Below are 114,172 nucleotides of genomic sequence, written 5' to 3'. Positions count from 1 at the left end.
ATTAATTACATGTTAATATGATACTTATTTTTTTGCAAATATAAATTAGAATGAACACAAAAAAAGTCATTTTAATATGAATACTTTAATAAAAATCTGCCAATGACCACTACAGACTTGTAAAAAATATGTAGAACATTTGCTAGGACAATTAGAAAGTGTTTATTAACATTACTGCTGATTGTCAAAAACTTTGATATGACTGAGAAAACATTATTTAAAAAAAAACTTCCAATTGTATGCTCTTTTCAATGATGTTTTATGATTCCAGTTTTAGACATACATGCATAATAGATATAGGAAGATGTGGTGTGAGTGCCAATGAGACAACTCTCCATCCAAATAACAATTTATAACAGTAAACCATTATAGGTCAATGTACAGCCTTTAACACAGAGCCTTGGCTCACACCGAACAATAAGCTATAAAGGGCCCCAAAATTTCTGGTGTAAAACCATTCAAACGGGAAAAACAACGGTATGATCTATGGTATATAAAAACGAGAAACACGTATAAATTACATAAACAAACGACTAAACAGACGACTAAACAAACGCCAACTACTGTACATCAGATTCCTGACTTAGGACAGGTGCAAACATTTGCAGCGGGATAATGTTTGTTCTTATCATTTGTAAATTTATCATTTTAATTTTTCATACAGAATATCAAAAAATTGTACAGTTATACAAATCCCTGAGTATACAACAGTATATATATGTTTGATACAAAGACCACAAAGTGTTTTAATGAACAGTTTATCTGGTTTGAAATTATTTAATTTAACACTTTCTTTAGTGTACATGTAAGTACTCAATATGTAAGTACTCAATATAACACGTATTATTTCCATGTAAATGTATTATATTTTATTGTTAAATTTTAGTTATATTCTTTATATATACTGTTATTTTATTGATATATTTTAAGTATTAGTTAGCACAGGAAATCCTGATATTTATCAATGTATTTTACAGCAAGCTGGTCTTCACAAACATTAACTTTGTTTCTGTGAATTATTTGCATTTATATAAATATTTGTTTTATGTGCTCATGAACCAGTATGTCTTATATGTTAGGGTCTCATATACACGGTGGGTTTACCATGGAGGGAATACATGGTTATTGAAATCAGACTGAGGGTAAGAGTCCCCTCCTGCAAGGGACATTTACTATTGTGTGGATTTATGACATACTCAACCCATGCTTGGAGAGTGCCATACTCATAGTAAAAAAGATAGCATTATCATTACTGGTCAAGAGGGGCTCATTTGATTTTGGTTGATGCTTTGGTTAAATTTCACACCATACCCTATGCATATATATTCTATGGAAGTTAAAAATTTATCTGCATATGGATCCCATTCTCCCCCTTCAATCCTTGTTTTGTATCACCCATTACATGTCTAATATCTTGACCCTTTTTTACATTGTATCCTTTAGTCATCTTTTTATTATGCCCCACCTACGATAGTAGAGGGGCATTATGTTTTCTGGTCTGTGCTTCCGTTCGTCCGTCCGTCCGCCCGTTCGTTCGTTCGTCCGTTCGTCCGTCTGTCCCGCTTCAGGTTAAAGTTTTTGGTCAAGGTAGTTTTTGATGAAGTTGAAGTCCAATCGACTTCAAACTTGGTACACATGTTTCCTATGATATAATCTTTCTAATTTTAATGCCAAATTAGAGATTTTACCCCAATTTCACGGTCCACTGAACATAGAAAATGATAGTGCGAGTGGGGCATTCGTGTACTGAGGACACATTCTTGTTATCATAATGTTGTATAAACACAAAGTATCAATCTAGAAGAGAGAATAAATTCAGTAATTGATTTTATTAGAGAACCTCAGTTTCACCAGAAGTGACATTTATCAAGTCATATTCTTTTTCATATAATAAATTTTAAGATAATATGATTAATTCCATGTAAATATAATATATTTTCGTTATAATCTCCATATACTATTATTCAGTTTATATATTTTAACTTTCTTTTTTATAAAGCACAGGAAATCCTGACATTTAATGTTGCAAAAGAACTAATTTGTAAAGGAAATATACTTTTGAAACTCTGTAGAACTGAATAAATGGTTTATGAGTGGAGTAGTTTTAAGATTACATACTGGCTTTAGCAAAAACTAAAACAATGTTTTTATTGTTTATAATATCCATCCTGACTGCAGCAATTTTGGTATACCAATAAAACGACTACATAATAGATTCCAGTGTACTGCAAGTGATTTCAATCGTTATCAGAACATCAATTTTGTTTAAATATAAGAATAAATAAAAAATTGAAATAAAATAATAAACATATTGAATGATTAACATTAGAATACAGAGATGTTTGTATAATTTCAAGAATGCTCATTAACCTTGTGAATTGGAAGATGCAGGCAGGCAGCCATTTCCCCTTAAAAGCTGTAAATTAGTCTAATAAAAAGAACTGTTTCGTAAAAGAGAGGTTTTTATCTGGGCATGAAAATTATATGTGTTACTCATAAGAATATACATAATGAGAGTAGAATGCTCTAGAATAATGAATGTTGTAAATGATTTAAATGTGAGAATAAATGATATGTATTAAAAAAACGAATGCTTTATTTGTTTATATTAGCTAATTTAAAGGAATACTTACAATTTGTAAACAAAATACCACCATCACAATGAACTGGTCTTGCAGCAATGACTATGCTTTTCAACAACTAAAACACTTATCAATAAAAAAACCTAGAACTTACAGATATTTTAATGGAGGATAGTGAATAGCAGACATAGCATTATAGTTGAAGATAAAGGAATCACACACAATATTGTAATTAAACACACAATTAAATTCATCAGTTCTTTTACAGCCTATATACTACAAATACTTCTAACACCAAACACGGAACACTGAACATAACAGCAGTCTTTGAAACAGCAATATACATGTTTTGTCAATCAGATACTTGAGAAAACCAGCCATTAACTTTCATACATAGCTGTTTTCCGATAGTTTAATAATTATATTTATGTAAACCCCTACCTTGCACTAAAGTTGAGTGACATATTTTGAATAAGAGAAGACAAAACCTCAAGAGCCAGATATTTATGAAACCAGTTACAAAAAGTTGATTAATTGCTGTAGAGTGGGCCCGTCGTAAAATGAATCAAAGGCAATCAAGATATTGCTCCATCACATCCCAAGAAAGGGAGCGTACAACTAAATTATGGTTCTGCAACAAAACCTGCACAACAAAAAACAGTTAATATATACAGCACATAAGAAATAAAAATCAATAACACACAGAAACTGAATAAAATTCAGTATTACATACAAACTAGGCAAAGGAATAAAAGTAACACTAACTTATATCTGCATAACTGGTTACAGACATTTATCAACGGTATTAGTAAGAAGGCAACATACTACGGGTATCTATGATCAGTTTATTTACAAATACTGGGTCGATGCCAGTGTTGGTGGAATTTTTCTGTCAGAGGGTATCACCAGCTCAGGAGTCGGGCCTCATTTGTTGACATGAATTATCATTGATGTGGTCATAATTTAAGCAAGCTATTTAACAAAAAATTCCAATTGATAAAATGAAGTCATCCCTTCGAATTATATTCACCGAAGGTATCACCAGCCCAGGAGAAAACACTTATGAATTGACAGGAATTACCAATGATAAAGGCATAATAATAAATTAACTGTTTAGAATTTTTCGAACTATTAGTATTTTCTATCCTAGGAATGTATAACTTTAGCTGTATTTAGGGATTTTGGATCCTCAATGCTCTTCAAATTCGTATTTTATTTGGCCTTTTGAACTTTTTTATTCTAGCATCACTGATGAGTCTTGTAGACCAAACATGCGTCCTGGTATTTACGGTTAATTTACTTTAACAAGATATGAATGGACGACAAATATGTGATAATTTGCAAATTTCTGCATATAATTCATAAAGCAAGACAACAAACAATAAACAGAAAAACACAAAACACGAATAAAAAGCATAGTACTGTTAAAAAAAAACCCAAACAAGAACGGTATGCCTAACAACATATTTTACTAAAAGTACCAGCAACTTGACACTTGAGTTATTTAAAAGTAACAGAAACTTGACACTTGAGTTATTTAAAAGATATTTCAGTAGACTATTGAGCTTATTTTCGAGTTCAATAAGATGATTTTCAGGAGTAAAAACTTCTATACATTTTTATTATGTGTAATGATAGATTATTTGTAACTTTTTCGATGTTGTATCGAATATGAATACATCTAACAATAAACTCATCATAGATACAAGGACTAAAATTTTACACTAACGCGTTTCGTCTACAAAAAACTCATCAGTGACGCTCGAATAAAAAAAAAAAATTAAAAGCTAACAATTTGTTTTAAAAGGTTAAAAATTACTTTAAGCAACGTAGCATTATCGCAATGTTCAGCATTTTCTCTTTCTTATCGACCGACATCGTGTTATTCCTTCGCATGTTCTCGATATCCCCGGGATAGTATTTTCTATCATGATTTCCTTGATAGAGGGTTGCTATTACAAGGAAGCTATTAAACCAAGAGTTCCAAATGGAGAAGTTGAAATCCCTTCGTAGATTTTACGGACGCCTGAACGAATTTATTGACCGTTTGATACAGAATATCCGTTTCACAGATGATTTCGGATACGTTCATTATGTCATAACTACATTCTCCTTCCCTTTTCACGAACATGACCTACCGAATTAGACTTTTTACCGGGTTTGTGTGGCAAGCCGTTTTACTATTTATTCGAATTTCAAGACATCTCCTATAACATGTATACTATATAAGATATCTTATATAGTATATAAGATATCTCCTTTAATATATAAGATATCTTATATAATTTCAATTTATAAGATATCTCATATATTATATCAGATATCTTTAATGTTATATAAAATATCTCATAAAGTTTATATGATATCTTACATACTTTATAAGATATCTTCTAAAAGTTTATAAAATATCTTATAAAGTATATGAGATATCTTATAAACAAATTTTATATAAGATATCTTATATAATTTATAAGATATCTTATAAAGTTATGAGATATCTTGAAGTAAGAATAAATAGCAAAACGGCTTGCCATAGGTTTGTAATAATATGAGCAACACGACGGGTGCCAAATGCGGAGCAGGATCTTGTTTCCCTTCCGGAGCACATGATATACCCCAGTTTTTGGTGGGATTCGTGTGACTTAGTCTTTAGTTTTCTATGTTGTGTCGTGTGTACTATTAGTTGTCTTTTTCTTTTTCAGCAATGGCGTTGTCAGTTTGTTTTCGATCTATGAGTTTGAATGTCCCTCTGTTATTTTTTGCCCCTACTTGGTATATATACTTTTGGCGTTTTGCTTTTGGTATCACTTACGTTATCGATAGAGAACCATATCTGTCCTATTACTATTACACTTTTGTCTAACTATCCTGTTACCGATAGCAGTATTGCATTTTGCATATGCATAATTGCGAATGTTAAAACATATATATATAGTAACCTTCAAATGAGTTCAAACAACCAAACATGTCATTATATGTATAATTCAATTTGATGTATACACGTATTTAAAGACGTTTCAATGAGGTATTGTCTATCATGTTACTGTAACATCAACTTTTTTTCATTGATGAATGTTTTATGATAATTACACAATGTTGACTGCTGAACCCTTATTACTAACATACATTTGCACTTACCTATTATGGCTGCTTGTTTTGTTCACACATCGTCGTCATTATTATTGAATTTTATAAGTCTGTCATACTAGTGAGAGGTTTAGCTAGATATTAAATCAGGTTTTATCCACCATTTTGTACATAGGATAATGCCTGTCCTAAGCCAGGAATATGACGGTTTTTATTCATTCGTTTGATATGTTTGAACTTTTGATTTTGCCATTTGATTAGGAACATTCCTTTTTGAATTTTCCTAGAAGTTTAATATTGTTTGTGATTTAACTTTTTATGAAGGCGAGTCATTCTAAGTTTGTGTAAAAAAGATTTCCTCGCAAGATTAACAAAGTTCAAATAAAGTAAAGTAGAAAAAAATAAAGTCTACTTTACATAATTCTTTTTAGAAATATCATTTGACTTTGGCTGTCGATTACAGCTGTCATTGAATCACCATACACTGTCAGATAACCTGTCAAAAGTGTAGAAGATTGTTATTACGTTTATCTACTGTTGTATGTATACTATTCAAATTGTTAAATACATAATTGTTTTTTTAATTATTAATTTTAAACTAGGAGAACATTATATACGTTTGTTCAATGTTAATTGACTACATAACATTGTATTTCATGTATCTGATGTAAAATCTGATATATAAGATATTTTATATGTGAACTATAAGACAAATATAGTTCATACATTTTTATTCAAGGACACTTCATGGAACGTTATTTATGCTTAGTACGGGTAAGATATTGAGATATAATGAATACATCTGGAAAACATTTAATTTTTGGTATACCGATAGAGATCATATTTGTACTAAGTACATTGTAGCCTTATATTGGGTGTCCTTGGTTATACCTCTAAGATTCGACCGAACGAATTGTATATTCATCAAATGTATGGTTAGGTATTTGAACTTATTGTACTATTTCGTAAAAAGGACGGAATATAAATATAATCAAATTATGAAGCTACCTTACAGTCGGAAAACAAGTTGCAGAACTGTAAATTGAGCATTGAGGATCCAATGTTAAACAGGATCTGGTTCCCTTTCGGAGCACCTGATAACCCCCAGTTTTTGTTGTGGTTCGTGTTGCTTATTCTTTAGTTCGCTATGCAATGCTATGTTGTGTCTTGTGTACTATTATTTGTCTTTTTCTTTTTCAGCAATGTCGTTGTCAGTTTGTTTTCGATCTATGAGTTTGAATGTCCCTCTGTTATTTTTTGCCCCTACTTGGTATATATAGTTTTGGCGTTTTGTTTTTGGTATCATTTACATTATCGATAGAGAACCATATCTGTCCTACTACTATTATTCTTTTGTCTATCCTGTTATAGGCGAGTGACATTCAGACCTAAAAAATATTTTTAATGCACCTATCTAACACACGGCTAAATTATATATCGTTGGAAAGGGAAAAATGTGTAGAATGCATTTCACCCGGTCGTAAAAGTGAAATATGGTGCATATTTTTTTTTAATCCGGGTCAAAGGTCAGACGCGAAAATTATCGAAGTTCACATCATTTTAGATTTATGAATTAATTTGAATCAGCAGGGTTACGAAAAATATTTTATTTTACTTTATACAACATAATAATGTTGTGTGTCCGATTAAAAATTACATACGCTGTATGCAAGATCGGTAATTGACGTCATTTTGACGTTTCTACTCTGATATGAGAATACGATTCTTTAGGCAAGATATGAATAAATACGAATGAATTTGACATTAAAATACTCTTTTATGTTGCAATGTTGGTTCTAGCGTGCACAATAATGATGTTTGTTCAAAGATACAAGTATAAAAGTGAGATAAATATCTAAATACAATGGTGTCAAAAGTAGACGTCTTTGTCGCTTCAACTATAAAGAGGGCCTCCTGTTTGTGTAAAGCCTACCAACCACGTCAAGGTCGGAGACCGTCTGGCAGGTTATTTTTTTAATTTCTTTTTATATTTTTCTATTTGTAAAATAATTTTAGGGTACACCAAAGTTTTGTTTTAATCTTAAGTGTTCATGTCCATCTCTTGGAACACAATGTAAAAAAAATAATCACAAAATGCGACATTTCATCTCGCGAATTATAAACATTAAAACTCATTTTTTAGAATTTAAATCAAGTCTGAAGAACTTCCTCTTCTTCGTCATCGTCAGTGTTCTGTTGGCTTGTCAATATATTACAACAGAGATCGCTTCCCTGGCAAGGACATAGTTCTGTACAACAAAGGTTTTGTTCAACACAAACACATTCTCTACTGCAAATTTTTTTTCCTTTGCAAGAACAAATTAAATCCTGAAGAAAGTCTGATGACATAAGTCCAGTGAACAGAACTGGGGTTGGACCATTGCAACTTTTTTTCCAACCGTATTCATAGGGTGAACCTATTGGCGGCTTTGCCTGATGTGATGTCATCCATATCTTTGTTTGAATGCTGGCTCTTAGAACATGTTGTTTAAATGAAGCTTCGCTTGGTGGAAGGCGAACAAGAGAGCAGTCTTTGCTAGTTGCAAGTCTAACACGTAACTTGTTCAAATCATGGTGACTTGACTTATATTTGCCTTTTGGATCATACAACTTAGATACAAGTTTTCTTGCAACACAGATGGAGGTATCAATATCTGAGTTACCTAGCTGTGATAGATCCGCCAGTTCTGCAGATGACGACTTTAAAATCTTAAACACAGACTTTTTCCCAATGCCAAAGAGACTTGATGTGGTGTCACAACCAGTAAGAGCATGAGCTGCTGGTAGTATTTCACGGATAATGTTTGTAAGGGAACTACACAGCTCATGCACTGGGATGTATCGCCTACCATCCTTACCACTAGTGACAGCACCCATGTATAGCCATAGCTGATCCGTGTTAAGCATCCGAGGGAAGTAATGCACAGCGAGAACTAAAACATCAGTGTCAGAACATTTAACAATCGTTCTCCCTCTTACATTACACATCTTAAAGTGTTCGTCAGCATGAAGGGCATGTAAAACTAGTCTTGTGTCGGCTTCCTCTTGTGTTCTAAATAAGCTGGTACAGTCAGTTATTTGATCGTTAGTTATTTTTTTTACGATTTCTGGATTTGGGAAAGTGCCTGCCAGAAATAATGTTTGTCCGACAGGCAGTGTGTTACTTGCACAATAAGATTTTGAAATAAATTCCCCGATGAAGCAGACCAAAGCTTGTTTATTTCTTTTGTTTGCCAGAAATTTTTTCCAGTCGGGGATACTGCTTCCTTCATTTACATGATAGACCCTGTGTCCACCAGCTGCTTGAGACCGACGTTCTCTTTCAGCCGATTTGATAGAGTCTGTTATGTCATACCTATCAAACACATCTACAATTGTTGATGCCGACTGAAAGAGAGTTGACAGCTGCTTCAAATAGAAATTAAGCAAATCACCAAAACTAGAAAACCTTTTCACATCTAACGATTGAATAATAGCCATGCCATCCCTAATCACAACCGTGAGTGATGGGTCAAATGCTGGAAGATTAAAAGATGGACATATTTCGCGTTCAAGCTCATGTGCAAGATCAGATTTAACACATTTTCGCATCGTTCCATCGTCATGAAAAAGAGAAGTGGGTATGGGTCCAATAGGGAAAGAGAGCAATTTTGCAACAGTAACATCATCTCTGCATTTCGTCAGTGCTAGGGCACGACGAAATATGAGCTCTGGGTTGATGTTACCTTGAACTGTCTCACCTGATCTGCATTTTAACTTTGTTTTTTTGTTCATATCTGAAAACGTCTTTATATTAGAGCGTTGAATGGACCCATAGAAGCTTCTAGACATACCTTCAGACAAGGCAGAATCAATGAACTTTTTGGACATTTCAGTACCCGTGTCAACTGCATTCAAAAGTGATTCTTGGACTTCCTTTGAAGCTTTAAGACCAGTTGAAATATTGACTAATTCAGGAGGATGCTGTTGAATGTCAAATGGATTCACCATTGTCTCGTGTAAGTGACTTATTAAGTCGATGACTTGCTGTTCATCCCGCTTCATAGATGCAGGTCTGCTTTCGCCATGCATGTTATCATCAGCAGTAACCAAACCTGATCTTATTTTCATTGAAGCACTGAAGTGGCCTACTATGTGTCTTGTTACATTCCATCTTATCAGTGCAGATTTTTTTCTGGTCAGACCAACAATACCACCGTTCCCTTTACTGTCTTTAATAATGCTTTTTTCGGTGGCCATATCACTCCAGACTCCATTGAAAGAACCAGCTTTTTGACGAATAGCAAAAAATCCGTCATTAAAGCGTGCTTCAACTTCAGCGGGGAGATTGATCATATCAAGAAGGTATACAGGAGTCCATCTTGAATAATTATTCCTGTTGGTCACAAAAAATAATGGGAGCATAGCACGGATGAAACTCAAATGAAGTGGCCATATACCATTTCTTTCTGCTCGAATGTTTTGTAGCATAATACTCACAGAATTCAGGAACATGTCCCACAACCTGACTGTAGGGGACACAGCACAGCTCCATTCCTGAAATTCTTTCATTAGAGGCACTAGATGTATGTCAACTAAAGAGGTAAGGGTGGCTATATCTTGATTCCATGAGGACATATCACCAGCAAATATATCATAGCACCGGAAAAGGGCGTCCCAAATAGTTTCTGGTAAGTTGATTAAACGATTTGTGGTCCTACACCAATCAAAAAAAGAGGATACCCATAGCGACATCATTGCCTCATATGTAAGAGTTAAAGTTCTGACTGCTCTGTTAAATTGTTTTCCAGAAAGCATTCAACGGTACACCCAGCGTATACTCCCGAATCAACTAGTAGATCTGACAGACCCCCATCACCCCAGAGTTTTCCAATAGAAGCAATAAAGCATGCTACGGTGTGAAACCCTCCTAAACGAATGATATGACTCTGGAATTCAAGAGGCCTGGACCATTTAATCTGCTGTGCAATAGCATACAACTGCTGGTCAAAGGTCTGAACAGAATACTGCTGGCCGGCTTTCATACACATATCAACACACCTTTTCATTGTAGTATATACAGTAGCCATATCGCTTGGTTTTGAGTCGACGATCGGTGCATATGATACTATACTGAATGATCTACAGTACACAGATGTTTTACGATGATATCCTGTCCAAAAAGGAATAATTTGTTTGCCTCCAGTAGGCAAATGGTTCCTAATTGGAAAATCAACAGTCTGTCTTGACAGAAGCCTTAAAAATACCCAAGCTATGTCGGATGTTTCCGCACCTCGGTCATCACATTTTTTAATTTTTCCATAAGCATCTTCGTGACGTACAGGTTCCATGCGTTCTTTTGGTTTGTCGTACTGTAGACAACTGATTAGAGCAGCTGTAGTCTCTGTCACTGGAAGGGAACACAATTGATTACCTGATCTTCATTTCATTCGCAGCTTCATTGGTATGAGGCAGAGACTGAACCTGAAAGACCGCCCTAGCCATAGAGTGGAACGTATCTTTACCATCGATCGTTCCAGTATTGATGTCAACATTGTCTGCTCCTTCTTGAATGAGGGTTACATCCCCAGGAGATGCAAAAATACCTTGAGGAACATATGTGCCATTCTCAATCTTTTCGATCTCATGATCGGCTAAGCTAGTAAGAAATCGTCTTAGCTCGTTATAAGAAGCACAAAATCCATGACTATGCAAAGTTTCGATCAGACTTTTAGAACCATATACATGATGCATTTGTAATGCTAAGCCAAGATTGAAAGGCGTGAATGAATTTCTACTGATTGAAACTATTGTTTCTGCTAAGGCCAAACATTTTCTCAATTTTTCCGTTGGTAGGGCATTGTCTTTATTTACAGTTTCATAGGAATCTCCATCTATTAGCCAGCATATGAATGTTTTTAAAATAGTCGGCATAATTTTCTGAGACTGACTTAGGGAAGTATCTGCAGGTGACGGATATGCATCACTTTGGATTACAACATCGCCAATATGCTTACGCAATATACCAGCAGCTTTGTGTAATATCAAATCTTCGTCACAATCAGATGTTGAAACAGTACATAAATCATGAGTTCTGAGAGGTTTCATGTCGGCTTTAAGACGGTTAGCTGTACTGATGGCTTCAGACAGAGAAATTGAGCTACTTTAAACAATATTGGACATGCCTTGTTCTTGTTGACACTGTATGACAATAGTATTTCCAAAGTGTTTTTCCAATTTTTGTTGAAGCCTATACGTTGTGTAACTTCCCCGCAAATTTTGGGGAAGAAAGGGAGTAAATAGTTCTAGTAAACCGTTCATGTAGAATACCTTCTTATAAACAAGCAAATCTTCCTGGATTGTTGAAACAAATTCAGCAAAGGCACTTTCATGCTCTGACTTTAAAGGTTCTTCAATTTCAAATTTAACCGGATTTCTCAACAAATATTTTTCTGATCTTATTTTCAAAACCATTTCACTGTCGGATATATTTTTTGCAGTACGCATAATGCATTGGATTCTTTCGGCCGATGATATCTTGCGTAATTTTTTATCTTGCCTAAACGATTTGTATTTACAAAATATGCAAACCATCCAATCTATCTCAGGCAATCTAGATCGTGTCAATATGGTAGACTGAGTATCATCTTTGCACAAGGGTATTTTTGTACAGGAAGATGTAGATTGTCCTGTTAAATTATTGTCTGCAAATGTGGTCAAGTTTTGTTTACTTGTAAAAGCTTTATAACAGCTTTTATGATATTTTATTCTATCGAGTGGTGCTTCCTCGACCGTTTTGTATTCATCAACAAGTCTCCTATAAACGGTGTCCTTCCGTTTATTTACGGCAGAAAGAAAAGTTGTTTTTCCCTTCGCAGCTGGAAAACATAGCCGCTCTGTCGTAAATACTTGACAAACGATACATCGTTGCCAGTCAATGGACAGTCTGCCTTTTTTAGCAGCAGGAGGGGTTAGTTTAACAGGACTACACGTCAAGTTTGACATTGTTCGGAAAAATACTAGAGTTGTTCCCGTTAATTATTTTTCTATTACTGTGTCACAATAACTTTCAAACTAATACTTATCAAATACCTCTATAAAACACTATCTTTTTTAATATAATAAATTCATTAAGTATACATCCTTTATTCAATCAATTTAAGAAATTTATATTTCAATTGGTCTTGTGAGTTTTGTCAAATTGACATGCTCCCTCTTCACGAATAAATGATTATAATATACAGGTAAAGAAATGAAAACGGACAAAATGATTATTCCGTAATTGCGGTGGAATATTGATGAGTGCGTAAAAATGCAAAAAATACAGAAAAATACAGTTAAAACAATATGTAACAAATTAGTTATGAACTTGGAATAATTATTAGATATGAATCAACTTTAAAATAAGATCAAATAAGAAAAAAACGACTGAAAGAAATAGAAAAGAAGTGGTCGGTTTTTGAAATAATGACAAAATTGTTACAAAAATGATTTTTTTTATGCGAAAAAACACAATATTATTTTTTAAAAACTATTTGATAATACTTAAATATGCAATGCGCTAAAAATCAATGCATTTTCTTTATAAAAAAGAGAAGCTTAAAGCAATTAATTTACGTTGAAATTTTAATTTTGAAAAGATTTCTCGACTTTAATTCAATTTTTACAAAAATTGCACCGTACGATTTTTTTACGACCGGGCAAAAAATGAAGTTCAGATATTCATCTATCACTTGTAAAAAATTCAGCCGTGTGTTAGGTGGGTGCATTAAAGTCGTTAACTAGACGTCTTTTCTGAAAATGTCACTCGCCTATTACCGATTGCATGCATAGTCCATCAGCTGGTAAGGTAAAATTTCAGTTCTGTGTTACACCCCAGGGTACCGCATTTTTAAGAGTGGTGTCTGAAGAATATTTTAAGAGGTGTTAGATTTTTGAAAAAGTGTCCAAAAGGGGTTAAAAGGGGTCTTATTTAAGAGTATATCAAAAATTTTGTTTAACACATTTATACAGAAAAAAGATAAAATAACCAAGTGTTTGGTACTTTTTCGTTTAATAAATTGAACAAATCATATCTTATTAATACGGAGGTTAATTTTTACCTAATTTTTAAATCGTATAGGACCAAGAAAAAAGGGGGAGGGTCATATCTAAAATCTATAATTTTGAAGAAACAAAGCATACATACTAGTTTTCTTGATAAAAAAGGTATATTTTTTACATTGAAACATAGAGCATCAAGAAACTAAAGGCAGTTGAACAAAATTCAAAGGCAAGATAGGGAAAAAAACATGGAATCAATGACAAACACAAACATAAGCAATGTACATCACAGTCATTAAAAAGCACACATAGTACTAGAATAATAAAAGAACTGTCAGGGTTTCAAGATCTATATTAAGTTCTTTTAACAACAGAATCACCACATTTTAAGGTCATGAAGAAGGTCAATCCAATCTTTTCTCAATTGTTTATCGGAAGAACAAATGTTAGAAGCTGAGGGAAAATTATCAACTCAAGAATGTCTGAATGCCTTAAAAAACATGAAAAATAATAAATCACCAGGGGTAGATGGGTATACAGCAGAGTTTTATAAATTTTTCTGGAATGACCTTAAGTTATATTTACTTAATTCCTTTAATTATAGCTTTGAAGAAGGCTCTTTATCAATTTCGCAAAGACAAGGCATTGTTACATGCATCCCAAAAGAAGGGAAATCTAAGTTTTATTTAAAAAACTGGCGACCTATCACCCTTTTAAATGTTGATATGAAAATATGTTCTGCATCCATCGCAAATAGAATTAAACCTTTGCTCAAACATATTATTAGTGAAACACAGTTAGGATTTATTAAAGGTAGATACATCGGGGAATGTACAAGACTTATTTTTGACTTAATAGAAAGAACTGAAGAAGAAAATATACCTGGACTTCTACTTCTTTTAGACTTTGAAAAAGCATTTGATACTCTTGAATGGTCATTCATAAATAAAGCACTTGAATTCTTAGGTTTTGGTCCTGATTTCTGTAATTGGGTAAAATCTTTATATTTTAATATCGAAAGTTGTATCATAAATAATGGTCATTGCTCTAGTTTCTTTAATATAGAAAGAGGGGTTCGTCAAGGGGATCCTTTATCCCCTTATCTTTTTATACTGGCTTTGGAACTTATGAGTGCAGCAATGAAAAATAACCCAGATATTAATGGTATTAAGATAGATAACTCTGAATATTTGCTTAGTCAGTATGCAGATGACTCAACCTTAACTTTGGATGATGATGAAAAATCGTTAGAACAATCTCTATATATTTTAGAAAAATTCTCTGAGTGTTCTGGTTTACGAGCAAACTTAGAAAAAACTGAAGCCATTTGGATTGGGTCAAAAGCGCATTCAAAAGAAATATTTCACCAAGGAGAAAGATTAAACTGGAATCAGACAGGGAAATTTAAACTCTTAGGTATAAACTATGATCTATTTGCTGTCGACAAGACTGCCTATAATTTCAAAGAGAAAATTGAAAAGATAAACTCATTATTAAATACTTGGATTTACCAAGATCTTACATACCTAGGAAAAATAACAGTCATAAAGTCTTTAGCATTGCCAATTCTCATTCAGTCATTAACAATATTGCCAAATCCCTCTTTTGAAAATTTTAAGAAAATTGAAAATATTTTTTTTAAGTTTCTATGGAATGGCAAACCAGATAAAATCAAAAGAAATGTACTAATTGGATCATATGATACTGGAGGACTAAAGATGCCTCATATTGAATCCTTCTGTTATTCATTAAAAATGACATGGATCTATAAATTATTAGACCCTTTCAATCTTTCTCCTTGGAAAATTCTTTTTAATGATAAGTATAGAAAATATGGGGCAGATAAAATATGGATGATGAATAAGGATAGTATTGAACAAATCTCAATATATTTTAATAGATTTTGGAAGGACATCCTTCGAAATTGGGCTAAACTGAGGAATGCTTCCCATGACCATAATGATTTAATGGGCCAACCTATTTGGTTTAATAAACTTTTAAAAATTGATAATAAAACTATTTTTTATGAAAAATGGTGTGAGGCAGGAATATTTTTTGTCAATGATTTACTGAATGAGAACAATGAATTTCTCTCTTTTAATCAATTTAAAGAAACATATGATATCGATACAAATTTTCTTCAATTCTATGGTATATATCATATGATCCCAAGTAGTTGGAAGGACCAGATCAAAAACTGTGAAAAGAAAATCAACATTACTTGCGATAATTTAGACTTTTTGAAAACAAATCAGAAATCATGCCCATATTTTTATAAATTATTTTTGGCTAATTATCATAAAAACCCCACAAAATCACAAAATAAATGGAAAGAAATTTTGCATATGGAAATAGCTCACTGGGATCTTTTCTATATGCATCCTTTCAAGTGTTCTTTGAGTAATAAAATGATCATTTTTCAATACAAAATTCTGCAAAGAACTTTAAGCACAAATAATCTGCTATATAAGTGTAAACTTAAAGAAACACAACTATGCAGTTTTTGCAATGAGACAAAAGAAACAATAGAACATATTTTTTGGGAATGTTACATTGTCAAAAACTTTTGGTTTCAACTAGTTGATACACTACATTCAAATTGCAATTATGAGCTTCTGATATCAAAACAAAACATTCTCTTGGGATCAGATATTATAGATATCTCAGGAAATTTTTTCACTGTTCTCATGAAGTACTATATTTATTCTTGTAGATTGAACTCACTGTTACCTTGTGTTAAGATTGCACTAAAGAAATTGAAAAATTATTACATTGTTGAAAAACTATCTTCCACTTTTCACAGTTCTCCTGCAATAGGTGAAAAAATAGAAAAAAAATGGGAACCATTTCAACAACTAATTTTATGATACAAGAAAGATAACTCATACTTAACTGAAAATAAATGTGTAACACAACTTGATGCACATCACAATTGGACAGTGGTTAGTGTGCATCAAATAGATATTATATATATGTATGTATGGAAGAATTAAATATGTGTTACTATGTTATGATAATAGGAGTTGAAATACTGGTTGGTTTTTGTTTTTTGTTATGTGATTTCCAGATATTGTTAGAGTATGCCACTATATATATTATGATATGAGAACATGTATGAATAGAATAATTAGATTGCATAAATAATAATTATAATCGTTTAATACCAATTTAATCATTTATGAATATAAGTCAATGATTTTTTATATTTATTTTATTTTATTTATTTTTTGTTTGTTTGTTTTTTGTACTTTTTGTTTTTGTATTGTTCTTTTTTTTTTTGTTTTGTTTTTAGTTTAGTTTTTTGTTTTTTGTTTTTTGGGGTTTTTTTTTGGGGTTTATTTGGTATAGGGAAGGGGATGTTTATAAGCACTGACACTGACAGGTCAAAATGAATAAACTTGTATTGTATTCTTCTTTATAAAAAAAAAATGCATATAGATATTGTATGAGATGAAGAAATACCAAATAAAGAATTATAAAAAAAAAAAAAAAAAAAAAAAAAAAAAAAAAAGAAGGTCAATCCATAGAATGATCAATCATCTTCAATTTCGACAACGCCATCTACCGAATTATCATCACCATCATCTTCATTATCTTCGTCGTCATCGTCAGCCATATCAATGATTTGATTATTCTTGTTGCTTCAAGCATTCGTACATTTGCAGCCATCTGTACAGGATAAACCTTGTCGAACACATGAACATCTTTTGGTGGCACAACCAGTTTTTCATGAACAGCTTATCAGTATCAATATAGCATCTAACGCTGGCGGTTGGTCTAGCCAATGGATGCTGATCAAATCGTTCTTAACAATCCAGCCATGGTTGTTTGGCGATGGAACCGTGTTGTTTTGAAGAGCAGATTTCCAAATCTTTGCCTGAAAGTTGGCTCGTTTGATGTGCTTTAACATTGCATCTTTTGTTGGGAGCAATAAATGACAATGAATGTTTTTTGCATTGCAAAACATTCTGAATCTTAATTCATTGATGTTATTATTCTCGTAGCCATATATAGCACACAAAAACCTCTCGAGTGTTTTTGACAGTTCTTCGCTTATCTCTTCAAAAGTTTCACCAAGACGGGATAGACCTTCTGAAGTGCTCTACAAACATTCTCCCCAAATTTTGTGTCGGCTTTTTCCTGTTTGCTTAAAAGCTCGGTGCATTTTACACTTGTCACTATATCATTTTCAACAGAAATTTTGTGGCACATACTTCCATGTGATACAAATAAATCAAATCCTTCAAGTGTAAATCTATAGGATTGTTTACTCAATTCTGACACAAAGAATTCAAAAAGAGCAACTTTGTTTCTACCAACTGACACAAAGTTCTTCCATTGCCGAGGACACGATTGTGATGGTCTCGAAATTATTGTTATGATTTGCCCTCCCAAGGACTTGCGATCCCGTTTTAAACTTTTTATGGATAATGTGGGATACTGACCAGTGACAAATTCAATGCGGGGAGCTCTTTTTGAAACTGAAAGGATGGTTTCAAAAACAACATTTGCCAAATCAGAAAAAGTACGTGGTATCCTTGTGATGAATTGAATGACTGCCATGCCATCAACTATCCACATGCTTTCCTCAGGAATAGCTTGCATTTGTTCAACGCCCTTTTCTAAAAGACCAGCCAGGACAGATTTATTTGTCTTTACAGGTGTACCATCAACGTTTGCAGAGACCATGGAAGAGGACCTAATTCAAACTGGAGGACCTCTCGCGTATCCAACTGTCTTAACTGGGCTATTACAAGCAGGCGACCAAAAATATTTCTATCTGCTTTCAATGTGTTATTCTCCTTATCAGCCATTAACTGCTTACCTTTTATTTCCTTTGTTGAAAATGTAAGCAATGATTGTCTTTTGATTGGTTTGAAAATGTCGATTGACTTTTGAACAAGCCGTCCACTGATGAAATTGTCTGATGCCAACTTTCCCCTTTCATACGCGTTCAGAAGGTCGCACAAGAATTCAGAAGAAGCAACAGTACCCGAGGACAAGCCTGATAACTGCTCAGATGTCTCAAATGGATTTGTCCAGCTTTGCATTGTTTCAAATTTCAAAACGTCAGTTTTATCTCGCTTCATTTGAGTTTTGCGAAGTTCTTTTTGTGTGGATGTTTCAGGGTTAACTATTCCTGCCTAATCTCGACATTTTGATGATATTGAAGCTCTTTCATGTGCATTTAACAATCAACAATTAACAAAACTTTTATTTAAACTGAAACCAACAATGCCCCTCTTGTTTTTGTATCTCTGTTCAATTGTTACTCGATTATTTGGTCAACTGGAGATCTAGAAAATTCATGAGAGCTTCTCTGAACACAAAAAACAACTAGATGAAAGATATTGATGCGCATCAGGATGGGTATTTGGCAGATTTTGCATATGAAGCAAATAGACTGACATGTATCGCAAATAGTTTTAACGGTCATATGCAAAAAACTGAATGCAAACAAAGTAACAAAATCAGTTGACAATATGTGCAAAATTTATAAAACAAGACTAAATTCATTGAATAGTGAAGCAATAAATCCAAGTTAGAAGGAAAGAGAATGAGAAAAAAAACCACTATCAAATGAGGAACAATGTATACATTACGAAAAGCAAATAAATAGTAACCAGATGGTATGTCAAATCGACATATTTTTGTGCCAAAGAAAGTAAAAAGTCTGAACAAATTCCCCAACTGACTATTAGACCTTCGTTCAAAGCAATGTTTGTTGATTGAATGACTTTACAATCTTAACTTAATCACCACATAGCTAAAACACAAAATGTAAACAAGCACACCTTTATTGAGTTCGATAGAGTGCACCCTTTCAGAACGCAAAAATTTAACCTTAATTTGTCATTTTTTCATAAAAAATTTTGTTATACATTTACTTTATAAAATAATTTGTCTCACAAAAACAACATAATCGGCAATTTAATGTGTGTTTTCAGTTGCAAATTGATAAGCTTGAAGTGCTGATGTATGCACTGAGGTATGAATATATTGTCGACTGAATCGAAGACGGTAATGTGATGATTTCCGGTATTTTACGAGTATTTGCACGTACATATGTTTTATTTAATAATTCATATCTTAGACGATATATAAATACTGCAAATAGTTTAAACATTGAATACTGGTCAATTCTAAAGTTTATTCACGAATACGGGTAATTGTATTACGAATTTCTTTATGAAATGAGAAAATATGTATTAATTTTAACTCAAAAAACCTGGGGTGTAACACAAACTCCTTAACTAGAACGCTTTTGAAAACTAGCTGATGGACTAGCAGCATTTTGCATATGCTTAATTGCGAATGTTAAGACATAGTAACCTTTAAACGAGTTTAAACAACCAAAACAATTAGGTGTATAATTCTATTTGATATATACACGTATTTAAAAAACGTTTCAATGATATATTAATTGTCTATCATGTTACTCTAACATCAACTTTTTTTTCATTGATAAATGTTTTATGATAATTACACAATGTTGCCTGCTGAACCCTTATTATTGATATATTTACCTATTATGGCTACTTGTTTTGTTCACACATCGTCGTCAATATTATTGATTGTTATACGACTGTCATACAAGTGAGAGGTTTAGGTAGCTATAAAACCAGGTTTAATCCATCATTTTGTAGATAGGAAAATGCCTGTACTAAGCCATGAATGTGACAGTTTTTATTCATTCGTTTGATGTGTTTGAACTTTTGATTTTGCCATTTGATTAGGGACTTTCCTTTTTGTATTTCCCTGGGAGTTCAGTATTGTTTGTGATTTTTTTTTATGAAGGCGAGTCATTCTTAAGTGTGTGTAAAAAAGATTTTCTCGCATGGTAAACAAAGTTCAAATAAAGTAAAAAATAAAAAATAAAAGTCTACTTTACATATTTTTTTTTTATTTTTAGAAATTTCATTTGACTTTGGCTGTCGATAACATCTGTCATTGAATCACCATTCACTGTCAGATAGCCTGTCAGAGACACATCAAACGTGTAGAAGATTGTTATTACGTTTATCCACTGTTGTATGTATAGAATTCAAATAGTTAAATACACAATTGTTTTTTGAATTACTAATTTTATACAGGAGAACATATTTTTCGTTTGTGAAATGTTAATTGACTACATAACATTGTATTTCATTGATCTAATGTAAATAAAGGCAACAGTAGTATACCGCTGTTCAAACTCATAAATCCATGGACAAAAAACAAAATCGGGGTAACAAACTAAAACTGAGGGAAACGCATTAAATATAAGAGAACAACGACACAACACTACAGTGTAACACACACAGAAACGGACCAAGCATCAGACAAAATCCCACGAGAATAACAAATATAACATCAAAACCAAATACATGACTTTGGGATAGACAAGTACCGTGACACGTCTTATCGCAATGTCAATTTACACTAAAAAATAAGAGAAAACAAACAACGCAACGTTAAATTGTAACACACACAGAAACGAACTATAATATAACAATGGCCGTATTCCTGACTTGGTACAGGACATTTTAAAGGAAAAAATGGTGGGTTGAACCTGGTTTTGTGGCATGCCAAAACCTCCCCTTTTATAGTCATGTTAAATATAACATTAAAATGACAACTCACCACCAGAGGACTACACTATAAATAAATTGGAGAACACTATTGACAAAGAAACACACGAACAACAGCCAAGAAAAGGCAACAAGTTCAAAATTTTAATACGCCAGAAGTGCATTTTGTCCACACAAGATCTAATAGTGACGCCCAGATACAACATCTGATATATAAAATATTTTATATGTGAACTATAAAACAAATATAGTTCATACAATTTTATTCAAAGACACTTCATGGAACGTTATTTATGCTTAGTACGGGTAAGATATTGACATATAATGAATACATCTGGAAAAGATTTAATTTTTGGTATACCGATAGAGATCATATTTGTACTAAGTACATTATCGCCTTATATTGGGTGTCCTTGGGTATACCTCTATGATTCGACCGACCGAATTATATATTCATCAAATGTATAGTTAGGTATTTGAACTTATTGTACTATTTCGTAAAAAGAACGGAATATAAATATAATCAAATTATGAAGCTACCTTACAGTCGGAAAACAAGTTGCAGTACTGTAAATTGAGCATTGAGGATCCAATGTTAAACATGATCTGGTTCCCTTTCGGAGCACCATATAACCCCCATTTTTTGGTGTGGTTCGTGTTGCGTATTTTTTAGTTCTCTATGTTGTGTCTTGTGTACTATTATTTGTCTTTTTCTTTTTCAGCAATGGCGTTGTCAGTTTGTTTTCGATCTATAAGTTTGAATGTTCCTCTGTTATTTTTTGCCCCTACTTGGTATATATACTTTTGGCGTTTTGTTTTTGGTATCATTTACGTTATCGGTAGAGAACCATATCTGTCCTATTACAAATACTCTTTTGTCTATCCTATTACCGATTGCATGGAGCATTGCATTTTGCATACGCTTAACTGCGAATGTTAAGACATAGTAACCTTTAAACGAGTTTCAAACAACCAAACATGCCACTATGTGTATAATTCTATTTGATATATACACGTATTTAAAAGACGTTTCAATGATATATTAATTGTCTATCATGTTACTGTAACATCAAATTTTTTTCATTGATGAATGTTTTATGATAATTACACAATGTTGCCTGCTGAACCCTTATTATTGATATATTTACCTATTATGGCTACTTGTTTTGTTCACACATCGTCGTCAATATTATTGAATGTTATACGACTTCCATACAAGTGAGAGGTTTAAGTAGCTATAAAACCAGGTTTAATCCACCATTTTGTAGATAGGAAAATGCCTGTACTAAGTCAGGACAGAAAACTGTTTTTATTCATTCGTTTGATGTGTTTGAACTTTTGATTTAGCCATTTGATTAGGGACTTTCCTTTTGTATTTTCCTGGTAGTTCAATATTGTTTGTGATTTTACTTTTTATGAAGGCGAGTCATTCTTAGGGATGTACTTAGGTGATGTTTTGGAATTTGTGTCAAATATTCCTTGGTGTTTTTCCATACAATATAGGGTAAAATATTTTGCCCCATAACACACATTTATTTTTTCATATCAGACTTTAGAATTCATGAAATGTCATTTACCAAAATTTCAGAAGATACTTGATTTACTATCTTTTGTTTTGAGACGCAAATAATACCAATGTAAATATAAGGGAAAAGTCCGAGTCAGCCTTTTCCCGCCGTATTTTAAATCTCAAATATCTCGGAAAGGAGGTTCATGACTTATCAATAATTATAGCTTATTTTATCCTTAACGGATGCTCTACCGGCTTAAAGTATCTATTTGAGTTTCTTAATTTCTTACTTTTCACCTAAGTACATCCTTAAATTTGTTTAAATAAGATTTCCTCGCAAGGTTAACAAAGTTCAAATAAAGTAAAGTAGAAAAATAAAAGTCTACTTTACATATTTTTGTTTTAGAAATATCATTTGACTTCATTGAATCACCATACACTGTCAGATAGCCTGTCAGAGACACATCAAAAGTGTAAAAGATTGTTATTACGTTTATCTACTGTTGTATGTATAGAAATCAAATAGTTAAATACACAATTGTTTTTTAAATAACTAATTTTATACAGGAGAAAATATTTTTCGTTTGTGCAATGTTAATTGACTACATAACATTGTATTTCATATATCTGATGTAAAATCTGCAGATATAAGATATTTTATATGTGAACTATAAGACAAATATAGTTCATACATTTTTATTCAAGGACACTTAATGGAACGTTATTTATGCTTAGTCCGGGTAAGATATTGACATATAATGAATATATATATACATCTGGAAAACATTTAATTTTTGGTATACCAATAGAGATCATATTTGTACTAAGTACATTGTAGCCTTATATTAGATGTCCCTTGGGTATACCTCTATGATTCGACCGACCGAATTGTATATTCATCAAATGTATAGTTAGGTATTTGAACTTATTGTACTATTTCGTAAAAAGGACGGAATATAAATATAATCAAATTATGAAGCTACCTTACAGCCGGAAAACAAGTTGCAGTACTGTAAATCTTTAATAGTCACAGAGGTACCAGGATTATTTAATACGCCAGACGCGCGTTTCGTCTTCATAAGACTCACCAGTGACGCTCAGATCAAAATAGTTATTAGCCAAATTTAAACACGACAAGTTATCGTTCTGTAGACTCGGCTGTTTTTTTATTCGAACTATACATGCTGACATGAATTATCATTGATATTGTTATATTTATAAATTAACTGTTTATAAAATTTTGAATTTTTTGAAATAATAAGGATTTTCTACATCAGGCATAGATTACCTTAGCTGTATTTGGCAACACTTTTAGGAATTTGGATCTCAATGCTCTTCAACTTTGTGCTTTATTTGGCTTTTTTTTTTTTTTTTTTTTTTCACTTTTGTGGATTCGAGCGTCACTGATGAGTCTTTTGTAGACGAAACGCGTATCTTGCGTATATACAAAATTTAGTCCTGGTATCTATGATGAGTTTATGTATAAAACAAAGTGATTATTTCATTTTCTCAGCATTATTTACAAACAATGCTCTGTGTTAATTCTATGAAGGCTGATTGGCCAGAATTGGAAGCGGTTTTTGGATCTATCAATTGCACATCCCAAAGAATTATTCGCCTAACAAATGTAGGACTCTAAAGTGCGATGGTACTCTAAAGTGCGATGGCCACGCTAAAGTGTGATGGTCTACGCTAAAGTACGATGGTGTCTCACCCTAAAGTGCGATGGTTGTTTGTTCGCTAAAGTACGATGGTGTATCACGCTAAAGTGCGATGGTCCAAAGGGTAAGATTCGAAGTATTAAAACATTGAGGTTTGAAAAGTTTTTTTGCAAAAGCTATTATGTTGAGGTATAACATATTTGATAGGCTTTACAATTTACCGGTAGTCTGAAGTGATTGTTTCTAAATTAACAAGTCCAACCAAGTAATAATTGCTATAAAGGTAATTTATGTTTTGGAAATATTATATTTCATGTTAAATGATTTTTTAACAATTCGAAGCGTATTGAATATTGGATAATTGGTAGATTGCCGTTCACAATAATGTTACAACCTCCCTTGCATTTGTCATTGAAAATTAAAAATACGGTAACGAAATTCGTTCATTGTCGGAATATGCAACATTTATTTGTATAAACTTCAATTAATTTAAATGCGAGAGAAATGCAATGTTCGCCGAGCTTTCTCCTTTTTCGTAACGAGTACAAAGTGACATGTTTTATTTTCCTACAATGTACAGTACGAACTAATGTTTTAGCAGAAAATTTATAGTTCACGCACGAACACACGTATCTCTATTTTACCGACGATACCTTTCATTAAAATCGACGACATTTTAACAGAGTAAACTGCCACATAAACAATGATTCGAATGTATCCGTTCGCTTTAAATAGAAGCAGGATAAGTATGCGTACACTGTTTTGTTTTTATATACAATTGTAGTAAAATGGTCGACTGTAGTCCTTCTTCCAGCACTCGAAAAAAAACAACCATTGTGATTCAGCCGACAAAAAATCAATTACTAGTAAGTCATGGACATTTGGTGTTAAAATTGTTATTCAAATATTCCTCATCTATATCTTCCGGCATGTTCTTTTTTAGTTTTTATAAACGACTGTTAACGTCATTATCGAACTACGTTTCTAACGTAGAAGTCTATATTTTCGCGGACCATCGGACTTTAGCGTATGGAAGCATCGCACTTTAGCGTAGACCATCGCACTTTAGCGTGACCATCGTACTTTAGCGTCCCCATCGCACTTTAGATTCCTACATATATACACTGTATTAATACGCAAGTCATAAAAGACATAAGAAAGGAAACAAGATACATCAAATCTGGGTTTCTATGTCATGGGAATGACGCAATGACTTACATATTGATGCATGCGATCGGTCCACACGATATATTTACGTTTCCTCGTGATTGTTACTCACTTGGCGATACCATATAACCATCTGAACATCATATACTGTAAGGCAGGTATGTAATCAAATTGCAAAAATCAGCGAACAACGCAAATGTTTCAATGAAAAGATTCGTGCAAGAGTTTCTATTGAACATTCCATAAGACGAATGAAAAATTAAGAAATAATAGGTTATTTAACGGAACGATATTGCACCTGTTGAAGAACTATGTGCAGCTCTTTACCTAAGACGATACCTGCTTCGTGAATAGTTTACATCATAAAAGACTTGCATCAACATCTTAAATTGTATATTACTGTATAGAGTTATGGTTGAATTCAAATTACCTTTTTTTGATAGATTTTGGTGAATTGATGAATTGAAGTACATAATTATCAAAGATACCAGGCTAAGATGTTGATACGCCAGACGCGCGTTTCGTCTACATAAGACTCACCAGTGACGCTCAGATAAAAATAGTTAGAAAGACAATCAAGTATAAAGTAGAGGAGCACTGAGGGCCCAAAATACCAAAACATTGTTCCAAATACGGCTTAAGTGGTCTATGCCTTGAATAAGAAAATCCTTAATATTTCGAATAATTCATATTTTTGAAGTAATACTCCATCTAGTGAATTCAATTTTCAAGCAAAACAATGGTGTTAAAGGGTTGAATTGATTGACCATGTTGACAATATAAACATTTATCATTTACATCACTACTATTTTTGGTTTCGGTATTGGTTTCGGTTTCGGTTTCGGTATCGGCTTATGGTGATTATTGTCTACTAGGAGTATACGCATTTACTGGAGAATTTAACCTACTTAAAATCCAAATCCATAATTTACTAACTAAAATATTAAAACTATGAATTAACAGATTTAAGGTCAAAAAGGCGAAATTGATATTTATTTGATACGAATAGATACGACGCTTTCGTATATTTTTGTTTTTTGTACAAATATAAATTATGTTTCAAATTGCTCTATCGTAAAAAAGGGATTTTTTTAAAATAGTTTAATGACATTGCTGCAATGGTTAATCAATAAACATTATATTTCTGTTTATCCCTATTCTAAATGAATTTAATATAAAAAGGTGATTTACGGTTGCTTATGTATTATATGATAATCAAAATGACGTGAATGTTAGCAACTATAGGTCAACGTATAGGGGTAAACATGTTTGTCAGTGATCAACCCTTCCATAACAGACGGTCTGGATTTGGTTTACAGAATAGGACATAATTGGACAAGAGTACAGAAAAATAAGAGTAAAATGAAGAATAGAGACACATACTCAGGAAAGAAAGCATTAAGCACAAATAGAATAGATAAAATTGAATGCTAAAATATATACAAGACAGAATTATGGAACATGGCATAAAAAGTTTAAAGAATACAGAAACTCCTAACCAAGAACAGTGGTGCAACGTTAACATAACACAAACTTTAAAGAGATCGACTCTTTAAGTTGGTAAATCCACCATTTTCTAGATAAGAACATGCATGTGACCAAGTCAGGAATATGACAGTTGTTAAAAGAGGGACGAAAGATACCAAAGGGACAGTCAAACTCATAAATCTAAAACAAACTGACAACGCCATGGCTAAAAATGAAAAAGACAAACAGAAAAACAATAGTACACATGACACAACATAGAAAACTAAAGAATAAACAACACGAACCCCACCAAAAACTAGGGGTGATCTCAGGTGCTCCGGAAGGGTAAGCAGATCCTGCTCCACATGCGGCACCCGTCGTGTTGCTTATGTGATTACAAATCCGGTAAATAGTCTAATTCGGTAGGTCAAATTCATGAAAGGGAAGGGGATTGTAGTTACGACGTGAGGAACATATCCGATATCATTTGTGAAATGGTTATTCCATAACGGTCAACCAACTCGTGATGGCGTCCGTAAAATTTACGAAGGGATGATTTCAACTTCACCATTTGGAACTCTTGATTTAATAGCTTCCTTGTGAGCAGTAACCCTCTATCAAGAAAATCATGATAGGAAATGCAAGCACGGGAATATCGTATCAATTGAGAGATATATACCCCGTATGCAGGTGCTGCTGGAATGTTGCTACTTAGAAATGGAAAGTTCACAATTGGAAAGCTGAAATCATCTCTTTTGTCGTAAAGTTTTGTCTTCAACCGACCCTCATTGTCAATTTCTAGATGTAAGTCAAGATATGAAGCTGACTTAACTGTATCTGTAGTATCCTTTATCTCCAATTCGATGGGATAGATGCGTTCCACATAGTCACCAAATTTTGAATTGTTTAGTGAAAGAACGTCATCTATATAGCGGAAAGTAGAGTTAAAGGATATTGCTAACTTCTTATCTTTCTTCCTAAGAAGTTCCTGCATGAAGTCAGCCTCATAATAATAAAGAAACAAGTCAGCAAGTAGAGGGGCACAGTTTGTTCCCATTGGTATGCCGACAGTCTGTTGAAAAACACGTCCTCCGAACGTAACAAATATGTTGTCAATCAAGAAATCAAGCATCTTGATAATATCGGTTTCAGAGAATTTTTTGTTTGAATCAGAGTGATTCTTTACAAAGTAGGATTTATCCCTCCCTAAGACAAGATACTTGTATCTACGTTGGCCATTCTTTTTTATGAAGCAAAGTAATACCAACTCTTTTAATTTGTCTTTAAGTTTGGAATGTGGAATACTTGTGTAAAGAGTAGAGAAGTCAAATGTTTTAATACTGTTACAAGATGAAAGAGAGTTAGATTGTATGTACTCTAAAAGATCTTTGGAATTTTTAAGTATCCACATCTGATTCACGCCACCTCTAGAATAGGCAGTTTCACAATAACTTTGAAGCCCGTCTTTGATTGCTGATAAAATGGATGTTAATAATTTAGAAAGAGGTTTTGTGGAGCACTTGGAAGACCCAGCAATATACCGCTGTTTGTAAGGACACTTATGTAGTTTAGGTATCCAATACAGTGATGGAAGATCCAGTTCTTCATCTTTGGTTGAAATACCAAAGGAACAAAGAACAGACCTATGATTATCCAGGATTTCCTCTTTGGTAAGTGTCGTGAGGGTATATGTTGAGTTTCCAAGTGAATTGTCTATACCTAATTCGTTTATCAAGCAATTAATGTAATGACTTTTACAGACAAAAACGATGTTATTTGGGGCTTTGTCTGCGGGGACAACAACATATTTATCATGGAGGTCGGATAGGTGTTTAGCAACATTTGGGTCTTTAAAAATTGACGTAGCATGGGCATTGATGGACCCATTCAGTTTCTTAATTCTGATTTGTATTAAGGACCTCACTGCCTTTATCCATTCGGATAGAGTGTCTACGTCTTCCTTCTCGCGCTTAGCCCATTGCCTGGCATAATCCTCGACTGAATCCATCAAAATTTTAAAGTTGTATTTCCAATTGATGGATTTAGGCTCACGATATTTCGGACCTTTCGATAACACGTTTCGTAGAGAAGTGTTATTAACAATGTTAAGGTCACCGGTAATAACGTGGCCAGCGGGATTATATGTGAATTGGGAACTAGCACAAGTGCAATCAGGAGGTTTAGACTTGAAGTCGTCAATATCGAGATAACATTGTTAACATTCGTTTGGTGTGTTTGAGCTTTTGATTTTGTCATTTGTCTAGAGACTTTTCGTTCAGAAATTTTCTCGGAGTTCGGTATTATCATTATTTTACTCTTTTTTATGTTTGTTATCTATGAAATCCTTAGCACTCGTTTAAATATTTGAAAGGAAGATGACTACTCCGGGTCTTGATTTTAATACTAGTACTTTAACTATGCTCAAAAGTTGAATAGCAAAAATACCGAACACCAAGGAAAATTCAAAAAAGGAAATCCTTTATGAAATGGCAAAATAAAAAAATACAATATAAAATTGAGAATGGTATTGGGGAATGTGCCAAAGAGACAACAACCCGACCATAGAAAAAAAAAATACATCAAACGAAAGAAACACAATAAAACCCACATCAAACGAATGGAAAAACCTGTCCTATTCCTGATTTGGTACAGACATTTTCTTAAGAAGAAGATATTTGGTTTAAGATTAACACACAATATATTACATTCCGAGAACCACGAAGTTTATTTTTAAATAGTTTATGTTCGAGATATTTTTTTAGAAGAGAAATTAGTAGCCGAGTATAAATGGATATGAGCCTATATATTAGCAGAGGTGAATAACTTTCGACATGGATGGATTTTTACCTGAAAGTTAGATTTTATTCATAGGTCTATGCTTTACTAGAACCGTATGCATTTTGTGTTACTAGTAATATTTATGCGTATGTATGTGTTTCACCGTCTATCATTTATATAGATATCAAGGTAAATAGATTTTTTTTCTTAGTTTTTTTTTTACCCCATAGGTTGTGGACTTGGAGTATAGGAATATGGTTAATCAAACCCTCTCTTAGGAGATAACTGTATTGTATTTCAAGCTCCGACGGCATCAATTGGGGATTTGATGGTCGCAAATTAAGTTTACTGGCGAGGCGTTAGCGGAGACAGTCAACGGGTATTTGCGACCATCAAATCCCCAATTGATGCCGTCAGAGCTTAAAATACAATATTGTTATCTCCATTCTAATGAAACTGTCAGAAAACCACGTTAAAACATGTAATAAAAATCTGTCAAATGCCGTCTGCGCTTGCCCGTACGTCTCATAGCATCAATTGTTAAAAAAGTAACGTTATCCAATCAAAATGAACGTTACAGTTGTTGCATTAGAATGTCAGTTTGATTGTCTGAAATGTATAAATATTCAACCTCTTAATGTTAAATTCGATGTGTTTGGAGCATATCGCTTACATGCTGTGATTTCATATATATAACTGAAATTAAGTTTACTTCATCATGTCATCGTTTTAAACTATAACTATATTAATTATTATAGGCTAATGTACAACTTGTGACATGTATGATCTTATGATATGGATTTAATATGCATTGATATGTTTCGACATACTTGTAACTGAAACATTGAATTTATTCAATGATTTGTTTTTTTTTTTAAATTTATCATATTTTATTGAAGTCTGTACATTTGTTAGTTTAAAACATCAAGTACCGGTACCTTATCCCGGCCTCGTTAACATTAGTAAACATCATATTTATACAGTTGTTAGTATTTGTTAGTATTAAACATTCAATTTTCAATATTTGGAAAAAAATAAAAAAATATACCATGTCAGTAATTTCAAAAAGAAAGAAGTTTACTATTAAGATTTTCAAACATAATTATCTGTATAACAAATGCACAGGTTTAGAAAAAATATATATATATATTGTTTTTTGTATTAAATTTCTTGTTTTCTTATTTGCACATAAACAAAATAAGTTACACACTTTTGTATGCATAATAGTTATATACACTAAAAAGAAGATATATAATATATTATTTAATATACACAGCAGTTTTAGTTTGATACATTGCAGATAATGATTTTAAGACAGAGGTTGTTTGGATATGAAATATATACATTATATGTGGAGTCTATTTGGTTTTTGTTTTTTGTTTTTATAATAATAAAGGAGTCCAGGGGTTCCAGCAGTTTTCTGCCCTACTGAGTAATTTATTTTTATAGAATATATTTTTTTCTATTAATAAGTTTTCCTTTAAATAATTTTTAAGTGCTATTATATTGGTTTGTTCCATAGCTAATTTGCTTCTATAAATGTAGAATTTTGTTAACAGAAGTATTATGTTTCTTATATCATTTTTATCGGTTTTTGTTAAAATACCAAATAAAACCAAATCAATATTTAAAGTTAGTTCTATTTCTGTCTTCTCAAATATCCAGGAGTCAAGGTCTTCCCATAATTTTGATATATATGGACAAGTCCAGAATATATGTTCTATTGTTTCGACCCCTCCGCACCCAAAACTACAAATATTTGTATCTTTAATTTTTATTTTAAGGAGAAGTTCATTGGTGCCTAAAATTCGATGTATTATTCTGTATTGAAACCACTGCAATTTTGAATTTTTTGTAATATAAAAGGGTAATACATGGATATTTTTCCAATTGAAGTTCGCATTGAGAATTAATGACCATTTTTGTTCACATTTTTGTTTAGGATTTGACTTTTTACCATTCAAAATATTATACATATCTTTTGAACCTTTCTGGGATTTAAAAAAAACCTTTAATACTGAGGGCAAAACTGGACCGTTTTCTCTCTTTAAGTCATTTGGACATATTTGATATTCTTTTAAATACTTTTTTATTGACAAAATTAGGCCTTGATATGTGAGAAAATTAGTTTTAATATTGTATACATTATTAAAGTGATCAAAAGTCATAAAGTTTCCATCTTCCTGTAACAAGTCATTGATCAGCCAAACCCCTTTTTTTGTCCAATCTTTATATAATACTGAATGGTTACCAATCTTTATTCCATCATTCTTCCATAAAGGGCATGTTTTAATTTGAGAGTTATTTTGTACATTTTGAAGATCTTGCCAAGCATCAAATACTTCTTTCCAAAATGGATTATTCAACTTTTTATAAGGACCAAGAAATTGCATTTCCGAAAAATTCAGATTTTCTGAAAAGAGGAATAGTTTTACTAGTTTTGAATTATTTCTATTTATTCTTCTTATCCAGGTTAGTTTAAGACCTTTTATGTAGTTTTCAATATTAATCATTTTTAGTCCTCCTAAACAGTGCGGTTTGGATAAGGTGTCTCTATTGACTTTATCTGGTTTATTATCCCAAATAAAGGAAAATATTTTTTCAGTAAAATGTTTAAGCTTTGTGCTATTTGGACTAGGTATGGACAGGAATAGATGGTTTAATTTTGATATTATAAGTGTTTTTATCACTGTTATTTTTCCAATTGGTGAGAGTATTTGATTAGTCCAAGTTTTTATAATGTTTTCAATTTCTTTCAACCTGGGGTTATAGTTTAAATTTTCAATTTCACTAATATCCACTGAGAAATTTATCCCAAGAAGTGTAAATCTGCTGGAACCCCATTCCAATCCCCACTTAACACACATAGTTTCTTGGCTAAACTTTTTCTTCCCAATCCAAACAACCTTGGTCTTGTCTAAGTTTATATTAAGACCTGATAATTCTGCATATTTATCTAGAGTACGGAGAGATGCATCCAAAGATTCAGGTGATCCATCAAGTATAAGAGAGGTATCATCTGCATATTGTGAGATGAGATACTCTGAGTCATCTATAGTGATTCCTTTAACTTTGTCATTATTTCGTATAAGTATACCAAGTATTTCTGCGCATAGTAAAAATATATAAGGTGATAGGGGATCCCCTTGTCGGCAGCCCCTCTGAATCTCAAAAAAATCTGAGAGATGGCAATTTTGAGTTACTGCAGATTGAGTTTTGGTATAAAAAGTAGTGATCCAATGTTTAATAGAAGGTCCAAAATTAAAAAAGTCTAAAACACTTTCAATAAAACTCCAAGAAATTGAATCAAATGCCTTTTCAAAATCAATAAGGAGGAGAATACCAGGTATATCATGTTCTTCTGTATACAATAAAATATCATAAATTAGTCTAGTATTTTCACCAATGTATCTTCCAGGAATGAACCCTGTTTGATCATTATTTATTAGAAGTGATAAAATAGACTTCAAACGCTCTGCTATACAGCTAGACCCGAGTTTATATATTGTGTTTAAAAGACTTATTGGTCGCCAGTTTTTCATATATTGTCTTGGTTTATCTCCCTTTGGTATACAAGTAATTATCCCTCTTTTTTGGGATACTGACATTTCACCCATATTATACCCATAGTTGATTGATCTAAGAACAAATTTACCTAAATCTATCCAAAAGAATTTAAAAAACTCACTGGTGTATCCATCAGATCCTGGGCTTTTGTTACTTTTCATTCTTTTAATAGCAGCTGTTAATTCTGAATATGAGATTTTTCCCTCAAGGGTATCCCTTATTTCATTTGTTAACTTGGGAACGTCTAAAAATGGAATTTCCTTATTGAGATCAACACTATTTATTGTATCTTTCTTTGAATATAAATTTTTATAAAAGTTTTTAGCTTCCAATAAAATATGTTCTTGTTTGTTTATTAAACAGCCTTCATTATTGACTAGTCTTGGAATTGTTTTATTAACAAAGTTCTTAGTTTCTAAGTTGAGAAAATATTTTGAGGATCTTTCTCCTTCTTCTATCCATTGCATTTTTGAGCGAACATAATGACCACGCATTTTTTCTTGTCTTAAAATTTGTAATTTAGATTTCTTTTGGTTGAGATCTTCAAGAGCTTCTGTTGTTTGTATATTTTCTTCTAATTTTTGAATTTCATTTACTAAAGCATTTTCCAATTTATTTTTTTCTTTCTTTTTATATGATGCAAAGGAAATTGTTTTACCCCTAATTTCTGTCATTAATGTTTCTAAGAACAGCTGATCATTTATTGTAAATTGAATGATTTGTGGCTGTTAGCGTTCATATCAGCAACCAAAATTGAATCAATAAATTCATCATAGATACCAGGACAAAATTTTGTATATACGATAGACGCGTGTGTCGTCTACAAAAGACTCATCAGTGACGCTCGAATCCAAAAAAGCTAAAAAGGCCAAATAAAGTACAAAGTTGAAGAGCATTGAGGACCAAAATTCCTAAAATCCAGCTAAGATATTCTATGCCTGAGGTAGAAAAGCCTTAGTATTTCAAAAATAATGAACTGGGCATGTATCACATATTAAATTCAAAATTTCATTTATATCAATGTACAACCAAATTTTAATAACAGATGAAGTGGGTATTTTTTTTTATTGAAAACATTCAAAATTCCATTTTTTTCACTTGTGCAATCAACCATTATTCAAAGTTTAACTTGACCTCAAACATATAATTTCATCATCGAAATCACACGTGGAAACATTTTAACTGTTTACATTTTTGTGTTTCGAAATACTAAGGATTTCTATCCCAGGTGTAGATTACTTTAGCTTTATTCAGCAGAACCTATTTCCTCAATGATCTCTAACTTCATATTCTATTTGGCCTCTTTATTTTTTTGATTCGAGCGTCACTGATGAGTCTTTTGTAGACGAAGCACGCGTCTGGCGAACACAATTTTAATCCTGATATCTATGATGAGTTTATTGACAACGTTACTGCAACGTTTTGTGCTAATTTGAGTTCCATTGAAAGACATATATTTGCATAGTTACATTTTCATAAAGCATTTGAATAATTATATATGATCATTATTTCACAATTTTTTGATACACCAATAATTTGCCATTTCATGTCGTAAAGATAACGTTTTGTGCAACACGTTTAATTCTAGTTTGATTTCAGCTGATCACGTGATGTTTCTAGGACAATCACTTGTACAGGTAGCCTCCCTAGTTATCTTTTTGACAACAACGCTTCCACCTAATGAAAAAGACCCACCTGGTGTGTTTGATAGACCTTTAGAAAATTGGTATGACTACATTGTAGGTATGTAAATTATTTTCTTCATAATAATGAAAATACAATGTACTTTGTAATGTGGTATGCAACTTTACAAACCACTATTTAAGTTTATAAATGTAGTGAAACACTTCTCATATGCTGTTTGTATGTACATAGGTCCAGACGTAATCTTTTCAGTGATAATCAAGCAAAAAAAGCCTGCTCATTATGGCTAAAAATTATTGTAAAGCGCCTAAGTGTTGCGATATAACTACAATAATTGGTGACCGACGCGAAAGTAACAAAAGATGAGAAACATATCATATATAAAGCTTTTGATCATATAAAATGAAATGGAAATTTGTAAAATTATGACTAATTGATGTTTTACAGTGGGAGCCGGGTCGGCAGGGGGCATCGTTGCCACACGTTTGTCTGAAGGATATGATAAAGTCCTATTATTAGAGGCTGGTGGGTCTGACATAGAGAACGACCTGACAAAGATACCATTATTATGGAGTGCTCTGTCGAATAGCAATCTTGACTGGAAATACAAGACAGTAGAGCAAAAGCATGCTCTCTTCGCACATAAAGATGAGGTATTCTTAATATAACAGTACTGGAAACACTTCTTTTGTGTCTTGAATTAAAAAAAGGGAGATGTTGGGTTACCGTTAATGAGGCAATTTTCTTTTACCGTTAATGATGCAGCAACCTAGCTATCTTTGACATTAACAAAATACTTGTAAAGTTTTTCGACATAATCGATGAGTAAAATGTCATCAAGTTTGAACATAAAACATACCAACAATGTCAACCTGTATTACTCCTTAGTGTTAATGACCTATTTAGAAAATTGAAAATCTTACTTATCATCAACGGGGGAAAACATTGCGAACAACGTAAAAACTTGACAAGAGAGATGGAAGAAGAAAAGGAGAAGTTGAAGTTAGGGTTAGAAGAGATGGCAAGGATTTTGCAGCGATGAACACCTCATGAAAAGTAATTGTTCTTTTAATAGTATTTCAGAAGGTAAATAATATGAATCCTTGACTATGGTCCCCACATTTCAAAATAGCCTTTGTCGAATCTTTCATCACCACAACGTTATACACGTGAGTGTCTTACTTTATTAGGTAACCAACTGGCCTCGAGGAAAATGTTTAGGTGGAACAGGAAGAATAAATGCAATGGGTCTTATCCGCGGAAATCCCATAGATTTTGACACATGGGCGAAAGAGGGCGCTGTCGGATGGAGCTATAAGGATGTATTCCCTTACTTCAAAAAGATGGAAAGTATTGCTTTCAATTTATCAGCGTATAGTGAAGGTAATTTTACTCTGTATATTTTAAGTATAAACTCATCATGGATACCCTGATTAGTATTGTGTAAGACTGACGTGCGGCTCGTCTATGAAAGACTAATCTGTGACACTCGATAAAAATGGTTGGTTTAAACAATATTTTATGAACAATACAAGTATAATTATAAACAAATTCACAATTAGAATTCAGAAAAAAGGTTAAAAAACAAAATAAAGTTCGAATTTTAAGCGTATTTAGGAACTTAAATTCCATAGATTTTGCCAAATACAGCTAGGTAATCTATTCCTGTGGTAAAACAATAAATAGTATTTCGTAAAATTCAAAGTTTTGAAGAAAGTTGATTTATACATGTTCCGCTATATAAATGATGTTCTCTCACTAAATAATACAAAATTTGTTGACTTTGTTGAACGAATCTATCTTAGCCTGTGTGGACGAGACGCACTTCTGACGTATTAAATTTTAAACCTGGTGCCTTTTATTAGATATTATTCGTGTGTTTCTCTGTCCTATATTGTCTCCTATTTATCTGCATTGTGGTCCTGTCATGTTGTGTTGTCGTTTTAATGTTATATTTAACATTGTCATTAAAGCGGGAGGTTTGGCATGCCACAAAACCAGGTTCAACCCACCATTTTTTTCTGTAAAAAAGTCCTGTACCAAGTCAGGAAAATAACCATTGTTATATTATAGTTTGTTTCTGTGTGTTTTACATTTTAATGTTGTGTTTCTATTGTGTCGTTTGTTTCCTCTTATATTTTAGTGTGAATTCGCATTGCTATAAGACGTGTCACGGTACTTTTCTATCCTAAATTCATGTATTTACTTTTTATGTTATATTTGTTATTCTCATCAGATTTTGTCTAATGCTTAGTTCGTTTCTGTGAGTGTTACATTTTAATGTTCTGTTTCTGTTGTGTCGTTGTTCTCCACTTATATTTGATGCGTTTCCCTCAGTTTTGGTTTGTAACCCGTATTTGTTTTTTTTCTATCGATTTATGAGTTTCGAACAGCGGTATACTACTGTTGCCTTTATCTATCCCATCGAACTAGAGATAAAGGATACCACAGATACAGTTAAGTCTGCCTCGTATCTTAACTTACATCTAGAAATTAAGGATGAGGGTAGTTTGAAAATAAAACTGTACGAGAAAAGAGATGATTGCAGCTTCCCAATTGTGAAATTTCCATTTTTATGTAGCATCAGTCCAACATCGCCTGAATACGGATAATATATCTCCAAATTGATACGAAATTCTCAGGCTTATATTTCCTATCATAATTTCCCGGATAGAGGATTGATGCTCAAATGGAAGCTATTAAAACACGAGTTACAATGGTGAAGTTGAAATCATTCCTTCGTAAATTTTTTGAACGCCATCACATATAGGTTGACCGTTATGGAAAAACAGTTTCACAGATGATATAGGATATGTATCTTATGTCGTAACTACAATACCCATCCAAATACACGAATGTGACCTACCGAATTAGACTATTTACCGGTTGTAATAACATAAAAGCAACACGACAGGTGCCACATGTGGAGCAGAATCTGCTTACCCTTCCGGAGCAACTGAGATCACTGCAAATTTTTGGTGGGTTCGTGTTGCTTAGTTTTGAGTTTTCTATGTTGTCTTCTGTACTATTATTTTTATGTTTGTCTCTTCGTTTTTAGCCTTTGCGTTGTCAGTTTATTTTCAATCTATGAGTTTGACTGTCCCTCTTGTATCTTTGGTCCCTCTTTTATAGTTCGTACTTTATCAATCATGTATGAAATTTCATGTTGAATATATGCATTACTGAACAGCTTTAGTTGATGGGATACAATTCTTACGAGCCTGATGGTCACATAAAATAATATTTTAAAAAACGTTTTGATGCAAATCGTGACGCTTATAATGATTAAAGTTCTAAATTATTCTATGTATCACTGTGATTATATAAAATCATTGAACCTGATTGTACTCATAGAGAAGTAGAATAAATTTATGAGCTTGACTGTCCCTCTACTAATGCTCTAGTATTTTTCGCCCATTATTTCAACAATTGTGGGGACAATAACTGCAAAAACTGCGACGATCTTGAATAAATACCATGCTAGTTATAAAATGATAAAGATGGTATCAGTTTGAAGATGAAAATGAAAGTTACGGTAAAATTCATTTAGGAATTGATATGAACTATACACAAGTGTAGTTTAAAAATATGTGTAATATATTATTATAAAAGATAAAAGGTAATGCCAAAATGCACTCTTTTAAGATAACCAGCGAACACGTTTTCGCTAATTTTAAAACGAATTGCCTTAAAGTATATCTCGCTTAAATTCTGATGCATCAGCATGTTAGTATTCATCAATATCAGAAAATAATATGCAATAAATATATATATAACTCTAAAGGAATGCAATAAATTGTAGGAAAAAAACAAAGGCAATATCATACAGGAGGAAAAGTTAGCACCTCATATCGTTGCAAGAAAAAAGCAGGTGAGCAACTTAACATTTTCTTCGAATTGTCAATCAAAATGCCACATCTTTATAATAAGATATCAAATCTGTTATTTCTTACTTTCCTTTTATAAATCTACGTGGACGGAACGTATAATAAGATATCAAATCTACGACTATTTCTAACTTTCATTTTATAGATCTACGTGGACTGAATTGACCGTTGACAATTGTAAAGTTCTTAAATAAGATAACAAAATTTACAACTATTTTATTTATAATCCTGGTACCTTTGATAACTATTTACTTTCTTTTTGCGGGGACAATAACTGCAAAAACTGCGACGATCTTGAATAAATACCATGCTAGTTATAAAATGATAAAGATGGTATCAGTTTGAAGATGAAAATGAAAGTTAAGGTAAAATTCATTTAGGAATTGATATGAACTATACACAAGTGCAGTTTAAAAATATGTGTAATATATTATTATAAAAGATAAAAGGTAATGCTAAAATGCACTCTTTCAAGATAACCAGCGAACACGTTTTAACTAATTTCAAAACGAATTGCCTTAAAGTATATCTCGCTTAAATTCTGATGCATCATCATATTAGTATTCATCAATATCAGAAAATAATATGCAATAAATATATATATAACTCTAAAGGAATGCAATAAATTGTAGGAAAGAAACAAAGGCAATATCATACAGGAGGAAAAGTTAGAACCTCATATGGTCGCAAGAAAAAAGCAGGTGAGCAACTTAACATTTTCTTCGAATTGTCAATCAAAATGCCACATCTTTATAATAAGATATCAAATCTGTTATTTCTTACTTTCCTTTTATAAATCTACGTGGACGGAACGTATAATAAGATATCAAATCTACGACTATTTCTAACTTTCATTTTATACATTGTAGATCTACGTGGACGGAATTGATCGTTGACAATTGTAAAGTTCTTAAATAAGATAACAAAATTTACAACTATTTTATTTATAATCCTGGTACCTTTGATAACTATTTACTTTCTTTTTGTGGGGACAATAACTGCAAAAACTGCGACGATCTTGAATAAATACCATGCTAGTTATAAAATGATAAAGATGGTATCAGTTTGAAGATGAAAATGAAAGTTAAGGTAAAATTCATTTAGGAATTGATATGAACTATACACAAGTGCAGTTTAAAAATATGTGTAATATATTATTATAAAAGATAAAAGGTAATGCTAAAATGCACTCTTTCAAGATAACCAGCGAACACGTTTTAACTAATTTCAAAACGAATTGCCTTAAAGTATATCTCGCTTAAATTCTGATGCATCATCATATTAGTATTCATCAATATCAGAAAATAATATGCAATAAATATATATATAACTCTAAAGGAATGCAATAAATTGTAGGAAAGAAACAAAGGCAATATCATACAGGAGGAAAAGTTAGAACCTCATATGGTCGCAAGAAAAAAGCAGGTGAGCAACTTAACATTTTCTTCGAATTGTCAATCAAAATGCCACATCTTTATAATAAGATATCAAATCTGTTGTTTCTTACTTTCCTTTTATAAATCTACGTGGACGGAACGTATAATAAGATATCAAATCTACGACTATTTCTAACTTTCATTTTATACATTGTAGATCTACGTGGACGGAATTGATCGTTGACAATTGTAAAGTTCTTAAATAAGATAACAAAATTTACAACTATTTTATTTATAATCCTGGTACCTTTGATAACTATTTACTTTCTTTTTGTGGGGACAATAACTGCAAAAACTGCGACGATCTTGAATAAAAACCATGCTAGTTATAAAATGATAAAGATGGTATCAGTTTGAAGATGAAAATGAAAGTTAAGGTAAAATTCATTTAGGAATTGATATGAACTATACACAAGTGCAGTTTAAAAATATGTGTAATATATTATTATAAAAGATAAAAGGTAATGCTAAAATGCACTCTTTCAAGATAACCAGCGAACACGTTTTCGCTAATTTCAAAACGAATGGCCTTAAAGTATATCTTGCTTAAATTCTGATGCATCAGCATGTTAGTATTCATCAATATCAGAAAATAAATATGCAATAAATATAAATAACACTAAAGGAATGCAATAAATTGTAGGAAAGAAACAAAGGCAATATCATACAAAAGGAGGCAAAGTTAGCACCTCATATGGTTGCAAGAAAAAAGGTGAGCAACTTAACATTTTCTTCGAATTGTCAATCAAAATGCCACATCTTTATAATAAGATATCAAATCTGTTATTTCTTACTTTCCTTTTATAAATCTACTTGGACGGAACGTATAGTAAGATATCAAATCTGTTAATTCTTACTTTCCTTTTATAGATCTACGTGGACGGAATTGACCGTTGACAATGGTAAAGTCCTTAAATAAGATAACAATTTTTTTTATGTTATTTATAATCCTGGTACCTAAGATAACTATTTACTTTCTTTTTATAGATCTACGTTCACGGAATTGACAATTAACAATTGTCAAGACCGAAGTTGTCGTTTGTTGATGGGGTTCATAAGTGTTTCTCGTTTCTCTTTTTTATATAGATTAGACCGTTGGTTTTCCCGTTTATATGGTTTGACGCATGTCATGTTTTGTGCCCTTTATAACTTGTTGCTCGGTTTGAGCCAAGGCTCCGTGTTGGAGACAGTACTTTGACTTATGCTGGTTTACTTTTACAAATTGTGACTTGGATGAGAGAGTTGTCTCATTGGTACTCATATCACATCTTCTTCTATCGATATAATACGATATCAAATCTGATATTTCTAACTTCCTTTTTATAGATCTACGAGGACGGAATGGACCATTGACAATAGTCGAGTCCAGAATGACAATGTTGGAATATTTTCATGAACAGGCTGCTCAAGAGTTAGGATACAATAGAATAGACTGCAACGGTGAAACACAACGTGGTAATATTTCATCTCTACTTTGTGCTTACGTAATCATATTGAAATTATTTATTCCTTTTTCTTAATATGCTATACCCCCATTATTTTTTTAATCCGAACAACAATAAGTACATATCACAATTCATTAAAAGCTAGCTGTCAAATCTTTGAATTCCATATAATATTGATCGACGTTTCGTAATACTGTGAATTCATTTATTTTCGTTGGTAGCAATTTTCGTGGTTTGGGAAAAATTTGCATATTCGTGGATATTTAATTTCGTGGTTTTGGCAAAGTCTACACCCATTCCTTTAGAAAATTTGTAATTCGTTGAACATTTGAATTCGTGGTTCCCCTGTACCCACGAAATGCACGAAAATTGGTATCCAACGAATATTAATGAATCCACAGTAGTATACTGAATATTTCAGTCAGTTAGAGAAAGTAGTATTGTTGAACATTCAAAACAGATTACGAAGTGGCGTACAGGATTTTAAGAAATGATAATAAATTTTAATAAATACATTGACATATTCCTAAAAATGACAAGCTTAAACTAAAAAAAGATAAAGTATGGCATTCGTTTTGGTGATTTTTTTTAATTGTAAATTGTTAACTTTATAGGTTTCTGTAGAATTCAAGTTAATGTTAAGAAAGGAGAAAGGTGTGACACAGCATCCTGCTACCTAAGACCCGCTCTAGAGAGAAAAAATTTGCAAGTTCATTTAAACAGCTATGTGTCAAAGGTATTTATGGAATGACCACAAGTAATACCGGGTATATTAGAAGAAAAACAGATGATGAATAGCTAGGAATATTATGTCATTCAATTGTTTGTAGGGGAAACACGTATACATTTTACAGTTATCAGTGATTATAGAACTTAAACTGCCACATTCAAATCTTCTATTAGCAGTATAAATGTATTTATCTGAGGAAGCTGACACATCAAAAATGTGTCTGTATGTTTTATTCACACATCAGTGTCAATATAATGGAATTTTATGCAACTGTCATACAAGTGAGAGGTTTAGATAGTTATAAAATCAGGTTAAATCCATCATTTTCTACATAAGACAATACCTGTTGTACCAAGATAGGAATATAACAGTTGTTATCCATTCGTTAGACGTGTTGGAGCTTTTGATTTTACCATTTGCTTCGGGACATTTCGTTTAGAATTTTCCTGTGGGTCAATATGTTTGTTATTTTACAGAATATCCAAAAGGATAGGTTTCCTGTTCTTTTGATTTTGTATTATTGTATTCTGACATTTCTCTTTCTCTTATGTGAAATTACTTTTACAAGACTTGTTCTTTTGGACTGCCAAAAAAAAAACAAAAAAAAAACAATTAAATGATCCGCCTTGCTCATTGTGTCAATAGTAATGTATGCATGACTTCATAAACGTGACGAAATTGACAAATTGTGCCTTAAACTTACAGCTTTAGTCGAAATAAGATATGAACCTAAGTGTGAGAAACCATAAAGTATATGGAAGTGTTTAACGACCTTGACTGGCTTTTCTGCCCTCGCACGGTCGGTATCCATAAAGTATTAAACATGTATATGTTTATAAAAAGACAACAGTAGTATACCGTTGTTCAATAGTAATAAATAGATTAAACAAAATAATTCCAAGAAACAAACAAAAACTGATGTAAACACATCAACTTTAAGTGGAAAACAAAGGAACCCCAGAAACACTGAACCGCAACAAAATCAAACGGCAACATATCAAAATAATTTGTCATCTTTATGATAATAACCTGATGATATATATTTAAGAATTGAATGCTTCTTTTTATAATTGTAATGTGGTGAAAAATCGTTGACCGAAGAACACCCAGAAGCGCTTTGTTCTATAGACATGGACACGATCAACGCTTTTAATGATATCGGATATGTTTCTTACGTCGTTACTAAAATCCTCTTCCCTTTCATGAATTTGACCTACCGAATTAGACTATTTACCGGATTTGTTATAACATAAGCAACACGACGGGTGCCACATATGGACCAGGATCTGGTTACCCTTCTGGAGCACCTGAGATCACCCCTAGTTTTTGTCCGTTCGTGTTTTTTTTTCATTTTTAGACTGTCCCTCTTTTACAATCGTTCAAAAAAAAAGAAGCATGTTATAATTGGAATTAAGAGTTGAATCAAGTTTTTCATTTGATTTTCTGCAGTTTAAAAAAAATTACGGATAACACATGCAGTCATAGCTTTCGTATTCAATACTGAAATACAATTTGATATTTGAGTGCCTCAAGATTGTTGTCAGCCAATGAAAATTACAGATTCTCATGATATACATGTAATATTGTATACTTATTGACCGGGTATGAGTGGAATAGTAAGTTTATTATCCCCGAGGTGCAACTATTGTTCTGAGGCGTAGCCGAGGGCAATAGTTGTATCCGAGCGAAAAATAAACTTAATATTCCACAAATATCCAGTCAGTAAGTTTTTTTGTTTTTTTTTATCGAAAAAGACAATAGACAATACATGGCGGTGATAAATCGACTATCGTAATATAAAAAAGAATAACGTTTACTTCATAAATTGTTGAATGTGACCTACCGAATTAGACCATTTACCGGATTTGTTATAACATAAGCAACACGACGGGTGCCGCATCTGGAGCAGGATCTGGTTACCCTTCCGGGGCACCTGAGATCACCCCCAGTTTTTTGGTGGGGTTCGTGTTGTTTATTCTTTAGTTTTCTATGTTGTGTCATGTGTGCTGTTGTTTGTTTGTCTTTTTCATTTTTAGCCATGGCGTTGTCAGTTTGTTTTAGATTTATGAGTTTGACTGTCCCTTTGGTATCTTTCGTCCCTCCTTTGTCTGAAATGCTAAGGCTACCTCTTGCAATGACGTCAACCCTAGATATATTAAGTAAAAACGCTACGTTGGTACACCCGCAAGTATTTTCAAAAATCCTCAAATCACGTAGCTGCATTGGAAATTCCGCAAAATATAATGACGCTTGAGGTCAAATAGTTTCATCGAAGTCCAAATGTTGGGAACTACTGACCGGTTCAATAGTTCAACGCTTTTAATTTGAAAAAAAAATAGCCAAAATACTATGTACTTGTCTTATATAGAAAATAATAACTGAGGTATAATAAAACTATATATACATGTAGATACTATTTGAGGGAAAAGTTGCTCGAGCAGTAGAATTTTCTAAAGATGGCGTTTTGTACAAAGTATATGCAAGAAAGGAAATCATTCTGTCAGCAGGTGTTGTTGGTTCACCAAAAATACTCTTATCATCTGGAATAGGACCAAAACACCACCTCAATGATATCAGGGTAAGTAGGAATACAGTTCTGAAGTCAGTTTAATATTGTAGAAATACAAAATTTGTTTCACTTGGCTGTATCTATTTTACTCCAATAAAGAAATTAGAGATTACATTTGAATTAAATACTCACAGTTCTACTTTTTGCAGTGTGTCAAAATATTTGACAGTTAATCCATGCAGGTATCACCTAATTGAATTATGCACAATACCAGAAATTCCAAAAATGGATGACTTCGTTGAAATATGCAAAAATACAAGACATTCCGTGATTCGTTCTTACTATTTTCTTTTGATTTTGAAAAAGACTTTACAAAGTTAATTCGATCGCTAGTGATGGGCCTGTGTAGACAAATCGCACGTCTGTTCTAAACATGGTATAAGACTGTTTTATTTGATGACATTTTACCGTTTTGTACTATTAGTATTTACTTATTTTGCTATTACTTATCTTTATAAGTTATTATTCGTTTGGTTCCTTTTTTAGATTCCAGTTGTTGCAGATTTGCCTGTTGGTGAAAATCTCCAAGATCAGATGGCTATGCACTTTCAGGTTGCAATAAACATGAGCTTATCTACAACTTCTCAGAAGATAACAGACACAGAAAACATTCTGCAATATTTGTTCTACAGAGAAGGTCAATTTATATTTTTGATAAACACAAAAAGACGTTATATTAATTATTTTCTAACTGTTCATTATTCCGATTCGAAATTTTTTAAAACATTAACTTGTTCTCTGTTTTTGCTTGCAACGGTATTATATATCTCAGTTGTATTTTGTTTGTCTGTTAATTTAATTTAGGACCGTTTTTGAATGATTACCCTTTACCTTCTATGATTGCAACAGTTAATATACTATCAGTACCTAACGCTGGATACACAGTGTTCCATATAAATAAGGAGATGTGGTATGATTGCATGATTAATATGAGACAATTATCCACCTATTATCGAAATGACCAAGATGTAAATATCTACAAGTCAATGTTAAGTCTTCCACAAGAAACAAAATCAATGCCATATAGACTGCTACAAAAGGCCATGGTAAAACTAATACTAAACATTCCTAAAAAGATACCCAACAGCCGATTTTGCAATATGAAAGAACAATATAAAGAACCGTCGTGAACATATGCTTTTAACAGTAATATACAGTGTATATTTATGCATACGAAGTAATTCTCGTGGAAAACTGTTTCATTTTTCTCATTTAATTCTAATATTTTTCAGGTATATATGCTCAGATTGGGGTAGATGGGATGATATTTATAAATCTAGATCAGAATAAAGACGCTCCTCCTGATATACAGTTGATATTTCTCGGCTTGGCTTACGAGCAAGGTTTTCTTGACGGTTTTTCCTACAAAGAAGAAGTGAGTTCACACCAGGGTTATGTGGTAGTATAAATAACAATTATTTTAAAAGGCTAACAAATTTTGAAATTTTTAGATATTTCTTTTTCGCTCATTATACTTTGATAAATGTAAAGTTGAACTTTTGTTATTCAATCATTGCTTCTGAAAATGTGCTGTTTTGTAATACCTATAAAAAAGAAGATGTGGTATGATTGCCAAGGAGACAACTGTCCACAAAAGAGCAAAATGACACAGACATTAAGAACTATAGGTCACCGTACGGCCTTCAACAATGAGCACAGCCCATACCGCATAGTCAGCTATAAAAGGTCCCGATATGACAATGCAAAACAATTCAAACGAGAAAACTAATGGCCTTATTCATATAGAAAAATGAACGAAAAACAAATATGTAACACATAAACAAACGACAACCACTGAATTACAGGCTCCTTAATTGGGACAGGCACATACATAAATAATGTGGCGGGGTTAAACATGTTAGCGGAATCCCAACCCTCCCCCTAACCTGGGACAATGGTATAACAGTACAACATAAGAACGAACTATCAAAATCAGTTGAAAAGGGCTTAACTCATCAGATGGACAAAAATACAATTGGACGTGACCGGGTACTTGTACATCCCGACAAAAAAAACCCACTAGGAACAGATCTGTGAGTACTCGCAGTTATCTGACAGCTAGTTCAAAGCCACTATCAACTGATAAAAAAAATCATGCATCTAAGACTATACCGTTTGTTCTTAGCATTGCATTTTTTTTATGATGCTGCTGTAAGAAATTTATTGTGCATAACAGCTATCTATATTATGGTATTATTCGTACCTGAATTTGCGCCTCACTTTATGCTAATCACTGCAGTGATTGAACAAATTACAGAATAGATAATATCTATATAAAAATAGGATCTTGTGGTAGGATTACCAATGGGACAACTCTCTGAAAGAGACACAGACATTAACAACTATAGGTCACCGTACAACCTTCAGCAAAGAGCATGTATTATTACAAAGTCATGAAAAACATAATTTATCATTAAGGAAACTTAATCAATAACAAAAGATTCAAATACTAAATAACAAAACAATATGGTATTTTCTCCGCTAAAAAGCTATATTTATACATAATTTTTGAATTTAAGATCATATTTCACGAATAAGAACGTTCACATAATAGTTTGAATATGCAATATATTTAATTAAATACCAATTACGACATGTAAAAAGTAAAATGACTAAAATATAGAACTTCAAGGAAAATTCAAAACGGCAAATCACTTATCAAATGGCTGAAGCAAATACTCTAACAAATCAAACGAATTCAAAGCAACTGCCGTATAACTCTGTACAGACATTTCCTTATTAAGACAATGGCAAATTAGACCTAGTTTGATTACTAACTTAAACTCTCACTTGCATGACAGTCACATAGAATTCTGGCAATGTGTGATCAACCCATAAACACATAATAGGTAAAAGTTTTAACAAATTGACAATACCTAGTTTTAACAAATTGACAATACTTAGTTTTAACAAATTGACAATACCTAGTTTTACCAACAGACAGATGTCTAAAAAAAAACCATACTCAATGTGTGAGATACAGCTCAGGCAGGGGAGACAAATATTGACTAAATTAAAAAATACCTTATAAACTATCGTCTAAGAACATGCTACTTATGTACTAATAGAACTAAATTCTAAAAACTACATAATTGATATTAAATATAGTAATGAGTAAAATAACATAATACCGAACACCAAGGAAAATTCAAAAATGAAAGTTCATTATCAATGGCAAAATCGAAAGCTTAAACTCTTTAAAAGAATGGAAAACAACTATCCGAACTTAGCAAGAATTTCCTAATGTTAAAAATGGTGGATTAAACCCTGTTTTTTTTTATCTAGCTTAACCTCTAACTTATATGTCAGCTACTTAGAATGTAAAATACTTTAATTGTCTAGCATTTGGTAAAATTTGAAATTTATCATTCTGTTGATTCGAGAGTCAATGATGAGTCTTTTGTAGACGTGACAAACATCTGACGTACAAAAAGTAGGCCTGGTATCTATGATGAGTTTATTTATAACCACTTGATCAAAACAACTGCTGGTGTAGGTATTCGCCCCCATGGTATCATCAGCCTGGTGGTTAGCATGTGTTGACATTAAGTATCATTATTATGATCATGATTATAAATTTAACTGTTTACAAATTTGGAAATTTACAAACCCAGGGATAAATAAACTTAGCTGTATTGTAATGCGCTTCAACAACGTACTTAATTTGGTCTATTACCTTCATGATTCTATCGCCACTAACGGGTCTTTTGTAAATGTTTAGCAGTTTTTTGGAGAACACTATTGTAAATCTGATATCAATGGTGAGTTTATTTACAATTTAGGTAAAAGAAGAGCTTGTTAATAGAACAGATCCTAATAGTTTTGTGATTATTGTGAACTTGCTGAATGCAAAAAGTAGAGGAACAATTAGACTGTCAACAACGTGTCCGTCGTGCAACCCTATTATTGATCCAATGTATCTTTCTGATTCAGATGATGTTGAGAGATTTGTCAAAGGTACATTATATTGAGATCAAGCAAAATTAAACACATTTTTTTTTATTTTGTCTTTAAGGATAATCCAAGGTAGATAACTCATTTTTTTATTTGTCTTTAAGGATAATCCAAGGTAGATAAACAAGATTTGTCTACATAATATATATGATAGTTAGGCGAACTAACTGATAAATTGATATCTTAATTATTATCGTCATTTCTATAACCAATAAAGGCAACAGAAGTATACTGATGTTCAAACTCATAAATCCATGGACAAAAAACAAAATCGGGGTAACAAACTAAAACTGAGGGAAACGCATTAAATATAAGAGGAGAACAACGACACAACACAACAATGTAACACACACAGAAACGGACCAAGCAACAGACAAAATCCCACGAGAATAACAAATATAACATCAAAACCAAATACATGAATTTGGGATAGACAAGTACCGTGACACAATAATTTGTCAAGGATGTCAATTTCAATAATATCCTAAAACAGTAATGGACTAAAAAATATGAAACAGACAAATAAAACCACTTCATTTGCTTTTTAAACAATCACATTTGAAAAAGGCAAATCAAAACACATCAAAGTAATAGATAACATCTGTCCTATTTCTGACTCGGTACCAAATGAATAAATGGCAAATGACATATATAAAACATACCACTGGTATTTGAAGAGTACAAGTCAAAATTAAAATACTACATGGTGAGGTTCTCTAAAAGAGTATTTCATTTAGATTAGTAAATTTTCTATTATCGACTTCAGTTTAGATGGATACAAATATATCTAAATATTTTGCAGGAATTCGATTTTTGCAAAAACTTCAAGAAACTAAGTCATGGAAGAGCATTGGAGCCACGTTGATAAGACACGACACACAAGGCCATTGCAGTGAAGAAGAATATGATAAGGATGAGTATTGGCGATGTATGGTTCGCCATTTTGCCAATCAAGCCAACCACCAAACAAGCTCCTGTAGAATGGGATCATACAGTGATACAACTGCTGTTGTAGACCCTCAACTCAGGTAAAGAAAAACAAGTATAGTTTTGATTATTTCATTTGTTTTGGTCAGCGGAAATAATTTGCGTGTATCTGAATGTGTACCTTGTGTCTTATATGCTGAATATTAAAACTCCACATGGATTATTGTTTTACGCATCTGAGGGCCTTTATTCTGCTGGATCAAAAAAGAAATCAATTAAAGATTTTGTTTAATAGTGACCTTGATATTTTAACTTTAATTATACAATTGAAATTTCTGTCGTCATTAAATATTAAGGTAAATGAAAAATTTTCATACTTTAATATAATTTTTATTTTTTTTGTCTAGATTCATCTTTTTAACATATTATTTTCAGGATATGAGGTGCAGAAAAATGTGTACTGTTAATGTTAAAGCTTTTTTTTATTTTGTTATAGGGTTAGGGGCATAAAGAGTCTTAGAGTAGTAGATGCATCAGTGATGAGAAATAACCCGTCGGGCAACACTAATGCTCCGACTATGATGATAGCCGAAAAAGCTGCTGATTTAATAAAACATTGCTATTATTGACTTTTGTCGTGAACAATAGACATATCATTAAATTTTATTTTGTTGTTTATTTAATTTTAACATTTCATCAAGTAAACTATTTTTGCAGCACTACAATTGTGTAAGTTAACTTGTTAGTGTGTTTACAGTTAAAATAATAAAGCATGCAAATCAAGAGTTTATTAAATGCCTTGCTTGCAAAATTTGTTTGGGTTTTTGCTTCAATGGGTTAGTGGAGTATGACAGTCTGTTAACTATATACAAAGGTTTGATTGGTCAATGAATATTAAAATTGTTTCCAATATGATATCCATTGCCAGTACTACACATCTTTTGAAGTAAAATCGTAAATGTGTTTAGCATATAGTTAGGGAATTGTGTTTTCAGAACTACATCTGTTTCAAGTCTTCCATCGTGAGACATAATTATTTAATAAACCAAAGAATTGAACGTTCTTGACAATACAAATAAACGGCAATGGGTTCACCATTTACTCCTTGTAGGAACAATTGTATACAACTATAATCATATCTGATCTGTTGTAAAATTTTAACAGCTTATACTTTAGATTATGTCTGACCAGAATCACTACTTTATGCCAAAAAAAGGCGAGCACCAATTATATAGTGTTTAATTGATATCTGAATATGTGTTTATCATTTTCTTGATTTAAACAGACTATATCCTATATCTTCCTTTGTATTGTTTATACATTTACAATTATTTACACAATTATTCCAAGTATCCCACAAGCTGGAGCCAGTTATTCTGTCCTTGTATTCCCAATGGATCATATTTCAGACGTGTTCCGAATGAATTACGTTCTCAAACTATGACTTTCGTTTTAATCTGGCTTCACCTATTCCCCATATATCAAATTGGAATTCATATACTCCCACTGAAATATACTATACCAAGGTATTTAAAATGAATTACAGTCTTGCACAAAGTTTGTTTGGTCGTTTCAATTTGACTTAGATTGGGATTCAATATTTGTCATCTTGGTCATATTCAAGTTGCAGATATTTCGATTTGGAAATAGTTAAGTACAGTTTTCTCTATTTCTCAGCTACTATAAATAAAAGATCAACAAACTGTTTGCTGAATGGAATAATTGCATGGTGTTCATTTGAACCCCAAAGTGGTATAACTGCTGGAGAATCTACAAGATCAAAAGAGACCTATAAAAAAAGAAAAGCTAAAAACACAACAGCTTTATATCTTTAGCTTTTTAGCATAACATGGACATCAAGCACTATAATTCTGCTGCTCATTTTAAAAATCGCCTCAAAGACAAAAAAACGATCACTAATTGCTGGCGGGATAGCCCCCTTATAAAGCGTCTTACTGATGAAAATGATCCATCCCATTGTCTGTCAAAAGTATCCTTACAAAGCTGCAGACTAAAATTTGTTGAAGAACTTCCAATAAAGATATTGTAAAAAGTTGAATTTCTTGAACTTCCCTCAATAGACTTTACAATAGACCTTATAGTATCAGATTGTGTATATCCCCTTGAAAATAAATAATAAAAACAAAAACATTTAAACAAAATTTTATTACAGAAATTAAATTGCACATGTTTTGATTTTAGCACAGCACAGTATTTATAAGAAATATAATCAGCACCATGATGAAGTGCCAAAGTCACTTTTGCAGAATGCACTATAACGAATATTCGGTAAGAAATTCTTACATAATATGCATGTGATGCATCTATCTTCTAAAGATACTAAGTCTTGTTCCAATGATAAATATTGTCATCTCGTCATCTCCAATCTTTCAAACATTTTTATTTCATCAGTCAGAAAAGTCACATTATTCATTGAACTTTTCGAATTGTCCAAGAAATTAAATTCAAAAAGTAACAACAAAGGAAAACTACAAATTTACAACTGCCATTATGGCATTTATAAGGTCTTGAGACCCTTAGCTTTCAGAGTTATATCTGATTGTCATGTATTATTCAAATCTAAAATATAGGAAAGACAAAGGTAGGTAAACATTAAGCACCGGGGCAAAAAAATGTTGGAATATTTACAGAAAATATAAATGTTAAAATTCTATTGACATGACATCTGTTAAATTAAAGACTACAAATAATACATTAAAAGTTTAATAAATTTAAAGATTATTTTTGTACAAAACTTAAGATAAGGTTCTTACTTTTAAAGAAGAAAATCCTTGAATTATCAAAAACTTAAAACAATTACATACAGGAAAGAAAGATGAAATAGGAGCAATTTAGATGTAAATTAAGATATATTCGTAATATCAAATTAAAACCCTGTGGTAGATATATAACTTAAATAACTTAGAATTTTAGTTTCATGCAAAATCTAAAATTACCATTCCATTTCAGATTTCATTGAAAATACTATTATGACCTGTTGTCTATATTCACTGATATATCTGAAAATGTTATTGTGCGTAGGACATATTTTTACATATAAATAATACACAATTTTTTTTATAAACAACAAAGAAAACATTAACATTTACAAAAGTAAAGCCAACAAAAATAAACATGTAACTTTGTGCAAATCAACAAGTGAAATAATTGTAAATAAATATTGATCCTGATTTCAACATGTGTAAATTCTCATTTACTCTTCCCTATTTCTAATGTTCAGGAATTTGTATCAACTTTCTCGATTATAGAAAGACTTTTTTCCTTTAAGTATGATATTTTACAAAAAAAAGTATGGTTTGTATTTGTTATTTTTTAATAAATAGCAAAAAATATTAATGTGGAATATCATAAACAAATTTACATTACAAAATATTGAGAATGAAAGTTTCATTGATATCTGAATAACAAAACTCTAAATTTATATGTTTTATTCTTTTAGTAACTTAGTATTTAATTACCAAAAAATGAGGTTATGTCTTAGTTTCAACAAAATCTGCTCAAATAATTATAATTAGAAAAATCTGCCATCTTGAAATTGGTTCTATTGAAGCTTATAAATAAATATTGTCACTTAACTATATACAATTAAGGAGAGATATATACAATAAAATATTGAAAAGAATATTATACACTATACACTGAGCAGATTTTAACCTTAAGCATTCAAAACCTGGCACTGATATTGCATGTCAATAGTAACTAACTGGTCCTTCCAGAAAAACAAACCCCTATGGAATGATGGATTGAACATGATACCAGCTTATGAATTGTCATATAACTGTACACAAGTAAAAAAACAATAAAAACAACAAAAACTTGAAATTCATCAAATTAGAATCTACAGGACAATGGGTAATTTCATTGTATGTAAATCAAAATTAATATACAATTTACTTGGTGGTTGAATGTCTAAAGTTTACAACATTTAAAATTATTACCCAGAATGCTTTAGATTCTTAATTGACAAATTAACAGTATGTCTGTCTACCTAACAATAACACATTTATATATAAAACAATTGGTCTTCAAAATACGCAAAAAATATTTTGTATACAAGCAAAGACTGAGGTATTTATTAAATCAACAAGCCATTGAAGAATATGTATAATAATAGTTTTGTTTTTTCATGTTTTAACTGTTATAAACAAATAAAGCAACACTTTCAACATAAATGATTCCTTTGACATACCAAAACAAGACTTTTTTCATCAGCATTTATTTTTGTAAATGCTTCTATTCATCTTGTTTTAGTCAACAAAACAAAAGACATTTTAATGGTTCCTATGATATGAATGTTACATATAACTATTGCACAATTTAAGCTAAATCTGCCATTTTTATGTATGTGTTTCTTGAATCTGTTATTTACAGAGAGAGGATTGAAAAATTTAAACATTTATAAGCAACAAATTTGAATTTACATAATCAATGTAACAAGATTACTTACTTTTACACTCATTTCTTTTTAATTGACAAAATTCTTGGAATTCAGTGGAAGATTTAATAATACTAGAATGGAATCATATCTGACTCATATCTATGAAGTCTCTTCTTAAAATAATAAGTCAGTTCTTTGTCATTGCTTTTCCATTAGTTGTAGTAGGAAACATTGAGGAATAACGACATATAAATATTATATATGCTTGAAAATCTGCTGGTAATTTAACAAAAAAAAAAACAGATTTAAAAATCAAATCATAAATAGTAGGCAACAACAATAATACATAACTTCAAATAAATATTAATATGTTAACATTATGAACACTTCATGAATATGTGAATTACATTACAACAAATCTGAATACAAACAAATTGAAACAAAATAATAACATCATACATATTCCTAATGGAATGTATAACAAATCAAGTCAGTAGTCTTAGATAAGCTGAGAGGATTTTCTAATACTTTTCCCAGAATGCACAAGATTGAGGAAGTAGTATAAGACAGCTGCTTGGGTAAAGACATCCTGTGCTCCTTGCATCATCATCATGGCTGGAGAAACTTTAGAATCGTCCTTCACAGCAGGATGCAGCAACGTTGGTCCAAATATTGTTGCGAGGTTATTAAGGGACATTTTATTTTCTGACTCATGTTTACTCACCCTGCAAAAAGATGTAGAATTATATATATTAATAACCATAATATCAATTAGACAAACTTTGTACTGAGAAATTGTTTTGTAACTAAGTAGATGTTTTACTGCAGCCATTAATGAATAAAGAGCTGCACCATGAGTGGATATGCCTGTCACTTTTTCAAAGAATAAAGTTCCATAACTCGTCAATGTCATATCAGAAACATATTTAAACTAGGGGCTCTAAAGAGCCTGTGTCGCTCACCTTGGTCTATGTGAATATTAAAGGAAGCAGATGGATTCATGACAAAATTGTGTTTTGGTGATGGTGATGTGTTTGTACATCTAGATCTTACTTTACTGAACATTCTTGCTGCTTAAAATTATCTCTATCTATAATGAACTTGGCCCATTAGTTTCAGTGGAAAATGTTAGTAAAAATTTACAAATTTTATGAAAATTGTTAAAAATTGACTATAAAGAACAATAACTCCTAAGGGGGTCAATTGACTTATTTGTAAATCTTACTTTGCTGAACATTATTGTTGTTTACAGTTTATCTCTATCAATAATAATATTCAAGATAATTACCAAAAACAGCAAAATTTCCTTAAAACTAACAATTCAGGGTCAGCAACCCAACAACTGGTTATCCGATTCATCTAATAATTTCAGAGCAGATAAATGTTGACCTGATAAACAATTTTACCCCATGTCAGATTTGCTCTAAATGCTTTGGGTTTTGAGTTATAAGCCAAAAACTGCATTTTACCCCATGTTCTATTTTTAGCCATGGCGGCCATCTTGGTTGGATGGCCGGGTCACCGGACACATTTTTCAAACTACTAACCCAAAAGATGATTATGGCCAAGTTTGGATTAATTTGGCCCAGCAGTTTCAGAGGAGAAGATTTTTGTAAAAGATCACTAAGATTTACGAAAAATGGTTCAAAATTGACTATAAAGGGCAATAACTCCTAAAGGGGTCAACTGACCATTTCAGTCATATTGACTTATTTGTAAATCCTACTTTGCTGAACATTATTGCTGTTTATAGTTTATCTCTATCTATAATAATATTCAAGATAATAACCAAAAAGAGCAAAATTTCCTTAAAATTACTAATTCAGGGCAAGCAACCCAACAACAGGTTGTCCGATTCATCTGAAAATTTCAGGGCAGATAGATCTTGAACTGATAAACAATTTTACCCCATGACAGATTTGTTCTAAATGCTTTGGGTTTTGAGTTATAAGCCAAAAACTGCATTTTACCCCTATGTTCTATTTTTAGCCATGGCGGCCATCTTGGTTTGATGGCCGGGTCACCGGACACATTTTTCAAACTACTAACCCAAAAGATGATTGTGGCCAAGTTTGGATTAATTTGGCCAAGTAGTTTCAGAGGAGAAGATTTTTGTAAAATATTACTAAGATTTACGAAAAATGGTTAAAAATTGACTATAAAGGGCAATAACTCCTAAAGGGGTCAACTGACCATTTCAGTCATGTTGACTTATTTGTAAATCTTACTTTGCTGAACATTATTGCTGTTTGCAGTTTATCTCTATCTATAATAATATTCAAGATAATAACCAAAGAGAGCAAAATTTCCTTAAAATTACTAATTCAGGGGCAGCAACCCAACAATCCGATTCATCTGAAAATTTCAGGGCAGATAGATCTTCACCTGTCAGATTTGCTCTAAATGCTTTGGTTTTTGAGTTATAAGCCAAAAACTGCATTTTACCCCTATGTTCTATTTTTAGCCATGGTGGCCATCTTGGATGGTTGGCCGGGTCACCGGACACATTTTTTAAACTAGATACCCCAATGATGATTATGGCCAAGTTTGGTTTAATTTGGCCCAGTAGTTTCAGAGGAGAAGATTTTTGTAAAAGTTAACGACGACGACGGACGACGACGGACGACGACGGACGACGGACGACGACGGACGCCGGACGCCAAGTGATGAGAAAAGCTCACTTGGCCTTTTAGGCCAGGTGAGCTAAAAAAAGGAGAAGTTATTTTAATAGATATTAAATAGTCACTAAAGTATCATGCAAACTGCTTAAGCGCTTTTGAGTTATTGTCTGAAAACTGAAAAATTCCCTCTTTTTTTATAAAAAAATCCCCCAAATTTTAAAAATTGAAAAGGAGCTAACGTCAATAGTTATAAACAATTCATCCAAGTTTCATGATAATTGGTTGAAGCATTTTGGAATTTTGTCCAACATGTTGATGACAGACGGATAGAAGGATGACAATGCTGTACAAAAATATGTCATGTATACAGGCATATAATAAAATAGGAAAGCAAGAGAACAAATAAAGAAAAAATAGAAACAAATAAACAAACAAAAGCCCAATGTCTTCTAGACATGTTATTATTCAAATTAGCATTAGAGAAAGGAAATACAAAATGAATAACTTTTTTATCATGACAGGACCACAAAGATAAGTCTACTATTAAATTTACTTAACATTTGTCCATATACTTACTTGACAAGATGTTCAATAACAGATACTATACAATAATAGTTGACATCTGGTAGATTGTGTAGTAACTGTAACATACACTTCTCTTTTGAGTCCTCATCAGCTAACGCTGCAATTATATAATTGATAAGTAAAAACTATATCCATCAAGGTACAGTTTATATAAAATATATAATAAATAAACATTTTTGTGCATGTATCCCATGTTATGTCGTTGTTCTCCTCTTATATTTAATGCGTTTCCCTCGGTTTTAGTTTGTTATCCCGATTTTGTTTTTTGTCCATGGATTTATGAGTTTTGAACAGCGGTATACTACTGTTGCCTTTATTTAACTTATCAAATTCAATATCTGTACTATTGTTGTAGGAATTGAGTCATCACTGCTTATACTGTTGGGTGGGGCAATTGAGTTCACAGCTCCTATTTTTGTGGGTTTTTTTTGTTAATTTTTACTTTTTTACACATGTTTAGAGGTCATTTTTTTTGTCATGTTCTTGTCGGTTAACACTTTATTAATCAAATAACACATAAACTCCACAACTTTTACTTATTAACATTAATAGTTCCAGTTACCCATTTTTTGTTTTTATCATCTTTGCCTATATTTAATAAATTGTAATGCTTATGTTGCTCTGATGAAAGTGCAATAACTGAATACTCAAAGTCTAAGACTTCTTTTAAAAAAAATCAAAACAAAGACACCAGCAAATGCCCTACCTATTGAGTCTACAAATTGTGGATATGATTCTTCTGTAAAGAGTGGTTCTGGTAGCTCTCTGAAGTAAAGCTTAAGGACACCAGTCACAGCATGTATGTCTGAATCTGACAGAATATTCAATCCTGCTCTCAAGTCTGAAAATAAAATGATCATTTTATATATTCTAATGTTTGAATAAATCACCAAGCACACAGTGTTACAAAATAAATATCTAATATGACTAACTGTAAGAAGTTTTCCCCTGTTAAATCAAGTAAAAGTGGAAAATCTTTTGATTTTGTCTCTTCATTGAGAACTAAAAAATGATGCAAAAGGTAGTCTATTGTATTACTACACTTTTCTTTTATAAAACTCTTTTCAAATTCTGTATTTCTGCTGAGATCTCTGATATAGTTTAACAAAAATAAATGTATACACTTACTTTTATCAAAGGCTCTTTTAATCCTCTGTATTTCTGATGTGACCCCAGATATTCTGTAGATGCCAACCTCATCCATTCCTATAGGTGAAAAAATAAATAATGTTAAGATCTTAAAAGCTGTTTTCACCAAATGTTTGAAAATCAAAATTTATTTATTAAACAATAGATTTTCAAGAGGGAAGTTTACCTTTGGTACAGAATTAGCTAGAAAACCCAATTTTTTCATTAGGCACAAAAATGTTTATAGCCTAGAAGATATTTTAGATATTCAAGGCAGATTTTGTCTCTCTCTTAATTCATCTAATCAATTCACATGAATGTTTATATTCCATCTTTTTTTTCCCAAGATAATCTTTGCGAACAGTGAACCAATATCATAAATCAGTTTTACATCTTATTAAAAAATACTTGACTAACCTTTTTGTTCCACAAGTCTGATACAAGACGCAACGAAAGTTGGAATGGTCTTTCCTTCTCTCCTAAAATATATCAAATAATTATTAAAACTTGTAACATTATCATTTTGTTTATGTTTTATATCTGCTTGAGAATATTTATTTAGGTATGAGATGCATGTTTCAATAGAGGCAGTACATTCTCATTTACTGTGTGTTACAACTTCTTAAATTCAAAATGTCTTTTTTTAAACTTATACATTTGGTATGAATAGCAAAGCGTTTTTATATCAATTGCAGACATTTTTTCCTTTTTTTTCAACAATAAGAGTTTCTCAAGTTAAAAAAAAAAGATGTAATATGTGACTTTTTTTGGCAGAGTTTTATCCTTACGATAAAGTTTCCAGAATACTTTTACCACTTCTACAGGTAGTAGACAGTGAATAGCCTGAATTAGAAGGATAACTTATTCAAATCCAGAAGACAATTTGCATTTAGCACAAGTAATTGCATTGTTTCACATTTTTACTTTTTTTCTGACAGTTTAGCATACTTACATGGTAACAGTTTTGATCTTAAATCCAAATATCCCGCCATGTAGTTTAGATGGTGTTCTCTTGAGAGTTTTGGCTGTGGTAGTGTGTCTCACTGATACGGTTAATGATATCTATAATGAAGAAAGAACAATGTAAAAACATACATAATCTAAAACATACATAATCTATGGTAAACTCTGAATTTGTTTTAGTGTGCATTCATTATTCGGATTGTTGAACACTTGACAAAGATAAAAGATAATTTTTTCTCTAATTGTTTAGCTATTTTCACATTTCTTGATCCGTGTGAGAAAAATATTTCTCCTCACTAGTGAAAAATATGTTCTCGGCAAATGTTTGGTCGAAATTTAATTGTTTAAAGTTTCTTGGTTTCTTCTGAATTTTCCTATTGTGACGTCAAAAAAAAGACAGCTATGCCTGAAGACACCACATAAAAAGTACACAACTTTCTTCAAATCTTTAAAAAGGAAGAATAACAAGAATGTGTCCATAGTACAGGGATGCCCCACTCCCACTATCATTTTCTATGTTTAGTGGACCATGAAATTGGGGTAAAAACTCTAATTTGGCATTAAAATTAGAAAGATCATATCATAGGGAACATGTATACTAAGTTTCAAGTTGATTGGATTTCAACTTCATCCAAAACTACCTAGACCAAAAACTTTAACCTGAAACTTGCACTATCATTTTCTATGTTCAGTGGACCATGAAATTAGGGGTCAAAACTCTAATTTGGCATTAAAATTAGAAAGATCATATCATAGGGAACATGTATACTAAGTTTCAAGTTGATTGGACTTCAACTTCATCAAAAACTACCTTGACCAAAAACTTTAACCTGAAGTGGGACGAATGGAGGGACGAACGGACGGACGGACGGACTAACAGACAGACGGACCCAAATACCAGAAAAACATAATGCCTCTCTACTATCGTAGTTGGGGCATAAAAATCATATACCACTATAACTCGTGTATTACGATATTTCTCAACTCTCAACAGTTAAATTTTAATTATCTAAAAAGCACGGCAAGCCTCGCACTTTAAATATTAAAATTTAACTGTCTCTAGTGGAGAAATATCATAACACACTTGTTGCAGTTGTGAAATCTATATGTAATTTCATGACATGCTGTTATGCTACCATAGTCGAAAATGTAAGATACCAAAATATCACAATTTTCCCAATAATTAAAACATTATGCAAATTCTGAATTAACAGTATGCTGTTGATAAAATCTGTGGCAATGAAAAAGTCTTGTACTTAAATTTGAAAACTACTTCTTTTACTCATACAGTAATCTAAATCTTATGAACAAAAAAGACATGATTTATGCTATTTAGTGATATCTGGAAAAATCTGGGATCCCTTACAAAACAGACATTAAAAATCTCAGGACTATAAGTTATAGTACAATTACCTCATTCATAGAAATCTTTTGTTCTTTAAAACTACTACTTAACCATTCTTTACTCAACTGAAAAGAAAATAATAATAATAAGCATTTAATGATAAAATGTGTTAATTAACAGAGATGTTAAAACATAGCTAGTACAGCGTAAGATTTGTGAAAGGATTTTACAGTTAAAGTTGATTGTTTTTTCAATGCTTTAACATCTTGATGACTTTCACATTATGTTTTGCACTTTAATTTTAAATTGTGATATTCATTTTTATCACTTATATCGTTTTTTTAAATAAGCACCTATGGTTTTTTTCAAACACTGTCATGGAAGCAAGCACTGTTTATGAGCACCATTACATCAAATCTAAAACCAATATATCAGGCAATTATTCAACTTGTATCTAAAAGACTTCATGAATTATTTATTCAGATATGACTTCATTTTGCTTGAAATAAAGCAGTTGAAATATGGAAATTTTAGCCATTAGTTTAAAAATTCTTAAGAACTCACCTCAAGGGCACTTCGACCAATCAAAACATTATTTGGACTAGCAACTTTATAACATAACACCCGTAATGTTTGTGAGCCATCAAGTTCCAGCTCGAAATCCTCATCCCAAGTAGGATCAGTAGTGTTTAAACATTTATGGGTCTGAGCTTTCTTGAAGAAATGACCGTAGGAGTCCAGCTCTAGTACGGCAAAAACATCTGTAAAAACAAATACTGACCATTGAAAAAAGATCTAATGACCATAGGAGTCCAGCTCCAGGGCAGCAAAAACATGATTTAAACAACTGTAAAAACAAAATGCACAAAATGTACTGACAATTGAAACATGTTTTGAAAACTTTTGGAAAAGACATGAAGAGTACGCTTTGTCTCCAATGGACCATGGTTTGACTGTTGTGAACCAATGCAATTTAGAAGTAATGCTGCATTGTGGGAATGTTGTGGGAATGTTACTGTTTTGGACATTCTGATTGGTCATGGTGTTTTTTTTAGAGGTTGCTGAGACTGCGCAAGGTCATTAAGAGAGATTCGGACTCAATAACTACTATTTTTTTTTAAATGCAGTGGCAAACATTGTTTTTCATCTTTAGGATGTGACTGACTAAAGATTCTTCACAAAGGACTGAAAAATGATTTTTATAAAATACTTCTGGTGCCTAATATTTCATTTGTTACTAAATTCTGTGGATTCTATACAATTAGAATAAAAGGTCAGCCCAGCGAAGATCAGGATTATCACAGTGGAAATGATTTAGTTTTTTACTTTTGATGCCTTATTCACACGAGTGCATGCATATGATTTTTAATGGAGAGAAAAATGAAACAGACATCACAAAATTGTAAATATATATTAAACAATATTTACCTGAAGGTTGATCTAAACCATACAGACAGTGTATTGTAACATTTAATAAACCGCTCAGCATTTCCTCGTCTGAAACAGAAAATCAAAATTTTTAAATTACGGGTCAAGTTTATTATATAAAACATCCCAAAACAAATTCTAAACTTCATGAACAAAAAGTTTCTGGAATGCAAAATCATCTTCATACTAAATGTGCAAAATGATAATGAAAAGTATGATTTTTGTACATTATAAATGAATTACAAATGAAAGTGAACCAATGTCTGGTGAGTCTGTAGTACGGTAGAGTCCATAAAATGGATACCCGGGGGTATGCAGGGTCATTATGATAAAAAACATAAAATGTAGAGGGAGTCTTATAACAACAACACTTTAGGGACTGCTGCAGAAATTTATTGATGGACATGTTTTGGTGCCTAGGGCACCGTCATCAGGATGAAAACAATACATAAAATCATGCTGAAGTACAAAATCAGGTTGTTAAAATTTAAACGTCACAATGTTACAATGGTAAGTAACGTTATTAATAGCAACTGAAAGTGAAAGTGAAAGTTAATTGTATGTATGTAAATAAACTATAAAAAGAAATTAAAATAAAATGGTTTTGTTGTGAAAAAGTTTGTTAAAATTATTCTGCCAACATGTGTTTGTCCTCTTGCATCGTGGAAAAATTAATACAATAAGTTTTCAGGCTGATCAATAAATTTCTGCAGCAGTCCCTAAAGTGTTGTTGTTATAAGACTCTCTACATTATAAATGAATGTTTAAATTTTTTTATCTGACACATAGTTTTTTTTAAAGTTGACGTTAAAAAAAGAAATAGTTGTTCAGGTGTGTACAGTTTCAGTTTAAAGATGGATGTGTTCATATATTCCTTTAAACTTTTTTTCAGAGTGTTTAAATCTATTTAAATCACTGAGCATAAAATATTGGGATTTATTCTATTGAAATTTACTTTTTAGATAATTTTCAATTTTTCTTCTTAAAATGCGACTTGTTTCCCCCCCCCCCCCCCCCAAGAATAGATGGTTATGAATGTATCAAGGTGGAAATAATTAATTAAAATTTCTGGACCTGATTTCTGGACCTGATAAAAAGACCTGCACTATAGTTGGAAAGTCTAGTGCTTTTTAGGGAAAAATGTAAGAAACATTCCAAAAAGTAAATAAAATAAGGAAAATTATTTCAAATAGTGAAACCGGAATATTGGATTGGATATCAAATATCAATGTCATTAAATAATTCTATTTTGGATGTAACACATCTTCTGATTGGCTGACAGAATTGTGTCTACCAGCTCATATACCTAATTTTGTCATTTGACTGTGACGTCATCAACTTTTTTTCATTATTTACTTCGGCTTAAAATGGAATTCAGAATTAAATTATCAGGAATGACTGAAATATTTTTTTTGTCTTTTTGAAATAACATAAATATGAGGTGCACACTTAAAAATAACCCACTAGGCAGGTTATTTAGTGTGCACCACATTTTTTATGTTATTTCTTCATAGACAGAAAACATATTACAGTCATTCCTTAATTAAATAAATAAAATGGTTTATTCAAAACTGTTCTCTTTTTATTTCATTATACATAAACACAGTGGACAAGCTCATGTCAATAAGTATTGAAGAAATGTCTAAATGAAGGAATGCACACATATGTTCTTGTGTTTATTAATCCTGGAAAATTATGGAAATTATAAAATAATAAAAATTTGAGTTATCTCCCATTACAAAAAAGCCAAAGAAAAAACTTTTTTTCAACAATATAAAAGAAGTTCAAGCAGTCACTAGTATTAGTGTTGAACCCATTACACCACATGCAATTAAATACCCTGCCAATAAAACTATACATACAGTCTTGTTCTGGCTTGCTCGCTCCAGAATTTGAAACTGCAGTAAAATAAAAATCTATCTTTTTCCTCCTAAATCTTATGTTTCTTAGGCAATTTTATGGCCAATTATTTCAAAGAGTACATAAAACTACTATTACAATGTGTACTTCTTCTACTTTGTTTTAGGATTGTCTAATGAAAAACATGGGCAAATATATATTTTTTTTAAATCAGCAGTTTTTAGCAAATATAATATCATAAAATAAGTTTGCATTTTATGGTCATATTCCAGCTTTACTTACACCACATATACTTATTCAACAAAGATAAAAATTAATGCTTCATGGATAACTTTTGAAAAAGACATCAGTTACACTACAACAGTTACAATTAAGGGAGTTCGCTTCTCAGTTTCAAAGTAATCTACTTTTCAAAACACTAGTTTATATAGATAGGGGATTAATAAAGGAATCCAAAGAGCAATAAAAAAAGATTCGAGATTGAAATTTTGGCGGGAAAATATTCTCTCTTGACTTTTCATAGCTTTATCATTGACAAGTTGAAGTTCTCAAAAACTGTTAAAAAGTAATTAAAATTTTATAAGACTTTTACAGATGGCTTATCATTATACATGTAAAAGATTTACAAAAAGAAAAATGGGGGTCACCAGGCAAATTTTTTTAATGCATTCAAATAGATAAAACCAGAGGATTCCGAACATCTGACAAAACATCTAAAACATGACAAGCCAGCTTCCTTAAACAGGTGTAGTGTTAGGACAACATCCAGGTACAGACTCCTAATGCATGAGTGATACATTGTACTGTAAATACAGAAATCACTGCAGGCAATCATTATTACAAGAACTAAATCTGAAATATATTGCGTAAATACAAAATTTACTCCTGGTATCTATGATGAGTACCCATAATAACTTACCATTTTTACTGAGGTAATTTCCTATGTTATTCACTTGAGGTAACTGAAAGAGAGAGAGGATAATATTAAAAGAACATCGCGAAGTCATTATTTTCTCAAATCAAAACAAAACAGAAAATACAATTTGTACTGTGAATTATTGCTTAATAATGATATACCCACTGTAAGTTTTGAGTAAACAGGAAAATGATCAGCTGTGAATACGATATCAGAAGTTTCTGATTCTTAGTTATCAGTGGATTATGTGTAAGAATATAAATGTATTGGCTAAAGATGATGACAATAAGCAATGGATGTGAAAACCAATCACACTGTGAAGCATGCTCACTTGAATGACTTGATGCTTGAAACAAAATTTCAAGAAGCTCTGATGCATAGCTTCTGAGACAAATGTGATGGAGTGGGGGTACAATTATTATAGTCCAATATAAAATATTTATACTGTATACCAATCTATTTTGCTTTCATTTACAATAAAATTAACATTTTACCTTTACAACATCTCACACTTTTATTTAAAATAAGTTCATTCATGTACAGATTTGGTTATGCATATCCTTGGGGGAATTTTTATTTTGTCCTTAAGTTGAGTACATTTCCTTTTCATGTCGTTAATGTTACAACAGTTCCTACATGAATCAACATTTCAATGTCAATTCATTAATAAATAAAACCTTTATTAGATTATTACGTATAAAAACAAGAATGTGTCCCCAGTACACGGATGCCCAACTCACCCTATCATTTTCTATGTTCTGTGGCCTGTTAAATTGGGGAAATCTAATTTGGCATTAAAATTAGAAAGATCATTTCATAGGGAACAATTTGTTGTACTGAGTTTCAAGTTGATTGGACTTCAACTTCATCAAAAACTACCTTGACCAAAATCTTTAACCTGAAGCAGGACAGACGAAAGCGAAAGAACGATTGAACAGACGGACAAACGGAAAACAGACCAGAAAACATTATGCCCCTCTTCTATTGTAGGTGGGGCATAAAAATGCAAATAAATAAAATGTCTGACTATAATGATAATTACCTGTGTACTTTTATTAACCATTGTCTGTATCCCATGAACACTAAGTTCTCTGGTTAAAGCAACTATTATGAAAGAAATATAGAATATTTATTAAAAAATTGATAATAATAATAACAGAGTTTATTCAATATTTTAAAGGATGGAAGTATATGACATTGATAAGGATACAACTATTTACAAGAGTCTTTTCAAAGCAATTAAAAGCTTCCTTGAATCTTTTAAAAAATTATAAATCCACAATGCCCATAGCTTAAATGGTTACACTAATAAATAAATTATAAAATTTTCTAACAACTATAGATGATGCATTCTCTCACTTACTGACCAAATAAACTTTTTAATAAAAAATCCTCTCCGTTGACTTTTATTTTGAACACAAAGTATCCTTTTTGACCTGAAAGAATGATATCAAATTCAACAAGCCAAAAGCCTAGAAGAAAGAACTATCTATTTTGTAAATACTAACTTCCATGAGGGTGTCTCTGTTGACTGAGTATAGCGTCCCTCCATTCCTCACGTTCAAAGTCTGTAGATATCAATATGATATAATCCTTAGAATCCTCGTCCCTCGTCTGGATGTGTAAAGGGAGGTATGGTGATGACAAAACTAACTGAGCTTCCTAAATATCAAAACCACATATATTGTCATTTCTGTGATTATGATTGAGTGCACTTTTAAATATCAAATTAAGTGTAAAGTTATCTCAATGAAAGAAATTTGAGAGATAACTGTACTGTATATAAAGTTTCGACGGCATCAATTGGCGATCTGATGGTTGCAAATTAGGTTTACTGGCCACCCATTAGCATTGATGCCATTGGAGCTTAAAATAGAATATTGTTATCTCCATTCTAATGAAACTGATAGAAAACAACGTTAAAACATACATTTAAAATCTGTCATAAGTCATTTAGATCTGCTCTTGCACATTTATTTTCATAGCATCAATTGTGAAATGATACCATGTAAATTAGTGATGTTATCCTATCAAAACAAATGTTACATACGATGTTGCATTATAATTTATCTTGAAATGTTTCAGTTTCAGTTTTTCATGCTGTCATACAACAAGTATATAATAAGCCATAGATAATACTGCAATCTTCTTTCTTTTTATTTTAAATTGATGCAGGAAAAATTTGTTGAAATAGAACAATTACCTGTTCTTCAATTTTCTTTTTTAATTTTTCTATATTTCTTGATGATACTTTTCCAGCTAATGACCAAGTTCTCTGTAAAATACAAATATCATTTCAACTTATTGTAAAATAAAAACAAACAAAAAAACAACACATTCTTTAACTAGTTTTAAATATATCATATATGTTAAGCATTCAAGTTTGAAATGTTTAAGCATTGTGGAGTTATAATATTCGAATAACAACATCTTATATTATAAAAAATTGTCTAAATAGAAGGTGTCCATTTGACCATTAACTTGTATTTTTTTTAAAATTGCATTTACAACAATTTGAACAATACATTGACCAACACGATGCTTCAGAAATATTTGCTAGGATTCATCCATGATTAAAATTGTTTTAAAAACATTTAAAATGAAAATTTATAACTTTTGAAACCTAAATGTTGTAAAACTTTTTATCTTTTTCGTTGCAAAATCTTAAAATTTTAATACCTGAAAGATAATGACAGGAGACTAAGATGATGTCCTAATACAAAGATGCATAGACAATTGAATTTGTCATATCATAAGCTGAAATGTTACTTTTCTTATTTCACTTACATCTCTAAAACTCTCTGTTTTTTTCCTTATTTCTTTTCTTAACTCGGATTTCAAACTAACAATTCTTTTTTTCATGGCATCAATATCTTCTTTACAAGAGTAAGTTTTACCATCAGTAGATTTTGTTTCTACATTGATATTGGATATAGGTATGAACCATTTACAGTCAAAACTTTTCACTTTATGCCTGAAAATATATACAATATTATATTGCTAAATATATACATACATTAATAAATTGTAAATAGAAATCATACAATATTACACTGTAAAAGTATGCATACAATATCATACAATATTAGATCGTAAAAGTATGCATACAATTATTTAAGTATGTTCCTGTCCAAAGTCAGGAGCCTGTAATTCAGTGGTTGTCGTTTGTTTATGTGTTACATATTTTTTTTTTGGTCATTATTTTATATAAATAAGGTCGTTAGTTTTCTCGCTTGAATTGTTTTACATTGTCTTATTGGGGCCTTTTATAGCTGACTATGCGGCATGGGCTTTGCTCATTGTTGAAGGCCGTACGGTGACCTATAGTTGTTAATGTCTGGCATTTTGGTCTCTTGTGGACAGTTGTCTCATTGGCAATCATACCACATCTTCTTTTTTATATACAATATTACATTGTAAAAGTATACATACAATGTTAAATTGTAAAAGTATGCATACAATATCATAAAATATTAGATTGTAAAAGTATGCATACAATGTTACATTGTAAAAGTATACATACAATGTTACATTGTTATAAGTAAATATACATAATAACATTGTAAACTAAACATACATCATTAAATTGTAAAAGTATACATACAATATTACATTGTAAAAGTATACATACAATATTACATTGTAAAAGTGTACATACAATATTAAATTGTAAATAGAAATTATTCAATTTTACATTGTAAAAGTATACATACAATATTACATTTTTATAGCATACATATAATATTACATTGTAAAAGGTGTACATACAAAATTACATTGTAAAATTATACATACATTATAACATTGTAAAATTATACGTACAACATTACATTGTAAAATTATAGGTACAATATTACATTGTAAAATTATACATACAATATTACATTGTAAAATTATAGGTACAATATTACATTGTAAAATTATAGGTACAATATTACATTGTAAAATTATAGGTACAATATTACATTGTAAAATTATACATACAATATTACATTGTTACAGTATACACACCTTGTAAAAGTATACATACATTTCATAGTTAAAGTATACATACAATATTGCATTGCACAAGTATGCTTACAAAATCACATTGTAAAATTATTCATACAAAATCACATTGTAAAAGTATTCATACACTATTACATTGTAAAAGTATTCATACAATATTACATTGTAAAAGTATTCATATTGTATAAATTTTTCAAACAATCAATCAGAAATTGAAAGGCTTTAGTCAAATCTTATATAAAAATACTTATTCCATATCTCATGAATTTACTGATACTTTTTAAATCACATGGTTCCAGATATAATAAGCAGGGGAGATTACTGAAGACAAATTTAATAAATTTGTGGTTTTTATAAATTCATCAAACTGGTCAAAGCCAGTTTAAAGGCATGGAGGAATAAGAGAAAGAAGTTATTTTACAGACATCAATGTAAACCAACCTACCTTCCTGATACCTTATGTTTGGTACACACTATGATATCACTATACAGAAACAAGAACCGTAACTTCCGACTGTTACCAATCACTTCTATCACAAAACCACTTTTTACAAGATGCCCTTGTTCCTTTGGCTACAAAAGAATAAATCAATATATAGGTTTTAAAAACACAATTTCTAGTACCAAACATACATATGACATGTCTCCAATATTGATCTTTATTCTTGTTCGTATTTTTGCTGAATAATTACCTTAGATGTATGTTTCATTATAATACGTTATTTTTATTGGCTTAAATCAATCTGGAGTTATTCTGAAATAAACATTCATTTGTGTGTTCATGATCATAGTGAAAAAATGTAATTACAAGTATTCGATGCTTCTTTCAGTAATTTCATAGGGTTGTAAAAGTGCTGACCGTGTGTAAACTCTTATTCCGCGCTTTATACAAAATGTACTTCAGTCAATTACAACCCAATGAATTTACGAAAAGTAGCAATCAATACTAAATTAACAGTAATTGCAGTGATCTTAGCTATATAGTAACCAGCAGTATTTTATTGGAGAAGGGAGCTGAATATTTAAGAACTTCAAACTTTGGCATGAAAATGACAAGCCTTGCATTTGAATCTTTATCAACAAACATTTCATATGTGATGTGCAGTGTCTTAGTCTGTTTTTTTGTTTTTATAAAAATAACAAGTGAAACTGCGAGCTACTGCTCACTGATGATACCCCCGCCGCAAGTGGATAATATTAATAGTGTAAAAATATGCAAGTGTTTGGTAAACAGGAAGTTGTCGAGTGATGAATCTGAAAACGCATCACACGGTATAGCTGACTTATAAAAATCCTGAAACCAAATTTCAGAAATCCTTGTATTGTAGTTGAAAAATGTGACGAAAATTTTTAACTTGGTTATCATGTGTAAAATCAGACAAGTGTTCGGTAAACAGGAAGTTGTCAAGTGATGAATCTGAAAACGCATCACAAGGTGTGGCTGACATATATAAATGTTGATACCAAATTACAGAAAGGGTGGATTGTAGTTCCTGAGAAAAATGTGACGAAAGTTTCATGGGATGGACTGACTGACAGACAGAGGTAAAACAGTATACCCCCCCTTTTTTAAAGCGGGGGTATAATTACCAGTATAAATAATCAGTAAATACCAAAAATGTAGTTATTTCTCAATTCTATAATATAAAGAAGAAAAAAACCCTGAAATGTTCATATGTAAAAAGACAGATGCTATTTGTACAACAATAACTTACCTTTCCTGTAGAACTTGAGCTACCACCATCTTCTTCTTCACCAAATGATTTAATATTAAGATCTGCCAAGGACAAGGCTTTATTTAACATCTGGTAATCAGGGTGGTCATGTGGAGTGTGCATAAGTAAATCCTGGAAAATAAGAATCAAAATTATGACTTGAATCACAAAATGATTTTCTGATGTGTTCCTTCTATTTTGTATTACATTACATATACATTAACTTTAATGAAAATAAATTATAGTAAACTTCATGTGCAAATAGAAACATTCACAAATAGCCTAAGTATAAAAAAATTTTTGTTGGGGTATTAAAATGAACAGATCAAAAACAAAGGATTAAGGTAGATTTTTTTCTTGATCATGAGGTACATGTTACCATAAAAGTTATTACTACAGGAACAATAAGTCTTTCCCATGTTTCCTTATTCCAAGCATTTCCATTCACAAATATATTCTAATATTTATCCACGATAGAAGAAGAAAATTCAAAATAGTATCACATATTCCCTTCATTTTTCTCGCTCATTACAAAAGTCAAAATCATAAACCTTAATATGAACAACTTACATGTAAAACTAGAGTATTTCTTTGTAGTCTCTGTACTGGTTTAAATAAAGCTTCTAAAAAATTAAATAATCCCCATCATATAACATACATAATGTGAATAAAAACAAATAACAGGCTATTATTTGAACTTGGAATTATTTTTAATTATGGAATTTGCATAATTTCTTGTGCTGGAAATTTTAAATAAATTTCATGTTTATTCTGTACTCAAATGTTCTGTGCTGCGCACAACACTTTCTATTACAAAGAAGATAGTACATTTTCAATAGAATGTACTGTGCCACACACAACACTATCTATACAAAATACATTGTATGGAAAGTGTTATGATTCACTCAAAACATTAATTATAATACATTTTTTACCAAATAAACATGAAATTTATTAAAAAAAATCCAGAACAAGAAATTATGCAAATTCCGTAATTAAAAATAATTCCAAGTTCAAATAATAGCCTGTTAAATGTTATTTTCATCTTACTGTAGCCAGAATCATTGACTGATGTTGACTATTCCTCCAATTTGTCACTTAGTATATTTGTGCTGCACAAGATGTTTATTTTAAAAAAAAATATTGAAAATGTATACACCAACTAAATCAATTTATGAACACCACTTATAGCACTTTAATGTGGCCTCATTATACAATATGGCCTTTTTCTCATTCTTGAAGGTGGTATGGTTACACATAATTTCTTTCATCCACTTCTTTTAAACTTTGGTGGACAGTTGTATCATTGGCAATCATACCACATCTCCTTATTTTTATTTTGTTAATTTTCCTTAGGAGAAATCTATTTACTACTTTTCCTTGATATCTTCCATCCATAACTGATTGTTAAGAAATATTGACTGTTGCTTACTTATTAATAAGTATATGTAGAAATAGGCGTTTAATTAAGTTTTCAAGTTTCATGTTTCATGTTTCAATGTTCAGAGGCAACTATTTCATTCATATTCAGGACAAAATTTAAAAAAAGCCAATTCAAGGCATCTAAGAATCAAACAATGAATATTGAGTATTTACCTTCTAAATTTGTCTTTTCTATGAAGCCATTTGTCATATTTATTTCCTACAAACATAATAAAATAACTTAATATAAAATCTTCATATTCATTATAACAATAAGCACTGTTATACGTATAGTGTTTTTTCAATTTTTGAAGTCAAGACTGTCTAAATATTACAGTCTTCTCCCCACTGCCTTCAGCATCCTCGAAATGTGATGCTATTAAAAATTATTTCCTAATAGATATTGTATTGGATGTGACCCTATAATTTTTAGAAACAAGTTGGTATTACCAGGACACTAAACGAAATTTGTAGAGAAAACACTGTATTGTACTATGTGAGCTGCAAAAAAGAGACCTTTGTAACTTTAACAGCTGACTACTTGGTATGAATTTTTACATGCAGAAGTTTATACAGTGATCTATAATTGCTTGTATACAATTTAATTGAACTCTAGTGGATAGTTGTCTCATTGGCAATCCATACGAAATCTTCTTTTTATAGTAAAATTAGAATGACACTTTTCAGAGTAAATATGAAAATGAAGAGTTGTTTTACCGCTTAAATGTTGTTTGTTTGTTGTCAACTTTACACGTAATTACACCACCTGCATCATAAAGCCTACAGCAAAATTCAAATTTATTTTGAAACATTCATCACCTTTCCACATAAGTATTCATACTTTCCTAACATACATTATATATACTCACCATAGTAGAAACCATTCTTTTAAATTCACCATTTTCTGTGCAGTATTTCTGTACTAAATCTCTTGCTTTATTTATATTGTCAACATATTCTTTGTATATAGGGATATAAAATGTCTGAAAAATAGGACAATATTGTATTCAATATAACAAATTATAATGAAATAATATATATATTATATATATAAAGTGCCTAGAGAATCAACCTTACAATGCCAAGTAGATTTGATTCTTTACTTCCTCCCAGGCCAGGGCTGGGACCTGGACTTCATATTTCTATGACAACACTGCCTGGCATTGTGTGGACACCTTATCTCCTCATATATTTACAGTTGTTAAAAAATAAACTTTCATTTTGGCGTTGTTTCCTTCTGGTAGGAATTATATAAATTTATACATCAGAAAAGATACAGGCGCGGATCCAGGGTGGGGTTTCGGGGGGTTGGAACCCCCTTTTTTGTTCTAGGTTATGAAACACCCTTTTTAAAATGGCTGGATCCATCCCTGAGATCTTACATATATACAAATTAACTTACCAATTCTTTGAATATTTCTCCAATTTTTTGTTCATCTGACCAGTTATTGACTTTCTCCTGCAAACTCTGTACAAATGTTTGGTGGTATTGCTTGATTTCCTCCACTTTGTAAAATATCGTGGATAAATCTTCTAAGGGACACATTCTACAATGCTCCTGTAAACTTTTGGTCTGTAGATTTCTTTTAATCTGAAATGGAATTATATTCTTAACTCTTTAAACTTTTTTTAATAGTTATTTTTGGTTGTGTAATATTGTTTGATAGTGTTATAACTTATTTTGCCTTTTTTTTGTTGTATCTTAGATGGATTCATTTTATATCATTTTTGTGGATTGAGTAAACTTTTATTTTGGAAGGGGGATTTAACAAATTCTCTATACAAGCCTATAGGGAATATGTATTTTGCTGAGTGATTAACAATGATTAAACTTGTGCTTTACATAATTAAAATAATAATGTGACTCAACAGTATTTTACTTTAAATACATTTGTGTTTTGTTTTCTGACTGCTGTTGTTTAAAAAAAGAAAGATTAATAGCTAAGAAACAAACAATATATTATTCTTGGAAAACAGTTGTCCATTACACTTGACCTATTGCCGGAGTTCAGTGACCATGGATAGATCTTTGTCCGATTGTTCAAACAAAACAAATGTCACTGAACTCTGTCAATAACTGAGGATTTATATCAATGTCACAATTCCTGCAAAACTTAAATAGAAAATATTCCCCCTGTGACAAAAAAAAATCTGTCTAATTTTGAAAAACTAAAACCATGATAACTGATATGTTACATTCATGTGGCAGATTTTCAGTTCAAACAATAACTGCATGTCCTGTGATAGAAGATAAAAGCTTGTCACAAACAATTTCCTATATTTTTGCTTTTGATTTTGCCATTTGATTAAGGACTTTCCATTTTGAGAAAACTCTGAGCTCAGTATATTTGTGATTTTACTTTTTAACCCTTGAATGACACAAGTAAAAGTTGTTAAAACTGAAAAGGTCTAACATTCAATAATCCAAACACTGTAAGTAAATGTCAGTGCTTCTTGTATGGTATATATAAATGTCTATTGTTGAAGACCTTGTGCTGAGCTACAATTCCTTTTTTCAATCTTATTTTGTTGTTGGGTTGTTGTCTTGCTGACGGAATGCTTACCCATAAAAGCATTTCAATTACACACAATTGTGTTTATAAATGTGTCTGTTGCTATTATATAACAACCTACAGTTATGTTTTTAAATTGATATAGCATTTGTTAGCAACTGTCTTTTCAAATGTTCTCATTGTAGTTTTATTTGAAAAATGTTTGTTTGTTTGTTTGTTTAAATTGTGATTTGGTATTGTTACTTTCCTGAATTAAAATTCATACCGTGGTTATTTCTTGTAATATCTGTAAATATGTCTTTTCACTTTCTAGGATTCCCTTCACTACAATCTGTCTCATGTGTAACTTTTTCTGTCTGTCCTGTCGCATTCTTTCAATTTCATCAATTTTCCTCTGCAAAATTAAGATTTATATAAAATCAATTTTACTATGAAAAATTAATGCTTTGAACCTTAAACATTTGATAATTTTCAAGGGTTTCATCTTCAAAAATAAAACTACTCCATTTTTTTTACATTATATTTGGATTTTTACTTTTTTTTGTCAGAAAAGACTATAATCTAAACAGGGGAGATAATAACTTCAAACTGACAATATCAATCTGCAGCTACATTTTATCAATTCATATCTTTATGCAATTATTTAATTAAAGTTTCATTTCATTGCATTGAGTAAATAAGTACTTAAATCCATAAAATAATTTTATATAGAATTCAACCATATATCTAACAGCCATGATAGATTATATAATATATAGAATCAATGTTTAATTCCATGCGAACAAATTGATCAGTAAACAGTACAAAAGAAATTTAGTTACCTGCAAAAATTTTGGAAAATCCATGAAAATTTGAACAAGATTTTTGTTACTATGGGCCAGTTAAAACCACAGAAAGGTCTTAAATCTATTCATTGCCAAAAGACATGTGTAGGAATAGATTTAAAAAAAAAATATTTCTTACATCATCCAGACTATCACAGCTAATACTGTCTTCTGTACTGTCGTCATCATCTGTTGTCTTGGCAATCCTGATTTCTGTGGTCACATGACCAGATTCAGGATCACTGTTCCCATCTGCTTCCAGATCATTGTCTTCCAGAAGCTTGCTCTGTCTGTCATATTTTACATCATCAGATATAAAAACAGAATCTCTTATTGAAGGGACATGGTCATGGATTGCTGAAGAAGGAAAAAAGATAGTAGAAATAAAAAATCATATACAATATGAATTTATCAATACATGCAGAAGTAAATCAGCTACAGGAATAAATTTGGTATCCAGCCATCATGATTAAGTGCAGTAGTTATCACTTTATGGCAGAGTGCAACCATTCATCTATCAGAAAAGAAACTTGAGTATATGGTTTCTGTACTAACTAACACTCAGTATGGCAAGATAATTGTCTCTAATACTTGTAATAAAAGGTTGACATTGTCTCCTAGACTTGTAATAAAAGATTGACATGGTCTCCTAGACTTGTAATAAAAGGTTGACATGGTCTCCTAGACTTGTAATAAAAGGTTGACATGGTCTCCTAGACTTGTACTAAAAGGTTGACATGGTCTCCTAGACTTGTAATAAAAGGTTGACATTATTTCCTAGACTTGGAATTAAAGGTTAACATCATTGTCTTCTAAACTTGTAATATTGACATGGTCTTCTAGACTTGTAATAAAAGGTAGACAGTGTCTCCTAGACTTGTAATAAAAGGTTGACAGTGTCTCCTAGACTTGTAATAAAAGGTTGACAGTGTCTCCTAGACTTGTAATAAAAGGTTGACATGATCTCCTAGACTTCTAATAAAAGGTTGACATTGTTTCCTAGATTTGGAATTAAATGTTAACATCATTGTTTTCTAAACTTGTAATATTGACATGGTCTTCTAGACTTGTAATAAAAGGTAGATAGTGTCTCCTAGACTTGTAATAAAAGGTTGACAGTGTCTCCTAGACTTGTAATAAAAGGTTGACAGTGTCTCTAAGACTTGTAATACAAGGATGACATAATATCTCCTAGACTGGTATAAATAAAAGGTTCACATATGTCTCTGAGAATTGTTATTCAAAGTTGACATTGTCTCCTAGACTTGGAATAACAGTTTGACATGGTCTCTTAAGACTTGTAATAAAAAGTTGACATTGTCTTTGATACTTGTAATAAAAATTTAACATATGCATTGTCTCCTAGACTTGTAATAAAAAAAGTTAACATTGTCTCCTAGACTTGTAATAAAAAGTTAACATGGTCTCCTAGACTTGTAATAAAAAGTGAACATGGTCTCCTAGACTTGTAATAAAAAGTTAACATGGTCTCCTAGACTTGTAATAAAAAGTTAACATGGTCTCCTAGACCTGTAATAAAAGGTTGACAGTGTCTATGAGACTTATAATAAAGGGTTGACTTTGTCTTCAATACTTGTAATAAAAATTTCACATTGTCTTCAATACTTGTAATAAAAGGTTGACATTGTCTCTAAGACTTGTAATAAAAGGTTGACATTGCCTCTGAGACTTGTAATAAAAGGTTGACATGGTCTACTAGACTTTGTAGTAAATGGTTGATAATGTCTCCATAGCTATAATACTAATTTGACAATGTCTACAAGACTTGACACAGTCAGAACCGGGAAAAGCACCAGCACATTAAAATTCAGATATTTAAATTCATGTTTTATTAAATATCTGCATCTTATGTGTTACTGTCACATGACAGTGTAATATGCACATGACTATCGTATGACAATCAAATATATTTACTCAACTTTTCTTCCTGATTAATATGAACATCTGAAAGTCACGAAAACTGTCAAAACTACTGTCACAGGAATCAAACATAATCAATATCATTCCTTAAACATAGGATTAAAGAAATCATCAGATTTGGTCAGCATTTAATTTAAGAAGGGAAATATTGAATAGATGGCATTTCCATTATATATTTGATCATGCCACTCAAGAGTTTGGTGTCTTTTTAATAGTACACATAGACTAGGCAGATAATAGACAGACCACATTCTCTTCTTTATACTATTACTTCCTTGTGAACTTGTCTTAAAGTTAGGATAATGTTTTAAATACAATAAGTTCAAAGATAAGTAAGACATTACTTCAATTGTCAACTTTAAAAAAACCTTTGAATTATGCTATGCTTTTTAGCTCACCTGGCCTAAAAGGCCATGTGAGCTTTTCTCATCACTTGGCGTCCGTCGTCGTCGTCGTCTGTCGTCGTTAACAATTTTTCAAACATCTTCTCCTCTGAAACTACTGAATGGATTTGAATGAAACTTAACATGATTGTTCCTTAGTATATCCTGCACAAAATGTGCGCTTCGATTTTTGATCCGTCAAAAAACATGGCCGCCGTTACTTAAAATAGAACATAGGGGTCAAATGCAGTTTTTGGCTTATATCTCAAAAACGAAAGCATTTAGAGCAAATCTGACAAGGGGTTAACATGTTCATTAGGTCAAGATCTATCAGCCCTGAAATTTTCAGATGAATCAAACAAACCATTGTTGGGTTGCTGCCACTTAATTGGTAATTTTAAGGAAATTTTGCAGTTTTTGGTCATTATCTTGAATATTATTATAGATAAAGATAAACTGTAAACAGCAAAAAAGATCAGCAAAGTAAGATCTACAAATAAGTTAATATGACCAAAATTGTCAATTGACCCCTTAAGGGGTTATTGTCCTTTAATGACAATTTTTCACAATTTGTTCATCATATTTGCTAACTTTAAAAAATCTTCTCCTCTGAAACTACTGAATGGATTTGGTTAAAACTTAGCATGATTGTTCCTTAGATTATCCTGCACAATGTGTGTGCTTTGATTTTTGATCCGTCAAAAAACATGGCCGCCGTTACTTAAAATAGAACATTGGGGTCAAATGCAGTTTTTGGCTTATATCTCAAAAACGAAAGCATTTAGAGCAAATCTGACAAGGGGTAAAAATGTTCATTAGGTCAAGATCTATCAGCCCTGAAATTTTCAGATGAATCAAACAAACCATTGTTGGGTTGCTGCCACTTAATTGGTAATTTTAAGGAAATTTTGCAGTTTTTGGTCATTATCTTGAATATTATTATAGATAAAGATAAACTGTAAACAGCAAAAAAGATCAGCAAAGTAAGATCTACAAATAAGTTAATATGACCAAAATTGTCAATTGACCCCTTAAGGGGTTATTGTCCTTTAATGACAATTTTTCACAATTTGTTCATCATATTTGCTAACTTTAAAAAATCTTCTCCTCTGAAACTACTGAATGGATTTGGTTAAAACTTAGCATGATTGTTCCTTAGATTATCCTGCACAATGTGTGTGCTTTGATTTTTGATCCGTCAAAAAACATGGCCGCCGTTACTTAAAATAGAACATAGGGGTCAAATGCAGTTTTTGGCTTATATCTCAAAAACGAAAGCATTAAGAGCAAATCTGACATGGAGTAAAAATGTTCATTAGGTCAATATCTATCAGCCCTGAAATTTTCAGATGAATCAAACATCCAATTGTTGGGTTGCTGCCACTTAATTGGTAATTTTTTAGGAAATTTTGCAGTTTTTGGTCATTATCTTGAATATTATTATAGATAAAGATAAACTGTAAACAGCAAAAATGATCAGCAAAGTAAGATCTACAAATAAGTCAATTTGACCAAAATTGTCAATTGACCTCTTTAGGAGTTATTGCCCTTTAAAGACTTTTTTCACAATTTGTTCATCATGTTGACTTACTTTAAAAAATCTTCTCTTTTGAAACTGCTGTATCAATTTCAGCCAAACTTAGGCTAAATGAGTTTCAGAGTTTCAGAGTATCTAGTATAAATTTTATATTTCATTTCCTTGTATGTCAAGAAACATAGCTCCTATGGCTAAAATAGAACATAGGAGAAAATTTTTTTTTTTGCTTTTGAAGAAAATAGGACGATTCAAAGAACATTTAAATAAAATGAAAAGCCAAAATAATCATTGATGAGAGATTAAACCAAAAAAATTCAGGTGAGCGATTCAGGCTCTTGAGAGCCTCTTGTTTAAATGACATTTTCAATTTCTGAAATGAGATCTTTGTTGGCTGTCAAGTGAAAAGAACTAAATACCTGGAAGAGAACTTTGAAAAGGTAAAATGCATGTTATAAAAAATAAAATGCATGTATCAATAAAAACCAAGGCATCATGATATCTTCTTTTCCTCCTCTGTTTCCAGCAGATAGAAATGTTTGCAAATGTGATGTAATGTGCAAAAAATTAAATCTTTATTTCCTTTTTAAAGTTTTTAAGCATAAAAAAAGGTGTTGGCAAAGAAACCATGCTTCTGCAGTTTAGTCTGAATATATAAAAGTGCTTATGCAGTATTTAAAATATTTGCAACATCTATTTCTTACATGATTATCTTATCATTTTTATGAATAACAGAAAAAGGTGTCATTAATACAATTTCAGAAGAGATAATGCTAAAATAATTGCCCCGTCATTTCCAAATTTAAGAATACATAGCCAAATAAATTACCAGTCAGATGTAAAAATTTTGCATTTTCAATGTACTTTTACTGAAATGTATATGAGTCATTGTTTGTGGATTTGGACTAGAGAAGTATTGCTATAAACTTACATGACTGTAGAACAGTTTTTTTGTAATTTAAGATAGCTCAAAATCACAAAATTGAGGACAAAATAAGAAACTCACTGATTTGATTCCCCATAAACACCTAGGTCTGGTACATGTATTGAATGTCAATATCTTTGTCTTGAGAATTCTGTACAAGGTGTCAAACATTAACAGTTTCTTACAAAATTGGGCTATTAAAGTTGTTCCTCAACTTAATTATTACATTCAGTTACATCTCATACTGAAACTTGTACCAATTATAATAAGTTTTATAATTGCTGGTTTTCCAAAAATATAAAGACTGAATATTCTGGAAAATAATTATGAAGAATCAGGAAAAACAACTTGAAAAAACCCTGAATAAAATATCCATACCATAAACAACAGAAACCTGGGAGTTTTTACCAACAATGCATCTGTAATTGTTTCAGCAAGCTGGTTTAACCTTAAGAAAATTAACCATTGGAAAGAATAAGCCCCTTGAGATGCACTTCCTTTAAACAGACCATAACCTTTTAATTCATGGACAGTTTTTTTTGCATTTTCTTAACTCAATATCATCATGATTATTGAAATGTAATTTCCCCAAATTTAAAATTCACTATCAAATTACACCAGCTTGAGCTTATTCGTTTTTTTCATCTCCAAAAAAGACCCTGAATAAGATGAACATCCCTTTAAACATATAACCTAAAGTTTAATGTAATCCAAACGATGCATATACATTTTAGGGGCAAGTCAGATCGAATAAAAATTTGAAAGAACGTCCTTGAAGATGAACTTCCTTTAAACAGTAACCTTATAGTCTTAACCGACATTCTATAGAGGTATTTTCTTGCTGCACAAGGTTATTTCATTGTATTATGTATAAAACGGAGATTACATTGTTGATTTCTTATTTCCTGTAAAATTTCTGTGTCACTTGATTTAAAATTTCCTGTCCTTTTCGACAATAACTCATTGAAACTCTAGTCACGTTTAGCTATCATTATTAATGTAAAAATCATAATATGTAATTTATATGTAAATGAGTAATTTTGTTTTACATGGATTTATGTAATTTTTGGTTATAACCACCAAACTATTTTTGTCAACTATAACCTCAAGACATACAAAATGCATTTCCGATTTAAATGATGTAATTTATGTATTATTAAACTTGACAAATCATAAACAAGCATTAATCTTATTTGTTTTTGTTTACTGTTTAAATGTCAGGCCAAATGAATTGTTTTACATGTTGTATTGTCCTGGCCATTCATAGTTTACTACATGGTATAGGTTTTGCTCATTGTTAAAGGCAGTTATAAGTTGCTTCCATCTACATCATTTTGTTGCAGGTGGATTATAGTCATTTCATAGACAATCATATATCACATCTCCTTATTTCTACATTCAGAATTTAAAATTCTTCAGTAGGGACTTCTCATACAACTTTGTGCTTTCAAATTTTTCATTCTTACAGGTACAGTTAAGTTTTAAAATGGAAAGTTCTCAAACTTTTCCATCAAATGATGCTCCTCCTAAGTTATCCATTGCATTTCATGAGAACCACCATGATTAAGTACAAAAGAGAGCTCTCAGTGTATTCTAACTGTCATTTTAAATCTAATTGAATAAATTAAGTTAATTTAATTGATGCCCCTTTTTCATTATATGTGTTTGAGCCAATGTTGTCTGAGAGTTATCAGTACTTTGCTACTAGTACTCACCCATTTAATGGTTGTAATTTCTTTTGGAATGAGTACCCCCAACTATCATAAACATGCACATGGTGTATCTTTTAGTTATTATATCTTGTTGGAAGGCTGTATGTTAATATCGATAGAGTTATTAAAGATGCCTTTATTTTTTTTGTGTCATTGGGTTTTTTATATCATTGATGACATACTTGAAACATCTTCTTCTATTCATAATGATTTTAATTTAGTAAGTTGTAACAGAAACCAATAGGGAACATTTGACATAGATAATTTAATTGATACTTGATTTGAGGACAGAAGGGTAAAGGATAAGTGTTCACCGAATAATATAATTTTTGTCTAAAATTGAGGAAAATATATTTTATTTCCAAACATTTAATTATTCATGGGAATTGTTTCAAGTGTTTGTTTCACATTCAGATCATAATAACAATGACACAAAAGAAGATTGGGTCCAATTATAATAGAACATCGATGCTCCACTCGCACCATCATTTTCTATGTTCAGTGGACCATGAAATTAGTGTCAAAACTCTAATTTGACATTAGAATTAGAAAATCATGTCAAAGGGGGGATAACTATTTTAAAAAACTATGTGGAGACCTGGCAGTAGAGAAGGCTCATTTAAGCTTTTGTAAATTTATACTTGGAGTAAGTAAAAAAGCAACTAATATTGCAGTTATGGGTGAACTTGGCAGATATCCTCTATTTTTGGAGGTTTTGTTAAATATGTTTAAATATTATATACGTTTAAAAAAATCTGATGACTTATTATTAAAAGAGGCTTTCAACCTCTCAAAATCTCTACATGATGAGCAGAAAAAGAGCTGGTATACCAGTATTCAAACTTTATTTAAATACTTTAGCATCAATGAAAATTATGCACTTAATTTAAAGACTAAGTTAAAAAACTATTCATGTAAAAAGATGCAATCAAAATATGATTTAATATGGCAAACTGAGCTTAATAATGATTTCAGAGGCAATAAACTATATGGTAACAAGCTCAGAACTTATAGACTTTTTAAAAGCAGATTTTGCTTAGAAAATTACCTTTTGCAGGAAAATTTTAGATATAGACATCATTTAACAAAATTCCGTATCAGTGCTCACGATTTAGAGATTGAGAGGGGAAGGTACAAAAATCTGACAGTGTCAGAACGTATCTGTAAATTGTGTGGTACTGAGGTTGAGGATGAAATTCATTTTCTTCTTCAGTGCCACAAACTTTCAAATATTCGTTTCAATTTTTTAAATGAAATAAAACAACGGTTTAAAAATTTCAGTGGTTTAGATATTAAATCACAATTTATTTGGCTTATGTCCTCTGAAGATACTTTCATATTCCAGAAACTCGGAGAATTATTGCAAAATTTATCCTCACTTAGGAAAGTTTCCTTAAATAATATATAGATATAGAAATGCCGAGTGACCCCCCCTTATATTGTTAAACACTGTGCTTGTTGTATTCTTGTATTTGTGTTGATAGATATTTTTTTTGGTTTATTTTTCTTTTATAACATTGTGTCTTAATCATATTGAATCACTTGTAATCATTTGTATGTAATTAATGTTGATTGTTCTGCTCCTTGTGGGCGCTTTGATTAGCAATAAAATATATTTGAATTTGTGTGATTTTGCACTAAGTTTCAAGTTGATTGGACTTCAACTTCATTAAAAACTACCTTGACCAAAAACTTTAGTTTGAAGCAAAACAATGAATGAACAAACATACGGACAGATGGATGGAAGTAGGAACGGACACACGGACCGAAAAAACATAATGTCCCTAGTTGGGGCATAAAAATACAAAATACTTCAAGAAATTAATATACAGTCTTCAACATGATTATAATAGTGAAAGTTTCAGATTTTAATGAACCAGAATTACCAGATGTGCATTTATTTATACAGAAGCCCCTTCTGTATGCATCTTTAATTGCTGCAGTTGAGATATTTCTATACTTTAGAGTCAACCCCTTGACCTTATTGATATTAAGAATACACTAATACCACACTCCCAACATCTTTCAGCCTAATACATGAGGTATAAAACAGCCAGATCACAGATAAAACTTCTATTTTCTGAAGATAATCTCATTTTATTGTCTACTATAAGATGATAAAACAGTTTTATCTATTCTGTGTGATGTAATTTTACAGGTGGCCTTCAACAATGTGTAACATGTTTTCAGTACATTTGAACATGACATGTTGGGACACGATTTTATTTCTTCAATATGGTCTGGAAGTCAAAATCATTTAATGGAACATCATATACCTAGGCGGATCAAGGGGGCCTAAGGGCCCAGCCCCCCTTTGGTCAGGAAAATTTTGTTGATTATATAAGGAATCACTGAAGCATGCCAGGAGCCACCCCATTTAGGTCAGTAAGCAGCCCCTCCGTATGAAAAGTTCTGGATCCGCCACTGATATAATATTTATAAAAATTATCTACAAATATTTATAGAAAACCTAAATAATCAATAATTGGTACACCACACTGTACAGGTGTTGTCAATCTATATAGCTTCAGGTATAATATATATATATATAAATGACTAATAAATTAACCAACCATTAAAATACCAAAATAATTTATAGGATTTCTGACCAAAACAACAGTAAAAAGTCTACTTAATTTACCACCTAAATGACCACACATTTATGTCAGAATTACCACCTAATCTGACTACACATTCATATCAGAACTGTAGAAATATTAACCATTGTTGCTTATAATTTCTGACCAGTGTCCAAAGCAACAGTTTAAAAGTCTAGGTACATAATTTACCACTCAATCTTGGACCACAGTTTGTATATTAGAACTGTAAAGGTCAGCTTAACCATATCAATGACCAGTGTCCACTCATATCATGAATATCAGTAGTTTATCAAAAAGTACATTATTTTATGAAACTGAAGCCTTTTTGAACATGAACAGCCCTCAGAAATTATTAGTAACGATTTGCAGATTCTTTTGGTTAGCAAATTTTCTCATCTCTGATGTTTGTTTTTTTTTTCAAGTCTTGATACCAAAGTAGGTTATGTGCAAGTCAATCTAAATTACACCTTTAATACAACTATTTTTTAAATAAAAGAAATTAATTTAATAGGTTCTAAAACTAACATCTACATGATTTATGTATCTAATTTAATCGAATAAATATACATGTAGTATTAAACCTAAAACAATAATAAATAATACAACATCAAATACCTTTATAACTGTCTTTCATGATTAATCTGCTAAAAATGATTTTAAAATATCACACCACCCTACATGAATATAAGGTAAAATTGGGTATTCTATTGTAACCAAATGCATAAAAATATTTAAAATAGAAATTCTTCCTCGGAAGATCTGTTTAACGATAGAACAACGTTGCGTCATAACGAAAGTAATTCAACGCCCAAAGGCCATGTGAGTATCACTGTATGATTTGTCAATATTTTGAAATAAGGTGAGAATTGTTTGTTGGTGTTTTTAAACATTCAGTCAGCCAATTATAAAGTTTCTGTACATGTTAAACGTAACTGTTACTTTAAATACATTATTGATAACTCTCCTAGTGTTGACAAATTAATTTCATGGTCAAGTACAGCCTTATTTGTATTTCCTTCTCCTTTATTTATAGATTATTTATATTAAGTGGCCAGCTCCGTGAAATAAAGATCCAATTTAAAACCAGGTACTTGACTTGCTATAATTGGGAAATCCTTTAAAGGAAATGAGTGGACGAACATCTTTAATATTTGTCATCTGTCCTGCTGTCTAGTTGTAAATAAAGATTTTGGTTGTAAATAAAGTTGTTTTTTTCTGTATTTATAAAATGAATTCTTCAAAGCTATACTTGATAAGTTTTCCTATAGCAAAGTAAAGAGCAGTACATCATAACAGGTTTGAAATTTGCAAATAAATTGGTAACCCTAGCCATTTTTTTCTTTTTAACCACCTTCCAGAACAAAAAAACTTTAAATATGAAATACTGTATGAAATTTATATCATCATCCAACAGAGAATTCTGTTTATGCAACACTAAATATATGAAACTTCAGAAGGAATATTTGAGAAAATCTCCTATAAAATAATACTTGGGATTCATTATTGTTGATAGGATACCAAATTTTCCTGGATTTTCATTGGTTCGGTAAACCACAAATATAAATGTTTAATGTAATACACATTAACTGTAGGTTTAATGTAGGCTTTGGCAAAAGGACAATTTTTGTACAATATCCACGAAAAACAAATTTTCCTCAATCCTGTAAAATGAATTAATTCAAAGTATATAGTCCAAATTATGTCCACCTTTAACCTTTATGATACATCATTCAACAATTTAACATAGATACATTTTATAGTTAATATCAGCATATGATACATTGAATAGCCTAGAGAAATGTCAGATTATCAATGATATCTATTATATCTGAATCCTATATATTCTCTTTGTAGTCTGTCTTGGTAAATGAAGTGAAGAATTTGCATTTTGTTATTTTGTAAACACTATTTATAAAAAGATAATGTGGTTTGATTGCCAATCAAACAAACTCTTCACCAGTGACCAAACAACACAGAAGTTAACAACTTTAGGTCACTATATGGCCTTCAACAATGAGCAAAGCCCATACTACAAAGTCAACTATTAAAGGACCTGAAATGACATAAGTATACAGTAAAGGAATTTAATTGTGAAAACTAACAGCCTAATTTATGTGTAAAGAATTGAATGAAAAACAAATACATAACACAGCAACAAATGACAAACACTCGTTACAGGCTCCTGACTTGGGACAGGGACATACAGAATGTGGCATCTTAGAAGGCGGCACCCATTTTTATGATTTAAATGAATTTATATGATCAACTATTAATACTTTGACCACAGTGAGTGCCTGAATAGACCCAACCTTAACCCTCCAAAACAGAAAAATGAATAATTGACACTATCAAGGCTACCATAAGTTTAACTTAAAGTTTTTGGCCTTGATTTTTGAAAAAAATAAAATTCTATAACGGTCCAAAATGTGAAAAATTGACCAGGATCTTCATCCTTGTTCCTTTAGTCCATCAGGCATCATGTTAAATGGGCTTTCTAAGTGCACTTAGGGCATAATTGTAATAATTGATTTGAAAAAAAATGTTTGAATTAAATCATACTTTTTTTTTCATTCAATAGCGTCAAAAGACATTTTTTAATTTCTATTTTGGTACATTCATAATGAGATATTAATGTTATCAAAATCCAGATCATAAACTTACAGAATTGGTTTTAAAGTTATGCAAATATTGCACTTTCTGTCACCAAAATAGTTTTAATTTTCTTTTTTAAATTTGAATTGCCCTAGACACTTCCTGATATTCAAACTGTGCCTATCAATAATATTTTAGTAAATGTTTCGCCCAAGTGCTCATAAGCTTGAAGTCATTTAAAAAAAAAATCAGGTGAAATATTAATGATATCTAAAATGGGTTCTTTGCACAAGGTTATTTCTGAATTGCGTTTCAAATATGAAGAATTGAGGTTCATAAGTTGGGAAATCCCTGCCGACAGACATAACAATAAAACTACTTCCTAGTTCTCCCCAATCTCTGTCAGGCATGGGAAACCCCAAGGGCAAATTTAAAAGCCTTGTAAAACCTGAATATTACTTGCAACAATATCCAAAAATGTAATACACATTGTAAGAAAATGTAACTGTAACAAAATGTAAGAAAATTCCCCACAATGAAAGAAACAATAACAATCAAAACCAAGGAGTAAACAAAGACTCAAAAAAACCAAAAGACATTTACATAAAGTTACAAAATGATAGATATTATTATTATAAATTAAGGAATTTATCTCCCTCATGCAAAGCTCTGATTCCTTTCACGGATTTGCAGGCCCGTAGCCAGGAATTTCCAAAGGGGGGTTCGTTTGACTCACAAACTCGACTTTAACAGTCACAATTCGAACAGAACATCGACTTTAACAGTGCTTATTTGTTTTCAAGGGGGGGTTCGTCCGAACCCCCCGAACCCCCCCTGGCTACGGGTATGATTTGGCTATACTTTTTGGACCTTTTGGATTATAGCTCTTCATCTTTTAAATAAGCTTTGGATTTCAAATATTTTGGCCAAAAGCATCACTGAAGAGACATGTATTCAAATGCCATCAGGTGCAGGAAAATTGGTACTGTTAATTTTATTACATTGATTTCATGTTTAGAAAGTTTGACACACTGTGTGAAAAATGTGACAGAATGTAAGAAAAGTAATACAATGTATGAAAAGTAATACAATTTAAGAAAATTAATACAATGTATGAAAAGTAATACAAAGTGATATAGACTAGAATATTTGTGTGTAACACAATGTAACAAATGTAATACAATGTGGTATCTTTTCAAGGTCTTTGCATGTTACATAGAATAGTTTAGAGCTGTTTAAGATAACTTTCTTAATTCAACAAACTATAAACTATAGTTGTAAAAATTGACTAATTCAGGTACATTTATTATATATAGTTAACTGTACAGTGGCAGATCCAGAACCTTTTATAAAAAAAAACTGACTTCACACTGTGGCCTGCTCCAGTCATTCTTCAGTGACTCACTATATCAACCAAAACTTTTCCCATAGGTGCCCCCTGTACCAACCTATGCTGTATATTGCATGATGAAGATGTTCTGCAGAATTAGAATCTTGATCAACAGACTCAAATTACAATAACAGTAAATGTTCTTGCGGTTAATGTTGAAAACATATAAATGTCCATTACTATTTTGGTTAATCAATGTAATGATTTCCCTAATGTTAAATGGATATATAGTTCAATAATGGAAGGACGAAGACTATATTTTAACTGTAATTCATTATTGTTTTATACTTGAAACCCCAAGAAAACTGAAGGATGAAGGAATATAAAAAATAAAATATTCACAGGGAAGTTATTTCAAGTTCAAGTGTCTTTGACAGATTTAAGGACTTGATTAATATTTATATCTATTTTTGAAAAAACATATGTATTTTTAGAACTGAAGGAAATGCCAAGACTTGAAGCAAAAACAACCAATATTGCCAATGTAAACAGACAAGTGAAAATGTAATAAATTTTAAGTGACCTTCAATTGACAATTATATGGTTATTTTATTTTGACCACATAGTAATGTTTGTCAGTGTGAGTGTAATAAAGTGGTCATTTTGGTGATCATCCAAAATTTAGATAATAAATCATTCCAATTTACCAGAGATTATTTATCAGATTTATTTTAGGACAAAGTAAAATTACTAACTTTTGAAAACATCCAATTTTTACACTACTGTGCACTCAGATTGTGTCTGATATTTTTTTTTTTTTTTTAACAAATATATAAACTTGGAAAACCAGTAATGACAATTGAGTTCAGCTCTTACAGTTATTTTTGAAAGCTAGGCCTCTTTTTGAGGAATTGGTGAAAATTACTCAAAAATAAGAAATATAACATTAAAATACAAACTGTATGACTTTTTAAAGTTCAGAAAATAAACGCATTAATGTATTTAAATATTGTGTTATTTTAAAGCATATCATGCACAAGGGTGTACCTTGAAATGCAAACTATATGACTTAAGAGATAAGAATGTAAACGGGTGCTTCAATAAACATAAACATATTGAAATACTGCGTTCTTTTTATTATATTGTGCAATTCTTAAAGGGTGTACCCTGAAATGCACATTGTAATACAGGTAATCAACTCTTTGAACATGTTTATATTATTTAATATTTATCACTAAGTAACAGGTACTCATGGAATCCCTTCCTCACTATAAATGTCAATACAAAAACACACAAAAAACTCTAAACTGTTGACACAGAGATATGTCTTGCCTGTTCGTAATTTTTATTGTATAATGCAAATGATAAAATGTAATTGCAATATTTTTACATGTAAACTATACAACATCTGCATTTAATGTAATTTTCATTTGCCAAATTTGGTTTTGTATTAGGTTAGAAAATCCCCTGTTGATAAGGGATTGAACAGATTTTTTCCCATAATCCCCCCTAATATGAAATTGATGCATTTATATGTAAAAGTTTGTACAATAACTAACAACTGTCTGAGAATATAAATGTATTTTTTGAAAAAAATCTGGATATCAGTGATAAACAAAATCAAATATATAAATCTTAAAATTTAGATTGTTAAAATATTGTGGTCCAAAACATGTTGTCAAAGGTCCTGTTCGAGTTTTATTTAGTCATAAAAACAACTTTCCTTTATTAATTACTGTAATACCAAGAAATATACAGTTAATGTTACAATTATTAATTACTAAAATACCACAAAATATATATACATTTCCGTTACAATTCAGCCTAATTCTTTGTATAACATGTATAAATAATATTTCTTGCCAAAAAATATCAATATTATGAATAAAACCCTTTGTTTTGAATGAAATAGCATTTTTAAAAATCAATTTACATCTTTATTAAAATAAAAACATATTGACCCAGATTGAATTGATAGTTATTGAAAGGTTATGTTTATTTAATGTCTGTTAAACATAATCTAAACTCAATGCACATTTAAATATATTTATATGCACGTAAAATACAAATTATTTTATTTCCATTCTAGGGGCATTTTATTCACCATCAAAGCAACACCATAAACATAACACTTCACTGTCTATAATCCTTATATTTCAAAGGGAAAGTTAGCGTATTTACAATTTCTGACTTCTTTCTTTTATTGAGGAAGATTTAAGGGGAGGGGGTCAGGGCTCAGGCCCCCCTTTTGTAGGAAATGTTTGGTTGACTATAAAGGGAATTATTGAAGCATGACAGGAGCATGCCCCCTATCATGCAGTCAGTATGACTCCACTTATGAAACTTTCTTGATCTGCCACTGCCTACACATATATTTGTTGGTAATCCCCACTTGACAAATATACACAATAACACACAAACAGTTTATTATTAAGTGGTCCCATTAGTCAGTTCTTAAATCAAAAAAAGAAACTTTATAAATTCATATTAGGGTACAAAGAGCTTTTTCTGTAACCCACATCAGGAAACCTTTAACAATTAAAAGTCAAGGATGTATAAATACCCAAATACAGTCAGATGCTAGTATGATCAAAAGGGACCATAAAAGAATAGCCCAATTCATATTAGGTCATCTTTGATCTAGCCGCCACTGAAGAGTCTTAATGTAGACATGCTTCTCGTATCAAATTATAAGCCTGGTACCTTTGATAACTTGCTAAAGATTGCCTCACTGTGAGTGCCTGACAACCTTAAGAGCACTATACATTTTTTAAGAGGGGTCTTTTTCTGCTATTTCAGGTTATCTGCTATTTATTAATCAAATACAAAAACTTCAGGGTTTTTGGAATTCTGAATGATTTTGATTTTTTTTCTTCATTGGAAATGTTTTTCTTTGAACATGCCAACTCCTGGTGAATACTAGACAAATCATTGCTCATGCAAACACTCTTTTTCCTAAATAAAACTGATGCTTAGTTTAATGTATCAAACTTTTTTGTGTCTGTTTTAATGTTTTAATGACCTGAATTTTAATCAACAACACACTTAAGGATGTACTTAGGTGAGGTTTTGGAATTCGTGTCGAATGTTCGGACTCCTTGGGATTTTTCCATATAATGCAAGGTAAAATATTTTGCCCCATAACACCCATTTATTTTTTCATATATAAGTCTAAATAGCTTATGAAAGGTCATTTACCAAAATTTTAGAAGATTCTTAATTTTCTTTCTTTTGTTTTGAGACCCAAATAATACCAATGCAAATATAAGGTAAAAAACCGAGTCAGCGTTTTCCCGCCATATTTTAAATCTCAAATATCTCGAAAAAGAGGTCCATGACCTATCAATATTTTAAGCTTATTTTTATCCTTAACGAAGGCTTATAGTATCAATTTCAAATTCTTAATTTATTAATTTTTACCTAACCTCACCTAAGTACATCCTTAAAGGATTGTATCATTTACAAGACAACAACCACCCTATCGAAATAACATCTGTAATCTACGAACTTTTATTATGAAGGTAAACATCCTCATTTTAACTTAAAGGTCAAAATACAATTAAATCATTTAAAGTAGAGGTCTTGATAAAACTGAGGATACTAAACTTTACAATTATAATTCAAATATAAACTTTGTAGGTTTTACTTATTGTTGAATGCTGTACAGTGATCTATAACTTCTGTGTCATTTGGTCTCTTGTGGAGAGTATCTCTTTATCTATTTTTATATTTGTTTATAAATGAGTTTAGAAAAGCAACACTTTAAGCAGCAAACATAAAAACATAAAAACCAGATTAAAATCTTTGAAGGCAAACCCAACTAATCTAATGTCTTTTTTTATTCTATTAACATGATTAAAGTTAAAGGGAGGTACTGCCATACTTTGATTAATACATTTCTGGAGAGTTTATGGTCAGTTCTTGGTAAAGCTAAAACATTTAATCTATAGGACTTGAAGCAAACAAAACTGAATTTGTGGAACGCATAACATACAGAAAAGTGCAGGAGCATTAAATTTCTATTATTTTAATATACATACTTTGGGCTGTGGCCATGTTACTTCTATGATGCGTGAGTATGACCATTGGGATAGTCTTCAATATCAGAAGGTCTTTTAATTGATAGAAAAATAATATCATAACTTTCTGTGTGTTTTACTTTCTAAATGCTTGAAGATAATGATTTAAATTTGAAAGATGGCAAAATATCAATGAATTGTTAAAACAAAAATGATTTAAGTCTTTCTTTATCGTTATCCAATTAATATACTGTGATCAATATGAAAATATTATGATAATATTTACTTTGGCATGTTAAAGTTAACATTAATATGCTTGATAAACTAAAAATTAATCTACTAGGATTTATCTAAGACATAAATTGGGTTCTGTCTGAAAAGTTAGAATCAAGATAACAAATTATTGAAAGCTTTTTACTTTAGCCCAAAGTTTTTTATGGAAGGAAAAACATGCCAATAAAAACAAGAGGCTCTCAAGAGCCTGAATCGCTCACCTTAATTCTTTTGGTTAAATCTCTCATCAATGATTATTTTGGCTTTTCAATTTATTTAAATGTTTTTTGGATCGTCCTATTTTCTTCAAAAGCCAAAAAAAATAATCATTTTCTCCTATGTTCTATTTTAGCCATAAGAGCTATGTTTCTTAACATACAAGGAAATAAAATATAAAATTTATACCAGATACTCTGAAACTCATTTAGCCTAAGTTTGGCTGAAATTGATACAGCAGTTTCAAAGGAGAAGATTTTTTCAAGTAAGTCAACATGATGAACAAATTGTGAAAAAAGTCTTTAAAGGGCAATAACTCCTTAAGGGGTCAATTGACAATTTTGGTCAAATTGACTTAATTGAAGATCTTACTTTGCTGAACATTATTGCTGTTTACAGTTTATTTCTATCTATAATTATATTCAAGATAATAAACAAAAATAGCAAAATTTCCTTAAAATTATCAATTCAGGGGCAGCAACCCAACAACATGTTGTCTGATTCATCTGAAAATTTCAGGGCAGATAGATCTTGACCTGATAAACAATATTACCCAACGTCAGATTTGCTCTAAATGCTTTGGTTTTTGAGTTATAAGCCAAAAACTGCATTTGACCCCTATGTTCTATTTTTAGCAATGGCCACCATGTTTGTTAATAGATCATAACTTCGGATACAATTTACAAACTAGATACCCTAAGGAACATTCAGTTAAAGTTTGGAAGTATTTGGCCCAGTAGTTTCAGAGAAGAAGATTTTTGTAAAAGATTACTAAGATTTACGAAAAATGGTAAAAAAATTGACTATAAAGGGCAATAACTCCTAAAGGGGTCAACTGACCATTTCCGTCATGTTGACTTATTTGTAAATCTTACTTTGCTAAACATTATTCCTGTTTACAGTTTATCTCTATCTATAATAATATTCAAGATAATAACCAAAAACAGCAAAATTTCTTTAAAATTACCAATTCAGGGGCAGTAACCCAACAACAGGTTGTCTGATTGATCTGAAAATTTTAGGGCAGATAGATCTTGACCTGATAAACTATATTATCCCATGTCAGATTTGCTCTAAATGCTTTGGTTTTTGAGTTATAAGCCAAAAACTGCATTTTACCCCTATGTTCTATTTTTAGCAATGGCGACCATGTTTGTTGATAGATCACAACTTCGGATACAATTTACAAACTAGATACCCTAAGGAACATTCATTTAAAGTTTGGAAGTATTTGGCCCAGTAGTTTCAGAGGAGAACATTTTTGTAAAAGATTACTAAGATTTACGAAAAATGGTTAAAAATTGACTATAAAGGGCAATAACTCCTAAAGGGGTCAACTGACCATTTCCGTCATGTTGACTTATTTGTAAATCTTACTTTGCTGAACATTATTCCTGTTTACAGTTTATCTGTATCTATAATAATATTCAAGATAATAACCAAAAACAGCAAAATTTCCTTAAAATTACCAATTCAGGGGCAGCAACCCAACAACAGGTTGTCTGATTCATCTGAAAATTTCAGGGCAGATAGATCTTGACCTGATAAACAATATTACCCCATGTCAGATTTGCTCTAAATGCTTTGGTTTTTGAGTTATAAGCCAAAAACTGCATTTGACCCCTATGTTCTATTTTTAGCAATGGCCACCATGTTTGTTGATAGATCATAACTTCGGATACAATTTACAAACTAGATACCCTAAGGAACATTCATTTAAAGTTTGGAAGTATTTGGCCCAGTAGTTTCAGAGGAGAAGATTTTTGTAAAAGATTACTAAGATTTACGAAAAATGGTTAAAAATTGACTATAAAGGGCAATAACTCCTAAAGGGGTCAACTGACCATTTCCGTCATGTTGACTTATTTGTAAATCTTACTTTGCTAAACATTATTCCTGTTTACAGTTTATCTCTATCTATAATAATATTCAAGATAATAACCAAAAACAGCAAAATTTCCTTAAAATAACCAATTCAGGGGCAGCAACCCAACAACGGGTTGTCTGATTCATCTGAAAATTTCAGGGCAGATAGATCTTGACCTGATAAACAATCTTACCCCATGTCAGATTTGCTCTAAATGCTTTGGTATTTGAGTTATAAGCCAAAAACTGCATTTGACCCCTATGTTCTATTTTTAGCAATGGCGACCATGTTTGTTGATAGATCAAAACTTCGGATACAATTTATAAATTAGATACCCTAAGGAACATTCAGTTAAAGTTTGAAAGTATTTGGCCCAGTAGTTTCAGAGGAGAAGATGCTTGAAATAGTTTACGACGACAGACGACAGACGACGGACGACGCCAAGTGATGGCATAAGCTCACTTGTCCCTTCGGGACAGGTGAGCTAAAAATTGGCAAACTATGGCCTTCAGTAAATAAATTTTACCAAAAAAAAATGCAAGCCATGTTTAAAAGAGTACTTCAATTTATGTACCGACAAGAACCCTACATGACATTCAACATTCTCTGGGTGGGTTAACTACATCCTTGTTCAGCTGTATTTTCTAATTGAATTCCTAAATTTTAAAGAAATTTAATCCAATCAAAAGGCTTGTTAATGGTCATTTTAAAGGTATTTAACCTCAAAACCTTAATGTTACGTGTGGGTGGTTAGAAGAGAAACCCACAGGTACATTTTGGTAAGTGCAAGGTGAGCCTAACTTTCCAAAATGCACACTTCTGGAAAATTGAAACTGCGACTTTTGCAATCTTATTTTATCGTCAACTTTTTTCTGACAAGTTGAAATGGTTGTTATTTTTTGCTAAGTACTCATGCATGGTCATTTACATTTCCAATAGTAATGAAGCTTAAATTTAACAAGGAACTCAGGATTTTATTAGGGCGTTTTGGTGATGTTCCTTTTAAAGCCATTTTTAATAGGAGATTTTATGACAAAACTTGAAATGTCAATTTGACCACAAAATAAAGGGGAAAAGTGGAAAATTTGGAAAATCAGTAATAGATCAATAATGAATTATTTTGTTTAGGCATGTTGAAGTTAGTTTACATTAAGTTCATAAGTTAACTTCAAATTAAATGTACTAGAATTTATTTAAAAGCTTTATAAATAAATAATATATGTAGGTCTTGTCAGAAAAGGTATAAAACAAATTTTGAAAACAAGAAAAGGTAGAATCAAGATCAACAATTTGTTGAAAGCATTTAATTTAGACAATATTAGGACCAAAGTTTTTTTTAAGGCAATGAAATGATTATGGCATGTCAATTAAAAAAAACTTGGCAAACTATTACTTTCAGCAAATAAACTTTTCCAAAAAATCAAGGCATGTTAAGAGTACTTTATGTACATACTAGGACCCTACATGACATTCAACATTCTCTGGGTGGGTTTACCACATCCTTGTTCAGCTGTATGTTCTAATTTAATTCATAAAAGACATTTAATCCAATCAAAGTTTGTTTATGGTCAGTATAAAGGTGTTTAACCTCAAAACCTTAATGAAAGGTGTGGGTGGTTAGAAGAAAGAGAAAACCCATATTACCTATTATAGGTACATAACAATCAGGTAAGTACTACAGGTGAGCCAAATTTTCCAAACCTCAGACTTTGGGAAAATTGAAACTTCAACTTCTGCATTCTCATGTTGTCGACTTTTTTCTGACCAGATGGAATGGATAAATCGATGTTTAGAGTACTCCTGATAATTTACAACATATTCCCAAAAGTCACAAGCTTCTAAAATTTAAACAACAAGGAACACAGTGTTTTATCAGGATGCTTGAGCATGTTCCTTATGAAGCCATTTTGGGAGGTTTTATCCAAAATTAATGTGAAATTCTATGAATATACAAGAAATTTTAGGCAACACTCAAAAACTGCCTTATGCTTTATGAATGAGACAGCAACCCAAAATAAAGAGACTTTGGTCAACACTTGCAACTTGTCCACCCCAATAAAATTACTAAAAAGAAGCATACCATTTATATTGAATACAAAAACCGCTACAGAAGTCATACATTAGTGGGATGAAAAAAAAATCCTTTTTAATGTAATATTTTAAACTTAAAATTAAAAGGATCAATGCCATCATTAAAATATCAATGATGAGCAAATGTTAAGTAAATAAAAATACTGCTCAAATTAATAGGAACACATGATATTTCCCACAAGGACCCAGAAATGTGCAATATTGCACGTCTGTCATGCAACATGTGCAATGTCATGTATCATGTGATTACAAATTTGAAATAAATATCTATTGATTGTTTACCTTTTACCTTATACATGTTTTATATCAAAATAACAATATTCTTTATACATGCCGATGCACTTTCTGAATAAATATTTACGATAAATTCTAATATTATGCATTTAAGGAATATATATAATGAGTTTAGAGTCATGAGAGTCAGTTAAATGTAAACAAACAACCCTGATTTGTTAACTACATCACGTACGTCATGTACCTAATCAAATAAAAACTATTTTTCATTCATACATGCAATAAAGAAATAAAGACCATAAACATTTTAGTGAGAATTAAAGTACTATAGTCATAATAGTCATTTAGCTTATGTGACAATCCTTATAAAATGTATATGAACTTTGGTTTAAACGAAATTGTCAAGTAAAGAAAAATCAACAATGACAGGAAGATCGTTTGAAGTGTTTGGGTATACAAATACATGTACTTGTGTTATATCAACAGTCACATGGATCATGACTCAAAGTTTAAACTTTTTGTGTCATGAAATTTGTCAGCCCTCATGTCAAGAGTTTCACAATATCAAATATTAAAAGAAAAAGGAGATTAGATGATTATATTTATAAAAAAAAAAAAAAAAAAAAAAAAAAAAGAAACTGATAATTTTATGCAATAATATGACAATAGCAATATTGTGTTTACTTTAGGATAAATGATATCTGTAACATAATTGACAGCTAAAATTTGCTGTCAATTTGTTAAATAACAATGTAAAAAGGTATTTTTTTCATAGGAAAGAACATACATATTACTGTAGTAATATAAATCATGATAGTCATGAAAGTAACATCTAGAGAAAAGACAATTGTTTTTGTATTATTTTTTTTTTAGAAAGAATTGTTTTAAAGTTTCAGACTCCTAAATACATGAAATAGTCATGAGAGAAACAAACTTAGAAAAGAAATCTAAAATATTTTGCCTCCTTCTAGATACAACATTGAAAAAAAAAAACAATTTCCCTTCAGAAATATTTCAGAAGTTATTTCTTTTAAATTTTTAAAGATCTCAAATAAGGTTGAAATCTAGACTACCAAAATTTCCCTATTCATGTATACACATTTTTGATACATGTACCATGAATACAGTAGTGTGTAAATTTAAAAACTTAATTTTTCAAGGTTGAATAATAATTCTTCATGATCATCTAACAGATTGGTTATAGTTCTGTTTATGTTCTTAAACTGTCAAACTTAAAGAGTAGATTGACAGTGATGTGTACCAATCACAAGTCAAAATCACCTAGAAAACATCTAATACATGTACCTTAATAATCCCTCAAGATGTTAGAGCACAAGTAATGTATGTAGAAATGTCTAAGGGCCATTTTGGTAAAACAGTTCTAAAATCAACTCTTATATCATATATATATGTATGAAAAAGATTAAAAGTATGATAAAATAACTGTAAACTATGTTGTAGATTAACATGATTAAAGGGTATCGGAAAATATTGATGTACAACATGAGAAAATATAAAAAAGAAGATGTGGTATGATTGCCAATGAGACAACTCTCCACAAGAGATCAAAATGACACAGAACTTAACAACTATAGGTCACTTTTTCCAGTCAATTTTTCCTCTTTATGTACAATGATCACAGGGTATTTATATGTTTCTCAATCTTCATCTTCAATCTATAGATTCTGATTACTGGTTTTAATGCAAAAATATATATCCCAGTGTTGCAAGCATTGAATCAGTTTAAATGAGGTACATGGGAACCACACATTGAAGTTAAATATTTTAATACCAGTCAAAATCAGAACAATATCAACTGTTCCTTAATTTTACTCATTTATCATTTATTCAATGTAAAGATATAATTTGATATGGTAGAACAGACCCTGCCTGTTTAGTCAGGTAATTTATTGTTTTCAAATCTCTATTACATAATTAGCTGTACATGCATACAGAAAATAAGATAAAGCAGGTTTCTATAACAGTAGCTTTGACTATACATGATAAGATCCCTTATTCAGGGAATCCTGCGTCTTAGCTTTATATAGAACCATTCTTTCATTACAGATTCAGTCAAGAATTCATCATGTTCATCAATATTTAGATGGCTTCTTGACTTGTCCAACTAAACTGTTATAACAATTGCTACGACTAAATATAATTGTCACAGTGCCTTGCTCTCTCTTCATAGAAGTACATACATGTGCAAAAATGATGTGTCAGAGACTTGAGTAATATTCAGTTTATATTATGTAGTGAGGATTATCCCTGCAAGTTAAGCTTCATGACACTTTATCCAAAGAAGCCATGGTAGTCTTTGTCATCTATTTTCTGACATATATGTAAGACTGAATAAACAAGCAACCAAAGGATTATACAGGTATTGGAACATCTTATATTGACCATACTGTATAAAAATATGTATACAAAACTATATATCTTAAGACATCTACAAGAACATGATAAAATATTGCCTACCTGAAGGAGAATGACTAGCTGAAGAGTTATCTCCACCTGATGATGTTGAAAGTGTTTCTAAATTGTTAGCTGCTTTGTCAGCATGGTCCACAGTATTGTCAGACTTTCTAAATTCAGTCACATTGTCATAAAGATCCTCCTCATTTTCTTCAGAGTCTGGCGAGTCATCTGTTATAGTTTGTGATCGTGTCAAAATGAAATCCAAAGATATATTTTCATAGTCATTTCTACTTTGTCTTCTTTTTTGTAAATTTGGTAGATTTTCTATTTGACTGATTTCCATACTTGGTTTTCTTTCAGGTAATCCAGGTGGTTTGTCACTTAATGTTTTGACATTTTGTAAATGATTACTCTGGTCACTCTGGACATGATGTTTAACATTCTTTCCCTGTTTGTCCACTACTAAATTAGTTGATTCACTTTCATGACTAATTTTTTTAAACGAGGTGGCTACAACCTTTTCCTCGCTATCTCTGTTACTTTTTTTCCGTATTTTTCTCATATTTTCATTATCTGCCTCCGAATCACTGTAATCAGGTTTTATTTTAATCTGTTTATTTCCTGAGGATAATCCTGTTGTGTCTTCCTCTCGGTGATTGTTTATTTCGTTATCACGATCATTGTTTAAATCATTATCTAAATTGGTTTCCTTAACTTTACTTTTACCTTTGAAAGTACTAAATGTTGAATTTTCACCAACGATTTTTATAGTGCTTTTAAAAATTGGTCCATTGACACACTGGATAGGTGTTATAATATCTATTCCGTTATCAGATTCATGCAATATGTCTTTCCGTGGAGGTACAGCTGGTTTAGGATGAATTTTCGGTTGCAAAAATTTTCTTGGTAACGGATCACTTTTGGGTGTCACCTGATTAACTTGTTCAGAGTTCCAATTTCTATGACATTTCTGTTTTAAATCCTGGTCGTTGTCATCCACTGACTCATGGCTGTCAAAATTTGTCTTATCACATATTTGTGTAGTTAATAGTTCAGGGGGACTAGCTAATTCATTTTCTACTACTACATGTCCATTGGATGACCCTTCAGGATGCTCTATTACTTGGTTATCTTTCTTGTTTGAATAGTTATCCTCATCAATATTACTTTCTAGTACAATTCCTGCATTTAAAGTGACAGCTGATTTTATACATTTTTCCAGAGCATCACCTATACCGTTTGTTAAATGCTTGCTACCTCTATTATTGTTATAATGTCTCTCACCGCTGTCATTATCAGCTGCTAATTTCCCTTGTAAAAATGTTTCCATAAATTCACATTGTTCTAATTGACTTTTTAACTTATCTGATTTTGTTCTCGTTGCATTATATAACTTTTGTAAAATCTCCCGAGGCCTTTTACATGAATAATTATCTGAACTAAGATCACTTTGTAACAGCGGTGCATTCACTGAAGGAAATTTTTCTTTCCATTCAATATCGAAAATCCTTTGTATTTCTTCCATTATTATAAAACAGCTGTTTCAAACGATTGTTTACCTGTTAACTACATGTGTTGATCTCTATACTGAATACACATCTAAACTTCAATCAACATGTTTATATTATCCACTCGGAATACATAACTTCCGGGGTTATTATCGATGAACAACTCGTTCCGTAATCCTCTACCTTTATAATCGAATACACATTGAGTTTATCTATTTTGGGAATACCGAAATCCTGTGATTTTCACAAATTTGTTTATTCCCAGCACAATTCAATTGTATGTTGTTCTTTGCGAAAACACAACTTCGATATTAAATGATAAATATACGTGTTAATATTTATGACAAGTTTTGGGAGTTTACAACATAAGAATATGTAAATGACATATTAGATATGGTTACCTGTACATTCAATTTTACGCAATATCTCAATATTTCAGATATATATATAAATATCGGAAGGGGTATCAACAGTGTGTATTGCTGCGACCGTTGTAAAAGTGTAATATTTATTGTCAAAAAAAAGTAATAGTTTTTTTTTTATCAAAATAAAAGATAATTAAAAAAAAAAATTAAAAATGTCAGCTGGGGTATAATCTTTTATAATCTCTGGAATTATTAAGAGGAAGCGTCTGGGTTTTGCAACATTCCTTGAGGTTTGTACAAAGTAATTAAAGCTATAAAATTTAATAAACACCGCCTGAAGTAATCATTTGTAACTTGATTGCCACTGCCGGTAAAAAGAAGAAAACCCCAGTAGATTTATTAGTAAATTTTGAAAATTTGGGGAAGCAATACTATAGTTGGTGTTATGTATAATTACTGAGTATAACATTATTGAGGTAGAAGGCATCTGTTTAGATTAGCATTTTATTCTACACTAAAATAATCAAGCAAGTTACATATTATATATCGCGACAACTGTGGTATAGGTAACGGTCTAGGCGGTGCCATTATGATTTTCCTCACTTTGAGGTTACAGTTCATTTGATAAAAATTCATAGTAACTTTAATAGTTTATATTGTCAGTTTCAATTAGACATAACAGTTGGTACTTCATATGTTCATTCAGAAGCCATTGATTGTAACAGTAATTAGTTGTCTACGTAGCTGTTCAATCAATGAGCCATTGTCTTCAACTCCAGCAGGACCTGACCACTGTGGTTAACTGGACTAAAAAATGGTAAATGATTTTTAATCCAACGAAATGTTTTGTATTACGTATAACAACAGGACGACAACCAATAATCTACCCATATGAAATGGAGAGACACATCCTTGGAACAGTCAACCACAATCCGTACCTAGGAGTGGAGCTATCTAGCACTTTATCATGGAATGACCACATCGGAAATATCACTACAAAGGCAAATAAAACTTTAGGCTTTATACGGCGGAATCTTAGTAAATGCCTTGGAATGAATATAAAGCGTCAGGCATACATAACACTTGTACGACCAACACTAGAATATGCTAGCAGTGTCTGGGACCCGCATCTCCAAAAACACATACAACAGCTAGAAATGGTCCAAAGGAGAGCAGCCAAATTCATCAGGCATGAGTATTCTCGAGACCCGGGCATAGTAACATCTTTATAAGGGGACATTAAACTACCACAATTACAGGAGAGACGAAAAACATCACGTTTACTCCTGTTTCACAAAGTAATCCACCAACTTATTGCTATTCCGATTCCAGAATACTTGATGACACCAGCAAGAATGACACGTCAGTTCCATCAACGACGATTTGTCAGATTAGGATCAAGTTCTGAACAAAGAAAACATAGCTTCTTCGTAAGAACCATCACAAACTGGAATGAACTACCGCCTAGCTTATTGGACATTGATGACTATGAGGCATTCAAAACCAACCTCATAGCACACAGATATCCGTAAATCAGCACACACATGTTTTTATCTGCACTGGCACCTGTACATATGATTTTAAAAGAGCACATTTTGGATGACACAACTTTAATACATTCGTGTGATGAGTCAACCGACTCTTTACGGATTACCCATGTAGATGTAGATGTAGAACAGTTTCTTAAATTTTAAAACGTTTTGAAAAGTCTTTAAATTTTGACTTTTATTTAGAATAGAAGGACATTGTAAATTTAAAATGAAAATGTGTAAAAGGTGTGTTTTATATATGTATGTATATATTGTGTTTTAAAAGTCTGTCATAAATATTTTAAAGATTGGTGCATTCATTGCAATGTTAAATGTTTGTTTAATTCTTTGATTCTTATTTTAGGTTTGTATGTGGTGACGCTATTATAAAATAGTGAATCTGAATCTGCTTTACAAACTTTAATTATATCAATCTGAATTTTAACTTTTATATAGTAGGAAAATAAGCCCATTTTAAGTCAGTAAGATACAGTTAAGTTAAAGAAAAGTCTTTAGATGCTTATAGGACTATGACGACCTCTAAAAATGCTTTAGGTCTTTCACAAAAAAGTTTCTTTTCTTTCCTTTTTTATTTATTGTTATAAAATGCAAATTAGTGTCAAAACAAAAGCTGCCATCACGATTTAGTCAATTAAAAACGAAGGGAAGACAAATAACAGTAACATAATAGACAAGAAAGCTGGACATGGTATATCAATGATCCACGACACAGTTCACATACTGCCAAAAAACCCAACAACACACATAAAAAAAACCCCGAAAGAACTGCGCTCTTTTATTGCTGTTCTTCATATCAACGCACGGTGAGTCCTTCAACATGGAGCAACTTGAAAATTCTAACCTCTTTGTCTTATTAAGGGGTTCCCCTAGCACCTGATACGGAACATTTTAAATAACAATGTTTATAAACTTAAATAAAAGAAATGTATAAACTTTGATTTATGAATAAGTTTTAATCGATGTGGATACTGAAGTAACAATTAATAGAATAAAATATAAAAAAAGATAGATTGCGGTTTTTTGCTCTATGGTGGGGTTGGTCTCTTTTTAACAAATTCCCCATTTTCATTTTCAATTTGATAACATGAACCTCATTTACAAATATAATCTCTGTAGCGTTTTTGTCGACATTAATAACAATAAAAACACATACAATGTAAAAATATTATTAAACTTTTACATGAGACAAACTTATTGGCTAATCTTTCGTGTAAGGAGCTTACACGCTATCCCACTGATTGTGTCGTATTAAGTATAGAGAAGGTTGTGCCCCTGAGCAATTTGGGAGATACAAGATATAGGAAGATGTGGTGTGAGTGCCGATGAGACAACTCTCCATCCAAATAACAATTTATAAAAGTAAACCATTATAAGTTAATGTACGGCTTTCAACAGGGAGCCTTGGCTCACACCGAACTACAAGCTATAAAGGGCCCCAAAATTACTAGTGTAAAACCATTCAAACGGGAAAACCAACGGTCTAGTCTATATAAGAAACGAGAAACACGTATAAATTACATAAACAAACGACAACTACTGTACATCAGATTCCTGACTTAGGACAGGTGCAAACATTTGCAGCGGGATTGAACGTTTTAATGGTACCAAACCTTCTCCCTTTTTCTAACTTGTTTACAGTTACATAATATAGCTAAGTTCACGGTTTCCACAACACAAGGTATGTGTGGGAGGGGAAGTACAAAGGTGTGATTTCATGTATCATGCAAGTGTGAGCTATCGAGTATAAAGACCAGACCTTTTGAAATATTTGCCTTATTGTGGTATCTTGATAGATGACCCAAAGTGTGTTCTTTGCAGTAAACCAGCAAACTTTGATCATATATTATCTTCATGACAGCAGGGATGAGAAAGTACGGTCAGCAAAAGTAGAAGTTAGAACTGGAAGAAGTGGTCGACAAAGAAGACGATAGAAGATGCTGAGTCACGGTTAAAACACAGTGAGATAGTTGGCAGAGTTGCAGTTGGAAGACAGGGGCTTGATGTTACACCTACAGCAAAATGGAGAACAGCAACAGTGGACGAAAAAACACACCTGATAGAGAAAGAGGTACGACCAATGGAAGAAGAAAGTAGAATGGTAAAGGCAGTTAGTATGAAGAAACAAGGAAACTGGTTAAACTGGGAAGGAGCAAGACAGCAGAAGTAAGGATGGAATGATATCTGGAAGATGGAGACACATAGGTTGCAATTCAAGCTGAAGTGGGAAGCAGAGGGTTTGTTGAAAGTCTATGTGAAGAGCATTATGAGCACTTGCTATTGTTGGAGGGGAAAGAAGTAAACTAGTTGGTAACTTGTGCAAAGAGGCAGAGACATCATCAATGTGGTTGTGGAGAAAAAGGTCTGAGCAGTGGAAGCAGTAAAGCGTAGTCGGACGTGATCACCCCAGTCGGCGCACCTCAGGAGGGGACAGCGCCGAAACAGCTGAGGAAGAATTTACCTGCAGACGGAACAACGCATCTTTCCAACAGGATGTATTAAGGTAATCTATACAGTATACTGTTGCGCTTACAATGGAAGTGAAAGCGAAACCTTGTATGACAATGAAACTGTATATGAATAATCGGACAATTTATATAATGTGTTGGTCAAGATTACGTTGATATTAGTTCCTTAATCTAAATGTTTAGATTGTTTTTTAAGCTAACTATAGAAATCTGTATTTGGTTGTTGCATGCTTTAATTAATTTGTTTTTATCTGTGCATAATGCTTTGGCATAATTCTTTTGTATGTATTTTCATATTTGTTAAAAAGCTCATCAGAGCTGATTTTTATATGTTAAAAAATACTAAGCCGAATTAGAATGAATTTATGTCTATGTCTATTAATGTTAGGCATCATATCACCCATTGGTGGTCTTATGTTGTTTTCTTCATTTGTTGTTTGATTCAGAGGAACAGTGACATAGCTAGATAATACAATTGGCTGTCTAATTGCTACTACAATTTGATATTAATTAGTATTGTAATTTTCACTGTTAATAATAAGCGTAACATAAGTCATACAAATCTATTCTTGAACTTCATCTAAATTCTTTCTTACTTTTTGGGAACTCATTTAAAATTCAAATGTGACGTCACTTTGAGCGTAACACTGGTTATGGCTAACAAGACAGTGAATTTTTGTATTTTATCCGTTTTTGTTCTGTAGCTAGTCACCACTTCAGTTTTATCATGTATATCTATTGTATAGTCATTTTATTAAATTTACTTTTTGCAAAGGTATGTTTTATTCTAAATTCTAAATAATATTAAAGGATGTTGTTGTCCCAGGTGGATAACCCTGACCGTGTTGGTCGAGACTTTTTAAACTTTTTGTCCTCGATGCTTTTCAGCTTTGTACTTGTTTTGGCTTTCAAACTTTTTTCATCTGGGCGTAGCTGGTTAGTCTTGTGTGGACGTGGCGCACGTCTAGCGTATTAATTTTTTTTAACAAAGTACATTTTGTTGGCTATTAATCAGTTGTTTCTGTGTCCTATATTTTCTCCCATTTATTTGTATTGTAGTCCTGTCATGTAATATTGTCATTTTAAAGTTATGATAAACATTGCCATTAAAGCGGGAGGTTTGGCATGCCACAAAACCAGGTTCAACCCACCATTTTTATCTTAAAATGCTCTGTACCAAGTCAGAGAAATGGTCATGGTTATATTGTAGTTCGTTTCTGTGTGTGTTACATTTTAATGTTGTGTTTCTGTTGTGTCGTAGTTCTCTTATATTTGATGCATTTCCCTCAGTTTTAGTTTGTAACTCGGATTTGTTTTTCTATCGATTTTATGAATTTCGAACAGCGGTATACTACTGTTGCCTTTATTTTTCTGCCCTTTGGTCGGGTTGTTGTCTGTTTCCATCCTCAATTCTATATCAGACTGAGACATTTGTAGCTTGCTGTCTTGATTTCAGATGTACATATTTCACAGACTGGATGTCACACAGTGTTCCACCCATCTCATTCCATATCAAACGACAAATAAACTGGGATGGTGATATTTCTAATGATAGTAGACCTGTAAAGGAAACTTGGATGACATGCCGTTGGCCATAAGTTTTGTATGATTGCTTCTTCATTGACGCGTAAAACACACCCCTTTAATTCAGAGAGTTGAAGACTATTTTATCCTTGAATAGATTTAATTTTTATAGTTTACGACCTACCTTCTATTTCTGACGGTATTTTAATTTACAATTTACCCTTATGTAACAAATAATTTACTATTGTAATTGCTTCAATTGGAAGGGTTTTAATTCATGATTTTTTTTTAAGAATGTGGATTGAAGAAAAGCTTCATGAAATATGAGAGATGTAAACGTTTGTTTGCTGATTAACCCTTGAATACCCTGAGGGGTTTCCTAAAAAAAATGTCTTGTTTCGATAACATAAGCTTGCAAGTCAGAAGAAAATGGAATGAATGTTGCTTGCTTTCCGTCAATTGGCATCTATTTCATGCATAATGCGGAGAAAAAAAGGAAGCACACACTGATGTATTTATGTGTTCTTGCAAATAAGGCTTATGGGAATGTAGCAATCCAAAGGTAAATCGTAACCAAAAAGACGAAAAAAGAAAACTCATTTGACCATAATAATTATGATGTATTGGAAACTCTTTCGAAAGTTCCTTCTAACAGTGGGTGCTCATATCCCAATTTCCGTTTTGTGGTATTTTTTCAACCTTTCACTTTTTCCTTCTTTTCCCCAGATCTTCCTCTTTTTTCCCTTCCCTAAATATCCCATGTCCCCACTTTTATCCTCGTATTTTTTTTTATATTGTGTGAACCCATAATAAATAAACTCTTCATAATTACCAGGTTTGAAATTTTATATTTACACCAGACGCGCGTTTCGTCTACAAAAGACTCAGTAGTGACGCTCGAATCAAGAAACATAAAAAAAGCCAAATAAAGTACGATGTTGAAGAGCATTGAGGACCAAAAATTCCTAAAAGCTTTGACAAATACAGCTAAGGTTATCTATTCCTGAGAAAGAAAAGCCTTAGTACTTCAAAAATTCAAAGTTTTGTTAACAGTTAATTTATAGTTATGAACATATCGATGATAACTCAAACCAGGAGTATTGACTACTGGGCTGGTGATACCATCATCGACAGCGACATCGACCCAGTTGTTGTAAATAAACTCATCATAGATACCAGTATTGAAATTTTATATATACACCAGACGCGCGTTTTGTCTACAAAAGACTCATCAGTGATGCTCGAGTAAACAAATATGTTAAACAAGCCAAATAAAGTACGAAGTTGAAGAGCATTGAGGACCAAAAATTCCTAAACGTTTGCTAAAAAACAGTTAAGTTAATCACGGCTGGTAATCTACACACGCAGAACATTTGGTTCTGCAATGAAAACCGTTAGAGGATTTTCCGGTTGTGCTTGAGTGGAGTAATTGTCACCGCTTCAAAAGGTATGTACATTTCTAAATCGCAATTTTCTTATTCAACTGATCAAAATATTGAAAACCTGAGAATGCTATGCTGTGGCAAATACTTTAACAAAGAGATACATGTATCATTTACTGTTGTACGTGGAGTTGTCACTTGAACTCCTACAAAAGCAGTTGCCCCACGAGAAATTGCTTAAAAAAGTGACATTTAAAGTATTCACCACAGCATAGCTTTCTCAGATTTTCAATATTTTGATCAGTTGAATAAGAAAATTGCAATTTAGAAATGTACATACCTTTTGAAGCGATGACAAAAATTCCACTCAAGCACAACCGGAAAATCCTCTCACGGTTTTCATTGCAGAACCAAATGTTCTGCGTGTGTAGATTACCAGCCGTGTAATGTGCAACGGGAGATAACACATGTTTTGGCTGATCACAATCACATATATACATTTGTAATTATTAATGAAAATTCAATTGTAGTTTTATCTTTCCAATATGATCTTTCCAATACTTCTGCTTTATGACGATTATATCAATTAACTGAAATATCGTCTATGATTAAATCTGTGCATTCAATGGGATCTTCAGGAGTCAGTTTAACAAAAATACTTGAGACGATTAGATCGATCGAAACAGAGACATATATAAATACAATATCATATGTCAACAAATTTCCTTCTTTATCATATAACTTGCTCATATCAATTCTAAATAGTAATTCCCCAACAATATTAAAAATTGTTGTCAACTATTTGAATGAATGCTTGTTGGTGAGAAGCCCATGGTACTTGATTTCTGAAAAATAATCTTCATAGATATTAGAAATACCAATGCTTATGTGACTGCATACCAAAAACATAATACCATTGACGTATTACATGACCAAAAACATAATATCATTGACGTATCACATGACCAAAAACATAATACCATTGACGTATCACATGACCAAAACATAATACCATTGACGTATCACATGACCAAAAACATTATACCATTGACGTATCACATGTGTTTCCCTAAACACAAACCTAAACCTTATCTTTAATTAAACTTGTTAACAGTGGAAAAGTTTCAGACAATAAACCTTGATAGAGGGTGGGGCCAAATATGGGCCATGGAAAAAAATTACAAAAATACTGAACTACGAAGAAAATTAAAGACGTCCCTAATCAAATGGCAAAATCAAAAGCTCAAACACATCAAACGAATTGACAACTGTCTTATTCTTAACTTGGTACAGGCATTTTCTTATGTAGAACACGGTGGATTGAACCTGGTTATATAGCTAGCTCAACCTCTCACGTGACTGTATGATAGTCGCATCAAATTCAAATTAGATTAAGACTTGCAAAATTAAAATGCTTATACTTACTATAATAATCATTGATTTTTAAACATAAGCAGTTCCTCGTATACTGATCTTATCACAAACACAACATATAAACTTTTCAAAACATCTAAGGTCATAGACCAAGTAATCTCATGTACCTGGTCATAGGTAATAGAATACTTGCAAAATTAAAATGCTTATATTTATAATATCAATCATTGATTTTAAAACACAAGCTGTTCCTCTTATAACGATCTTATCACAAACACAACATATAAACTTTTCAAAACATTCAAGGTCATAGATCAAGTAATCTCATGTACCGGGGTAATAGAATACTTGCAAAATTAAAATGCTTATACTTATGATAATAATCATTGATTTTAAAACATAAGCAGTTCTGGCGTATACTAAATTTAGTCCTGATATCTATGATGAGTTTATTTACAACCACTGGGTCGATGCCACTGCTGGTGGAGATTTATTTCCCCGATGGTATCACAAGCCCAGTAGTCAGCACTGCACTTTTTGTGCTGACATGAATTGTCATTGATATGGTTATATTTATAAATTTACTGTTTACAAATGTTTGAATTTTTTTAAATACTAAGGCTTTTCTACCTCAGGCATAGTTTACCCTAGCTGTATGTGGCAAAACTTTTAGGAATTTTAGTCCTCAATGCTCTTCAACTTCGTACTTTATTTGGGCTTTTAACTTTTTTGGATTCGAGCGTCACTGATGAGTCTTTTGTAGACGAAACGCGCGTCTGGCGTATACTAAATTTAGTCCTGGTATCTATGATGAGTTTATTTTCCTCTTATACTTATCTTTTCACAAAATTTAACATGTACACTTTTCAAAACATCCAAAGCCAATAGACCATAACCAAGAGAGCAGAGTTAAACAAATATCTGTGGACACTAGATGTGTCAATGGTAATACAGCTGTATAACACATACCTACCACTATAGTATTTCCTTCTCGGGTTTTCTCTGAGGATTTATGGCGTCATTACATAGAAATGCACTGATTGCCACATATGATTACTTTATTAGATTACTGCGAGTACAATCAGGTCTGAATACTTGGTGTTTGTGTTAGTGATTTTATGCACTTTTATCGATCTGATGAGTTAAGACAAATTCAACTGAAATTTATAGTTAAAAACATTGTTTTTATTTCGTACTGTTACACCACTGCCCAAATTGATGGTTAATGTTTGACACCTTCAAAAATGTGTAACCCCTCTATATTCTGTTTGTGCATGACTCAAGTCAGAGGCCTTGTGATTCAGTGGTTGTTGTTTGTTGCTGTATATTAAATTTGTTTTCATCCATTGTTTTGTGACCCCCCTTTTTAATTAAGTCAGAATGTTGGTTTTCCTTGATAGGCAAAGTTGGCTTTAGATGAATTTGGCTAATTATTTTAGGTATTTTTGATATACAGCTCTTCAACGGTTTCGGTACTTAAACATCTTCGGATTTCAAATGTTTGGCTTTGAGCGTTCCTGATGAAGGTAAATCCAGAAAAGCGCTTCGGACGCAAGAAATTAATAACGTGATGTTTTCAATATATTATAGAGAGAAAATAATATTACAATGATATCGAAATAAATGCAACAGTAGTATATACTACTGTTCAATTACTCTTCCACCAAACGTTACAAACATGATGTCAATGAAAACAATATAATGCAATTTAATACGACTGTCATACAATTGAGATTTAGCTAGCTTTGAAACCAGGTTTAATCCACTGCTTTCTCTACATAATAAATGCCTGTACCAAGTCCAGGAGTATGACAGTTGTTATCTATTCGTTTGATGTGTTTGAGCAAAATGCTATTTTATAGTTGTAACACTGGTGGCTGAATATATTTTATGTTTAGTATACATGTATATGTCCTTTCCTATTGCAATATAATTATATACAATCGTCATTCTTTTGGGAACAAAGTTGGATTAAAGTTATACTTAAACTACTTAAAACTAATTAAACTGCTAGGAACAGGTGTATCGTCACTTTATACTGCAACTAATTGTATTTATTTCCTAAATAGTAACATAGCTATATTTTGTATAATGTCAATTTCATCATGAAACACTTTCTCCACTATCAGGGGTTCATTAAGGGATGAAAATAAGTTTGACATTTGTGTTACGATTTAAAAATCTATCAATATATTAGTTTATGTTGCAGTATAAAAACATTATTAGGTCAATGTCATAAAATGTAAACTTTTTTGTACTCGACGCAAAACTAGGAAAGGGCTCGGTAGAACCTCGCTCTTCCCCAGTTTCTCAGCCTCATACAAACAAGTTTATATTTTTCTTTCATTGGTCTAATATTGTATTATGTATCTTGAATTACACGTATGTAGATTAACAATTCGATACATTTTCACTTCCTTAAAATAAGCTAAACTACGACGTCACTGATTATAGTTATAATGGAAAGTAGAAAGGCAGATTATAATTATCCTCTCTACTAAACGGAGATATAAGACACATAAACAGTTATCAATTTCCTTTAATATAAAATAGATAAATGTTGATATCATGTGTGGTTACAACATACAGTTGATGTCAAATCAATAGGACTGACATCCCACAATTTTAAGTAATCTTTCATTCTGGTAGGGAGACTTAACTTGTCAATTATAGGAAATACTGATGTATCTTTGTTTACATATCTGATATGATTCCGTAGGTTTGTTCTACAAAGCTGTTTCAAGTTTGTTACGTGTCCATGGTCCTTCGCTAGTTCATAAGTTCCTTTCAACGAAGGAAGTTCATTTTCGATGTCGTTCGTATCGGATGTAGTAAACTTGTATCCAGCAGACAAAAATGTTGTCAGAAATGTTTCTTCGTCAATACACTTTGTAGAGTGACGATTAACTATTAAATGATGCTTATGTTGATTTCTCATTTCCACGAAACTGTAAAAGTTAGGATCGACTCCGTGTTGTAATAACAGTATTCCTGCAGTACAAATATATCTTGGTCGATTGATAATGATAAGGTCTATACTGTCCCTGGGAATCACCGGTCTGGATGAAGGAACGTATGGTCTGACAGCGCTCTTTTTACCTTTCCTAAAATATACAATGCAGTTTTCGGTTTATATCAATATTGTCCTCTTTAAAGGACATCTATTCATTGGCAAATTTTGATTATGTAGTTTCATAAGAAAAACACAATTCATACAACCTACAAAACAGAACAATTCGTGGAAAACGGGACTGTGAGACACATATTCCGTATGCAGGCGCTGCCGGAGGTGTATACAATCAAATCATATTCAATCACATCACACGAAAAAATGATCGAAACAAATATCCCATTGAATTTGACTGATGTATGAAATTAATCTTACATTTCAGTACAGTAAAAAAGTCGTTAACATATATCTTGGGTATTACAAAGCCCCATTCTTTTTTTTATTTTTATTTTTTTTTTATTTTATATCTATCGAATATTTTAGAAAATTTAGGTAACCAAATCTTGTACACAGTTAAATAGGGTTGAAAGTTTGATTGGTTTTAAAACTTCTAGTGATAGCTTTTATCTTATATGCAATGAAATGTTATGTGGAATTTTGTCTGTACTAGACAGGATAAAACTTTACTCAAGCCAAGTATTTCTTTATTTGAAACAAAGATAAATACTGCATAATTTTACAAAGACTATTAGGAAAAAACCTCAATGGTGATGTTACCCTTGTACTCCTATTAAATATCTTCTGAAAGAAGTGTTTAATATAATAAGATCAAAGATTGAAAAGGACACAGGATATCTGCTAATTTGAATCAATTTATATTTTCAATCTACAACTATAAAGGGCTGTTATCTATAACAAGCGTTATTTGGTGCCAATCATATGAATAAAGTACCTATAATGTTGCCATATGAGAATTGACAACTAACTAACGCCGCCAATATGGGTCCCACCCTCGAAACACGGTAAATATAGTGCATCTAATTCTGTGTAACTAGGGGTACTCAAGGTTGAATGCGACAGCCCTTCAAATATGTCTGACTGTCAAAGTCCAATGAATATAGAATGAAATTAGAAGAAACCGAAATGCATCTAAATGTGACTAATTCTAACAACTGTAGAAAGTTTCCA

At 31.6% G+C, this 114,172-nt stretch overlaps 4 protein-coding genes across 5 annotated transcripts in view; 2 read left to right on the top strand and 2 right to left on the bottom strand.

The window, feature by feature from the left end:
• Positions 1-35,017: 35,017 nt before the first annotated feature.
• Positions 35,018-39,739, top strand: LOC139526683 (glucose dehydrogenase [FAD, quinone]-like). Its single transcript, XM_071321845.1, has 4 exons — positions 35,018-35,155; positions 35,504-35,709; positions 36,247-36,439; positions 39,576-39,739. The coding sequence occupies exons 1-4, from the start codon at positions 35,023-35,025 to the stop codon at positions 39,737-39,739; spliced, it is 696 nt and encodes a 231-aa protein (XP_071177946.1). The 5' UTR covers positions 35,018-35,022.
• A 557-nt stretch (positions 39,740-40,296) lies between these two features.
• On the top strand, positions 40,297-50,787 carry LOC139528672 (glucose dehydrogenase [FAD, quinone]-like). Its single transcript, XM_071324785.1, has 9 exons — positions 40,297-40,368; positions 41,706-41,834; positions 42,439-42,560; positions 44,965-45,132; positions 45,610-45,760; positions 46,356-46,498; positions 48,906-49,080; positions 49,880-50,105; positions 50,501-50,787. Exons 2-9 carry the CDS (start codon positions 41,750-41,752, stop codon positions 50,631-50,633), a joined length of 1,203 nt encoding a protein of 400 aa, XP_071180886.1. The 5' UTR covers positions 40,297-40,368; positions 41,706-41,749; the 3' UTR covers positions 50,634-50,787.
• A 1,364-nt stretch (positions 50,788-52,151) lies between these two features.
• Positions 52,152-101,736, bottom strand: LOC139528671 (active breakpoint cluster region-related protein-like). 2 transcript variants are annotated; one of them, XM_071324783.1, is made up of 23 exons: positions 99,927-101,736; positions 75,871-76,088; positions 75,173-75,301; positions 73,797-73,985; positions 73,264-73,377; positions 72,569-72,614; positions 71,543-71,595; positions 70,973-71,104; positions 69,703-69,830; positions 68,037-68,223; positions 67,453-67,524; positions 66,758-66,911; positions 66,292-66,353; positions 65,253-65,295; positions 62,474-62,542; positions 61,610-61,806; positions 61,114-61,170; positions 59,690-59,799; positions 59,155-59,216; positions 58,738-58,815; positions 58,316-58,450; positions 57,601-57,706; positions 52,152-55,128 (listed from the first exon to the last, which is right to left on the bottom strand). In XM_071324783.1, exons 1-23 carry the CDS (start codon positions 101,389-101,391, stop codon positions 54,903-54,905), a joined length of 4,032 nt encoding a protein of 1,343 aa, XP_071180884.1. In that variant the 5' UTR covers positions 101,392-101,736; the 3' UTR covers positions 52,152-54,902. The 2 variants fall into 2 exon arrangements, with proteins under 2 accessions (XP_071180884.1, XP_071180885.1); XM_071324784.1 differs by lacking the exon at positions 99,927-101,736 and adding an exon at positions 85,442-85,636.
• Positions 101,737-112,600: 10,864 nt separating this feature from the next.
• Positions 112,601-114,172, bottom strand: part of LOC139526682 (uncharacterized) — a 3,887-nt gene continuing 2,315 nt past the window's right edge. The window contains exon 3 of the mRNA XM_071321844.1: positions 112,601-113,138. Within this exon, the coding sequence (XP_071177945.1) occupies positions 112,601-113,138 (538 nt within the window). The remainder of the gene's footprint in view (positions 113,139-114,172) is intronic.

The sequence above is a fragment of the Mytilus edulis genome, chromosome 6, assembly GCF_963676685.1.
Source record: "Mytilus edulis chromosome 6, xbMytEdul2.2, whole genome shotgun sequence".
NCBI classification, from domain to species: domain Eukaryota; kingdom Metazoa; phylum Mollusca; class Bivalvia; order Mytilida; family Mytilidae; genus Mytilus; species Mytilus edulis.
The sequence above is the reverse complement of the archived record's forward strand: the minus strand, read 5'-3'. Positions and strand labels throughout refer to the sequence as shown.

What these genes read in the sequence shown, in the direction of transcription:
- LOC139528672 (XM_071324785.1), top strand. Translation starts at nt 41,750, where the DNA reads ATGACAATGTTGGAATATTTTCATGAACAGGCTGCTCAAGAGTTAGGA. An exon ending in TAAACAGCTATGTGTCAAAG is followed by an intron (nt 42,561 to 44,964) that starts GTATTTATGGAA and finishes ATATACATGTAG; the next exon opens with ATACTATTTGAGGGAAAAGT. An exon ending in ATATTTGTTCTACAGAGAAG is followed by an intron (nt 45,761 to 46,355) that starts GTCAATTTATAT and finishes AATATTTTTCAG; the next exon opens with GTATATATGCTCAGATTGGG.
- LOC139526683 (XM_071321845.1), top strand. Translation starts at nt 35,023, where the DNA reads ATGTTTCTAGGACAATCACTTGTACAGGTAGCCTCCCTAGTTATCTTT. An exon ending in TCTTCGCACATAAAGATGAG is followed by an intron (nt 35,710 to 36,246) that starts GTATTCTTAATA and finishes TTACTTTATTAG; the next exon opens with GTAACCAACTGGCCTCGAGG. An exon ending in TTTATCAGCGTATAGTGAAG is followed by an intron (nt 36,440 to 39,575) that starts GTAATTTTACTC and finishes AATAAATTGTAG; the next exon opens with GAAAGAAACAAAGGCAATAT.
- LOC139528671 (XM_071324783.1), bottom strand. Translation starts at nt 101,391, where the DNA reads ATGGAAGAAATACAAAGGATTTTCGATATTGAATGGAAAGAAAAATTT. An exon ending in GCTCAAGTTCTACAGGAAAG is followed by an intron (nt 69,831 to 70,972) that starts GTAAGTTATTGT and finishes ATTCTTTTGTAG; the next exon opens with CCAAAGGAACAAGGGCATCT. An exon ending in AAACAGAGAGTTTTAGAGAT is followed by an intron (nt 67,525 to 68,036) that starts GTAAGTGAAATA and finishes TGTATTTTACAG; the next exon opens with AGAACTTGGTCATTAGCTGG.